Raw genomic sequence first — 134,249 nt, forward strand, 5'->3', positions numbered from 1 at the left:
TAGTGCTCAGAGCCATTTTTTTGTTACTACAGAGACAGAGCCAAAAATTACATGACAATCTATAGAGAGAATTAGTTACTTTACACCTGCTAACGTTTACTTAGTTGCAGGTCTATCTTTATTAAACCCAAACAAACATTTGTCTAAACATCAGAAAATCACAATCAAATTACAAAACGTGTTTTATCCTCCTTGATGGAAAGGAAAGAGATATTAAACTTTCGCTATGGGGACATCGCCCAAAGCAATCCAGCCATGGCAGGGTTACATAAACACAGCTGGACCTAGGCTGCGGGTTACACCTCACTCTCTGGCCAAGGCGTTGGCACTTACAGCAGCTTTTGACAAACACAGGACGATTGAAACGCTCTGAAATGCACACAAAAATACAGTGCAGAATCCTTGCACCAGACATATGTGCATAAGTCTACAAAACGTTCCGTCCACAGCAATCACTGAACTTTAAATTGAAACCATTTAAGGACGTTTCACCGATAATAGCAATGTCACTTAGGTGCAGTTTTCAATCACTTAATGCCCTTAATAATCAATTAGAGAACAATCAGTAGAGTTATAACTAAGACTTTACTGCGAAGTGATGTTTGCACACAGCATAACTCAGCGGCTCAATCAGCTTAACCACTTCAGGGACCTTTCCTTTGATAGAAATCATGAAACTTGGATCTCCGAGCTGCCCCAAAACACAGACTTACCGACCAGTACAACTCCGAAGCATATCACGCTGATAGGGCTCACCTGGTCGCAGTCGACACTCGTTTCTCCATAGAAATTTCAAGTCAATGTTTTTCTTTCGAAAGGTGACGACTGACTCTTGAAGCCTGCCAGTCCGGAAGAAAGCCACACGATATCCAAAGATCACATATAACCTCCAAAATCGATCGCAACGATATAACGAGCGTACCCCGTGCTGGCGCCGGCCCACCACGGCTCAGTTCCATTTAAAAAATAGTATCTTTTCGCTGTAACTCTTTGGATAATAACGCTGATAGGGCACACCCAGTCACTGTCGACACACCTTTCTCCACAGAAAACTCAAGTCTCTCAATGTTTTTCTTTCGAAAGGTGACGGCTGACTCTTGAAGCCCGCCAGTCTGGAAGAAAGCCACATGATATCCAAAGATCACATATAACCTCCAAAATCGATCACAACGATATAACGAGTGTACCCAGTGTTGGCGCCGGTCCGCCATGGTTCAGTTCCATTTAAAAAATAGTATCTTTTCGCTGTAACTCTTTGGATAGTAATACTGATAGGGCACACCCGGTCGCAGTCGACACACCTTCCTCCATAGAAATCTCAAGTCTCTCAATGTTTTTCTTTCGAAAGGTGACGGCTGACTCTTGAAGCCCGCCAGTCCGGAAGAAAGCCACACGATATCCAAAGATCACATATAACCTCCAAAATCGATTGCAACGATATAACGAGCGTACCCGGTGCTGGCGCTGGTCCGCCTCGGCTCAGTTCCATTTAAAAAATAGTATCTTTTCGCTGTAACTCTTTGGATAATAACGCAATAAACTATGTTCATAGCTCTGCAGACAGTATAACGTTCCTTATGGTGACCTACCACAATGAATATTTCCGTCGCCTATTACTTCGTAACTTACAGAGACAAACACATTTAGTGAAACACTCTGTGTATATAAATGGGATAAAGTGGGCTTCAGTGATGAGAAAAATGGGCAGGATAAATTTCAGTGTTATTGGCCTGATCTAAGAATAGAGTAGGAAGTAAGAATGAGGAGAAATTTTGGTGGTGGAGCTGTTATTATTTGAGCAGCATTCTGCGTTAGAGAAACATCAGGCAATGCTTGGTTGAACGCTAGAATGAACTTCGTGTACACTGAGATGCTAGAGACAGAATTGATTATATTGTATGAGGACCTAGAAGACGAAAATCTAATGTTTCATCGAGATAGTGCGTCTGTATATGGTTCTTCTACTACCAGAAAGTCGTTTGAAGATAAAGATATCGATGTATTGCCCTAGCCTGCAGGTAGCCCGGATTTGAACTATGTGGAAAATCTTTATGGAATACTTGCAAGGTGTGTTTGTCGCAATGAAAGGCAATCTGAGGACGTATGTGAGTTGAAGAAAGCGATACAAGAAGAGAGGATGACAATTTCACTCAAGAACTACAAACCCGAACGAAATCAGTGCCGAAGATAATTTTTAAGGGAACTAGGAAGAACGGAGGTGGAACAAAGTACTAACAGTGCAAGTCAGTGTTTTTATACCAATTTCCGTTCAAGAAATGCAAACGCCTTATTTTGTTACTTGTATCATGAAAGAAACTTTTCCATCGTGATTGTTTATGTCTTATACGTATCTACTATTTTCATAGCAAATTCGATAAATGAATGCTACAGACATTGTACTATTACTTTCATGAAACCATGCCTTTATACTGATTTCTACGACTGTATGTTTTCTCTCGGTGGAGGTGGAGTAAACAAAACTGCAACCATTTCGTTTGTATCAGACCAAATTTAGTATGTTTTTCATCTGAAGTGTGGACAGTAGTATGAAACTTAGATATCACTCCTCCTCTAATTGAAAACATTTGCATTTTGTGCTGTCCGTAAATTAATTTTCGTCTTGCGCCCTCCACAGTCTCACAAAAAGTAGTTTAGTGAAAGGTTACCTGATAACGACAGTAGGTCATTTCCCCTTGTCAGTGGTATTTTACAGTCGCAAGATTGTGCATCTTCCGTACTAACAATAAGTCACGACTATCCTCATATTCCTGCGTGTTTCACTAAGAGAGTCTACGAGTATGAAGCAACCGCAGCGCCACAGTTCTGACACATCATACTCGCGGGGCTATATTTGGAACTATGGAAGCCCAGTACTAATGATGTAACTGTGGCGGCATGATTTGTGGAGAATGCGGCCCCAGCGCTAGACTCGTACTCGCTACGTTCCTGATCTCTGCTTCACAGTGTCTTGCTGAGTGTGGATGTAGATGTAGACCCGCAGCCTCCGAAAGAAGATTTAATAGTAATGTTTTCATACTATGCTTTCACTCCTGGACTGTAAGACCTCAGTAATTGTGTACATCGACATCTATGTTCAGTGACGCTATGAAGTTTGTTCTATCGTACCAAGCAGTTTAGTTGCTCTCCATTCCATTCACAGATGGAGCGTAGGTAGGGTGCTTTTAAGGCCATGTGCCACCTGTTTCAGCCTAACTTTTCTTTGAACCCGTCTTTGCAGTTGGGTGGGGTTTGTTCAAATTCAGAAGGTCCTCGCTTTTGCCTGGTCTGTTGATTGTAACATGCAGCGTGCTCCAAGCATGATGGTCATGTTGAAATGTGAAATTCACTTGCCGTTACCAGACGACAGTGTTCATTGCAGGAGGAACCATGCTGCGAGCGTTTGCATTTTCGCTGCTGGCGGTGGTGCGCGCATCCTCAGCAGCGAAGATCTTGGTGATCGCACCAACCCCGTCCATCAGCCACCAGCTGCCGTTCCACATCTTGTCCAAGGCTCTGCTGTGGAGGGGGTACCGAGTCACCATCCTGATGACAGACTCCATGAAGGTCAGCCAAATGCAGAAGCAACTAAATGACTATGGTTTCAGAGAAAGTGGATGATTCATTCAAAAGAAAAAGCTTTATAAAATGAGCAATTCAGTAATGCGTTGGTCCACTTCTGCGCAGTTATTCAGCTTAGCACTGATTGATAACATTGCTGGATTTCCTGCTGAGGGGTACTGTGCCAAATTCTGTCCAATTGGCGGTTTAGACCGTCAAAATCCGTAGACTGATTGAGGGTCCTGTCCATAACCCTCCGAACGTTCACAACTGGAGAGAGATCTGGCGACTTTGTTGGCCAAGGCAGGGTTTGGTATGCAGGAAGACAAGCAGCAGAAGGTCTTGCCGACTGCAGACGGGCATTATCTTGCTGAAAGGCCAGTATGGGTTACCATGAAGGGCAACACACTGGGGCAGAGAATATCGTCGACGTTCTGCTATGCTGTATGGGTGCCGTCGATGACAACCAAAGGGGTCCTTCCGCGAAAAGTAATAGCACCACATACCATCACTCCTGTTGATGGGAAATTCGGCGGGCCACATCGATGTCTGAGGCGTCTCCAGACACGTCTCTGACCTGGAATCTCATTGACTCTAGTAGAGTTGTCTTCAGAGATGAGTTATGCTTCAAGCTGAGCCCTGATGACTAGCTAAGACGTGTCTGGAGACTCCCTGGACATCTGTGGGATACCAACATGGTTGTCTGCCACCAACCAGGAGTGATGGTCTGGGGTGCAATTTCTTTTCATAGCTTCTCTGCCAGTTCTTTCGCGAAGGTATGCCAGTGGTAAAAGTTGTAGGCATCGGACATATATCTTTTCACAGACGCATGAATCTCTAATAACCTTTGCTCGTCGTCATTTGAGCATCTTCCTTTGTACCGTGAGTGCAACAGCCTCTGCTGCCTCAGCATTTTCCGAATGTCGTTATTAAACCATGGCGTCCTTCATCCACTAAATGGGCACATAATTCTCCATACCACGATTTACAATCTTCTTAAACTTTGCCCATAATTCCTCTACGCCCATCTTACTGCAGATAAGCGATGTCAATTCACTAAGTGAGATGATAACAAGTGCTTATCTGCTCTGTCCAGGAGAAATACTCTCCTAGACTTTTTGACTGATTTATTAACTTTCATAACTACAGTTGCTGTAATAACATGATCACTGGTCCCCATTTCTATACTGGCGTTGTCGATAAAGTCCGGAGTATTTTTTTAGCTAGAAGGTCTAAGATATTTCCATTGCATGTGGGCTGCCGTAATGGCTGCTCAAGAAAGTTTTCAGAAAACGTGTTCACAAGTACTTCGCACGACTGTCTGTCTGTAGTGCCTGCAATGAATCCACAGACATCCCAGTCTATACTCGGTAGGAGCAAAGATTCTGTTTGTCCGCTATCTTCTTCAGTATATCTGTGTGGTGTAGGAACCACATCAGATAGGACTGAAGGGCAACATCGAAAAGTTCAAAGATGGGCAGCTCGTTTAGTGTTATCGCGAGATGTGGAAGAGAGGTTTAAGGATTTGATACACGAATTGAAGTGGCAATAATTTAAAAAAAAGGCGTTTTTCATTGCGACAAAAAAATGGTTCAAATGGCTCTGAGCACTATGAGACTCAACTTCTGTGGTCATCAGTCCCCTAGAACTTAGAACTACTTAAACCTAACTAACCTAAGGACATCACACACATCCATGCCCGAGGCAGGATTCGAACCCGCGACCGTAACGGTCGCGCCATTCCAGACTGCAGCGCCTAGAACCGCTTGGCCACTCTGGCCGGCTCATTGCGACAGAATCTTTTCATGAAATTTCCGTTACTTCCGCCTCAGATATTGAAAATATTTTGTTGGCGCTCACTTACAAAGACAGAAATGATCATCGTAACAAAATAAGAGGAATAAGAGCTTGCACGACAAGATTTAAGGGTTCGTGTAACCCGCGCACTGTTCACGATTGGAACGGCGGAGAAATAGCTTGAAGGCGGTTCGATGAACCCTCTGCCAGGCACTTCATTGTAAATTACAGAATAATCATGTAGATACAGATGACCTTAGCTATAAATGAAACTTCAGTGTTTCCTGAATGTAATGGCACACGCTAAAATATATAAGCTGCTGCACATCATCCTACAAGGAAGGGCTGAAGACAATTGGTTTCCTAATAGGCGTTACATCTCGTGTTGTAAATTTTTGTTGCGGTACTTATCCAGGAAAATACCTCAGATGTAGCGGTTGCAGTCCACATACGCGCTAATCGAGAGCACACGTATTCAAGAACGCCCCCAGAACGTAATACTTTGTTCTATATGCCGCTCAACAGTGCAAGCTGCCAGACTGCTTTCACAGTGGCGGCGTCTAACAAGAATATAGCGATCGCTAATGCACAGTTCGGCGCTGGGCTCTATCGGAAACCCTACATTTTCGTCATTTAGTACACTAGGAAAGCCGTTGGCCAGCAATAGCAGATCGACGGGAACGTGATTTCTAGACATGAAAGCTGAGGGAATGGTTAGTACTCCAGCACTTCTGGAAGAATCGTAGGGCAGATGCTGTAGCGTCAAGCCAAACCTATGTACAAAGTAGTGATATCGTCACTGCTACGTGTATATGAAAACAATCGTCGGATGCTGCGGTTTTGTTGGGTGGCTCAAAACTGACTTACTTCTGGTTGCTGCCCTATTTGCCAGTTAGACCCATATATATTTCACTGTTGTTTAGAATCATGAACTGTACGTCCCGAATGGCACTTCTAGTATGATAAAAGAAAAAAAAAAAAAACAAGTTAAATATGTTTGAATTTTTTTTCAATTTTAATTTGATAGTTATATATATATATATATATATATATATATATATATATATATATATATATATATATATACTAGAATGTCGTGTTCCCAGTCTGGCACAGCTTTGCCACAGGAAGCAAGAAAGCGGTCGAAGACGTCCGTCTTCTGGTCGGCTCCTGATCGTTGTCAGAATGAGGCTAGCTTTTGATTACGCAAAGACTTCTATTATTTGGAAAAGAACAACCCGGATTTCTTTACGTAATAAGTATGAAATTTATAACCACCTAAGGGACCTTTAACAATGAACAATAAAAATATTGCATTTGCAAATGAAATCATTGATAAATGGGGCAGTTATGAGTTGGACAGAGGACAAGGAGCGGCCTTCTGTCTACGACCAGGATGCTCCAGTATTCTCTGCTGTAGTAAAGGCTGTTTGATATTTACAAAAATAATATGACATGGAGGTAAAAAAATATAAAGGAAAAGAATAGACTAAGAAATCTGGTAAACACTAAATATATTCAAACAATTCTCACAAGCAATTAAGCCTTATTTATAAACAGTATAACTTTCATAAGAACTTTTCTAACTGTATGGTGCGATCAGATTTCAGCCTGCCCTGTGCTGTCTCCTTGGTTCACGTTTTTGTCACAAATTACAGTCATTACTTTTCTTCTTCCTTCAAGACAATTCTTGCACCGTTCAACACGTTCATAACAATAACTTGCCGGTTTACAGTATCGAACATAAATTACTCGAATTTTATTAATTAATAATGTTGTCTGCACGCTGCCAAGACCGCGCACTTTTATGGCTTAAAGACGACCGTCTTTACGCTTTCACATTACAAGCAGAAGTATGATAAAATCTGAAGATCTACAAAAGTTTTTACTGTCATCTTTTATTTAGATGGAAGCGGAACGTTCAGTTAATCTTCTATTAAAACGTTTCTTTGACTGCGCAATCGATGTATTAGCGTCCGCGCTAGATGCGCATCTTTACAGTTACGTAAATTATATAAAACGAATGTCTTTCAAAGAATAGGTCTCATCTCATAGGTTGATCATTTAATATACAGATAGGTGAATGCCTTTCCAACGGTACTCACTGCTTTCATACTGCGGAAATACCAATAATATTACACACTGTACGACAGATTCACTTTTCAAAAACCAATCATTCTACACTGTTCCAACTCACTAGATGTTTTTTTATGCTAAGGGGGCATTCCGTTTTCACCTATTCACGTCTGTCGACCGCCGGATCTGATGGGATACCTGTTCGACTTTACACAGAGTACGCGAAGGAACTTCCCCTCCCCCCCCCCCCCCTTTCCTGCAGTGGTGTAGTCTCTAGAAGAGCGTAGCGTTCAATAGATTGGAAAAGGGCACAGGTCATCCCCGTTTTCAAGAAGGGACGTCGAACAGATGTGCAGAACTATAGCCCTATATCTCTAACGTCGATCAGTTGTAGAATTTTGGAACACGTATTATGTTCGAGTATAATGTCTTTTCTGGAGACTAGAAATCTACTCTGTAGGAATCAACATGGGTTTCGAAAAAGACTAACGTGTAAAACCCAGCTCGCGCTATTCGTCCACGAGACTCAGAGGGCCATAGACACGGGTTCCCAAGTAGATGCCGTGTTTCTTGACTTCTGCAAGGCGTTTGATAGTTCCCCACTGTCGTTTAAAGAGCAAAGTAAGAGCATGTGGACCAATTGTGTGATTGGATTCAAGGGTTTCTAGATAACAGAACGCAGTATGTTATTATCAATGGAGATAAGTCTTCTGAAGTAAGCGTGATTTCAGGTGTGCCGCAGGGGAGTGTCGTAGGACCGTTGATATTCACAATATATATAAATGACCTTGTGGATAACATCGGAAGTCCACTGAGGCTTTTTGCGGATGATGCTGTAGTATATCGAAAGGTTTTAACAATGGAAAATTGTACTGAAATGCAGGAGGATCTGCAATGAATTGACGCATGGTGCAGGGAATGGCAATCGAATCTCAATGTAGACAAGTGTAATGTGTTGCGAATACTTAGAAAGAAAGATCCTTTATCATTTACCTGCAATATGGTAGGTCAGCAACTGGAAGCAGTCAATTCCATAAATTATCTGGAAGTAGGCATTAGGAGTGATTTAAAATGGAATGACCATATAATTTTAATCGTCGGTAAAGCAGATGCTAGACTGAGATTCATTGGAAGAATCCTAAGGAAATGCAGGAAACAAAGGAAGTAGGTTACAGTATACTTGTTCGCCCACTGCTTGAATACTGCTCACCAGTGTGGGATCTGTACCATATAGGGTTGGTAGAGAAGATCCAATGGAGAGCAGCGCGCTTCGTTACAGGATCATTTAGTAATCGCGCAAGCGCTATGGAGATGATAGATAAACTCCAGTGGAAGACTCTGCAAGAGAGACGCTCAGTAGCTCGGTATGGGCTTTTGTTGAAGTTTCGAGAACATACGAGGGTGAGTCAAATGAAAACCTTAAATATTTAATTTAAATATCATTTATTGTGCAGAAGTGGCACAGAGCTGTCATCACTTTTCAACATAATCTCCCCACGCTCAATGCAAGTCCTCCAGTGCTTACAAAGTGCATAAATTCCTTTAGAAAAAAATTCTTTTGGTAATCCACACAACCATTCATGCACCGCGTGGCTTACTTCTTCATCAGAACGGAACTTCTTTCCTCCTACTGCTTCTTTGAGTGGTCCAAACATATGAAAATCACTTGGGGCAAGGTCTGGTGAATATGGTGGATGAGGAAGACACTCAAAATGCAGGTCTGTGATTGTTGCAACTGTTGTACGGGCATTGTGGGGCCTTGCATTGTCATGTTGGAAAAGGACACCTGCTGACAGCAATCCACGTCGCTTTCATTTGATTACAGGCTGCAGATGATTTTTTAGCAGATCAGTGTATGATGCATTGGTGACAGTGGTCCCTCTAGGCAATGATCCAAAATGACGCCTTTTTCGTCCCAAAGGACAGTCAGCATAATCTTCCCTGCTGATGGTTCTGTTCGAAACTTCTTTGGTTTTGGTGATGAGGAATGACACCATTCCTTGCTTGCTCTCTTCGTTTTCGGTTGGTGGAAGTGAAACCATCACCTTCTCGTTCAAAGCGCCGAAGAAGTTCTTCACAGGCATCAGCACGTCATTCTCTCATTTCAGGAGTCAGCTACCGTGGCACCCATCTTGCAGACTCTTTGTGAAACTGGAGCACATCATGCACAATGTGGTGTGCTGACCCACATATTGCAATGTCATTCAGTGTCACTCGACTGTTTTTCGTCACTATGGCTTCAACTGCTGCAACGTTTTGTGGAGTCACAACTCGTTGTGCCTGACCTGGGCGAGGAGCATCTTCCATTGAAGTCATACGATTTGCGCACTTCCTTCTCCGTTAGTAGACTTGCTGCTGTGACAAACATGCATCACCGTACTGAACCTTCATTCGTCGACGAATTTCAATAGGTTTCACACCTTCACTACGCAAAAACCGAATAACAGAACGCTGTTCTTCCCTGGTGCAAGTCGCAAGTGGGGCGGCCATCTTGATACTAATACTGCGACGGTATGCGTGCATCTGCACTATGCTGCCACCTACAGGCCATTATGCACGCTGCTTGTAGCACGTTTACCAACTTACAGGATACCGGAGCGAAATCTCGATTTGTTATTACAAATTTAAGGTTTTCATTTGACTCACCCTCGTACCTTCACCGAGGAGTCAAGCAGTATATTGCTCCCTCCTACGTGTATCTCGCGAAGAGACCATGAGGATAAAATCAGAGAGATTAAAGCCCACACAGAGGCATACCGACAATCTTTCTTTCCACGAACCATATGAGGCTGGAATCAGGTGGCTTGCAGAGTATGGATGTAGATGTAGATGCAGATGTAGGATGAGCTTGGCATTGCATTAAACTTTAAGGTTAGGCTGGGGCTACGTATACGCCGTCTCACTAAAGTGTTAATCAGTTACTACTGGTACAAAGTTGTATCCATACTTTAAGGCTGTATTTCCTCTGTCCTTTCGGAGTGCCGCAACTAAAAAAAATGTATATTACCTCTAGTTCACCATGTATCCATGTTACCAAAAGGAAATTAGTTGCAACACAACCCCAGTAATTCTACTGTAGTAAAATAATGCTAAAGTTTGGTCGAATAACAGGAAATATAGCAGTTACTTCCTCATAATTTCGTATGGTTCAATGTCATGGTACATGTCTTTCAAGCTGACGCCATTTCGGCATATTATGTGTCTCTGACCTATTCCACTTACCCAACCTGGGAAATGTGACCTCCAGTTGAACGTGGAATCCGAACCACGTTTCTTTTCTGGCGACGGCTCACACTATAGAGAGGTAAAGGCTAGGTTGAAAAGGCAGAGTGAAAACTCCGTGGTCCGACTATGATTCAATCCCGCGACCTGTCGGATTGCTTTTAGACCACCACGCCCGACTGCTTTCTCTGTTGCTGTGTTGTTAGGATCATCTGCGGTGTGATCTATTTTCTTTGCTGTGTAGTAGGTATGTTACCTTCACATTGCAGAAGCCGTCTGTGAGGATCAGACAGTTGCAGTGCGAAGTCCAATTTATAGGTGTAAGTACGCGCTGTTCTTCATTTGGTTAGCACCGCTGCATTCGTATTTCGTTACTGAATTTTTTGGAGTTTGGTCGCTGAGAACAGAACCTCGCAAATTGCTAGCACCTCGTTTTGGCTATTTTCAAGACTGATCGGTATGAATTGTCAGGTAAAGGAAAATGAACACTTCCAACACATTTTACTTTTGAGTTTAATTGAGACTCCTGCACGGTAGAACCCATGATAAGAATTTGACAAGTTCGTGGTATGTACGGGAGGGAAGTATTTGCTGAGAAGAGCGCACAGAGATGAATTTCTCGTCTCTGACAAGGAAAATTCCGCTTATGTAATGAACCACATGAACCGAACCTCTTTTTGATGAAAACTACCAGAATCAGTTTGTTCACAATAATCTTCGTCAGACAACATGGGAGTTGATACAAATTATTAGATGTGAACACACACCCACTGCACCCCATTTGAATTCGTCGGGTAAGGTGTACAAATTGGGTACATACGTAGAGCCCTGCATCCACATAGCGAAACCGCCCGAGCCGCGCACGGCACCCTCACTCGCTACGCACGCGCATGAGGAAGCACGCGGCGTTCATTCACCGTGGCCCTGCCGGCCGAAGTGGCCGTGCGGTTAAAGGCGCTGCAGTCTGGAACCGCAAGACCGCTACGGTCGCAGGTTCGAATCCTGCCTCGGGCATGGATGTTTGTGATGTTCTTAGGTTAGTTAGGTTTAACTAGTTCTAAGTTCTAGGGGACTAATGACCTCAGCAGTTGAGTCCCATAGTGCTCAGAGCCATTTGAACCCACCGTGGCCCTGCCACGTGGCTAACGCAAATGGCGTCATAAGCGCATTCTACGCCTTTGTCGCAGGGACACTGCAAATTTCCTTGCCATTTTCTTACGTAAAAACGTCTGCTCTCACAAACTCAATGACGCCAGAGCCTCATAGACAATTTACTGATGAAATGTGCTTATTTAATTGTAGGTCAGCTGTGGGAAGGAGGTACACAGAATGTTCTTTCGATACGTTAGTGCTGAAGTTCTGGATATTGGTTCGTAGGAAACCATGTCGTGTATTTCTATTTAGTTCTCTACGTTCTTTCTATTTTACAAATTTCTTAAAAATCAATATCGTTAGTAATACTGCTCCAGTGTTTAAGATTGTGAATGCTTCTAAGAGCTCTTGTCCTAACAGTTCACGAAGCCTAGTCCTAATATACTTTAAATCGGAAAATTATCTTTTTGTGTAAATGCAACTGTGTGACAACTGCAATAACAGAGATTATAGTATGCGCTAATGTGTATGTTATACTGAGACTGAAACATCCCCATAGAAAAATTTATGAATGACTGTGCTGGTAAACCTCTTACGTTATTTGATTTTCAAACAGCTGAGCGAAACTCAACGTACTCAGACAGTTTTCTCTTTACTTATTCTGATGATCACTAAACTGACACACAATATTTTTGGCGCAACGCAATCTGACTTTCAATAATCCCTACAAAAGAATGGCCCTGACTAACCATAACCTATACCTTTCATGAATCACGTACCTTATAAAAATCTTCGTTACTCGAACTACTGCAATACAGCGAGCGCCAGTACTGCTAGCTTAATAAAAGATTCTAACTACTGAAGGCACTAACTACTGATAGGCATAGTTAGCAAATGAAAGATTTTGGTAAAGAACAAACATTGTATTTACCTTAATAGTGTTCAAAAGTCATTATATATATATATATATATATATATATATATATATATATATATATATATATATATCAGTTCATGACCCGGTCTTACAAATTTCCTTTTTCTGACGGACACACGTCCAGATCGTCCGCTCTCAAAATTCTGCCATCTCTCTCCCGACATCCACCACTGCTGGCGGCTCACCTCCAACTGCGCAACGCTACGCGCTGTTCACATCCAACCGCCCAACACTACAATAGTGAATATTCCAACAATGCTAACCAGCCACAGACTGCACACAGCACAGTCAGTGATTTCCATACAGAGCGCTACGTGGCGTTACCAATACAAAAACCTAAACAGCCTACTTAGAAGACAACTGATTGCAAGCATAAGGTGCACAATTTCTACAAGTATATTCTCCTTCCTGGTTATTATTTGAGTGTATGTCTAATTTTAAGAAAACCACAGCTAATTTGTTTGAGAAAAGGTAACGTAGTTCTTTGCTCGCGCTCCGAGAGAGAGACCAACTCATAAAAATGTTCTGGTATGATGAACTGCTTCTATCTTTTTAGATATGTTCACAGAGAATTACAAAACCCAGCTTGTGTATACGTGAAATTCAGGAAACAACAGTAGAACTAAAAACATCAATAGAACCATTCAACGCAACTGGCGCTTGACAAATGATTTGAAGAGACAAAAACAAAAAGAGGGACTGAGAGAGGTATGGTATGAAGTCGCAACACGATCGTAAGCCAGCGCACGTGTCCTGCTCCAGCGTTCAACCCGGATGCATCAAGGTCATTATTTCACTTTCTTATTCAGTAGCTGTTGGTTAAGTTTTGAGGTAGGTAGAGGCAACGTGTATTCTTTCATCAAAGTAAGTAAAAACGTCTTAAGTAACTCTGTACTTTTGAGAACAGTTTAGTGTTTTAATTTTTCCTCTTTTTCATTTTTTCTCTTCATTTGCTCAGTTTATTCGTTGTTTTATTGAAATTAATTTTTCCCGCCTTTTTCCGCACCTAAAATTTTGCCGTCCTACGCGACAGCCTAGTCTTGCCAAATGGTAGAAACGGCCCTGGTTGTAAATACCTACTCCACAAGACCAACAGAATGAATATCGAACTCAGAATTATTTATTACTGTCCCGGTTGCAGAGACTATCGCAAAAGGGAAAACTCTTGTAAATTGTCATTTTATAGCACAGACGTGCAGCATGCCAAAGGGCAGCGCCCCACAGTCATCTTTCAGCGATGTGGCTTCATGTGTTTCCGGGATGAATTTTCTAAATTTCGCCATAGCAGACAAAAAGTACCCAAAATAATACAATTTTGGCAAATTTCCCCAGATATGTTAAATAATAGCTAAAAGGAATGGATAGGTTTATCACCAGAAGATAATGTCAAAAAAATATACTACACAAACTAAAATTTTTCATTTGTAAATAAAAACAGATAGCCTGACCAAAAATGTAAAGCATGGTCTATGGGCGCCAAATTTGCTTTCTTCATGTTTCTTTTTTCATTGTCCTACTGGTTTGCCATTAGAAATCACAGAAACATTAAAAATAGATAAAAGAAATATTGTGTGGGGCTTAGTGCGTGACGAAAGTGGTTACAGGGGCGTAATTAAAATTTTTTAGATCTCTTAAGCATCTACCGATACAAAATATAAATTCTTCAAAGTTGGGTCTTTATATCCCCCGCATGAGGCCGGACTTGGCTAGTAGCCGAGTTAGGTGTGAAACAGGCAATTTTTTACAAGCTGTAGATTTTTTGGAATTTTCATCTGAATTTCTTGGCATAATTGACAAAGAAATAATACGCACTGCTCGTTCGTAGCTCTTAAGTAAGTTTTTTGGTCAATACCAACTGTCGCTTCATTGCAACTCAATCCTAAACTGATGCATTCAATATTCATCACATAATTCTTTTTATTGAAGCCTGTCAAATCTTATCTCTTGATATTAGTGAATCGTTCTGGGGCAACTAAAATTGACAGATAGTTCAGCAGTAAAGTATGATGTTCTGATAACAGCTTAAGAGGTTCAACATCATCAGCCTGAAACATCTGGTTGCAATCGATGATTGCTTTGAGTGTTTCAAAAATATAGGATTCAATTTATTGGGTTTTGATAATAGCATAAGACGTTATTGACCTGCAGTATAGCGTCTTTCTGTATCTTTGGCCAATTTAAAGTGAAGATTTTGTTAATGGCTCCTACGCGAGTCATCAAGCGCGCCCCTATAACTTGTCTATTTTCATCGGTTTCTTTCCGGCCAGAGTTTCATGTAGGAGAGACAGTTCAATTTGCCGCTTGGTACTGCACGAAAACGAGTTGTGAACCCTTCTCAAACGATGCATTCTAAATGCAAACGTAATGTTTTACGAGCGTTTTCTGCGGCAGGATGCAATGTGTGTGACACATATTTGACGGTAGTAAAATGGGACAGAGACTCTTTTAGAACAGAAGAGAATGAACGATGCTCTCCTGCCATTACGTTAGCTCCGTCACACCTATACCTATTAACTTTTTTAAATCAAGGTCATGTGCAGCTAGTTGTTTTTTAAACGCGTCAGAAAAAGAGTCAGCGTTACCACCTTCTGTTTCGAACAGACTATAAAACGTTGTTATTTTCTTTTTCGTGTTTTGACTAAAATAACGGACAATAATGCACAAAATTTTCTTGGCGTCAGTGGACGTGCTCTCATCTATTATCATCGAATAAGGACTATTGCCAATGTCTTTAAGGAGATCCTCAAACAAATATGGTGAAATCACATTAGTAATTAGCCCTGCACCCACGTGTGATGCAACTTCATTTCACTGAGAACAGTAGACGACTTGTCCAAAGCTGGCAACAGAAGTCTTGGCGGGTCTACTGCTGATACGGAACAATGCTCCGCAATGAATCCCGCCACTTTCAGCTCAACAATTTCTCTGTCTCTATATTTCACCATGAAATGTTAATTTTGAAGTGCTGAAACCGACTTGTGACAATTCTGAGGGCCTGTAAATGCTTGTTACAATTTCTATGGTTAGACAAAACTTTTTTATGTGCTTGTAGTGTACATTTGCACTATTTGCAAAACGCTTTGGTTCAGTCACCCTTTGAACGTGCGAGCCACGCTGAAACAAATATCGGAACTGGCGTTAAAATAATTACCCAGAAACGGACAATTTTTATTTAATAGCCACTACAGCGTCCTAGAGAAATCGAAGTCTTTTTTGTTGAACGCATATCCTCTTAATTTATTTATATAGTGTGAAAATCAAACGTAAATAAAACTTCGTAACGTAGGATCTAGGTAACCTGTGCCAACTTGTACTGAAACATGTGACTACTTGCTAAGTAAGGCGACCACGCAGTATTGCATTGACATGATTGTAAACATTTTTAACATTGTCAGTGAACAGATTGTTGTCAGTCAGTGAACATGTCTTAACTGTAAGTTCCCCTGCAGCGTTGGCACCATCACTACGTTACATGCTTCCACGGAACAGAAGTCATGCACGGAAGGAAAAAAATCGCTGAAATGCTGTTCGTAAATGGAACTGAAATCGTCGTACGTTTGGCATGTTTAATACCGATTCTGACTGCAGCAATTACGTGCACTTATTGCAAGGAAACGAAACAATACTAAATACATTGAACGGCAACACAGTGGCACAGCAGACGACAATGGCTACCTCGCACGGTACTATCGGATAGCTAATGTTATCTGTAGCCAAAAACGAATGATAAGCCGCCAAAGCCGTCCGACTTTTGCTGACTTCTGCCGATTCAGGACCAGGGAGTGGTCCGCCATCTGAAAGCTAACACGCTGTATGTAGCAGTTCCAAAAAGTGTCTGTTTTAAGTAGGCGGCTAAAGCATCAAATCTATATATATATATATATATATATATATATATATATATATATATATATATATATATATATACTCCTGGAAATTGAAATAAGAACACCGTGAATTTATTGTCCCAGGAAGGGGAAACTTTATTGACACATTCCTGGGGTCAGATACATCACATGATCACACTGACAGAACCACAGGCACATAGACACAGGCAACAGAGCATGCACAATGTCGGCACTAGTACAGTGTATATCCACCTTTCGCAGCAATGCAGGCTGCTATTCTCCCATGGAGACGATCGTAGAGATGCTGGATGTAGTCCTGTGGAACGGCTTGCCATGCCATTTCCACCTGGCGCCTCAGTTGGACCAGCGTTCGTGCTGGACGTGCAGACCGCGTGAGACGACGCTTCATCCAGTTCCAAACATGCTCAAAGGGGGACAGATCCGGAGATCTTGCTGGCCAGGGTAGTTGACTTACACCTTCTAGAGCACGTTGGGTGGCACGGGATACATGCGGACGTGCATTGTCCTGTTGGAACAGCAAGTTCCCTTGCCGGTCTAGGAATGGTAGAACGATGGGTTCGATGACGGTTTGGATGTACCGTGCACTATTCAGTGTCCCCTCGACGATCACCAGTGGTGTACGGCCAGTGTAGGAGATCGCTCCCCACACCATGATGCCGGGTGTTGGCCCTGTGTGCCTCGGTCGTATGCAGTCCTGATTGTGGCGCTCACCTGCACGGCGCCAAACACGCATACGACCATCATTGGCACCAAGGCAGAAGCGACTCTCATCGCTGAAGACGACACGTCTCCATTCGTCCCTCCATTCACGCCTCTCGCGACACCACTGGAGGAGGGCTGCACGATGTTGGGGCGTGAGCGGAAGACGGCCTAACGGTGTGCGGGACCGTAGCCCAGCTTCATGGAGACGGTTGCGAATGGTCCTCGCCGATACCCCAGGAGCAACAGTGTCCCTAATTTGCTGGGAAGTGGCGGTGCGGTCCCCTAAGGCACTGCGTAGGATCCTACGGTCTTGGCGTGCATCCGTGCGTCGCTGCGGTCCGGTCCCAGGTCGACGGGGACGTGCACCTTCCGACGACCACTGGCGACAACATCGATGTACTGTGGAGACCTCACGCCCCACGTGTTGAGCAATTCGGCGGTACGTCCACCCGGCCTCCCGCTTGCCCACTATACGCCCTCGCTCAAAGTCCGTCAACTGCACATACGGTTCACGTCCACGCTGTCGCGGCATGCTACCAGTGTTAAAGACTGCGATGGAGCTCCGTATGCCACGGCAAACTGGCTGACACTGACAGCGGCGGTGCACAAATGCTGCGCAGCTAGCGCCATTCGACGGCCAACACCGCGGTTCCTGGTGTGTCCGCTGTGCCGTGCGTGTGATCATTGCTTGTACAGCCCTCTCGCAGTGTCCGGAGCAAGTATGGTGGGTCTGACACACCGGTGTCAATGTGTTCTTTTTTCCATTTCCAGGAGTGTATATATGAGCGAGGTTTCTACGGCTGCCGCCGCCTCTCGCATCCCAGTCTCCATCGTTCACGGTCATTCCAGTCTCCTTCATTAAGACCTCTCGCCACCATTGCTTCGTTGACGTCGCCTCGCAGGTCTACCGCGCTTTCTTCTTTGATGTGGAGTCCATTGCCATACCTGTTTTGGCCATCTTGTGTCTGGCATACGCTATAAGTGACCATACCAGAGTAGGCACTTCCTTTCTATGTAGTTTAGGATTGTGCTTTTGACATCCATAACCTCTCTGATCCTATCATTTCTAATATGGTCAAGTCTGGAGTATCCACAACTCTGTCTCCAGAAACCCATCTCGACAGCCAGCAGGCGATCTTTCTGCCTCTGAGTTGTTCCCACAACTCTGCACCATATGTTGCGATACTTTCAATAATTTTGTGATAGATGGTATGTTTTTGTTCCAGAGAATACCATTTAGTTGTTTTATGGCTCGCTTGCCCTGGCCTATTTTATTGTTTACATCATCCATACTTCTACCATTGGATGACAGTGTCACTCCCACGTACTTAAAATTATGACACCCTTTAATAGTAGCAGAACCGAGCTGTAAGTCGTTAACACTACTTTCTCCCACTTTCAGATATTCTGTTTTAGATACGTTTATGACAAGACCGCATTTTTCATATTCTTCTTTTAATTTGCGGATAATGTAATTTGCATCTTCCTCATCTCCAGCTACTAATACTTGGTCGTCAGCAAAAAATAGAGTGAACAAGATCTCGTCGTCTATAGGGACACCCATTCCTCCGCATTTCCTTTTCCATGATTTTAGTGCCTCCTCTAGGTAGATCTTAAAGAGTGTAGGGACAAGTGTGCATCCCTGGCGTAGTCCTTTTGTCACCTCAAACTCTTGAGGTAGTTGATTTCTCACTTTAACCATTGCTGTACAACCTTGCTAGAGGAGCCTGACAGCTTTCACGTAGCTCGGTGACACACCATTATCAATTAGACTTGTCCATAGCTTGTTCTGTGGAACTGTGTCATAAGCTTTCTGGAGGTCTACAAAGACAAGGGTTGTAAGGACCCTTGCTGTCCTTTTCTCCACTAGGTTTTTGAGGGTAAATACTGCATCAGTACAGGAGCGACCAGATCTGAATCCATTCTGTTCTTCAGATTCAGTTATTTCTTCTTCCATCCTCTTTTTTTAGGATACGGCCATAGACTGTCGCCATGGATGGCATCACACTAATACCACGATAGTTTGCACAATTCCTTCTGTTGCCATTCTTAAATATTGATGTAGTTGTTGCCTTTTTCCACTCCTTTGGGGCTTCGTCACCTCTAAGGCATTTGTCAAAAATCACTGCCAATATCTCAAAGAGTTTTGACGGTGCTGCTTTAACCAGTTCTATATAAATTAATCCTGGACCTGGCGACTTTATGTTTTTCATGGCATTAATTGCATTTTCGACTTCCTTTGGGGTTATCGGTGGTATATTATCATTACTGATTTCAATGCCTGGTGGGTTCTCAGTGAATGCAGCTCAGTTCTCAGTTAGTTGTCCTTGGTACTGTTGTACCCATTCCTGCATTCTAATGAGGTTTATATTTGCTTTATCTTTATTCTGTGTTCATTGTTTTTAATACCTTCCAGGCTTTGTTTGCTCGTGTATTCCCCATGCTTTTTTCTATCTCTTCAAAGGTTTTCTGCCAGGATTCGGTTTTTTCCTTAATTATTGTTTTCTGTGCATCTTTTCTCCGCTCTCTGTATTCCAGCCAATCATTGTCTGATCTTGAGTTAAATCATTTATTATAAGCTTTCTTCTTAATTTCTACCTTCTCTTGTAACGAGTGGTTCCACCACTCGTCACATATTCTATTTCTCTTTTGGATTTCTTCTTTTCCCAGTGCTTCATAAGCTGCGTTATGGATGGCTTCTTTAACCATCTCATACATTGTAAGTAGGCTGTTTATGTTTTCTCTATGTAAGCAGGCTGTTTATGTTTTCTCTATGTAAGTAGGCTGTTTAGGTTTTTTTTATTGGTAACGCCACCTCTGTATGAAAATCACTGGCTGTGCTGTGTGCAGTCTGTGGCTGCTTTGCATTGTTGTAATACTCGCCATTGTAGTGCTAGGCAGCTGGCTGTGAACAGCGCGTAGCGTTGCGCAGTTGGAGGTGAGCCGCCAGCAGTGGTGGATGTGGGGAGAGAGATGGCGGAGATTTATTATTTGTCATGAACTGATATATATATTATGACTTGTGATGATATTAAGGTAAATACATTGTTTGTTCTCTATTAATATCTTTCATTTGCTAACTATCCCTATCAGTAGTTAGTGCCTGCCATAGTTTGAATCTTTTATTTAGCTGGCAGTAGTGGCGCTCGCTGTATTGCAGTAGCTTGAGCAGCGAAGATTTTTGTGAGGTAAGTGATTTGTGAAAGGTATAGTTTAATGTTAGTCAGGGCCATTCTTTTCAGGGATCTTTGATAGTCAGATTGCGTTGCGCTAACAAAATATTTTGTGTCAGTTTAAGGACAGTCGTGTATAAATAGTTCAAAGGCGACGTTTCATATGTCGACCCTTAGCCGAGGATACCTCACTGGAATCTTCTGATTTTTCTTGTAGTTTGTGTAATTAGTGTAGATTTTGTTTATTGCTAGCGCGTAACTGTAGAGAGAATCTCCTTTGTAGTTGCAGTCTTTCATTGTTGTACAGTAAAACAGTTGTGGCATGCATGTAGATTTGCACCAAGTATTTCGCAGCTGCGCTGGCAATTAAGTAGACATTATTTCCATTGCTATGTTATTTTATTTTTGCTCTTCAAATTGTGTTTTTCTGTGTTGTCGTGTGAAATACTGTAACAATAATGGCCTGTGAAAAACGTAATACTAGGCTCCAAAGTAAACTGAGAAATGACAGTGAAAATGAAAGCAGTGTGTTAGCGCCACCAAGTAATGAATTAACTGATGTTCAAAGTAGTAATTTGATAATTGTGCGTAGGGAAATGGAGCGGGCGGCAAACAATGGCGTGGACAGTGAAACAATTAGTGAAGAGGGAAGCATTATCGATCGATCGGTCGGCAACAGCTCGCCTCAGGAATCCGAAATGATAGGACACAATTTTGCAAACACTGTAGATTCAGGTTTTGCGTCCTCACCGTTTTCTCAAATGACTCAAGACACGTTTTCCGCTTGTCAAAATGTGAATGTTGCCGGTGCAAATTCACTGCCGAAAAGCACTGAGGAACATGTTTCAGACACCAATGCATTGTTATTACAATTAATACAACAAATGGGACAAACACAGCAAAAGCTTCAAAAGTTAGACACAATGGAACAAAATCAGAGACAAACACAGCAACAGTTAGACGCAATGGAACAAAATCTTCACACCACGCTTGAACAAACACGTGAAGATTTAACTACTGAGTTACATAACATTGAATCGAAATGTCAAAAAGTCTGTAATGACGTAAAAACACAAATTTGTGAGCATTTTCAACCTATTTTTTCGCGACATGAAAATGCATTACAGAATCACGAAGCAGCCATAAAAGAACTGCAAGCCATTGTTCATGAAAATCATGAGACCTTGTGGGCTAAAATTGACTCAGTTGCATCTACCGATTCGGTTACGCAACTTGCAATAACTCAGGAAAACTTAAAGGACACAGTAGATACGATTTCAACACAAATGGACACTCTGAAACTTGGTTCAGAAAAACACACTGAGGAAATGTGTTCACTATCGGAGAAAGTAGCCGAACTTTCGGATCAGGTCACTAACTTATCTACAAAGGTAGATGATGATCTGAATGACACAAGACCTGTAGCCTTCACTGACACTGAAGAGTGCGAACAAATTAGGAAATTCAAACAAAATCAGAATCAGATTAATATGCAACACCAAAGAGAAATCCGGGAAGTACAAGATCAGCTGACACAGTTAATACAAGAATTACGTATTTCAGAGGATACTCGCGCCCCAATACGGGAAGAGGGACTTAGAAATACGGAACAACCACAAAATAATAACACAGGACACTTCGGAAGTTATGAAAGAAATTGGCAAGGTGCACCGAATTTTGAAATGGAACCGCCGAAACGACGTAACAATGACCGATATGCGACTCGCCGACATGACGATTTTGACTATAAGCTGTTCATTACTACACGTAAATTCAAAACATTTAAGAATTTTGGCAACGACATTCATCCACAAGCATGGCTCCATCAATTCTCTCATTGTTTTCCTCCCAACTGGTCATTAGAGCACAGATTAGAATTTATGTGTGGCTACTTAGAGAATGAACCAGCTGTAAGAATGCGGTCGGTCATTCACGATTGCCACAGTGAAGGAGAATTTTACCATGCCTTCCTCTCAGCATATTGGTCTCAAGCCACACAAGACCGGGTAAAACATGGTATCATAATGATGAAACATTTCGAACAATCTGAATTCTCCAGTCTTGTGAAATATTTTGAAGACATGTTGCACAAGAATCAGTACCTGTCAAACCCATACAGCCCCTCAGAACTCATCCGCATTTGCTTAATCAAATTACCTGAACATTTACGACATATTATTTTGGCAGGACGTTGCAAAGACGACATTGAAGCTTTTCAGGGACTGTTACAAGAATTGGAAATTGACACTGACAATCGCGGAATGCGGAAAGAGGAACACAACAATTACAGGTCACATCCGTCGCAATTCCGCGATGAAAGAAATAATAACTGGACACGACAAGGCTATTCTCACAACACATATCGTGACCAAAACAGACACCACCCATATGACAACCATTGGCAGAGTAATAGTTACAGAGAAAGATCGTATTTCCGTAGTAATGACTGTCACAGAGACAATCAGAGAAACAGACAATATGGGAACCAAAACAATTATTATCAAGGGAGGCAGAATAACTTCAGACGCAACAGTTCGGCGCAGAGTTACGGTTCAGGGAGAAATTCTCCATCACATGACCGACAAACAAGAAACTATGTAAACTACCGACAAAACGACAGACCTGAATTGCATCAGAACTGGCGGGATTCAAACAGAGCAGGGCCCTCTCGGCAAGGCGAATTTGTAGAAGTTAGGCCTCCTAATCCCAATAACAACGCGCGCCAACAAAGAGACAGACAATGACTCGCGCCGCAGGCAGCCGCGTGCGGCCACTGGCTCCGAGAAAAATAACATTATATCTAGTACTACTAATGAGATTTTAATGCAACATTTTGGTTTATTTGAAAATACATTCTGAATTTAATGTGCTTTCTGAGAGATACCAGATGACACAGAGGTTAGTTTATGTGACAGCTACACGATTTTTATCACGACGCTACTAATGAGTGACAATTTACAATGTTACTTTTGCGGTGTATCTGTTTTATATCTGCACAGTTTTCTGAATTCTTCTGGAAAGAAAAACATGTTTTAGTAGTAACTTTTGTGGTATAGCAACAGCCTTTTTTCGTGGCACAACAATACGTTACTGTACAGTACTTTCTTCATCACGCCAATAAGCATAATAACTACGATATCTATACGCAAAGCATTTCACTTTTGTTTATCATGAGGTAAGTACATTGGCTTCTGCAGAACTTAGCTTTCGGAGGAAAATAACTTCGACACTTCCACAGAGATTATCTTACAACAAGATGCACATTTAGCGCTACAGGACACGGATTCCAGTGATCAATTTTATACTTAAAACATTTATTTTTAAAGATTTTTGAATTACAAAGAAAGTTTTCCGTGATATATTTCATTTCATTGCTGTAATCTGTAACACCTGAGGGTATAATTACATAAATCCTCAGGGGGGTATACGCCTACTTTGTGTACCATGTGTTTGGCAAACACAAGGAGCCCTAGCTAATATGGTATTTGCTTATACAACTTCACACATCGGTACCATATTTCTCTAACACACAAATTACACAGCTATCTGATCATTTAACTGAGAGAGACAAACATTTATTTTACTATATCAGTGACAGATGTTTACGTAATTACACAGTTGGATAACTTCACACTTATGAAACTGTATTTTGTCTGTACTTTGTAAACTGTTCATATTTTTTCGGAATCATTGTGATACTATGAGAGCTTTGAATGATATATTTGGTATGGATTCATGATTTTTAAAGTACGTTTGAGGTAGATGACACTATTGAAATGAGCAGAGAATTTTTTTTAGGTTTTGAAATTATTACAGAAAGCTACGACGTTTTTGAGATTTGACTGAAGTGTTATGATGTTATTATTACGACGACGATGTGTACCATGCTGTTGAGATATTTTTATGATCAATAAGATGATGCTACCATATATGAGGAATAAGAAGTATGTTGGAAACCAAGAATCGTACTTTAAGAGTTATGAAATGTGCGTAAATGCGTGACTGTATCACAATGCTGACGAATATTTTATTTTGACACTTATATTTATAGGATTTTCTTTCTACAGATTTGCAATGCTAATTCTTGACCTGTGAAATATTTTTATATGAGACTGCCACTGTAGCGGAAACTGTTGTCGTAAATATTTCCGTAAGAAAATTAAGTGACCACCTGCACGTAATGCGTCGTGGGCACCCAGCTGTGTCAGACACCTGGAGAAAAAGCCATCAGCGCGTGCCTTTCAGAGCACAGAAAAAAAAAGGGAGGCCATTATCCTGGCCATTGGCATTCCTTTAGAGAAAGCATCGCAAATCCGACATGCTGATTACTTGGAAACATATCGTACTTTCTGATATTTACTGAAATGCCTAATGAAATGACAAGAAATAGTTTGTCTACACACCTGACTATGACTACTGTCTTTCTAGATGAGAGATTTTTTTACTACTTATGAAATGCCACATGACTATTGAACGATGTTCTTATGCTTTGCTTTGTACATAGTTGCTTATTTCATTTGATATCTAGTTTCTAGCTGCACTGCAGCATTGGTTAAAATAAAATTTTGTAGATGTACTAATATAAATATTTTCTGTCTACAGATCGAAAAAATAATAATTTTTTTTAAAAAAAATGAGGGAGCACAAAATGACATTTACCTTCACAGGAACTTCATTCATAATTTTCTTTTCAAGTAATTGGTAACTTTTTGGTAGAATAACTTCTTGTGGTGCACCACTTTAATTACTTAGACATTAAGATGTGATTATACATTTCCCTTATCTGCATTGTTGTTTTTACTGTAATATTTTTTCTGCTTGAGCTATGTCATGTTTAGATATAAGTTATTGCATTTGCTGTTGCTGTTTGCCAGGCATAGTGCTACTAAATTTCACATTACATTACTCTGCTAAGCCAATTTTACTACTCATTGATTTTTCATGTTGCTGCACATTGGCTCATATTAGTTGTAATTTTGCATTTTATCTGTAAATTAGATTTACTGCTGCTTGCTTTGCACTCTGCATTTTTTTGGTCATTGCTGTTTGTGTTACATGTTTTGTGCTGCTGCATTGCCTCGTCCCTTAGTTTAGCATCTGAGCTCAGTAGATTTAAGTTAGCTTAAGAGGGGGTAGCCTCTAAGAGAATGAGTTGCGATGAATTGGAAGAAATGCATTGAGAAAACAGGTTTAGGTAGGATTTTCTTGGAAATAAATGATGAGGTAAGATAATGGAAAATAAAAATGAGGTAAGAGATGTGTGAATACATAAACACAGAAAGCATGCTTAGATAGAATTTTTTTGGTGGAAACAAAGGATGAAATAAGAGGAAAGATATATGAAGTTTTGGGTTGGACTGCAGTACCAAACGTTACACTGAAAACGAACCCTGTCCTTTCCTATTGGTGTTATCCCACTATGTGTTTGTGTACCCTTGTGTATTTGTTTTCTTTTCTGTGTAGTTTCATAGAATTTTTTCTTCTTTTAATATTAAGCTACATTCACTATGATGAGGAATACTGTTATCCTCGAATATAATTGGCATTAATAATATGTTATTTACCTTGTAAATATGCTTAGACATTATTAATTCTGTTCTGTTTTAACGCTCATATGTGAAGGTGATGTTTCAAAAAGTTATTCTGATCTTTTATGTATGTACTCATGTCATAATTCCACTGATGTATGTGTTTATTTCTATTCTGTTGTAAAGCCTGTACTACAAATGTTATCTGTATTATTATGTTTTTAATGATGTGTTTTGTACCTTTGTTATTGTATTCTCATGTTATAAAATTGTAATTGACACCAGTTTATCAAACTAAGTAACTTGTAAGCATTCATTTCACTGCACAAATTTCCGTTGGTCATAGTATATGGACAATATGTGAGAAGTAGGGACTGATAGTGTTTGCACATGTGTTAATAATTCAGCAAGGGACTGGATAACAGCATTGCTGGTTCTAAGGACAATTCCAAAAACTTTGTGAGTGCACAAGTGGTGGTTTATGGACTTGCTATATTCTCTGCAAGACTCTTCGATGGTGATTGTGCACCTGCACAGTCGCAACAGATGGCTGCTGACCATTTCTACAAGGACTACAGTGGGTCTACACCTTTGCTGACTCACCAGTACCATTATTTCTACAAGGCCTGCAGTGGGTCTGCACCTCTGGTGGCCCACCAATACCACAATCTCTACCAGGACTCCAGTGGGTCTGCTCTGTGATGACCTACCTACCAATATTCTTCCAAACTTCGAATGACTCTGCTGTGGGTTTGCTCTGTTGTGGCCCATTACCTGTCAGCATGTCGAGAGTCAGCACTGTCTTTCCATTGGAAGGACAACACTACTTCTTCAAGACTGCATGGAAATCCACTACTTCCGTGTGCATTTTCTTTTACTGCTCAGACTTTGAGACAAACACTGCTATTCTCCTGTTATGTACGATTAGGACTGTCTTTAGGGACTGTGAGAAAATTTGAGCTTTTGACCAACGTTGTATCAATAAGTGTGTGCATTTTATATCTTTGTTACTGTAATTGTGAAAAATTTTTTGTCAAATCTGTATTGGCCAGTGCCCAACACCATTTGTAAAAAATTTTTGTGGGTAGCATGGGGGCTATGTAAGTAGGCTGTTTATGTTTTCTCTATGTAAGCAGGCTGTTTATGTTTTCTCTATGTAAGTAGGCTGTTTAGGTTTTTTTTATTGGTAACGCCACCTCTGTATGAAAATCACTGGCTGTGCTGTGTGCAGTCTGTGGCTGCTTTGCATTGTTGTAATACTCGCCATTGTAGTGCTAGGCAGCTGGCTGTGAACAGCGCGTAGCGTTGCGCAGTTGGAGGTGAGCCGCCAGCAGTGGTGGATGTGGGGAGAGAGATGGCGGAGATTTATTATTTGTCATGAACTGATATATATATTATGACTTGTGATGATATTAAGGTAAATACATTGTTTGTTCTCTATTAATATCTTTCATTTGCTAACTATCCCTATCAGTAGTTAGTGCCTGCCATAGTTTGAATCTTTTATTTAGCTGGCAGTAGTGGCGCTCGCTGTATTGCAGTAGCTTGAGCAGCGAAGATTTTTGTGAGGTAAGTGATTTGTGAAAGGTATAGTTTAATGTTAGTCAGGGCCATTCTTTTCAGGGATCTTTGATAGTCAGATTGCGTTGCGCTAACAAAATATTTTGTGTCAGTTTAAGGACAGTCGTGTATAAATAGTTCAAAGGCGAAGCTTTCTTCTTAATTTCTACCTTCTCTTGTAACGAGTGGTTCCACCACTCGTCACATATTCTATTTCTCTTTTGGATTTCTTCTTTTCCCAGTGCTTCATAAGCTGCGTTATGGATGGCTTCTTTAACCATCTCATACATCTTACCTGCAGAGGTTTCTTCAATGGCAGCAAGTTTTTCTGCTAGCCTTTGCTGGTATAAAAAACGGGTAGAACTATGGTCAAGGCTTTGTAAATTATATTGATTATTACTGGCTTTCTCTGGTTCAGCTTCCACTTGAATTTCTGTGTCTTTGATAAACTTGAATAATATCTTAGACATTAGCACAAAATGGTCTGATCCGCACTCTGCACCTCTCATAGCCCTCACGTCTTCTACTACTAGCTTTGTTGTTTGCTTCATTATGACATAGTTTACAATGGACTTGAGGTTAACGCTTGGTTTCGTCCATGTGTATTTGTGGATGTCCTTATCCTTGAACCATCCATTCATAATTCTTAAGTCATTTTGCATGCAGAATTCTATCAATCTTTCACCATTATCATTTATGGTTTCTTCACCATATTGTCCCACTATGTTGTCATTAGCTTTCCATCCTGTTCTGGCGTTTAGGTCTCCTAGTAAAATGACTTCTTTGCGATTCACTATATTTTCAAGAGATCTCGTCAGTTGAGTGTAGAATAAGTCTTTCTTCGCTACATCAGCGTCGTTGTTTGGTGAATAGACCACAATAATCACCACAGGATGGCCCTTTATTTTCATCTGTAAAAAAATGGTTCAAATGGCTCTGAGAACTATGGAACTTTACTTCTGAGGTCATCAGTCCCCTAGAACTTAGAACTACTTAAATCTAACTAACCTAAGGACATCACACACATCCATGCCCGAGGCAGGATTCGAACCTGCGACTGTAGCGGTCGCGCGGTTCCATACTGTAGCGCCTAGAACCGCTCGGCCACCCCGGCCGGCTTTTCATCTGTACTTTCAGAATTCTATCACTGACATATTCCCAGGTGGTTAGTTTTTCTTGAGTTGTTTCTTTATGGCAATGGCAACTCCACTTTGGGCTCGTTGTTCCTTTGGTATGCCACTATAAATGTATATGTAATCATTTGTCTGTACCATGCTCTTTCACTTTGTTTTCTGTTAGGCCCACTATGTCGACATCAAGGCGCTTTATTTCTTTAAAGACTTCACGTTTCTTTGTAGAAATTCCCTGTATATTCCATGTTGCAAATCTCATTGTCCTTTTTCGTGCCTGTTGTCGTCTTAGTTTTGATCCATTCCGTTCCGAGGCTAAATTGGGAGGTTTGCATTTGATTTCTTTTGCTAGGGTGGAGTGCAGGTTCATCGCCTAAGCCCCCAACTTGGTGGACCAGGTGATTTTTATTCACGGTTTTCTTCCACTAGACGACTGCCTTTCTGGGCTCAGGGACTCTGTTTATCCCTCCCTTGGGTTCCTCTGGGAATGAGGTGCCACTTTCGCCAAGTCCGCCGTACCGAAATCCATCTTCTTCGCCTTCCTTGCCGATGTGGTCTTCACCCGTAACCCTGGGCATGGGTAACGCGTTATACCCCGCGATACTGGGTCCCCTTCAGAACTTTGACACCAGCTCGAAAGCCGCACCCACCCCCGCGACATGGAGGCTCCTGCTGAGAATTACTCAATTGCGCTTAGAGAAGCGGGCTCTAAGCACCCTGGGCCGGGTTAATGTGCATGTATGATTCCACTCACAAAGACAAGCATCAAATAAAGGGCTCAAAACTGCCCTCTAATGACACGTTTTGGTAGTTTAATTTAAGGGTGTCAATGAAGCAACTTTAACTATCAATGAAACTGCAGATCTCATTGTATGCCTATCAGATCCTTGCTCAATGTTGTTATGTTTGGAAGAGTTGAAATAAATAAATAAATGCCCGGCGTGCAACGAGTGTGGAGCGTAAATGAAACAAAACACCCGGCGAGCAGCAAGATGCGATATCCCAGCATACACGTACTCAAAGTGATAAAGCTCAGCACACTGCGCATGTGAACACTACACATTCGCAGACGACATGCGAGCGAGTGCAAGCGCGTTGCATCTGCAAGCACATGACTTATGCCTGTCTATTAAGAAGCGCTCACGCGCCTTTGTTATCAGGCGAGATGGCATCGGTCATCTTCGGCAAATTCCGTAAGCTTTTGAGAAGGGTTTTCGCCCTCTCCCTCTCGCACACTGCATGCACGTGCAGGGCTCTAGTACTGTAGTGTCGCGGAATAGTAAAGAGTTGGAAACGCGGAATATTGTCAAAGTTTCGTTGCCTATGCCGAGAGCCAGAGGCAGTAGATTAGCCAAGAGCTAAGAGAATTGCACATGTATCGGAATTTGTTGTCACGCAGGGGCAATGGCCTGGTTACACACAACAGGCGAGAGGGATTTGCTTAGCACGTGGGTTTGTGTTAGACGGAGACTTTCGTAGAGTGCAAGACAGAGGTATAGCGTCAGCTGTACTGCATTTCACAACTTCGCGTACGTCTGCCGCAACAACACGTAACTCTGTCGCAAGAACACCTAAGGGGCGAGTACGACAGATGAATCAGCAGTATAAGTGAAACGAATGAGGTCATTACAAACGAGCATGACGTCAGGACGTCGCTCATGCTTCCTTTAAATACGCCAGCTTTGATAGCAACAAAGCACACGCACTCGCAGTTAGGCTTGTGGTTAGATGTGTACTGGGTCGCTGTGTAGCGCTCAGCTCGGTGATCGACATGTTAATATTTATTAAGGAGATGTTGCAGTAAGGGCGGCCCATCCAGCAGCAGACGTCAGGGGACAGTACCAGCTCTGATCCTCTCTGCTGCCGCTGTCAATCATCAACCCAGGTTTAGCAGACATCGCGGCAGACTCGCTCGCCGCCAAAGCCGACCACATCAGTGAGCCGTCGTCGAGATCGTGCGGGGCCTAGGTCCTATGCATCCGCCGTCACAACCGGGTGAGCCGACGACGCTGGGGGACTGCAGCCCGTTCCACCCGTCCACCGTGGACGAGCCACCAGGAGGAGCAGGGAAGAAGATGGGGTGGGATAGAGTACACCCCGCACTACGAGAACGTCTCTCGTGCCGACAGCGTCGGGACTCGAACCCAGAGCCTCCACGCGCAGCAGCTTGCTGTCCGCAGCCGAACCGGCCAGCCAAGCGCGGCCGAAGTAAGGGCATTCCTTCGCTACGTCACAGCACGCGGCGCTGCGTTAGCAAGACTGGTGCGGCCCGGACCTGGTGTCATCGCTAGGAGTCAGCGAGGACTCGGGGAAGGTCGTTGATATCACCAAGCCACAATGTACTCGGCAGGAATAAAGGTGTTATGAATTAATAATGTTTCTTTGGCGTTTCTGACATTTCCTAGCATCCTGACAACTGGAGAGGTCACCGCTCGGCCATCCAGTCCACCGTAGGCGACCGGGACCACCGGGGCGCCTACAGTACTTAGGCATCACTTGTGTTAAGTGACACAAACAAAAATGAGAGAATATTGTGGTTTTTTGGCAACCCGTTACCATTTCGCTCGTCACAGGGACAAGAACATTGTTACAGGTGACTAGAAATGGTGTCTCTACGACGACTCAAGTCTGATGATTTTTGATACTTGGAACAGTTGAAAATGACCTAAGGCCGAAATCTAGATTGTGGAATAAAACCTGTTGCACAGTGAAATGGCGTGTATATCTCTCAAAAAATTTTTGATGATTGTGGCTCCACTCCGAAGTAAAATCTATGTCTGTGGTTAAAGAAGGGGAAAGGATTTCTCAGGCAACTGATAAAAGCAAAACACCATGTAAAGGATGGTGCACACTACAAAAAATATTGTCTTGTACTTATTGTGGAACCAAAGTGGCGTTCTTCATCACGAACTTTAACCAAAAAATAAGACGATAACAGCTGCCTCATATACTGAATAGCCGGTCGGAGTGGCCGTGCGGTTCTAGGCGCTGCAGTCTGGAACCGAGCGACCGGTATGGTCGCAGGTCCGAATCCTGCCTCGGGCATGGATGTGTGTGATGTCCTTAGGTTAGTTAGGTTTAATTAGTTCTAAGTTCTAGGCGACTGATGACCTCAGAAGTTGAGTCGGATAGTGCTCAGGGCCATATACTGAATATCTAAGACGACTTCTGTTGTTACTGAAAACAAAATACTTTGTAAATCTGTCTTGTTACTCCACGATAATGCACACCTGCATACGACCTGAATCACTATACATTCGATTGCTGAAATGGGTAGGGAAACACGTGCTCACGCTTCTGATTCACCAGACTTCGATCCTTCCAGAATCGACTTCTCCAGTCTCTCTCTCTCTCTCTCTCTCTCTCTCTCTCTCTCTCTCTCTCTGACATTATTCAGGGACAAATGTGTCATGATGAGGCTTCTCATAGAAACTGGCTAACAGATTTCATCAGCTAGACAGATACACAAGAGAGGCACTGAACTCCTGTCTGAATGGTAGCAGATGGTCGTTGACAGAGATAGTGTATGTCTTGTGACTGTAACTGCCATGCAATGAAGTGTATATTATGTAACTGGGTAACCTCTTTTGAGGCTAGCCAATTGTCAGGATGAGCATTACTGCAAATGGCATTTGATTCTAAAGCATTATGTCAGGGTGAAAAACACTAAATAAATTACTTTTTCTCTCTTAACAACATGTGGGCAAGGTGGGTTCTTCCTTGGCTCGGGTATGAGGTATAACAAAACAGCATTTTTACATAAGATAACTTTTACTAAAAGATTCGTACAAAGGTTTCCTTACTGGATTGTTCTGGCTGGGAGAGCGACAGCTGTGTCGTTTGCGAAGCCTCTGCTGCGTGAGTGGCGGCGTCTGATTACGCCTGGCGGTGTATATCTCGTGTCACTGTTTCGCCCAGTTGACTGGAGGCGCGCATCGTGAGATGGCCTGTTTAATTATTGAGAACGGAGTCGTGAATCGGATGGTGATACCTTGGGTGTGGCGTCGCAGTGTTTCTCTTCTGTTTGCAAACTGGTTCAAATGGCTCTGAGCACTATGGGACTCAACTGCTGAGGTCATTAGTCCCCTAGAACTTAGAACTAGTTAAACCTAACTAACCTAAGGACATCACAAACATCCATGCCCGAGGCAGGATTCGAACCTGCGACCTTAGCGGTCTTGCGGTTCCAGACTGCAGCGCCTTTAACCGCACTGCCACTTCGGCCGGCCTTCTGTATGCGGCCGCGTCTGTCGGTGTTGTGCGTCGGCCAGCGGAGCGGTGCAGCGGGGGAAGGCCAGTGTCCTGGACTCGAACAACGAACTCCAGCTTGCCAGTCTTTGGCTGTCAGATCTTCATCACCAGCTCACAGGTGACTGCTGATGTGAGGCCGTATCCTTCCCGTCCTCACGAGTCACCTGGGTACGTAAAAATCAGTCTTCAAATACCTTTTAACTTCTGTCTTCTGGCGGAGAGGCTGCTGCTTGCTATTCCATTACAGCGGCGGACTTGGTGCTTCTGTGTACGATGTGGTCTCTTCCTGCATGACAGTCTTCAGCACCGACTGAACTGTACTGGAACTGAACTGAGAAACTACTGTCAGGCCCACTGCGCCTCGTGTATTTATTTACTCAGTTCACTGGAGGTGAACGACTTCACGGTCATTGCCTCTTCTGTCACGTTGAAAAGCTTCTCGAAGAATCTTCTTAACGTCGGTCATTGGCTCTTGGAATGTAGGCGAGGGCCTTTGATCACAATTGAGAAACACGTGAGCTGGTCGGGCGATGCCCTGACAGCTGAATCGACAGTTTCTGCTTATGTGGGGAGGGCGATGGCTCCTCCTGAACGTGCTGACTTCACGGTCATGGCCTCTTCTACTCTGCCCGCTGTTTGCCAGTGTGTAACTCTTCTAAACTAACTAAGTTTTTCATTTATTTTCTAATTTCTGCTTCACTTCACATTGATTTTACTAATTTATTTACCTATCTTAAGTACCACTCAACAATTATACTAATAAAATAGAAATCGGCACAAACATATGCACGAGCTCAATATTATGATATCCCTCGAGAAATATAGGATTCCTCCTCCTATTGTACAAAGATTAATCAATGCTGTTTCTTAATTCTCTAAAATAAGTGTTGTGTCGGCTACTGTGGAAGTTACCATGGACACAGACAAGGAAGGAGATGTTGTGATGGCTGGTGGCAGGCACTAAATCATATTTACAAAAGATTATTTGATCGCTTTATTTCTAAACAGAAAAGAAACCTAACTTCTTCCTGTGCCGCCTACGCCTTCTACATACAAGTACTTTACTCTCTATTACCACTCGCAGAGTGCAGGCTAAATATCGTCTTCTTATTGGCCAGTTCCGATGCTCTCGAAGTCTGCGACCAACCTGGGAGCTGACCAGCGATGGGTGGCTGGTTAAATCAACGTTGACAGGGGGTGCTGAGATGTAGCGTGCCCGCTATTTCCAATGGCGCGTGGCTCGGCGCCTTCTTGATGCAGTTTCGTGCCGTTGTGCTGGTCCGTGTGCAGTAGATAGTTTATGACTGTACATTCCTCTCCCCCAAAATGCTGAACCGTTGTCGTGCAGGGAACCATCTTACGACAGCGGGGATGAAGGGAGGAAGTTGGGTGGCGAGAGGAGTCTGGAGCCACAATTGAGGCCTACCCCGAGCGCCCGGCAGCGCCCCGATATCCGGCCTGCGCTCCAAGGGGAACGTCTGTCGGGAAACCCCAGGAAAAGACACCCACTCTCTTCCTGTTCCATGGACTGTGCTGAGTTCGCACCTGGGAGTGGCCATGCTGGCCGCGCAATCTGGGGACAGAAAATCTGCGAAAAAATCTCGCAATCTACACTACTGGCCATTAAAATTGCTACACCAAGAAGAAATGCAGACGATAAACGGGTATTCATTGGACAAATATATTATACTAGAACTGACATGTAATTACATTTTCACGCAATTTGGGTGCATAGATCCTGAGAAATTAGTACCCAGAACAAACACCTCTGGCCGTAATAACGCCCTTGATACGCCTGTGAATTGAGTGAGAGCTTGGATGCCGTGTACAGGTACTCCTGACCATGCAGCTTTAACACGATACCACAACAGTTCATCGAGAGTAGTGACTGGCGTATTGTGACGAGCCAGTTCCACGGCCACCATTGACCAAACGTCTTCAATTGGTGAGAGATCTGGAGAAAGTGCTGGCCAGGTCAGCAGTCGAACATTTTCTGCATCCAGAAAGGCCCATACAGGACCTGCAACATGAGGTGGTGCATTATCCTGCTGAAATGTAGGGTTTCCCAGGGATCGAATGAAGGGTAGAGCCACGAGTCGTAACACATCTGAAATGTAACGTCAACTGTTGAAAGTGCCATCAATGCGAACAAGAAGTGACCGAGACGTGTAACCAATGGCACCCCATACCATGACGCCGGGTGATACGCCAGTATGGCGATGACCAATACACACTTCCAATGTGCGTTCACCGCGATGTCGCCAAACACGGATGCGACCGTCATGATGCTGTAAACAGAACCTTGATTCATCCGAAAAAATGACGTTTTGCCATTCGTGCACCCAGGTTCGTAGTTGAGTACACCTGTCTCAGGCGCTCCTGTCTACGATGCAGCGTCAAGGGTAACATTAGCCATGGTCTCCGAGCTGATAATCCATGCTGATGCGAACGTCGTCGAACTGTTGGTGCAGATGATTGTTGTCTTGCAAACGTCCCCATCTGTTGATTCAGGGATCAAGACGTGGCTGCACGATACGTTACAGCCATGCGGATGAGATGCCTGTCATCTCGACTGCTAGTGATACGAGGCCGTTGGGATCCAGCACGGTGTTCCGTATTACCATCCTGAACCCATTGATTCCATATTCTGCTAACAGTCATTGGATCTCGACCAACGCGAGCAGCAATGCCGCGATACGATAAACCGCAATCGCGATAGGCTACAGTCCGACCTTTATCAAAGTCGGAAACGTGATGGTACGTATATCTCCTCCTCACACGAGGCATCACAATAACGTTTCACCAGGCAACGGCGGTCAACTGCTGTTTGTGTATGAGAAATCGGTTGGAAACTTTCCTCGTGTCAGCACGTTGTAGGTGTCGCCACCGGTGCCAGCCTTGTGTGAATGCTCTGGAAAGCTAATCATTTGCATATGACAGCATCTTCTTCCTGTCGGTTACATTTCGCATCTGTAGCACGTCATATTCCTGGTGTAGCAATTTTAATGGCCAGTAGTGTAGAAGCACGAATCTCGTTCTGATGGCGGCGCAGCAACCCAGCAGGACATTGAATTAAATACACGCTAGCGTCCAAATTTCGAAGAGTCGCTCCTCTCCCCCAGGGCCTGGTGCAAGCAAAAATTCTTAGAAGAAAGGAGTCATAAGGTGCAAAGCGATACTTGTGGAGCGTGGGAGGCGCTGTGCGCTGCGTTAAGTGCAGCAACTGGAGCAGTGTGCAGTGGCGCCGGCCATGTAGAAGCTCCACCGCCGACGGAACGTCGTGGGGCTGGGAGCGGTACGTTGCGAGCAAGAGCAGCGGCGCTTGCTCCCGTGTGAGGGAGGCACATGGTTTATTCATTTACTGCTTGAGTGTGCGCACAAATCGTTCAGCTTCTCCGTTCGACTGAGGATGAAACGGAGTTCTGGTAAGGTGAGTGATACCACTTGCTGTACAAAACTGTTCAAAGTCCTGAGCCGTTGTCTGCAGGCAACACTTCAGGCAAACCTTCGAAGCAAGCATCATTCAGGGTGAGGAACAATAGGAAGGCGAGAAAGGGCATTAGGATTTGGATGCTTTGATGTGGGCCGGTACAATATTTCGTACTGATACTGTGACAACAACAACGCCCAACATTACAGCTTATGAGCGTGCGTGGCGGAACAGGTTTGGAAGGATGAAACAAAGACTGAACTGGCTTCTGGTCCGTCAATAGATAAAACATCTGACCAAACAGATAATGGTGAAACTTCGTCATGCCATGGATAATAGCGGGGGCTTCCTTCTCGATTCAGGAATAGTTACAGTGAGTCTTCGTCAATAACTTGGAAGCGAAAACAATCGTCATGTCCTGTGAGCCAAATCTGTGCGAGAGCACAGCTCTGACTCTGTACGAAGAAGCGTCTACCGCCAAAAACACAGGCTTAGAGGGATCGAAAAGAACAAGGCATCTGCCACTCAACAAGGCATATTGAAGTTTCTGGAATGCATCCTGATACTCTTTGGTCCAAAAAAAAAAAACGCACATTCTTTCAGCTTAAACGATTTAAAGGAGCCGCGGTCTGAGCTGCGTTGGGAATAAAATGGAAACTCCCCGAGAACTGACTGCAATTCCGGTACGTTCCGCAGTCAGGGAGGACTCGAATGGTCAGCAAAATTCAGGGAACGGGATGAGCACCTTGACTATTAAGAACATGCTGAAAGTACTGAATTCCAGTCAGAAAAAAAGGCAAAAAAAATGGTTCAAATGACTCTGAGCACTATGGGACTTAACATCTGAGGTTATCAGTCCGACAGAACATAGAACTACTTAAACCTAACTAACCTAAGGACATCACACACATCCATGCCCGAGGCAGGATTCGAGCCTGCAACCGTAGCGGTCGCGCGGTTCCGGACTGAAGTGCCTAGAACCGCTCGGCCACCGCGGCCGGCCAAAAAAAGGCACATTTGTCCAGTTGACACTTCAAACCTGCAGCTGAAAGCACCTGAAAAAGCGTAGGAAGGTTATTGGTATGTTCCTCCGGTGTAGGTCCTGACACCACAATGTGATCCAAGTAATTTGAACAGAATGGAACTTTTGCAGTAAGCTGTTTTGAGTAGCATTGGAATATGGCAAGCGTGAAAGCGCTGCCAAAGGGTAAGTGCAAAAATTTGGACGACAATCTAAATGTGTATTGACAACAAACATTTTCTGAGACTCCTCATCTAGTGGAATTTGAAAATACGCATAGCGTAAGTCAATTTTTGAAAAACATTGGTCTGCACTCAGCCCGTGCATTAATTTCTCACGGAGAGGCAGTGGATAAGTATCAATTATTGTGTGTGGATTCACAGTGGATTTAAAGTCAACTCAAAGAGGAAGTCTTCCAGAAGTACTTCGTAAGATTACTAAGTGAGAAGCTCTTTGACTAGCTTGGACAGGAACCATAACACCGTTGTCTTGCCGTTCTTCAAATTCACTTGCTACTTTGTCTTTAAGACCATGACGGACAGGACGTATCCGAGAAAACTGAAGTTGCACATTGTCCTTTATTGTAACGAGCACCACGAAATTATTTGCTCTGCCAAATCGTTCAGAAAATGAATCAGGAAACTCCTCAATCAATTGAGTAATATTGTCCGATCGGTTGGACGCAGAAACAGAAACTACATTGTCCTGAATATCAAGACAAAAATGATCAAAATAATCTAACCCAAAAACGCTTTCACAGTGTCGCAAATGCAAAATGGTTTCACTGTTCTGGTGTGAGACTGGTTTCTGGTAGGAAATTACATGTACCATGCACTGGAATGTCCTGACCAGTAAGTTGTGTGCAAGATTTTCTGAACTGTAGCGAGCATAACTGTTCATCAGTGGCACGATTAAGCAATGTAACGGAAGCGCTAGTGTCTAACTTAATTTCAAAAATGGGACTTAAGAGCGGAAGTCATCAGTCCCCTAGAACTTAGAACTACTCAAACCTAACTAACCTAAGGACATCAGACACGTCCATGCCCGAGGCAGGATTCGAACCTGCGACCGAAGCGACTGAAGCGCCTGAAGCGCCTGAAGCGCCTAGAACCGCTCGGCCACCATGGCCGGCCTAACTTAAGTTGCGCACAGTGTCCGGCAGTGATTAAGTTCACAGACAGATTGTTTGACTTTCGTTGCACAGCGTTTGGTCGCGGTGAAGGTACTTCCTGAATTACTGGTACGTGTAGCCATTCTAGAAAAAAACTACATTCATTGACTGACAAGGTGCTCCGTGTTTATGAGAAAGAACGTGGGTAGAATTCTTTTTCTGTTGCAAGCACACAGACTGTACATGACCTGGCTTTCCACAAGCAAAGAAAGTCGCATTCCAGAAAGGGCAGGTTTGTCTTTTATGCGTGACAAAGCAGCGGGGTATGATTTCACAGCAACCACACATATTGGCACTTGTTTACTCTGGCCACAGCCGACCGCGGTGGCCGTGCGGTTCTGGCGCTGCAGTCCGGAACTGCGGGACTACTACGGTCGCAGGTTGGAATCCTGCTTCGGGCATGGGTGTGTGTGATGTCCTTAGGTTAGTTAGGTTTAAGTAGTTCTAAGTTCTAGGGGAGTTATGACCTAAGATGTTGAGTCCCATAGTGCTCAGAGCCATTTGAACCATTTTTTTTTTACTCTGGCCACAACGCAGTGGCCTATTTGCGTGATGTGATCGGTCGCATGGCCATATCTGTTTGTCCCTTTACGTCATGCTGCAGATGTGAACTACCTAAACGTTTTCCACAGCACTATGGCACTATCACACAAGTCCTGATAGTCAATAAATTGTAACACGTATTTCAAAGTAGCATCAGAATGTTTAAGAATCTGTTCATCAATCGACTGTCTGGCACACTGTACGTAATTGTATCATGATTCACTATACTATTGTCCACAGCTACTTTGAAAACGAAGCTTTCATGCCAAACACTGAAGTTTAGTGACCCACTGTCTGTTCTGGCTTTTTCCGCAATCGAAAAAACTTGTAACGAGCTGCAGAAACCTGTACCTGATCCTCATAGTACTTTGTGGGGGCGGAAACTAAATCTTTAAAAACTATCGACTTCGGCCTATTAGTCCGGAATAACTTCTGAGCGAGGTGGTAAACTCCTGTACTGGCCATGACAAGAAATAAGAAGTTTTCACAGTACCTGCCACTTGATGTGTAGCACAATGAGCGTTGAACTGAGCATAGTACTCGTTCCATTCCTCTTGTTGTTCATAGAAAGCTCGGGACGGAGGAATACACAGAGGCAATGCCGTGGATGTAGCTGGCTATTGTGACGGAATTGCTGCAGGAGAGGTTGGTGCATTAGTGAGCTTCTGGACTGTCGTCATCAACTGGGACATTTACTGGTTCAGACACTGAATAAACTGCGTTAGTTCAAAGCCAGCAGCAGCCAGAGGTTTTAATATTTTAAGAGGTATCTAAAATTTAAAACATCTTTCACACCAGCCTGATTTAGCTTCACTGATCAGGATAGTAAAAAACATGCGTATATAAAGGGAATTTTCATTCACAAAGCAGGCTTATCACATGCACACAGTTCAATACTGTTCTATCCTGATTAAATTGAGCTTAACTTAAATTCCATAAGGCAGTGAAGCAATTTCGAAGTCTCGGTGCGACGAAAATTGTCAGTCGATCTCCTGAAAACATTTGTAATAATTATTAACTTTCGGTGATCACATGGGGAAGACCGGAGATCTGCTGGTAATACCGTGTTAGCCTATTTATTGGAAGTAATAAACTGGATATCTTGAGCATACAAAACGTCAGGTTCATCCAGTGTAAATCAGACGTTCCCCACTGATCCCGTACAACACAGCGTAGTAAGCAGACATTGCCAATAATAATCAGTTAAATAATACGCGAACACACTTACTTTAGTTTAGTTCATGTATTAAATACATTCTCATACAGAATCTCATCAAGATGGCGACTAGCTCAACAATACATACATATACATCTTCGTTCTTTCACGGCTAATCGGCAAGATCTCCTTCCTTCTTTTCATAAGAGAAAACATAGATAGCAGAGAAGCTATTCCATGGAGTAAATGGACGCTTCAAGGAATAATAGGGCTTGAAACTACTTTGCATTGATAATCGGTAAGATAAGAAGAGATATTTCGAGATATGTACTGAGCTATATAATTTATAAAATTTCTGAAAATATCGCGGAGAGACCGCTGCAAGAGACATTACATCGCCCCTCGCAGCGAGCAAAGTTGATATGTATCCACTTTGCGAGCTAACTATTGGCTTAGCTAACTTGTTAGAATTTGTGGAACATACGTCCCTATAAATTTTAAGAAGTTATTAAGATTTTTTGATTACAAGAATTGAAAGAGATTTGGTATAGGTAACACCGATCTTCGTTACCTAGATACCTAGTTGTTACTTTCACGTGTACTGGGGCATACCCGCATCCCACGTACACAACCAGTGAAGATGGACTTATATAGTTGTTAAAAAGGTCTACCTGTTCAGGAACTGGCCTTCACAGGGAAACCCCGGAAAACCTGGAGGCGTAGACCCCAACTAGGTATCACAGATGATAGGAAAGACAGAATAATTTAGAAATTTGAGAGATATTCTAGAATTCATAGGAAAGATAAAATCTGCCTCATAGCCAAACAAAATCTTTACACACGCAAATTTTTACAATCTACTGAAAAATTTTCTTCATCGATGTCTTGCTGAACTGCAGTGAAACTGATAGAACAGGAACATGGGACACGGCACGGAGGACAGGCGTCGCATTGGCGTACCGGACAGGAGACGTAACGGATTTGAGAGACCAGAAGGAACCTCAGGAACAGGTACTCAGGATTGTGGCATGAAACAATCGAAATTTGTATAAGGAATGGTCAACTATTAAAGATTCCTGGTAGAGAAGGGTTAGTCGAATTTCTCCAGATTCATTTTGAACTCAAATATGGACCTGATCCATTCAATCTTCCATCTGAGGAATGGGAAAATCCATTCATCTTATACTTTCCACAGCTAGGTGTCTTAATCGATACTGTAGTTGCACAATATCACAACTCCAGATCGGAAAACAATTTTTGAAAACACGGATGATTTCATCCATCTTCTTGAGTAAGCCGAAAGGTTCTGATCCTGGTTTTAATAATTTTTTTTCTTTTTTTTGTGTTTCGTTGGCTTTTCCAGGTGGAAGTAGATCTGAATCTTTCCTAATTTGGTTTCAAGTACGAATGTGGATAGCATGTCAGAATAGTAAAAACTTTATTATTTGAGACAGTTTAAGAAAAAAAAATCTTATTCATACATGATTACAATGAAATTTTGCTGAAAGAGAACGTTTAATTAAGTGTTGCTGCATGACCTCTCCAGCTGAAATAAATCTTTGTTAGTAGTGATTGTCGATCAAATTTTTCTCTTTTATACTCCGATTGCCGCATTTCCTCATGAACATATATGAATTCAATATAACAATAAACAAATCCAACTGGAAAATGACACATTATTATAAATTCAATGGAGAACTTTCTTATTAACTCTAATTTTATAAACACACAAAAAGAACCAGCGAGTCTTTATGTCTGTGGACAGTTGCAATCGATTCTAATTTCCTAAAGCGGTTCACTTGTTCTCCTGTGAACTGTCAGTTTACAAACACTAACTTCACACGCAAGCGCCGTATTCGATCACATAGTTTCAGTAAACTTATTATCACTGGAGATTAACACTCCCCGAATGTATATTATTTCACACGCACAAATTTCTTTGGCGATCATCGCGTAGACAGATAATCCGTAAGTCTTCACAGCAGCAATAGCTACAGTTTCACTTACTTTTCTAAATATTCCTATACTATCACAGAAGCAATCGCTTACTGTTCATTTAACTATCACAGATGCTTGGCATGCTGTCATTTAATCTATCACAGTAGCTGAGGCATACTGTCCTTCGCACTTCATTTTTTTTTCAACACCCAAATACTTCATACAGACTTTTCATTTTATTTGACACACTTGCCTTAAAAGTACCTCTTTAGGTCTACATGGGGAATTAATCCTATTATTTTTCCAGAATCCGGATATGCTAATAAATGCGCACCAGGATTCGGTATATCAACTATTATCTATGGACCTGAATAAACCAGATTCCATTTTCTGATGGTCTTCTTCAACCCTGATGACTTGATGTGTCTTCTTAAAAGAATTTTCTGTCCGATATTGAAAGTCCGAATCCGTTTGATGTTTCTATAATGGATTTCCTTTCGCTGTCTTGCTTTCTCCGTAATATTAATAAGAGCATTAGGAATTTTTTCTTCCCATGACATTTTGGTGTCGTCGAGTTTAGGCAAGTTATCTACCCAAAAGTTTTTTCGTTACCTCTGAACATCAGTTCATTCGGGGTAAAGTTTGTAGAACTAAATGGTAAATTATAATAAATCTCCTCAAACTCGGTCAAATAGTTTATACAGGTAGTTAGTTTATTATGACAGTACATTCTCATCATGACAGTTAGTTCTCGGAAAAACCGTTCAAATAAATTCCCTTGTGGATGGTAGCAAGATGTAAATATCTGTTTTATTCCTAGTTGTGATACTAATTTTCTCCATAAATATCCAGTAAATACACTCCTGGAAATGGAAAAAAGAACACATTGACACCGGTGTGTCAGACCCACCATACTTGCTCCGGACACTGCGAGAGGGCTGTACAAGCAATGATAACACGCACGGCACAGCGGACACACCAGGAACCGCGGTGTTGGCAGTCGAATGGCGCTAGCTGCGCAGCATTTGTGCACCGCCGCCGTCAGTGTCAGCCAGTTTGCCGTGGCATACGGAGCTCCATCGCAGTCTTTAACACTGGTAGCATGCCGCGACAGCGTGGACGTGAACCGTATGTGCAGTTGACGGACTTTGAGCGAGGGCGTATAGTGGGCATGCGGGAGGCCGGGTGGACGTACCGCCGAATTGCTCAACACGTGGGGCGTGAGGTCTCCACAGTACATCGATGTTGTCGCCAGTGGTCGGCGGAAGGTGCACGTGCCCGTCGACCTGGGACCGGACCGCAGCGACGCACGGATGCACGCCAAGACTGTAGGATACTACGCAGTGCCGTAGGGGACCGCACCGCCACTTCCCAGCAAATTAGGGACACTGTTGCTCCTGGGGTATCGGCGAGGACCATTCGCAACCGTCTCCATGAAGCTGGGCTACGGTCCCGCACACCGTTAGGCCGTCTTCCGCTCACGCCCCAACATCGTGCAGCCCGCCTCCAGTGGTGTCGCGACAGGCGTGAATGGAGGGACGAATGGAGACGTGTCGTCTTCAGCGATGAGAGTCGCTTCTGCCTTGGTGCCAATGATGGTCGTATGCGTGTTTGGCGCCGTGCAGGTGAGCGCCACAATCAGGACTGCATACGACCGAGGCACACAGGGCCAACACCCGGCATCATGGTGCGGGGAGCGATCTCCTACACTGGCCGTACACCACTGGTGATCGTCGAGGGGCACTGAATAGTGCACGGTACATCCAAACCGTCATCGAACCCATCGTTCTACCATTCCTAGACCGGCAAGGGAACTTGCTGTTCCAACAGGACAATGCACGTCCGCATGTATCCCGTGCCACCCAACGTGCTCTAGAAGGTGTACGTCAACTACCCTGGCCAGCAAGATCTCCGGATCTGTCCCCCATTGAGCATGTTTGGGACTGGATGAAGCGTCGTCTCACGCGGTCTGCACGTCCAGCACGAACGCTGGTCCAACTGAGGCGCCAGGTGGAAATGGCATGGCAAGCCGTTCCACAGGACTACATCCAGCATCTCTACGATCGTCTCCATGGGAGAATAGCAGCCTGCATTGCTGCGAAAGGTGGATATACACTGTACTAGTGCCGACATTGTGCATGCTCTGTTGCCTGTGTCTATGTGCCTGTGGTTCTGTCAGTGTGATCATGTGATGTATCTGACCCCAGGAATGTGTCAATAAAGTTTCCCCTTCCTGGGACAATGAATTCACGGTGTTCTTATTTCAATTTCCAGGAGTGTATCTTCGGATTGTCAGAGATTATAGATTTTGGAATCCCTGCATGTGGAATGTATTCATTTACAAACTTTACTGCGGCAGCTCTTGCAGTTGCTGATTTTATAGGATATAGTTTAACATATTTTGTAAACACATCACAGAATCCAATAATGTACTTAACACCACCTCTGGCTCTAGGAAGTGGTCCACAAATATCACATGATACAAGTGATCTTGGTGCTTCAGGTATTTTTGAGCGAAGCGCAATTTTATTTCCCTTGTTGTCCGGTTTAGCCTTTTCACAGACAACACATTTCTGTATGACTTTGTGCACTTTTCGCCTTATATTTGGGAAGTAACTATAATATCTGATCTTATTAGCACACTTTACAACACCAACATGACCCCAGGTCAAATGTGTAAACCAAATTAATCGTTCTTCATATTCTTCGGGTATGCAGACACACCACTTTGGATTCTCAGTCTTCCCAGATTTAAAAAATAAAATATTATTCACAAGCCGGTAGTATTCCAAATTGACCGTAGGATTTTGTTGATTGAATTGTCGTATTATAGCATTCCATCGCCAATCCTTCTTCTGAAGCTGAGCCATTGTTCAAAATGGTTCAAATGGCTCTGAGCACTATGGGACTTAACATCTATGGTCATCAGTCCCCTAGAACTTAGAACTACTTAAACCTAACTAACCTAAGGACAGCACACAACACCCAGCCATCACGAGGCAGAGAAAATCCCTGACCCCGCCGGGAATCGAACCCGGGAACCCGGGCGTGGGAAGCGAGAACGCTACCGCACGACCACGAGATGCGGTGAGCCATTGTCTTACATAAATGAATGTAATATAACTTGTAATTATTTTCTTGAAGAAGAAGCACTGGAAATTCTGCCTTATTATTTACATCCATTTCAGGTGTTATTCCTTCTGGAGATCTTAAACAACGCGTCAGCTATAATATTTCCTTTTCCGGCTACATGAATAATTTGAAACTGATATTCTTGCAGCGCCAGCATCCACGTTGACAAGCGAGGATGCAGAAACTTACAAGTTTGTAAAAAGGCTAGTGATTGGTGGTCACAATAAACGGTTATCCTTGAGCCATATACATAATAATTAAACCTTTTCAAAGACCAAATAACTGCTAAAGCTTCCAATTCCGTAGTGGTATATGCTCTTTCACAGGTGGATAAAACTCTGCTAGCAAATGCAAATGGATAAAAGGTTTTTACACCATCGATATACCTCATTTGAAATAAACAAGATCCTAATCCCATATCTGATGAATCAGTGGCTAAACAGAATCCGACATTCATATCAGGGTGGTATAATAACGGAGCATTTATCAGTTGATCCTTAATTTCACAAAAAGCCTTTTCACGGGCATTAGACCATTTCCATGGTACATCTTTCCTCAGGAGCCGGTTTAGTGCTTCAGAGTTCATTGCTTGAGTTTTAATAAATCGACGGAAAAATGAAGCCAAGCCTATAAAGCCTTTCAGTTGTCTTCTGTTTCTTGGAGTTGTAAAATTTTTTATCGCTCTAATCTTCGCTTATGTTGGAAGAATGCCTTTTGCATTAAACATATGTCCTAAGAATTTAATTCTCTGTAGAGAAAATTGGGATTTTTTTAGATTTGCGGTTATACAAGTTTGTTTGAACACAGCAAAAATCCTCATAATAAGTTGTACATGTTCCTCCCAAGTTTTAGAGGCAATTAATAAATCGTCCACAAAAATTCTTATTCGACTACGTAGTTCTGGTCCAAGGGCATAGTCCAATGCAGAAATAAAAACTCGAGAGCTGATATTGAGACCAAACGGAACGACCCTGAACTGATAGCTTCTCCCTCCATATATAAAAGCAATATATTTTCTTGAGTCCTTGTCTGACTGGACTTGCCAGAACGAGCTTCTCAAATCAATACTGGTTAAATAGGATACATCTTGAAATTTCTGTATTAACTCATCGATGTTCTCCGGATGTGTGTGCACAGGTACTGTAATTTTGTTAATTTTCCTTGCATCTAATACCAATCGAACTTTTCCTACTGGCTTTGGTACAACAAGCAACGGAGAATAATATGAGCTGTTCGACGGTTCAATAAGATTCCAGTTTAGCATTTTTTGTATCCCTTCCTGAACTGGTTGTTTTAATCGCCAGGGAATGGGATAGTGTGTGTGGCAAAATGTCTGATAGGGCTTAATCTGTAATGTACAAACATATCCTCTAATAATTCCGGGCTTTTCATCGAAAACTGACTCATATTCTGTTAATATATTGAATAATTGTTCCCTCTGACTATCCGTTAGGCAATCTGACTCAGCAATCTTCTGTTCGACTGTTTGTCTGAAACCCTCTACATGAACTGACTTGATCGGTAGTCGGTATATATTATTATTTTCACCACAAATCGACTGCACAGCAGCACCACGGAAATATCGCTCATACACTGCCTCCTTTCTCAGTAAGATCAGTGTAACAAATTGACCTTAGATTTTAAAATGCACTTTTCCTTCTACCAAGTCCAACTTGCAATTGCAGGCTTGCAAAGTTCCAATACCAAGAGTACAATCTACTAACAACGTTTCCACTACAAGGAATGTGCGTTGTTTAGCTACATTTCCCAAATTTATCTCTGTAAGCGTTTGTATTTTGACGTTCCGGGATTTTGCTCCCACTGCACCTATAACTCGTCAATTTTGTACTGGTAGGACAGGGATTTTCTTAATTTTACTAATTCTGCAAAACAAAGTTCCGGGTACTACGTCTGTAGATGAAGCTGTGTCCAATAGAACATTGGTTAAAATTCCTCCCACTTCTGTGATGATCTCAGACACAGGAACCGTTTTATCTTCGACTACACACGCCTCTAAGTCTCTCGTCAATTCATCTCTCATTAATTCGCCTTCATTATATAGCAACATTGCTGCGGAATTAATTTCGTTTAAAACAGGTTTGCCCCTTTACGGAACATAAAGCGGCCCTCTTCAGTTTAAATGTCGATTATTATTTCGTCTTGAATCATATACTACTTCTGTTATGATTGGTTGTTGTTGATGACTGGTTGTGTTATATGCTTCAAATCGAGGGTCAGAATTTCTGTACGCATTATTATTGTTTGAAAGCTGCTGGTTCTGATAATCTCTTGCATTTCCATTCATTGGATTGTATCTGCGGCCTGTTCGATTGTCTCTGAACCTGCCCCTCGCAGCACTGTTATTGAAATTTCCATTTCCGTTGCAGTTGTTTCCGTTGAATCTCTGACTATTCCTACTATAATAATTATTGAATTCGTTTCCGTTCCGGTTTGCGTTTGGCGCCTCAATCGCTCTCCTCTGCATAACCGGTTGTCTTGGCCGATGTTCATCTTCCTCGATCATATCTATAGAGTCAAGCGCAGTCATGAAAGAGTCAAGGTCATGCTCATTAATAAACAACATTCTATTTCTGATGCTGGCCGGAAGTCGAAATTTTAATATGCCAATCACATCTTGTAGAGGCATAGGCTTGTCCCAATACCACGGTTTGTTTATATATTTCTCAAAGTATTTCTTTAAAGACACACGTGAAAAGGAAAAAGGTTCCGGGTATAAAACCACCTGCCTTAAACGTTCTTGTACTCCTCGGACCAGTATTTGGATAAAAATGCTCGTTCAAAATCTTCATATGTGACCCAAGTTGATATCATATCAGATGCCCATATAGCTCCTGACTCCTGAATATAACCGGTCACGATACTAACCTTTTGCCACTCACTCCAATTTTTTGGCAATACTCGCCTAAAACTTCTTATAAACACTACGGGATGAACATTTTTCTTGTCTGGGTTGTAGATCTGAAATTGACGTTGTTTCAGCATTTTCTCCTCAGTATTGCTTTTAGAATTACAGTCATTATGACTACCCACATAGTGTTGTAATTGATGTTGATTGCAAAAACGAACGTGTGCATTAATGTCCCTTTCTGTATTTGATCGGTTAAATAATGTAGCTTCATCGATAGATCTTGTTATGGGTTCATTTCCTTCTCGAGATAAACTTAAATATTCTCTGGCTTCTCGAAACCCTTTAGTAATTGTGTGGAACGCAAATATTCTCGAGATAAAGTTAAAGATTCTCTGGCTTGTCGAAACCCTTTATTAACTTAACTTTCTTCGGTTCTCGAATCTCGAAACCCTCTATTACATTAATTTTCTTCGGAACTCTGTTCTCTGGCTTCTCGAAACCCTTTAGTAATTGCGTGGAACGCAAATCTTCCCGAGATGAAGTTAAACAGTCTCTGGCTTCTTGAAACCCTTTATTAAATTAACTTTCTTCGGTTCTCGAATCTCGAAACCCTCTATTACAATAATTATCTTCAATAATTTTCTTCGGAACTCTCGGTCACACACCGTACAGCTGCTCAAACAGTTAGTTGAATAGTGTCTGAAGAAATGCTTTGCGTTTCCAAACTTAACTGCGAGAATTTTCCCGCGAGAATGTTTACCTTATGATCAACCTCGTCTTATCTCTCCTTTATGTTATTTATGGATTTATCCAAATTTTGGATGTCCTTCGGAATCTTGTCTTGTGATTGTCTCAAATCCTGCATATCTGCTGACATCTCATTTACTTGTTGCTTTAATTCATCTTGAACTTCAACTAATACCGGAATTACCGCCATAGAACATTGCATCTGTTCTAGTGCTTGAACTATCTGTGGGATTGACTCGACCTGCTCTTTAATAGTATCAAGCTCAGTAGCAACATACTCGGTTAGCTCTAGGCGTAACTTCTTCGCATTTTCATTACACTGTTGAGTGACTTGCTCATTTGAGCAGCTAATTTTAATTCTGTCTTTTCATTCTCAATTTTCAATTCTTCCGCAGTTTTATTTAATTTATCATCAAGTTTCTGAAAACTCTCTACTAATTTATTATTTAATTCCGCTTGATTAGCTTCTAATTGCTCATTCAACTTTGTTTGATTAGCTAGTAATTGCTCCTGGACTTTCACTTGATTGGCTGCTAATTGTTCATTCATTTCCCTTTTAGTCTCTATTTGCACTTTAGTTAATTCCCTTTTAGTCTCTATTTGCGCATTCGTTAAATCTGTTACATTTTTGGCTAACAGTGTTAACTGCTGCATGATTACAGTCAATGGGTTTATTTCGTCCTGCTCAGATGGCATCGAAACACTTAAGCTTTGTTGTGGGGCCTGATTAATGCTGCCGCTAGGCACTGCTTCAGTTAAGATAGCGTCTAATGTTTCACTAACCTCAGAAACAGCTGAGGGCTGTTGTGATTCGCTCTCCTGTTGCATTGCCATTTTATAAGCCGCCCTAGTAAGAACCATTAATACACAGAACAATAAATATATAAAGTCACTCGCATCCGAGTTAATAATGTCACTGACCTAAACTTTGCATAATATTCACTTATAATAAACACTTCCTATCTAAAATTCAACCCAACAGTCACTCAATCAATCTGATTCAAAAAATATTCAAAGTCCAACGATAGATATTTAAATAGCTATTCTAAATTTCTATCTACAAAAATTTAATTGTATATTGTCTGGCCTGAACGACGTTCTCGTAGGTTGTGGCGAAATTGTGACTTCTGGAAAAGGCCTCGTCTTCTTTTCTCTCGTGCACATGCAACATAAAATTCACGCATTGTTTAAGTAATGCCCAAAAATGTGTCCTGTCACAGTGAAGCCAAATTTAATATTTTTTGTGGGATCTAAAATTTAAAACCTCTCTTACACCGGCCTGATTTAGCTTCACTGATCAGGATAGTAAAAAACATGCGTATATAAAGGGAATTTTCATTCACAAAGCAGGCTTATCACATGCACACAGTTCAATACTGTTCTATCCTGATTAAATTGAGCTTAACTTAAATTCCATAAGGCAGTGAAGCAATTTCGAAATCTCGGTGCGACGAAAATTGTCAGTCGATCTCCTGAAAACATTTGTAATAATTATTAACTTTCGGTGATCACATGGGGAAGACCGGAGATCTGCTGGTAAGACCGTGTTAGCCAATTTATTGGAAGTAATAAACTGGATATCTTGAGCATACAATACGGCAGGTTCGTCCAGTGTAAATCAGATGTTCCCCACTGATCCCGTGCAACACAGCGTAGTAAGCATACACTGTCAATAATAATCAGTTAAATAATACGCGAACACACTTAATTTAGTTTAGCTCATGTATTAAATTCCTTCTCATACAGAAGCTCATCAAGATGGCGACTAGCTCAACAATACATACATATACATCTTCGTTCTTTCACGGCTAATCGGCAAGATCTCTTTCCTTCTTTTCATAAGCGAAAACATAGGTAGCAGAGAAGCTATTCCATGGAGTAAATGGACGCTTCAAGGAATAATAGGGCTTGAAACTACTTTGCATTGATAATCGGTAAGATAAGAAGAGATATTTAGAAATATGTACTGAGTTATGTAATTTATAAAATTTCTGAAAATATCGCGGAGAGACCGCTGCAAGAGACATTACAAGGTGTAGGCACAAGTGATGTAGGAGGCGGGTCAGAGGCCGTTTTAACGAGAGGAGTGCCGCAACAAACTGTAAGTAGAAGCATGGCAAAAGAAAAAAACACAGTAACAACGCGCCTCTGAAGGAATAGAGAGAAATATTAGGACGCACTGTGACGGAGCAGCTGGAGCGAAGGCAGAGTTGGTTCTGGAATCCTCATATCCAGGTGTGTGTTAGCTACTGTGGGAGTCAGCAAGGACACTAACACGGAAGGAGAGAAGTAGCGATGGCCGACGGCAGGATCCAAAATCATCTGTAGACAACACTTCGAGATTAGTTGATCACATTATTTCTAAAAAGAAAAGAAACGTATCTTCCCTCGGTGCCTCCTAAAGAGAAGTACTTTACTCCCTATTACTGCTCTCAGGGCACCGGCTCAGTAACGTCTTCCTGTTACTCAGTACTGATGCTCTCGAAGTCTGCGATCGAACTTGGGGCTGATCAGCGGTGGGCGGCTGATTAAATCAGCTTTTATAGGGGGCGCTGAAGTCTCTTGCTGGTGGTATCGCGCTACCCGTTCTTTACAACGGCCTGCGGTCAGCGCCCTTTATTGCCATTTCGCGGTGCTGCGCTGGTAGTTGTGCAGTCGATGCCTTAGGAATCAACAATAAGAGCAGTCTTATTTCGGCTAGCAAACGTAATTTTATTTACTCCATCCCTCCATTATCCCACGATTCACAGAAAGAACAACAGATTGTGTGCCACAGGGTAACATTAACATTTTTACACTGAATTTCTATATCACCAGCATGTTTCCGATGCAGATGCACTTCTGCGTTTTGTACACTCTATTCAGATATTAATCTACTCGTTAGGCGTAATCGAGTTCGCAGTTTCAAGCAATTCCTAGAGACTTGGCAGCTCTAACACTGCTTCTGTATGGTCCATTGTCGGCAGTCAGGAATACTCTTTTTCATATTCTTTCAGCAGCTGTTTATTATTCGTACATGGAGTGGCAGGCATGTCAGGGACAACCAGTAACACTCAGTATGAAAGAATAAATAATAATGAAAAGGATATCAGATAGGAATGTTACCTGTAAGCGTACTTAACCTTTACATTACGTTTTGCTATACTTTTCCTAAAAAATTGTCAACAGTTGCATCGTACAAATGGCTCAAATGGCTCTGACCACTATGGGACTTAACTTCTGAGGTCATCAGTTCCCCAGCACTTAGAACTGCTTAAACCTAACTAACCTAAGGACATCACACACACCAATGCCCGAGGCAGGTTTCGAACCTGCGACCGCAGCGGTCGCACGGTTCCAGACTGAAGTGCCTAGAACCGCTCGGCCACACCGGCCGGCCTGCATCGTACACATGGGGCCTTCTTGATTGTCGGTGGGAAAAACGGAATTACATAATTAATTTTTATTGAGATTGAGTGATACTGAAACACTAGAAGTTACTAATTATTTGCAGGAAGACTTTACCGATATCCACACTCCATTCGAATGGACTGTGCATACACGAAACTAGAATCGCCCAAACATTATAGATTGGTAAAGAATTTAATGATAATGTAGTATGAATACACCTTTGTCGATTACTGAATTTTTTATCGGGAATTCAGGATGTTATCTCCCAGGTTTTCTTTGTGTGACTGATCAAGTTTATGCTTCTTTTAGTTCAACAACACAAATATAATACAGTACTATCAAATATCAACTTATATACAAGTATGTACTTGTGAAATGTTGGAGCTATTGCCTAAAATCATTGTGACATGAAATAAAACTCCACAGAAATTATACAGAGTGGTAACTATGAAGATATCTTTGATTCCATGTGGTCTGTCAAAACGCTGATCATATAACTGTTTTGTGTACTTACGTAACAAGTAGACCCCAGTCAGGAGAGATGTTAGTCCACCAAAATTATTCATTGTATCTTGGAATCAATTACACCAAATGCCAGAAGAGATGCTTGTCCAGATCATATTATTGGGAGAAGAAATAATTTTTTTAAGACACCGACGTTTTTTATTCTTGCAGATCAATATCATAACGATACATCTGAATATCATTTAGGTGGAATGACTGAGTCTGTTGCATTCGCGTTTCAGATATCTCACGAGAACTATACCGAGATTGACTTGTCAGTAGCTTACAGACCCATAAGAGGTGACTATGATTTTGTGAAGATATACGAAGAACCACCAATAAAGTCGATGAACATCATGCAGGGCGTTGTCGGGTATTCGGCTGAGGTGCAGCTAAATGAGACTTCGGTGCAGAGTTTCATAAGGTAGACGAATTATTTTATACGTAATTACTGTATTGTTTAATTTTCTGTACTTCAGTGCTACGCTGAAAACTTTGTTTGCAAGCCACCGCCAGATAAATGTTGACACATGTATCTTGAACAGAAACTAATACAATAGTATTGAAATTATCTACTTGCCGGCTGGCGTGGCCGAGCGGTTGTAGGCGCTACATTCTGGAACGCCGCTACCGCTACGGTTGCAGGTTCGAATCCTGCCTCGGGCATGAATGTGTGTGATGTCCTTAGGTTAGTTAGGTTTAATTAGTCCTAAGTTCTAGGGGACTGATGACCTTAGACGTTAAGTCCCATAGTGCTCAGAGACATTTGAACCATTTTTGAAATCATACTTGCTTTGATAACTGCTCTTTCAATTAAGTACTGTTAAACATTCAGGTAACTCTGTTATCTTTACATAATCATTATCATAATTATAATTATTGGAAACCATTTTGAGTTTAACATTTGTGTATAAAAGTCTTTTTCAGACTGGTTGTTTATTTCGCAGAAAATAATGACGAAACCTAGCATCTTGCAACTGATTTTTATTTTATATTTACCTTGCAGATAAGAACAATATCGTCAAGTGAATGTTTATTTTGTTTTGAACCAAATATGTTTCACCTATTAATACCTAGCATCATCACTGATTTTCATTTCTTTATTATTTTGATGCGTCAGTAGGTTCTTCTGTAGGCAATGACTGCACATAGTACTGGTTTCCGAATGATTGTATGTTTCATTTACACGTTGCGCTACATATAACCTACAGACACTTCATGACCTGATGCTATCGATAAATTACAAAACATGGTTGTTGTTGTTGTGGTCTTCAGTCCAGAGACTAGTTTGATGCGGCTATCCCTGCTACTACATCCTGTGCAAGCTTCTTCATCTCTGAGCAACTACTGCAACCTACATCCTAGTGATTCTGCTTAATGTACTCATCTCTTGGTCTACCTCTGCTATTTGTACCATCCACAAACCTTCCAATACTTAATTGGTGATCCCTTGATGCCTCAAAACGTGCTCTGCCAACTGGTCCCTTCTTTTAGTCAGGTTGTGCCACAATTTCCTCTTCTCCCCAATTCTATTCAATACTTCGTCATTAGTTATGTGATTTACCCATCTAATCTTCTGCATTCTTTTGTAGCACAACATTTCGAAAACGTCTATTCTATTCTTGTTCAAACTATTTATCGTTCAAGTTTCAGTTCCATACGTGGCTACACTCCATACAAATACTTTCAGAAACGACCTCCTGACATTTAAATCTATAGTCGATGTTAACAAAATTCTCTTCTTCAGAAATTCTTTTCTTGCTATTGCTAGTTTACATTTTATATCCTCACTGCTTCGACAATCATCAGATATGTTGCTCCCCAAGTAGCAGAACTCATCTACTACTTTAACTGTCTCATTTCCTAATCAAATTCCCTTAGTATCACCTGATTTAATTACACTACATTCCATTATCCTCGTTTGGCTTATGTTGATGTACATCTTATACCCTCCTTTCAAGACACTGTCCATTCCGTTCAGCTGCTCTTCCAGGTCCTTTGCTGTCTCTGACAGAATTACAATGTAATCGGCGAACCTCTAAATTTTTATTTCCTCTCCGTGGATTTTAATTCCTACTCCAAATTTTTCTTTTGTTTTCTTTCCTGCTTGCTCAATATACAGATTGAATAACATCTGGGATAGGCTACAACCCTGTCTCACTCCCTTCCCAACCACTGCTTCCTTTTCATGTCCCTCGACTCTTACAACTGCCATTTGGTTTCTGTACAAATTGTAAATAGCCTTTCGCTCCCTGTATTTCACCCCTGCCACCTTCAGAATTTTAAAGAGAGTGTTCCAGTCAACATTGTCAAAAGCTTTCTCCAAGTCTACATATGCTAGAAACGTAGGTTTTCCTTTCCTTAATCTATGTTCTAAGAAAAATCGTAGGATCAGTATTGCCTCGCGTGTTCCAACATTTCTACGGAATCCAAACTGATCTTCCCCGAGTTCGGCTTCTACCAGTTTTTCCATTCGTCTGTAAAGAATTCGTGTTAGTATTTTGCACCCATGGCTTTTTAAACTGTGAGTTCAGTAATTTTCACACCTATCGACACCTGCTGTTTTTGGAATTGGAATTATTACATTCTTCTTGAAGTCTGAGGGTATTTTGCCTTATACATCTTGCTCACCAGATGGTAGAGGATTGTCATGACTGGCTCTCCCGAGGATATCAGTACCTCTAATGGAATGTTGTCTATTCCCGCGGCCTTTTTTTGACCTAGTCTTTCAATTCTTCACGCAGTGTCGTGTCTCCCATCTCATCCTCATATACGTCCTCTTTCATTTCGATAGTATTGCCCTCAAGTACGTCGCCCTTGTATAGACCCTCTATATAATGCTTTCCCGCCTTTGCTTAGGGCTGGTTTTCCATCTGAGCTGTTAATATTGATATAGGTGTTTCTCTTTTCTCCAAAGGTCTCTTTAGTTTTCCTGTAGGCCGTATCTATCATATCCCTAGTGATATATGCGTCTACCTTCTTACATTTGTCCTCTAGCCATCCTTGCTTAGCCATTTTTAAGACGTTTGTATTCCTTTTCGCTTGCTTCATTTACTGCATTTTTATATTTTGTCCTTTCATCTATTGAATTCAATATCTCTTCTGTTACCCAAGGATTTCTACTAGCCCTCGTCATTTTACCTACTTGATCCTGCGGCCTCCACTATTTCATCTCTCAAAGTTATTTCTACTATATTTCTTTCCCCTGTATTTGTCAGATGTTCCCTAAATCTGTCTCTGAAACTCTCTACAACCTCTGGTTCTTTCAGTTTATCCAGGTCTCATCTGTTTAAATTCCTACCTTTTTGCAGTTTCTTCAGTTTTAATCTACAGTTCACAACCAATAAATTCTGGTCGGAGTCCAAATCTTTCCCTTGAAATTTCTTTCAATTTAAAACCTGGTTCTTAAATCTCTGTCTTACCATTATATAATCTAACTGAAATCTTCCAGTGGCTCCAGGCCTCTTCCACACACACACACACACACACACACACACACACACACATATATATATATAACCTTCTTTCATGATTCTTAAACCAGGCGCTAGCTATGACCAAGTTATGATCTGCGCAAAATTCTACCAGACGGCTTCCTCTTTCATTCCTTACCCCTAGTCCATACTCACCTACTACTTCTATCCCTTTTCCTGCTGTTGAATTCCAGTCCCCCATGAGTATTAAATTTTCATCTCCCTTAACTATCTGATTAATTTTTTTAATCACACTGTACATTTCTGCAATCTCTTCATATCTGCGGAGCTAGTTGGCATATGAACTTGTATTACGTTGGTAGGTGTGTGCTTCGTGTCTATCTTGGCTACAATAATGCGTTCACTATGCTGTTCGTAGTAGCTTATCCGAGCTCCTAGTATTTTTTATTCGTTGTTAAACCTACTCCTGTATTACCCCTATTTGATTTTGTATTTATAACCCTGTATTCACCTGACCAGAAGTCTTGTTACTCCTGCCACCGAACTCCATTACTTCCAACTACATCCAACTTTAACCTATCCATTTCCCTTTTTAAATTTTCTAACCTACCTACCCAATAAAGGGATCTGACATTCCACGATCCGATCCGTACAAGACCAGAATTCATTTTTCTAAAACGATGTCCTCCTGAGTGGTCCCTGCCCAGAGATCCGAACGGGGGACTATTTTGCCTCCGGAATATTTTACCCAAGAGGACGCCATCATCATTTAACCACACAGTAAAGCTGCATGCCATCGGGAAAAATTACGGCTGTAATTTCCCCTTGCTTTCAGCTGTTCCCAGTACCAGCGCAGGAAGGCTATTTTGGTTAATGTTGCAAGACCAGATCAGTCAATCACCCAAACTGTTGCCCCTGCAACTACTGAAAAGGCTGCTGCTCCTCTTCAGGAACCACACGTTTGTCTGGCCTCTCAACAGATACCCCTCAATTGTGGTTGCACCTACGGTAGGGCTATCTGTGTCGCTGAGGCATGTAAGCCTACCCACCAACGGCAAGGTCCATGGTTCATGGGGGAGGAGAACATGGTTACAGGACTGATTATGGAAGTGTATTGGCTGCACCACACTGAATACAACTAACGTTGGCTGCTCAATTTGTCTCCCTTCACAGTTACTACAAAACTACCTGTCATCTTCCTGCTCTTTTGTAGTTTCCCCTGTCAGGGAAGGACGCAATATTTAGTTCAGCCGCAGTTTGTGTAGACTTTTAGTCAGCCTCCCATATCATAGCGCTGCAGGAGTGCTCGTCACACGCATTATGGAACTGCATGTGTTATCTACTGTAGTTTAGCACCACCAAATCTCGGACTTCAGCATGTTGTGGAGCGAGTATGGAAATACACTGACGGAAAAAAGTCGCACTACCAAAAGAAGTTGTGTGACATAAACGAAAGTTGATAGGCTGTTTTCTACTTTGGAAAGATGATGTGTATTGAAAATTCGCACCAGTCGTGTAAGAGTGGCGTTGGTAGCACCACTATTGGGATGTAAGTCAGGTTGCTTTAAACACACGCTGTAGCAGTCATGACCGTTAGTTACCTTTGAGACTGGTGAGTTTATGTTAGTCAAGAATGCCTTTAAGGCGGCAAAGACACTATTCTCAACACCTCACTGAGTTTGAACGAGGACGTGTAAGAGGGCTAAGAAAAGCTGGATTGCAGAAGGACTTGGCAGTAATGTAGCTACTGTGCGTGGCTGCTGGCTGCGATTGTCAATGTATGGTCGCGAGAAGACCAGCCTGAACATGCCCAAGTGGCTCTACAGAGAGGGTGTGTTCGGTGTATGTCTATGGTGCATCGTACTGCGTCTGCAGCAGAGATCTGGGCGCTAGTTGGTATCAGAGTGACACAACGAACTGTTACAAATCAGTTACTTCAAGGACAGCTCCGTGCTAGATGCCCAGTAGCGTGCATTCCACTGACCTCAAACTACCGCCATTTGCGACTTCTGTGGTGTCAAGCGAGAACTCATTGGAGGGCAGGCTGTAGGTCTGCTGTGTTTTCTGATAAACTCAGTCTGCCTTGGTTCCAGTGACGGCCACGTGTTGGTCTGGGCCTGGGCCTGTAACCACTGTGTTTGTGTGCTAAACAAGCTGGAGCTACACCTGGAGGTGTGGTCTGGGATATGATTTAGTATGATAGCACGAGCACTCTCGTGTTTATCCCGAGCACCCTGACTGCAATACTGTAAGTCAATTTGACGATTACATCTATTGTGCTGCCATTCATGAACAGCTTTTCAGGGATGTTTTCAACAGGATGACGCTCGCCCACATACCACTGTTGTAGAATGTCGACATGTTGCCTTGAACTGCTCGATTACCGGACTAGTCTCCAATCGAACACAATGGGACGTTTTTGGGCGACATCTCCAGTGTGTTTCACAAACAGCATTAACCATCCCTGTATTGACCGTCCAAGGGTAACAGGCATGGCACTTCATCCCACAAACTGACATCCGTCACCTGCACAACAAAATGGATGCACGTCTGCACTTTTGCATTCGACATTCTGGCGGTTATACCGGTTGTTAATGTACCAGCATTTCACATGTGCGTTGGCTGATATCGCGCTTACATTAAACTGTGATCTTACAATGTTACTCAGTTAAGTATGTGCTCCCGACATTTCGATACTCTAGGTTAATTATTTTTTGTTGCTGCGATTTTTTTCTGTTAGTGTATAATGGGTCATACCCAATAAATTCCCACCTTCCACACAGCAGGCTGAAATGTAGAAAACCTGTTTTTGAACTCAGCGTTCTCCACCAGTCTGCTTCTTGGCATACAGAAGAATGCTAGAGACCTTTTTGACACCGTCTGGTCGACAGCGCCTGAGGACTCATAAGGACAGAATCATACAGCATATAGGTATGCAGCTGCCAAGGAAAACATGGAACCGCCTTAACCACTTCAATACCAAGCACAAAGGCTGAAAAACATGCCTTTATAAATCGGTGACCATACACAGTCCTGAATGAGACTGTGGTGCAATGGAAGAAACACTAGATCACATTATCCAAGAGTGCCGAATATGAAGACGTGAAGGATACTGGTACATGGAGGTCTCTCCTACGACTCTTGCAAAGTTGAATTTGTGGTTATAGATCTACGATGAAACTATGAAATTCTCTTACCATAATTTTATACTAGTCTATTGATATTTTCGTATTTTTGATCTATTTCATTTTTCTGTTTTACATATGTCACCTTTTCCTGTAGTTCTGCCAAATACTAAAGAAATAAAATAAATATTCTTCTTACTTCTAGGTCTGGCGAACCGTATGACCTTGAGATCCTGGAGGGCTTCATCTACGTGTGTTATTATGGACTCGTACACAAAATGGGCTCGCCTCCTGTTGTGAAGCTTCTGACTCTGACGGCACCCTCGTCCGTCTACTACAACTTCGGAAGCGCAATGAACCCTGCCTTCATGCCGGATATGTGGCTCGGGTACTCAGACCGTATGAATTTCTGGCAGCGACTGTACAACACCTACTTCTATTTAAGGCTGATGCACATGTGGTTCTGTAAGGAGATGCCATTTCAAGAAGCACTTATGAGGAAACACTTTGCTCCAGATCCTCCGTCTGTGTACGAAGCAGACAGGAATATCAGTCTCCTCATAACTGCCAACCACTTCGTCTTGTAATATCCTCACCCGCACCTGCCCAACATCATACACTCCTGGAAATTGAAATAAGAACACCGTGAATTCATTGTCCCAGGAAGGGGAAACTTTATTGACACATTCCTGGGGTCAGATACATCACATGATCACACTGACAGAACCACAGGCACATAGACACAGGCAACAGAGCATGCACAATGTCGGCACTAGTACAGTGTATATCCACCTTTCGCAGCAATGCAGGCTGCTATTCTCCCATGGAGACGATCGTAGAGATGCTGGATGTAGTCCTGTGGAACGGCTTGCCATGCCATTTCCACCTGGCGCCTCAGTTGGACCAGCGTTCGTGCTGGACGTGCAGACCGCGTGAGACGACGCTTCATCCAGTCCCAAACATGCTCAATGGGGGACAGATCCGGAGATCTTGCTGGCCAGGGTAGTTGACTTACACCTTCTAGAGCACGTTGGGTGGCACGGGATACATGCGGACGTGCATTGTCCTGTTGGAACAGCAAGTTCCCTTGCCGGTCTGGGAATGGTAGAACGATGGGTTCGATGACGGTTTGGATGTACCGTGCACTATTCAGTGTCCCCTCGACGATCACCAGTGGTGTACGGCCAGTGTAGGAGATCGCTCCCCACACCATGATGCCGGGTGTTGGCGCTGTGTGCCTCGGTCGTATGCAGTCCTGATTGTGGCGCTCACCTGCACGGCGCCAAACACGCATACGACCATCATTGGCACCAAGGCAGAAGCGACTCTCATCGCTGAAGACGACACGTCTCCATTCGTCCCTCCATTCACGCCTGTCGCGACACCACTGGAGGCGGGCTGCACGATGTTGGGGCGTGAGTGGAAGACGGCCTAACGGTGTGCGGGACCGTAGCCCAGCTTCATGGAGACGGTTGCGAATGGTCCTCGTCGATACACCAGGAGCAACAGTGTCCCTAATTTGCTGGGAAGTGGCGGTGCGGTCCCCTACGGCACTGCGTAGGATCCTACGGTCTTGGCGTGCATCCGTGCGTCGCTGCGGTCCGGTCCCAGGTCGACGGGCACGTGCACCTTCCGCCGACCACTGGCGACAACATCGATGTACTGTGGAGGCCTCACGCCCCACGTGTTGAGCAATTCGGCGGTACGTCCACCCGGCCTCCCGCATGCCCACTATACGCCCTCGCTCAAAGTCCGTCAACTGCACATACGGTTCACGTCCACGCTGTCGCGACATGCTACCAGTGTTAAAGACTGCGATGGAGCTCCGTATGCCACGGCAAACTGTCTGACACTGACGGCGGCGGTGCACAAATGCTGCGCAGCTAGCGCCATTCGACGGCCAACACCGCGGTTCCTGGTGTGTCCGCTGTGCCGTGCGTGTGATCATTGCTTGTACAGCCCTCTTGCAGTGTCCGGAGCAAGTATGGTGGGTCTGACACACCGGTGTCAGTGTGTTCTTTTTTCCATTTCCAGAAGTGTAGATATCACCGGAATCCGAGTTGCCACAGAACAGAAGCCTCTGTCAAAGGTACTACTATTCATATTCTTTCGTAATGGTTTGGGCCGCTGATGCAAACATTACTAAGTATTACTTGAACAGTAGGTATGGGAATCACTGATAAATCGTAAGCAAGAAGATAAGCATGTGGTCTTTGCAGTTAATTGTTAGTTAATTTGTACTTGCTTACATTTTCTATCGGTTTCTTTACGTATCTTTCTCTTAGACATGCTGCGGCTGACATAATTTGCGATCAGCGGCTTTATAAATTATGTTTCGTTTTTCATTTCACGATAATTTCATAAACAATTTTGACTGTATTTAACACACTGAGCCGTGCATGGCTCGTGTTCCCACCATCATGTATTTTGCACCCTGTTTTTAACGTGCATCCACCTCACTACGTTAATTTAAATTACTACTGTCACTAAGTTTCTGCTTTGCCTGACCGTGAGCGAAGTTAGCACGCGTATCGATATATCCCATCTTGTAGCATCTTTGCTCGATTGCTATTTCTTCCCAGTCTTTGTCTGTCGTGAGCATGGAGGTAAGAATAAGGGGAGATGGCGCTACGTATCCCAGCCGTACTACGTTTTGAAGCCATGGGGGCGTGGCTCGCTGCCATGACACTCTGATCAAAACATTGCCAGTGTGCTATAGCGCTGCGTGTATTACAGTCGCTAATTGCACCATATACGCATGTAACGTCATCAGATTGGTTGTTTCAAAATTTTTATTTAAAATAAAATCTCGTAAAGGCGAAATTCCGCGTTTCTTCTGATTAAAAATAGTTTTTAATGTAATATTACGAATAGCTAGCCTTCAATGTAAACGATACAATTTTGTTAATTCAGTAATAAACGTTATCACAAACTAAATAATAGAAACTGAAAACTAGGTTAGCTATACCCTCCCTCCGAAGCCCCATAAATACATCTTGTTTGTAATACGTACTGGGACATTTCAGTTACGTTACACTACTGGGAAACACTGTTCATTACCACCAATATTTACTGAAATACGGTACATAGAATGGCAAATCTTCACAGTGTCCTGTTTAGGCCTATACTTTACGCCAGTTAATGTAGTGTTAGCTTTTAATTTGGTACATGGTGAAGACAAAGTGAGTTACTCAACACTTCGATTATCGACGATACGTACGTATTATACTGAAACGTGAACTTGAAAGTTAAGAATTAAATTCTTTGAATTAACATACCTTTTGCAAATGTTTTGGGTGTGTAGGGAAAACTGATGGTACAGCATTTTCTCGGAGCCTTACTGTTGAAAGGGAAGTTCGGTCTATACCCTCTTCTCGGAAATGCTGAGAACATATAGTGCTCCATTTAGACGCACGCCAATTCTTCCTCCTCACGGCATTCTCCCACAGAGCTTTCCGACTTTCATTTTTAGAAAATCTAAAATCATACAGGAGAAAAACACGCTATAGTACAAGTACCGATGTAGCACACGTTCATTCAAAAAATGGTTCAAATGTCTCTGAGCACTATGGGACTCAACTACTGAGGTCATTAGTCCCCTAGAACTTAGAACTAGTTAAACCTAACTAACCTAAGGACAGCACAAACATCCATGCCCGAGGCAGGATTCGAACCTGCGACCGTAGCGGTCTTGCGGTTCCAGACTGCAGCGCCTTTAACCGCACGGCCACTTCGGCCGGCCACGTTCATTCACAATGAAGTTGTAAAATCACACTTAACGAGACAACTTACACATGAAATGTTATTCCCCTCGATTTCGCATCACAATCAGAACGATTCGTACATCCGAACACCACACAAGTCACCATAATAGCGCAAAATCCTTCCAAAAGCGAGCGACAAGCCTATGCACACAAGCTTACAGCAGCAATGTTTTGGTCGGATTGAGATGGCTACCCTCGGCTTCACATAGCTTCGCAGCTGTGACGTCACGGCGTCTCCCTCTCTTCTTACCTCCATGGTCGTGAGCCAGTTCAGGTTTTGGAGTTCGGGTCAGGAGTTCGGGCTGCCAGTCAGTTGGAACGCGTCTGGAGCGCTGTCCGAACCTGCCAGTCGGGGAGTTGCAATGCGGCACTAGTGCAGACGGGTTGGAGCAGCCGTGAGGTCTGCGTCGACGAGACTCGCCCGACTGTTTCCGCCAAGCATCACTTGAGGCGGGCCACGGTCTTGGTGGATCGTCGGTCGGTCGTCCTACCGGACGACGCGTTTTGGCTCACCGATTGTTCATGAGTCGGCTCTCTCTCTCTCTCTCTCTCTCTCTCTCTCTCTCTCTCTCTCTCTGTGTGTGTGTGTGGGGGGGGGGGGAGGGGGGGGGGGGAGCGCGCGTGCGTGCGCGCGCGCTCGCGCTTCGACTCCCGATTGTCTTCGTGCGTGTTTAGCTATCGTTCAGGTCTTCGGGCAAGTGTTTGTCTGGTTGTGTGTGTAGTTGGTGTTATTTCCACTGATGACTGTTCGAACTGTTGTCGGCATTCTGAGAAGAGTTGGTCAGTTGTTATCTCGGTGCGGTGCAGTCGGCTGGGTCTGTTGGCAGCCCCTGCGCAGTGTCGGAGCCTTTGTTGAGCCGTCCGATGGCTACGAGCTTCGTGGGCTCACCGACCAAGGACGTCGAAGTTGAGTGGTGTTTTAAGTACCAAGCCACGTCCATTTATGTTGCGTGGTTCGTTTCGGTGGTTTGCTGTTCGGTAGATTTTCCCGTGAGCAACACGGAGTGTTTGTATTACTGAAATTTAGCCGCCGTGCGGTGGAATTCACTGTATTGGTTGACCGTATTTCAGATTCAAGTGTACCAGCGGAATTTTCTACCTAGTGGCCGTTTGTGTCCTGGTTACCTGCCCTGGCCATTAACGTAATTTCAGGCAGCGTCCTTTCCTCACCTGTTGTCGCTGTCCAACATAGTAATTTTGACAAGTAATACATACTCCATTGTGGATTATCACTTTTGTAACCTTTCCTATTTAAGTTCTCATGTACTGATTGATAGGAAGCAAGTCTTTGTGTTGGTCGTACCGTGGCTGTCCCCTGGTTGGGTTCCGACGGATCAAGTGTAGTTGAGCTCACCACCTATCTCGCCTAAGTCAACGCGGGCAGACCGACCTCTCTGGAGGCGTCTGAGTGCCGTTGTCTTTATTGTCTTTATCACCGGTGTTTAATTATGTTGTCAGCTACTTAAAATTTAAGGCTTATGGTTATTTTTTCTTTTTTTCTTACAAATTTTGCAGAAGTAATTGTGGGCTTTCAGTCTTGCAACCTTATCCTTAAAATTATCTTTCAAGCTTAAACATTGCGGCCTTCGGCCTTTAATAGATTATGGTAATATATTTTAAAATTTAGAAACTTAATTGTGGGCTTCAGCCATTGGTACTGCACCTTGCGTATGTTTGTTCAATCTATTTTGCTGTGATGTTTCTTTAATTACCTTATTGCTGTCTTAATTGGATTTTTATCTTGTTGATTCGTTAAGATTTCTTGTTTGGAGGCCTTTAGCCGTGAAGGAGTTGCATTCGCTAAAGGTCCGGTTATTTGCCGCTTTGGTTGTAAAAGTGTTATTAAATTACAATTGGAAGGTGAAACTGACCACAACCTTATTTGGCCATCTCCACAATCCTAATTACCTGTTCTGCCCAGCGGGTTTAGTAGGCGTATCACACACTAACAAAAATCGTGAAACCAAAGAAACATATAAATTTCAAAATTGCATATACAGGATGAATCCGAGCTGCACTGACAAAATTTCAGAGGTTGTTCAGGGATCCTGTCCGAATATTTTGGTGATATGCAAATTGTATTCTCTCTTGCTGATTATAGGGTGGTTAGATTTCTTTTATTTTCTTAACATTATTTATCACTGTAATTGTATTAAAGTGAAAACATCTGTACAAAAGTGCTGACGACGACGGAATGCGCTACGTGTCATAAGTAGAATATGTGAGGTGGTCTTGGGCCACAGTTGAAGTGGCTCCCGCTAATCACCGCTGCAGCTGATGGAAAGTCGAAGAAGACAGTGGCAGTGGTAGAAACTTAAAAAATGTAAGATGGCACTGGTTGGAAATGCAAAAATGCAGAATGATGATGGCAGAAAATGCAAGACGATACTGGCAGGAAATTAAAAAAAATGCAGGATTGTGGAGGCGAGAAATTATAGTGGAACTAGTCACCTTGAGTTAGAATTAAAAAAATCAGAGATCGCAGAAATGGCTCACTTGTTCTAATGGCCATTATAGTATCACATTCAAAAGTCTCTGATCGACTTCTATTTTATACCATGTTGAAAAGTATTGGAATGGTTTGAATTATTTGTCAAAAATATGTAGTGGGTGAAACTTCTGGTATTTCCAGATACGTACTATTTGTCAAAAATGTGTAACCTTCACCTGAGTTAGTAAAATAGCGTCAAGTTCAAAACTGTCTAACTGAACAGAATTTTGCGCCATGTTCAGAAGTAGTTTTAACTATCTGTATTATACATCAAAAATATGTAAACACACACACACACACATTGTGGAATGTTGCACTTCTATATTACGCATTAAAAATGTTTATGTGAAATAGTGCACAGCCTTTTCAGTAAATTTCAAAATGCTGTATGTGCACACAATAAAAAATTATGTAATGAGTTTAACAACTTTCACACGTGTGTTATTTATCAAAAATATGTAAGCACAAATAATTCAGTAAAAACTCAATTAAAAATCAGTGAATGTCTGTTCGTTTCATACTTAACAAAAAATGTTTGTGTCAAATACCGTTCACCCTCCTCAGTAGATTTCATTTCTGTTTTATACTTCACTAAATAAAGTGTTTATGTGGCTTACTATAAATAAAAATTGTCTCTTTGGTAAATTTCATGTCTGTTTTAGACTTCATTAAAAAAGAGTGTATGTGAAATACAATACTGCATCGTCAGCTAATTTCAGCATTTTCCTATAATGCTTACTTTCCATAACAATAAAACATACATGTCACTAAAAGTAACACTCAAAGCAGGTGGGTGACATCATTTTAGGGTTAAATGAAGCTATGTACAAAAACGAACTGACCAAGCCCATAACGGTAGGAAACACACGTTGGCCAAAATATTATGTTAAGCAGGCTACGGTGACAGTAACCATAAACAAATAGGCAGTCTGAATTGCTGATCTATAACTGTTATCGACTGGGAGAGCGCAATTAATTTGTATCTTACACATGACACCTAAAACATGAATGTGGATTCGCAAATTAAGTGCCAGAACTATATTTCCATGTCTAAATTGTCTGTACTATTTAGCTAAATACATATTTATATTGGCATTCGAATCTTAGGCTTACCTGAGGTAATGTAATCAGTGATACAGCACAGTATTCGACATGAGCAGTTCTTAGTGAAGTATAAAACAGAGAGTAAGATGAAATTTACTGTCAATGCAATACAATGTATGATATAAATGTTTTTGATAAACAATACAGAGGTGGGATGTTATGCAATATGTGAGTGTATGATCAGCTATTTTTGATGAGTAATACAGATTATTTCGATACTCTTGAACGTGGTGTAAAATTCAGATCGTTCTCTGATACTTTTGTACATGACATCATAATGGTCACTAACAAAAGTAGATTAGTTTCGGAGCCTTGGAGCTTTTTGTATTTTCCACTAACACAACACGACTAGTTCAGCCATGAAGTATTTTTTGCATTTCCCACTACCACCATGTTGGTTTTCGAAACTGTTGCCAGTGGCATTTTTCGTTTTTCAAATTCCCTCAGCACCATCGTCCATTTTTGAATTTCGTGTTGCAGCCATCTTGCATCTTTTGGCGACTGCAACGACGATTAGCGGCAACCGCTTTAAAAGTGGTACAAAGGCCTGGTCGTCATTCTACTGTAATGTTTAGAAATACACCTCTGCTGCTCACTCACAATACTTACAGTTGACAAATATTGTGGACACTTTAATATTTTCCGTCGCGCTTGCGTTCACTACTGCTCGATTCTGTTGAAATGTTCCTTAGTGTGAATTACTAAGGGACTAAACTGCTGAGGTCATCGGTCCCTAGACTTACACACTACTTAAACTAACTTATGCTAAGAACAACACACATCCCCATGCCCGAGGGAGGACTCGAACCTCCGGCGGGAGGGGCCGCTCGATTCTGTCTTGAATTTGATTTACCAGCAGTATGGTTGTAACAGTGAGCCACTGCAGCATAAACAATAGGATTACTGTCATTGTGGTGTACTGAGATACCTTACAAGAAGAGTTTTGCTTCAGCTGGTACCAGAAATGCCGTGTTCGTTCGTCCACAGCAGGAACATTTCTGCGCTCAAACCAATCACGCTGCCCACGAGAATCACGCCCCCCCCCCCCCCCCCCGATCGGTAGCTCCATTAGGAAGAGAGAAGTGCGCTTAAGCAGCGGTGCACGAACAGAAGCTCTCAGCCCCTAGTTAACAGTCCGAGTCTTCCTACGGAGTTCCTGCAGAACGTGCGTCATGTCTTCGTTTTCAAGTTGTCATGTGAGACAGAAACAGTGGCCGGTAGAGAGGCAGTGGTTAGTCTTCAGTAGAAACAGAACAGTGGATAGATGTATTGTGGATAGAGATTTAAATGAATACTATATTATTTATTTATGTATAATATCCAGCTACACTCCTATGTAAGCTGTTTATATTTTACCTCATTCACTATGAGCCCATTTCAGCAAATGGCCATCGTCAGGTGCTCTGTAAATACATAGATAAGCGATGGTCTTAATACAATGGTTTTGTAACTATGATCTGAAAATTTATAATATATCATTAGGTGTTTTACCTTACACGTAACATCGTTGCTGTCAAGTCCTGTCTGTTTTGGAATTATTACTTTCTCCCAGGTGTAGAGTGGAGATGTATATCAGATATTTTTTGTTTTCCAGTTGGATGACAGTGGGTCAGCGATGTTACATGTTTACATGGTTACCATTATAAATATTGTTTTTTTTCCATTTAGGTTTGTTTCTAATTATGTTTTTGCTTGAAGTTATAGTTTTATTTTACTTTTTAATTTTTCGTAATAATTGTTGTTGTCTATGATTTATGTTGTTGTCCTGTCTCTGTTTAACACTACTCATGTTATCGCTGTTACTATGGATATGTGTTGTTTAAGAGTCACTGATATTATTGTTCTACCCGTTTTCCCGATTTGTAATGTGAATAAAGTTTTCTATATGCTTTTTGTGCCTTAGGCTGGTTTGTTCGTTCATTAAATTTGTTGGGTTTCTGTTGTTGTTTTGTTGTTGCGGTCTTCAGTCCTGAGACTGGTTTGATGCAGCTCTCCATGCTACTCTATACTGTGCAAGCTTCTTCATCTCTCAGTACCTACCACAACCTACATCCTTCTGAATCTGCTTATTGTATTCATCTCTTGGTCTCCCTCTACGATTTTTACCCTCCATGCTGCCCTCCAGTACTAAATTGGTGATCCTTTGATGCCTCAGAACATGTCCTACCAACTGATCCCTTCTTCTAGTCAATTTGTGCCACAAACTTCTCTTCTCCCCAATCCTATTCAATAATTCCTCGTTAGTTATGTGATCTACCCATCTAATCTTCAGCATTCTTCTGTAGCACCACATTTCGAAGGCTTCTATTCTCTTCATGTCCAAACTATTTATCGTCCACGTTTCACTTCCATACATGGCTACACTCCATACAAATACTTTCAGAAACGACTTCCTGACACTTAAATCTATATTTGATGTTAACAAATTTCTCTTCTTCAGAAACGCTTTGCTTCCCATTGTCAGTCTACATTTTTTACCCTCTCTACTTCGACCATCATCAGTTACTTTGCTCCCCAAATAGCAAAACTCCTTTACTACTTTAAGTGTCTCATTTCCTAATCTAATTCCCTCAGCATCTCCCGACTTAATTCGACTACATTCCATTATCCTCGTTTTGCTTTGTTGATGCTCATCTTATATCCTCCTCTCAAGACACTATCCATTCCGTTCAACTGCTCTTCTAAGTCCTTTGCTGTCTCTGACAGAATTACAATGTCATCGGCGAACCTTGAAGTTTTTATTTCTTCTCCATGCATTTTAATACCTACTCCGAATTTTTCTTTTGTTTCCTTCACTGCTCTGCTCAATATACAGATTGAATAACATCAGGGAGAGGCTACAACCCTGTCTCACTCCCTTCCCAAGCACTGCTTCCCTTTCATGTCCCTCGACTCTTATAACTGCCATCTAGTTTCTGTACAAATTGTAAATAACCTTTCGCTCCCTGTATCTTACTCCTGCCACCTTCAGAATTTGAAAGAGAATATTCCAGTCAACATTGTGAAAAGCTTTCTCTAAGTCTACAAATGCTAGAAACGTAGGTTTGCCTTTCCTTAATCTAGCTTCTAAGATAAGTCGTAGGGTCAGTATTGCCTCACGTGTTCCGATATTTTTATGCATGTGAATATATATTTCCTCAAGGATGTTCAACAGTGTTCCCTTTTGCGTAATATGGAGGATTTCTAGTGCTTCGTTTATGGGTTTTACATAGTGTTTTTTTCTGCTTATAAATGTTGAAAAATGTAGATGAGTTGTTTTCACTTTCTCTGGTGTGCTCTTTAAATCTAATTTTGAAGTTTGTACCAGTTTGCCCTATGTAGAATTTTTGACATGTATTACACGAAATTTTGTAAATGCCGGGATTGTTGTGTATGGGAGTTTTCGAGATGCCTTTGTGAATTTTGTGTTTGAGGCTGTGTATGTTTTGAAGTGCAAATGCGTTGTCGGATTTGTTGAATAATTTGTTAGTTTTGTTCGAGATGTTTCCTAGATAGGTCGTGGTTGTGTATTTTGTTTTCTTCTTTTTCGTTGTTTGTATGCTTAGTGTTATTTCTTTATGTATATTGTGCCTTTGATGTTGTGTTTTATTGTGGTATAATTGTGTTACAATTTTGGGGTCATAATCGTATTGCTGGGCTATGTATTCTAACATTTTTATTTCCCTCTGGATTGCTTCGTCCTCTAGTGGTAAGGTTATTAATCTTTTCAGCATTGTGTGGAAGAATGCGAGTTCGTGGGCTTTTGGATGACATGAGCGTGCATTGATAATACATTCTGTTATGGTAGGTTTCCTGTAAATTTGGAAGCAATGTTTGCTGTTCGTGTTCTTAATAGTTAGGTCGAGGAAGTTCATTGTTTTGTTAGTTTCGTGTTCTATGGTGAATTTCATTTTGGGGTGTAATTGATTCAGTGCTTTATGTATTTCGTCTATGTCAGATAAGTTACCTTGTATAAGCATTAAAGTGTCGACTACATATCTGTAACGGTATATGATTGTTTGATTAGTTGTGTTTTTTGTTTAAAAAAATTTTTCTTCCAAGTTGTTAAGAAATATGTCATCTATGGTTCCAGCAATAATACATCCCATTGAGACTCCATCTTTCTGTGTATATATTTTATTATCAGACTCGAAGTAATTTTGGTGTAAGACAAGTTTCGTTAGTTGCAAAATTCCTGTAGTGCCTCGTACTGTGATTTTTGTGTACTTGAGTAGGTTTTGTTCTATGAAATCGATTGTTTCCTGGATTGGGATGTTGGTGTATAGGTTAGTAATGTCAAAAGATAAAAATCTTACATTTGGGGGTATTTTTATGTCCTTGATTTTTTTAGCTACTGTTTTAGAATTCCTTGTTGTATATTTTTTGTTGCATGTCTAAAATTTATTGAGGAGGTTGTTTAGTTTCTTGCCTATGTAATATGTGGGACTGTTAACATGGTCTATTACAGGGCATATAGGAACGAATTGTTTATGTATCTTAGGGTGTCCACGGATCTTTGTTGTGCAGGGGTTCAAGGGTATACATGTTCCATTTTCATATTCTGCAAGTATTGTATGACATGCTTTTATGGTTTTCTTGGTTTGGGCTACAAATTTGTTTGTGGGTTTTCTATTGATTTGTGTGATACCATTGCTTCCGAAGAAATCGTTAACTTCTTGTATGTAATCATTTTTGTTGATGATAACTAGACTATTGCCTTTATCTGACTTAATTGCTAGGGAATTGTTATTCGTAAATTTTTTATTAATTTGGCATAGTGTTTTGTTATAGGTTTTCCTGATTTTGAGCTCTCTTGCTGTTGGTTTAGCTATTTTGATAGTAATTTCATTCTGTTGTTTTATGGGTAAGTTTGTAAAGTCTAGCGCTACTTTTGCAGATGCTATTAGTTTCTTTTGTACACTATTGTGGAATCTAGATTCGATAGTATACTTTAATTCTTTATCCAATAATTTTTGTCTTTGGTCATTGAAAGTAATTTCAGTCATGTTGATGGTTTTTTTATGAAAATTAAAATATCAGATCATAGTTGCAAAACCATTATATTAAGACCATAGCTTATCTATATATGTACAGAGCACCTGACGATGGCAATTTGCTGAAATGGGCTGATTGTGAATGAGATAAAATATAAACAACTTACACAGCAGTGTAGCTGGATATTATTCATAAATAATCATGTCATTAAAAGACATATTTTGCACTGCGGGCCCCAAAGAGCAAAAGTTATGAGTACTATTAGTTTGGGACTGTTCTTCGTATAGTTTTCTTCCTACTTTACTCCAGAGAACTTTATTTAGTTTTTCTTCATGGAACTATAGTCAACGCAGGACAAATACATTACACCTACATTCTACAGTTACTGTAACTAGCGTTACCAATGTTGAGTAATATGTTTTACTATTCAGTATTCCACGTTACTTTCACTATGTGTGTGCTGCCCTAGAACTCATGCTTCCATTCTACCAGATTCACCTTTATTAGTCTTAGCGGCAGCGAGATTTTCATCAAAATGGACGCTCTCAGTCCACAACAACTACTACGCAGTATACTATGTGTATCTCGTGTATGGGTTCACTGAATGTAATGGAAGAGGGGAACTATGTCTCTACTGCTGTGCTGTTCCCATAGCAACACAAACCACAGTACGGTACCAGCTCATCTGAGGGTTGTTGCATTACTCTGTGCATTACTTTGTGTTATGCGTTTTGGTGATTGCATATTACTAGTATTTTCTCTGTTGTGAAGGTATTTTCACTAAAACGAAGTCAACTGTGGTAACAAATAGAATAAATCGTAATTAAATTATTATTCCGTTACAAGCCACGGGAAATAAAGCGCCCCTACACAAAAAACCTCAGAAAATAGTCATGAACAAGCTTCAGAATTTTGTCTGTGGAGTTTGGATTTACTCTACATCTATGTTAGATTAACGCACATCATGATGTGCATATCATTTGGAACTACCATCCACAACACCGAGTTCCCAGGAAAATCATGAAAGGAGACAAATTGTTGAGCATTACACTACCTATCAACCGAACCTCTCTCTGATGATAGTAAGTAAACAAATCCATTTGTGATTACTCTTAGAAAGGAAGCAAGGAGAATAATCAAATACATGTGAACACCTCATTAAGTAACAGCAATTCTACATTACATTTAGATCATGAAGGTAATCTTAACATCAGAGATACTTACAATGTCTGCCAAGAAAAGTTAGGCATGAAAAAGATGTGGTCAGATGTAACTCTGTACTCGTACGCCATCATCGAACATGTACATGATTACAGTTGCAGTTCCCTGTAGCAGGTCTGATGACAGTACGATATGTTGAGTGATCACTGTGAACGACACTGAGATGCTGCATACTCGTCTGAGGCAGTATTATCAGCACCTGAAAGAGTTTGAACAGTGTTTCATTGTGGCTCTTCATTTCGACAACTGGCCGAATCACGCAGTATCCAGATTTGTGGGGCATTCAGTTACAACGGTGTCCTGACGATGTGCTGCATGGGAATGTGAGGGCAGGCATTCTGGTTGTTAATGTTCTGGCCGACTTCATCTGACTACCACAAGGGGGATCGTAGCATTGTGCACCAAACACATTTTAACCCCTTAATTTTCTCTCCTGGCATTTGAGAACAAGTAGAGGATGCCTTGCGTCGTTCTGTGTCATCCCACACGATTGCCTAGAGACTAGCACGATGCGGACTCGGGAATTACCACTCATGAGTAGCCGAACATTAATACTACAACATGAAAGACGTGAATGGGAAGCATGGACTGCTGATAACGGCGTCACATTGTGTTCAGCGATGAACTGTGTATCTGCACCACCTCTGATGAGCATCGTTGTCGAATATGACAGGAAACTCGGGAAACATCCAATTTTTCCTATGTTTTTCACGTCATGCCTTCAGGTAGTTCTGATTGAGGATACTTTGGCAGCACAGTGGTCATCACAGTCATCCTGCACCCCCATGTATTACCTCTTACGCAACAGGATCATGGTGACATTTTCTAATGGGACAGTGCTCGTCCATTCAAGGCATCTGTCCTTCAAGAGATGTGTCGCTGTGAACTGTCTGCATGACGTTTAGGCACTCTTCAGGCCAGCAGTTCCCAAGATCTGACCCTGACAGAAATTGTGTCGGACCAACTCAGATGCCAACACCATTTCAATGCTAGTATCCAGGATATCAATGCCCAGTTACAGCAGTTGTGGCCCAGCTTGCTCAGATGATTATACAAAGGCTTGATGACTCCAGTTTGTTCAGTGCCTCCGACGATTACTTATACCAATTTCGTTTTCTGATGCATATTGAGTACCACGATCACTTGCTTATGTATTACAGATCTTCAGATTCAGTTTTAAACTCGTCTGGTTGAACTGTATCTAGGTGGGGCGTAGGTAAATTTCCATTATTGGAACAGTCAATACCAATGTTTATAAAGCTTCTGGGTACTACTTTATATTTGAATTATACGATACATGTGATCTCATATAAGCAATTGAGGCTTATTAGGCAGATGTTCTGACGACTGAGCCATCTGGACACTGTGATCATTGCAGTTGCACGGATTACACTAGCACATCTGCCGTCAGACCCAAAGTCTCAACTTATTTGGACACTTCTAATGAGTGTCATTTGCCCATGATCTCCATTACTCGCGGCAGTTCGCCGATTCCTATGCGTATTCTAGTCTGCACTGAAGAGATCATTGGGTGTCTGACCTTAATTTTATGTATATATGGCAACTGTCGATTTGGACATGTCTGAAGGAAAAGAGATGACTTGCTCTCAATGTTTGTAATTTATTTGAGCATTAAAACAAATATTAGTGGAGAAGAAACAATATAATGCATTTCACATAGCGAAAATATTTAATATTTATTTTATGATTAGTTTTCTAATATTTTAGTATACACACATACATACCGATGACACGTGGTCCTTATTATTATTCGATATACTTGCCCACACATGCACTATTTACAAATAAATACCCATCCACTGTCAATCACCCATGTAAATAGTATTAGAACAAAAATGTTCTGACCCCATCCATGCAGATGAACTGTTTGTCATGGTGGCACCACCGACCAACTTTCAGTTGCTATATAGTGTGCACAACATGCTCTCGTGATTAAATAAGTACGTGGTTCAGAATATCATGAGGTCATGAGGGAACACGGCACTGCAATAGCATTGAGCAGGCGCTCTTTCTAGCAGTCGATCGCTAGAGCCATTGGCGGCTCACAGTGTACAACCTTAGCCCAAATGTGGGTGGCAGCTGTGTCTACACTTGTATGTTAAGCATATATCTTCGATCTGAGACCCACAAACTCCTCAGTCTGTGAACAGTTCGCATCAGCCTTCATCAGACTGATAATCTCCTTGTTTCGAGGTGTTATTCCAAAAGGATCGGATACTTAGCCAGGCGCATTGAGTGTGTAAATGTGGCATCTGATTACTTCATACTTTGTCAGTAGATGCAGCTGTATGTATCCATGTAAAGTAACTCTGACTAAGCGAAATTAGGTTTCGTAAACTCATAGTGAAATCAGTACATGCGGAGTTATTATAGGTACAACACAGACACACTGACATAAGTAAACTTTGTAAAGTCTGACAAAAGATTGTAGATCTCCAGAGCTACTAATCCTTGATTGAAAACAGTGGACGGCTTGGCAATATAACTCCTTGCGCCATGATGCCCATCCCAATGCCCTAAACAATGAATTTCTCGGAGTTTCCTTAAATTTTACATTTATTTCCAAAATATTGAATTTTTAATTTGTAATATTCACTATGCGAACTACGTTGCTATTAATGTTGGAAAGCAATGCCTTTATATGCCGCCAAAACACCTATGGCAGGTGGGTCTCAGCTTCATTCCTCATTAATGTACGAGTTTTTATCATTTAATGTTGGATACTTGAAGGTATTTGGTTGCTTACACCTAACTCGTTAATATCAGTGATAATACATGTTTGGTTACTATTCTGGATTACATTTCATAATTACTGTGTCGCTTTGAAATATCAATGTACATTAGCATTAAATTTTATCTGGGATATATCTACTTCTTTAACTGCAGTTATTATTATTACCTTCTGTGCACATTGCGTTATACTGATGCTGTTATTCTACTGCTCCAGTTAAAATATTGGAACTGCAGTGCCAAATGGTAGTATGTAGTTTTCCTGTAAGTCTCAGCACATAGTACTAGTCAGTGTTCTGATTGCTCTGACAGGGGCTTATGACTCTGTTGTTCGCTGCTGCTACGTGGTAGAGGTAAATTTGTCTGCTAGTTTGTGATAAGCCACTTCTAATGTAAATACTTATTCACACAATGTTGTACAACGTTTTCAATGATATCATATATTTGTGTAAGAATGGATTGTTTTGAACCTCTGTAATAGTGACACATCACATCATATTTTGCATTCAGATTGTATAGAAACGTTGGGCTACAAATACTGTTATGCCCAAGTATGGATTTTATTGATGACATTGTGTCTCTACTGACCTGGTAATCAGGTACAACAGTGATTGTCTTATTTGGTGTATACTGATTTTGGCGTACCCTTTGTCATAATTACAGATTGTGTCACGCTAGACTCCTCCATGTGCAATTTTCTATAAAACTTCAGATCTAAAGGTGGCTAAATTTTTCGGTAAAAACTTGTTATAAAAGATTATAAAAATTGTAATTTTCGCGAACTCGAATAATAAGAGTTTTTTTAAATTTTTTTATAAGAATCCAAGAAGTTTGAATATTGAACCGTTTGCTTTATATAAGAATCACACACAGTGAGAGCCCTCTTTTCGGTGCATCTGAATACTCCTTCGACCAGCGTGACTGATGCAAGGAGATGACGCTGGTGATTCTAATATGTTTCAGCCCCAAACTCAGACGTTGATAGACGTTTCTGTACTGAATAACATATCTTGTTTATTACCTGCCTTCGTCAGCTTGAGGATGGAACCACTCCTTGGAACTAGTAGCTCTGGACAAAGCAGCAAGTCACTGTGTGCATCATACAGACTACTGGGAAATCACATCACATTTTTGAACTTAACCAGTTCGACCTTCCTTATCGAACAGCCACTGAAATCTTCCAACTGGCAGAGACTGTTGCATGGCATGCCTGTCTAAGTAAGTTACATCTAAGTATAGTGTAGCTCTTGGTATTTCATCTAACAAGCATTGTGTTCTGTGGTGCAGAACTTCTCTGTTAGATGACAGTGATCTCTGTGTGGAGTCTCTGCCTGTCTATCAAACAAGAATCCACAAATATGAGAATCAAGTGCCATCTTGTATAACACACCGTTCTTATGCGAACTGTTCGCCGATGACATTGTGATCCTGTCAGAGACAGCAAAGGACCTGGAAGAGCAGCTGAACGGAATGGACAGTGTCTTGAGAGGAGGATATAAGATGAGCATCAACAAAGCAAAACGAGGATAATGGAATGTAGTCGAATTAAGTCGGGAGATGCTGAGGGAATTAGATTAGGAAATGAGACACTTAAAGTAGTAAAGGAGTTTTGCTATTTGGGGAGCAAAGTAACTGATGATGGTCGAAGTAGAGAGGGTAAAAAATGTAGACTGGCAATGGGAAGCAAAGCGTTTATGAAGATGAAAAATTTGTTAACATCGAGTATAGATTTAAGTGTCAGGAAGTCGTTTCTGAAAGTATTTGTATGGACTGTAGTCATGTATGGAAGTGAAACGTGGACGATAAATACGTTAGACAAGAAGAGAATAGAAGCTTTCGAAATGTGGTGCTACAGAAAGATGCTGAAGGTTAGATGGGTAGATCAATAACTAATGAGGTGGTACTGAATAGAAATGGGGAGAAGAGAAATTTGTGGTACAACGTGATTAGAAGAAGGGATTGATTGGTAGGAAATATTCTGAGGCATCAAGGGATCACCAATTTAGTATTGGTGGGCAGCGCGGAGCGAAAAAATCGTAAAGGGAGACCAAGAGATGAATACACTAAACAGATTCAGAAGGATGTAGGTTGCAATAGGTACTGGGAGATGGAGAAGCCTGCACAGCATAGAGTAGCATGGAGAGCTGCATCAAACCAGTCTCTGGACTGAAGACCACAACAACAACAACAACAACAACGAACAAACCAGTTGTAAGAATAAAATATTCTCGGTTTTCAAGCCGCGTCAATAAGAATAAAATTCTCGAGTTTTAGATGGCCGTCTTTGCCATCGTCGTCAGGAGTAAAACCACTGACTGTCGGAGCTGGCACTGTTTTCCGCTTACATAGCCTCGACTGCGGACTCTGGAACTTATCAGAGAGGGCCGAAACGACGCGTACGCGGAACGTCATTGGGCAGATCAATGCATGATGTTAGGAAGAACTCCGCTTAACGCTGGTAAAAGTGTTGAGTGTAGTTTATTAAAACACGACCGGTTTCGTGGCTTCAGGCCGCACCATCAGGTGAACCTACAGGGTAAAATGCAAAGTACAGCGTCACCACATTTTGTGGATATTAAAGTTAATAAAGAAATGTTTAAAATATACTCACAACGTTAAAATATCATAGGCATACCCATCGCTCCTAATCAGAATTTACAATTTAGAGAATGTCATCAATACTATGGCGACCGAAAGGTAAGGAAGACGTGTTCCATCTCTTAAAATTTGCCTGCTTCTAAAAAGAAAAAGGAAAATATTTATAGCGAGCGGACGATGTGAAAGGTATCGCGTGGCAGAGTGTCACCAGTGTGACATCGGGGCAGTTCAGCGTAGGGCAAGGCAAAAGCGGCCCGCACGGGCGAGGAAGAGAGACTAGCTGTCTGGCGGAACGAAAACTATCCATGTGGACTGTGTGACTTCATATACTCATGACTGGAAGTGCTGGGTCGTTACCTTTACAAGCGCGAATAATATAATATTTAATACATACTAACACCTAATCATTTAAACAATCAAAATTAGCCAGAATGCTATGCTGCTTTTATTCCAATTGGTTTTTAACGTGAACTGTGCGTTTTATTTTTTATGTCTAAAATTTTTCACAACCTCTAATATATTCAAAATATGGCGTCTTTGTTTTTTGGGGAGTATTTCTAAATTTTCTGAAGGGCTTGTGATGCTGTGGCCGTTATCGAGTAAGTGCTCTGTTAATGCAGATCGCGAGTTATTTAAGGTGTTCCTGAAATCTTATTCGAAATGACGTACGGTTTGTCCTATATATTTCTTAGGGCACTAATTACTTGTAATGCGGTATACACCCGCTTCGTTATATTTGATTACCACAGCTTTTTGCTTGTGCCTGAGATTTACGCCTCGATCTGAAAATGTAAACTACGCTGGAATAATATTTTGGATGTCCTACATGTGCCAATTTTTCGGATATTGCACCCAGATATGGTATTCTACAAAAAGAAAGCGTTCATTTGTCTGCATGGGTGGTCTAAGTGTTATGAAAACTGCCTTTAATCCGCTATGGAAAGGAAGAATTTTCTTTTTCAATATACTTTCTGTTAACTGCCTTAACAAATTCTGGATCGTAACCGTTTTGCTACGCTATGTACTGTATAACTTCATAGTCAGGAACTTGGGCTTCTCTGATGAGGGATACTTCATACATACGATTTGACATGGCTCGGAATGCTACGCATTTATATCTCACTGGGTGAGGTGACTACCTGTGTATAACAAGATCAGTCGTGGTTGGCTTTCGGTGTATACCGAAGCCTACATTTGCACTTGGAGATCCAAAAACCGTAAAATGTCATTCTCAGCGCACTGTCCAGTGAACTGTACCTCTTGGTTCAAACTATTTAGATCCCGAAGAAATTGCTCACTTTCAACATTATTACCATCACATAAAAACATCGTCAACATATCCATTCCATAACATTAACCTTCTAGTATGTTGAGGGAATTTTTTCTTAAATTCTTGCTCAAAGTTGGTCATAAAAATATTTGCTACACAATAGGCAAGTAGAGAGCCCGTGGCTAAGCCTCCTTGTAGTGAATAAAATTAGTCCCAGAATTTAAAATAATTGAAAGCTAAAACAATTTTTAGTATAGCCAGAGTTTCTTCCACCTCCTTAGATGGTCTCTCCGAAAAGGTACTCAGATTCTCCGTGGTAATACTTTGCACCTGAACAATAGATATATTAGCATACATGTTACTGACGTCACATGTCGTCATACGTGTGGTTGTCGGTATGATTACATCCTGCAAATTGCTTATATGATTTCTCCCATTTTTATACGGAAATTAGCAAGAATGTCGGAAACGTTTATTCTGCTCAAAAAAATTGAAATTTATTTCTCTAGTCCGCGAGGTGGTGCAGTTATTAGCACACTGGACTCGCATTCGGGAGGACGACGGGTTCAAACTCGCGTCCGGACATCCTGATTTAGGTTTTCCGTGATTACCATAAATCACTTCAGCCAAATACCATGATGGATCATCCTTGGAAAGGACACAGCCGGCTTCCTTCCCCATCCTTCCCTCAATGATAGGATCGATGATCTTGTTGTTTGGTCCCCTACTCCAAATCAACCAACCAACCACCCAAAGTTATGGTTCAAATGACTGAGCGCTATGGGACTCATCATCTGAGGTCATCAGTCCCCTAGAACTTAGAACTACTTAAACCTAATTAACCTTAGGACATCACACACATCCATACCCTGGGCAGGATTCGAACCTGCGACCGTAGCGGTCGATCGGTTCCAGAATGAAGCGCCTAGAACCGCTCGGCCACACCGACCGGCACCAACGACCCAGTCCGTCTCTAAGATTACTACCGCTGTACTATGAGTGCTTTCTATTTTGATAACTTACTATTAATTGACTTTGTAACGACACTGTTTTAATTCTCTGCTTTTGATTTTCTCTCCTTTTCCTCCGTAGATATAAGCTGGTTAACCTTGACCGCAAGTTCATGACGATAGTCGAGCATCACCCAAAGCGGCCATACTATGAGCTATTATGCTATCCGTTTACCCCACAGAGCTGTTATGCTACCTATTTTCCCCCGAGCGCATGCTATTAGTAAACTGTAGGATAAACTTTTTCTTTATAAGATCCCCTCTTTCTCATAGAATATAATTTTAATTACGTTACATAATCTAGGTGTAAAATGAAAATGAGTTTTTGGGGACTTTCTCCGTCTTAACCCGCTCATATTCTCGGCATAACGTTTCCAATTTCCTTTGATGTGTGGAAGATAACTTCAGCCTCACCTGAGATGTGTGATAAGCCACATTCTCGTAGGCCTTATCAAATTGAAAGCCGGTTGTGCCACATATAGTTTCAATCAAATCTTTCTTGGTATACAATGCCCTGTCCTCATTAGTGATGGAAAAACGTATAATCCGCTTACGGCTACTATCAGTGAGTCCATATTCAGTATTGAACTTACGTTTAACATAATTCGGGACACAGCGTCATTTTAGACATATCTTGTTAAAGTATGTATTAGTTTTTGGGGTCGCTAGTGTCTTGCTTAAATTAATAAATTTCTAAGACGTCGTCTTTGCCGCGCATGGCATTTTATCACAAGCAATTTTAATATGTAATATATTATAAATTTTAATAAACAACAATATTACCTGCTGCAAGCGGAGTTCATTCTAACATCATCATGCCTCTTAACAGCTGTGGTTGCCCGGAATATAAGACAGCTCTTAGCAGTTCCGGCACTTTCCGTCTGGAGTTCGGCGAAGTACGAGCAAGTCGCGCGAGCGTGTTTACGTCGCACTTGTTTTCCGCTATGACGTTATTTCCCTATCGCGTCTTTCCCTCTTCTGCGCAGCGGACTTGTTTTCTCAACTTGTCTATCATTCACCTGCTTGTTTCCGTCTCAACACCGTCATAGGTACAGGCGAGACAGCCTCTGCTAGAATGCTAGGGAATGGCTAGCTTAAGGCTTGAGGGTGGTCAGCCCGCCTTCCACAAGGCAGGTCAAGACCACTGGGGCAAAGCCAGGCACTGCGTCCAAAAAGAGAGCTGTTAAAGCGCTTAAGGCTGCACGCTACTCACCGTTCCAGGAGGCAAAGTCTGTGGCCCCACGACGGAAACAGAAATTACGGATCACTGCTTCGCAGTCTGGTGCACAGGTCAGCCCACAAGAACTTGACCGAGTCGCTACTGACAGCCACTCGGCTCTCTACTTTCGACCTGAGGCAACGGAGCAACCTATCGAAACCGTTGTCCAGCAACTACCAACCAGTCAATATACGACACCACGTGAAACATACCATCACCAGTGAAAGGAACGCCCGTTCGACGTCGATGCCGTCCAGGACGACGACGATGAAAATGGGCTGATTGAGAATATGGACCGGGAAGACGTTGATTTCACGAATAATGCGCCGTCGCAGGAAACCGTCGACGACAAATATAATAATAAATGGGCAATATAAGCGCCAACATTAATCTGGCGCACTGCCACAGGATTCAAACCTTCGTAAACGGCGAGTGGAGATACTAGACACATCCAGTCGCTTTCAGCCACTTATGCAACCGAGGGCCCAAAATGACGAACCACAGGAAGATCTATCGGACATCCACCCATCGCAACAGGAATCCGCGGCAGCCGATGCCCCAAGACCATTGAAGAAAGTCGCACCTGTTACAATTTATTACACAGAAAATACCTCTAACTAAACGCCGCGCCAAAAAAATAAATAGAGGGTGCACTGAAGACTATTTATCAAGGAAAAAAGGTCAAGTATCACTTTGAAACTTACTCTGACCAACAGAAAGTCATCGCTTTCTTCCAACAACATCAACTTGACTGTTTGACACATCAACTCCTTGAAGAAAAGTGGCTGACAGTTGTTTTGAAAGGTCTTCCAGGGCAAGTCCCGGTGGGCTAATTGACGAAGGAAATGAGTGGGAAAGGTTTTCCTGCAGCCTCTGTCTATAAGTATAAAGGAGCAAGAGGATCTGTCCAAGGACCTGCGACCTCTTGCTACTTACTTCATCATGCTGCCGAAAGAGAAGGACAATAACCGTATCAATAATGTTCAGTATGTCTTTGGCACCAGGATGTGGGTCGCAGCTAATAGACCGAAGGAGGGACCATCCCAGTGTAAGCCATCCGAGCTCTTTCTGCACATAGCGAATCATTGCCATCTCCCACCGAAATGCGTGAGATGTGCTGGCTACCATCACTCCAAAGTACGGAAAAATCTTAGTGCCGTAATTGTGAGCAAGAGCAGTCTGCCTCATATTTGAGCTGCCAGTAGTACCAAGAATTGATCCAAGACTACCAACGACGAGCTCCTGCCCAACGACCATCTCCTCGGCGCGCAACAAGCATCAGGCCGACCTCTCAGGACGTTTGCCACTTATCTGTTGACTACCCAAGCCACTTCAGCCACTGCACCGGCCTCAGCGACCTCAACCTTAGCAACATCGAAAACTGCCACGAATTACCTCTCAGACTCGATGACAGACTTATACACAACCTGCCAGCCCTAAATGTCAACAGCAACACCTGACGACGATTTTAAGTACTTCATGGGACCTATCACGGAAGCACTCACAGATACTAGGAAGTTGATGATCATGTCACAACAAAAACTGATGAGTACACTGTCCCTAGTGGCGGGTCTTGTTAAAGCGTTCATCTCGCCTTAACCCTGTGGCACATAGCGTCCACTACAGTGGGCAACTTCGATCACTAGTCATGGGCACGTCAAAAAACGACAGCTTCTTTCTGTCATTGTCTCAAGTTTGCACGTCGACCATCTTGCTGCGCTCATTCCATACAGCAGCCAGCTGTCGGATACAAGTACACGTATCTTCACTGGAGGGTGGTAATAGCTATTTATCAAAGAAGTATCAACAGAACTATTCTTATCACCTATTCCTTGTCTGTGTGTGTTACAGCTCATCCAAATGTGCGACTCTTCATTATTCAAGGCTGAATAAAGCCACGTACCACGCCATTCCGCTGCTCGCCATCCCGTTCTTCGGCGACCAGGCACACAACGCCGCCAAGGTACGACAAAGTGGGACCGGCGTCTGGCTAGAGTACAGTGATGTCACCAATGACACCCTGCTGAGGGACATACGGACCGTCGTTCACGACTCCAAGTAAGGCAACATTGAGGTGTTTTTTCGTAAGATAGGACCAGTTCATTTAAACTGACCATCCTGAGCGGCGTGGCCGAGAGAGGTGTCATCAAGACTCAATTTTTTTCAGTACCTCCGACAACGTACACCAGCATAGTTGTTTGATGCTTGTTGGGTAGCACGATCACTTGTTTCTGTAATACATACATTCATATTCAGTTTTAAATTCGTCAGATTGAACTGTATCTGGGCGGGGGTAGGTAAATTTCCATTACTGGAGCAGTCGACACCAACGTTCATAAAGCTTCTCGGTACTAACTCATATTTGAATTATGCGATACATATGATGATATATAAGGAATCGTTTCACTCAGCATGTGTTGTATCTAATAAAAGCAGTTCTTTTGAACTGCAGTCAAATATCGAAGGTATGTTTAACGTATAGTAACGAAAATTCGTCATCACATCCTTCACTTTAAAGCGAAAGAGGTAATGTAAACGTAACTAATGATCCAAATAACACATTATATTTCAGTTCTGTTTTATCTCCATATTAAATATGTAGTGTGTAATCAATATGTTCCAGAAATTGTTGAAACTTTATTATGAATTTTTTACATTAAGCTTTATTATTCAGTGTTTAGTTACCAGTCTCCAGCTGTAATAATATAGACAGTGGTTTTTACAAACATTTTCTTTAAACAAATACATTAAATTTACAATACTTAAAACGTATGTAATACCTAAAATTTCTACAGGTGAAAGTTTTTTGCGTTAGCTTTGGAATAACAAAATTGAAATCTCGCTTTTCTCCACATTTAGAAGAACAATTTTTTTCCCAATAATAATTTATTTCAGTAGTTATCGGTGGTAATAACGTACGCATTCTAGGATATTCTTTTATAAAATTGAGTGACATGTGAATAACGAATATCATACTGTATTTTTGTAACGCTAATTTTCATGTTTCTATAAACATATACACTTTTATCAAAATTTGTGGAATGATTATTAAATTACTGAGGTTAAAAAATTTATGTTTGAGAAAACTCTCATGCGAAATGCGAGGTTGTAAATATGGGCCTTGCGTGCTAATTCTACGAGGCTATTTAGCTTTTGACCAGTGAAGATACTGTGGCACTCAGTCTGTCATTAACTTACAACTTCAAATTTATTACGCCACTCGTCTGAAGATGTTTTTCATTTGCTTCACTTATCTCGATCAGATGATCTGATGTAAGTAAATGACGAAAAATAGGGGATGGAGGGGGCACGTATTTCAGTCATGACATAACGAACCCAACCTTGGACAACGACGAGGAAGCAAGAGAGAAAGATAAGTAAAACTGAACGACGCGCGGCTCGCGTTGGTGCGGTGCCATCGCTAGGTTGACATCATTTAGTTGGTATAGCTACGGTTGTCATCTTCTTCTTGTGTTCATTGGCGCCACTCCGATTGCAAACGTTGTCTGTCCACTAGTGGCAGCAGCGGCGGTTATCGATATGTAGTAATGGTGGTACTATCTTTGGGGCGGCGTTGTGGTTTTTCGTGGCGTGTGAGTCGGCAGTTCGGTTGGGGACGGATGAGCAGCGTGCACAGGCCGGGATCACTGGTGGCATACATGCACTGCCGGATGGAAGGGCTGTGGTCACGAGGGGTACAACCTCGTTGTCAACCGGACCCAGGAAGTTTAAGCTGAGTGGGTCTTAATTCAAGCAGTGAAACCTCCAGCATTGTGAGACCTCGCCATTTGCTTGTGTGTTGCTGCTCGCAATGTCGCCGAGATGAAGAGCAGCTAGTGGAGCGTTTGGGGAAGGCGAACCTAATTAGCCTTCCTCCCCTTCTTATTAATTATTGCATTCTATATGTTATTATTTGCGACGTTCAACCAGTGGTATTTTTCCTGCCTAGTTGCCGTTAAAGCCCCAATAACCTGAGCTGGAGCTTAGTGTATGTTATGGCAGTGTACTTTTCCTCGCCCAGCCACTGCTGTCTGGTAAGGCGTGTACTTCGACAGCTTCCTTGATTTGTGGGTCAGGTGATCTTTTTTCTTTTTTTTCCCTACTCTGGAAATCGTGGTTCCTTGCTGCTTCCGGATGCCCTAAAAACTGGAGTCTGAAGACTTAGTACTGACCGCCGGTTCCGGCTTGGTTGAGTTATTCCATCATTGCATTGGTCATCAAACGTTAGATTCGGCAAATGACTACTGGTCATGCGTTTATGCTGCTACTAGTCTGAGGTACCATTTCGTGAAGTGAATGCAACTCTTGGCTGCCTGTCTCATCACTTGCGAAGTTTTGAGGGACTTTCCCAGGTCGATCCTTGGAGCAACGTCTTCGGCCCCTTACCCCTTGGTTTATTTTAAAAAAATATCGTAATGACTGTAATTTCAAGTCTGAAGATTTTTAACTGGTTTTTAAAAGGATTGCTAGTCAGGCCTTCAGCCGTGAAACAGTTTCAAATTATTACTATTGGAGCATTCAGCCGAGAAGTAGTTTGAATTTGTTGTCTTTAAGGCCTTCAGCCGTGAGTGTTACTTGTCTTTAAATTTTAATTAAACAACTGTGTTCTAGCAGTGAGATTTTGATGATTTTTCTTTTAAAATATTTTAATAACTGTAATTGCTGGTAAAGTAGTTCAACTGGTTCTTAAGATTGCTATTCAGGCCTTCAACCGTGAAATAGTTTTAAATTATCACTATTAGGGTCTTCAGCCGAGAAATAATTTGAATTTGTTGTCATTAAGGGCTTCAGCAGTGGAACACTTATTAATTTATTGTCACCTTTTATTTGTTGTTGATTCCTAATAAAGTGTATGTGATTGAAAAATAAACCAACCAACAGTAACTGATTATGACCGTGTCCACAGTCGCAACCCAATCCTGCCTTCCTTGGTACCAGGTCTGGAAAACATATTTTGCTTGCAATAATTTCCTCATAATGCTAGCCAAGTAGTGCTTGGGTGATTAACTTCGTTGCACACCAACTGGGTGGGACATTACGAGGAGGTGCGTCTCATTGTTGCACTCATGCTGCCTCTAAATGAAACCAAACTGTCTAATCATTGCTCTGCTTAATTTGAAAAATTTTGTAAGCTAACTGTTCTCTGCTATTTGATCTTAAGGTAACAATGCTCATCATTTGTGTGAAGCTGTTTTCACGGCAGGCCCATTTAATTACCCATATGACAATACAACGTAGCAACAACATTTAGCATTCGCAATGTAAGTCGCAGTGGAACATAATCTACTGTATCACTTTAAATGATTAATAACAAGAATGATGTTTTAGCGCAGAAAATGAACATATATTACTCTTCAAAGGTTTTGCACATTCCCGTAGAATTTTGGAACAAAACTTTTAAAAACCAATTCGTCTTTGAAATTTCAAATATTTGTTAAGCAGGGACAGTTTACGAATGAGAAGGAACATTATTATCAATGAAAATATTGTTTGTAATATTTGGGAATGTGACAGAAGTACGTGCATATCTGTATAACGACATGCCATGTCACTGATGGTATCGAATTTAAATATTAAATATTTTGATGAAATATCCATTTAATTTGGTCATAGTGTAAAATATTGTGTACCACAAGTGCATATTCAGTAGTCGTATTTTAAACGATCTTAGTATTTTATTGGATCTCCTTACCACTTACAACAGCCTTCACTCTGTCAGGAATAGAGTAGATGAATTTTCTGATGATACTGATGTCAATTTGATGGTGCCACACTTTCAGTGTCTCCTCGAACAGCTCCTGTTTTCACAGAGGCTTCTTCTCCTGAACCTCTCTCCCAACCAGTCACCACAAATTCTTAATTGGATTGAGGTATGGTGAATTTCTCGGCCACAGAATTTCTATGATACTCAATTCAGTCATAGCATAAGGCATGTGAAATGATAGATTTGCACGATATATAACAGCAGTAAAATTGGAAATTTTTATTACAAAGATAACCAAAATTGACTTATTTTGATGGGTGGCATGGAGCCAGATACTGTTGGAAAATCCATGCTGTGAACGTTGGAGTTCGCCGAATCACAACACGGTACTGATGATCACTGTCCATTGTCCCCTGAACACAATACAGTCTCCCAACACCTTGATATGTCATTGCACCCCATACCATAAGCGATGGAACATATTTCATGGTTCTCACAAGGCAGTCAGGATCCATCTTTTCAATGGGTTCACACCTGACGAGTTGTGATGTCACTCATCATGGAAAATCGGCTTTCATTTAAAAATACCATAATTCTCCATAGACCCTTAGTCCATTTCATTTGGAATGTGGCCCACGCCAGACTCTCTTTCCTCACTGCAGCAGTTACAAATTGCTTCTTCTTGGCAGCTCTAGCCTTTATCTCTGCTGCAAATGATGAGCTGGAATCAACTTGCGTTGCTACTTCACACTTCACATTCTTTTGCCAGTTCGACTGAACTATCACTCCTGCTTTTTCCGGCTTAGTCGGCGAAGTATTCTGTCCTTTCAGCGCGAAGAAATGCGTCGGCGCTCGCTTCGTAACAAATTTTCCAATTTCCCTTGGCCGTCAGCTTTGCAGATTCCGCCACACCGCTGACATTTAACACTTTTGTTTCTTCACAATTTAAGTGTTGTTTAGGCGCTTGCTGAATAAAACCTAGATGCAATTTTTCTTTCTTGAGGTTAATTCACGAGTTTTATCCATGTCGATGAATGCATATACGCACGGTAGAAAGAAAATAAAAAAAATCCAGCAATACTTTTATACCAGAGCTGGCGAACGCCAAACCTCAGTTAACACAGAGCATTTTCTGAGGCAATAATCGGCAGTATGAGATCACATTGTTGCTAGGCATTGTCGCAAAGCACCCTCCCCACCCAAAATAAATAAATAAATAAATATACATTTCTGCGAGAAGATGTACTTTCGAACAGTAGTATAAATAGGGTGCTGTTTGAACAAATTACAACATACGTGTGCACTGCTTAAGCACGCAGGTAGTACAAATAGATTGTAATTATTCAATATTTGATAAGAGACGATGCAATGAATGCCGTCTATGTTGCCGCCGGTTTTCCTGTTCGGCGACTGACCCTTAACTGGTGAAAATCAGAAGAAAAATAAAAAAAGGAAATATCGGAAGAAAGCGCTTATATGGACACAATATTCATTCCAAATTCACTCCGTTCTTGAAAATATCTTTCACAGGACAAACAAGAGCACCCCGAAGGTTATTACTCAATATTATGTCAACCAATTAGGTGGAATACGAGGGTTGACTGAAAAGTGATGCCTCTACCTTCGTAACTCTTCAAGAGTTGGTAGCATTGGTATGCGGCAGGTACTGGCGTGTTCCGTAGCCTCTTCTCTACAGCTCCAGTTGGCGGGAAGCCTTCGCATTGAACGGTTGCGTTGCAACAGTGTAAAGTATGGAACCCTGCGCAGACGGTCGGTCAATGCGATTTAAGCAATGTGCAGTCATTGAATTCTTGACAGCAGAAGGTGTCACCCCAAAGGAGGTTCATCAGAGAATGAAAACAGTTTATGGTGACTGTGCTTATTTGAGTTCAAATGGTTCAAATGGCTCTGAGCACTATGGGACTTAACATCTGTGGTCATCAGTCCCCTAGAACTTAGAACTACTTAAACGTAACTAACCTAAGGACATCACACACATCCATGCCCGAGGCAGGATTCAAACCTGCGACCGTAGCGGTCACGTGGTTCCAGACTGAAGCGCCTAGAACCTCACGGCCACACTGGCCGGCTCTTATGTGAGTACTGGGCACCGTTGAGCGAGTAAGTCTAAAGATGTTGAGGCGGGAATATCTGACCTGCGTGACAAACAAAGAGTTGGACGTCCTGTGACAGCAACCACCGAGTTTCACAAGCAAATGTTGACAGATTTTTTATTTTATTTTATTTTTTATTTACTTATTTATTGTTCCGTGGGACCAAATTAAGGAGAAGTCTCCATGGTCATGGAACGAGTAAATACATGAAATTATAACATGATAGTAGAAACAGATAAAATGAAATATAAGTAACATAATCAGGCGACAATTCGTAAGTTTAAATAAAGAAAATCAACAATGTAACACTGGAATTTGCTTCATTGTTCAGCTCTTCCAGGAGCTCCTCGACAGAATAGAAGGAGTGAGCCATGAGGAAACTCTTCAGTTTAGACTTAAAAGTGTTTGGGCTACTGCTAAGATTTTTGAGTTCTTGTGGTAGCTTATTGAAAATGGATGCAGCAGAATACTGCACTCCTTTCTGCACAAGAGTCGAGGAAGTGCACTCCACATGCAGATTTCATTTCTGCCTAGTATTAACTGAGTGAAAGCTGCTAACTCTTGGGAATAAGCTAATATTGCTAACAATAAACGACATTAAAGAAAATATGTACTGTGAGGGCAATGTCAGAATTCCCAGACTATTGAACAGGGGTCGACAAGACGTTCTCTAACTTACACCACACATAGCTCGAACAGCCCGTTTTTGAGCCAAAAATACCCTTTTTGAATCAGAAGAATTACCCCACAAAATAATACCATGTGACATAAGCGTATGAAAATATGCGAAGTAGACTACTTTCCGTGTTGAACTGTCACTTATTTCAGATACTGTTCTAATGGTAAATAAAGCAGCATTTAGTTTCTGAACAAGATCCTGAACATGTGCTTTCCACAACAGCTTACTATCTATCCGAACGCCTAGGAACTTGCACTGTTCCGTCTCGCTCATAATTTGCCCATTCTCTCCGATCAAAATATTGGTTCTTGTTGAATTGTGAGTTGGAAACCGTAAAAACTGAGCCTTACTGTGATTTAGCATCAAATTATTTTCCACAAGCCACGTACTTATTTCATGAATTACATTATTTGATACTGTTTCAATATCACACACAAGATCCTTCACTACCAAGATGGTGTCATCAGCAAACAGAAATATTTTTGAATCACCTGTAATACTAGAAGGCATATCATTTATATAAATAAGAAACAGCAGGTCCCAGCACCGACCCTTGGGGAACACCCTACTTAACAGTGCCCCATTGGGATTGAACATCACTACCAATCTCAATATTGCGGAGAATTACCTTCTGCTTTCTGTTTTTAAAGTATGAGGCGAACCAATTGTAAGCTACTCCCCTTACTCCATAATGTTCCAACTTCTGCAGTAATATTTTGTGGTGAACACAGCCAAAAGCCTTCGTTAAATCAAAGAAAACACCTAGCGTTCGCAACCTTTTATTTAATCCGTCCAAAACCTCACAGAGAAAAGAGAATATAGAATTTCCAGTTGTTAAACCATTTCTAAAACCAAACTGTACTTCTGACAGCAAATTATGTGAATTTAAATGCTCCGGTAACCTTGTATATACAACCTTCTCGATAACTTTAGCAAACACCGATGGCATAGAAATAGGTCTATAATTGTCAACATTATCCCTGTCTCCCTTTTCATGAAGTGGCTTCACTACCGAGTACTTTAATCGGTCAGGAAACCTACCACTCCTAAAGGAAAAGTCACAGATATGGCTAAGTACTGGGCTAACATATATAGAACAATACTTCAGTATTCTGCTAGATACCCCGTCATATCCATGAGAGTTCTTGGCCTTTTGTGATTTAATTATTACCTAAATCTCCCTCTTGTCAGTATCATGTAAGAGCATTTCAGGTAACAGTCTCGGAACACTTTTTTCTACGAGCGCTATATGGTTCCCTTTTGGGACTAGGTTTCTATTTAGTTCACATGCTATATTCAGAAAGTGATTATTAAATACTGCACATATATGCGACTTATCACTAATACGGACATTCCCACTACACACTGATTCTATATCCTCGACCTGTCTCTGCAGACCAGCCACTTCCTTTACGAGTCATGAAGATTAACGTATCACTCGGGGAGAAACTGCAAGCACAATTGCCATTTCATAAGAATGCGTGGGTCACGTTACTACTTTGCTTGGCTATCGGAAGATCTGTGCACGATGGGTGCCTCGGATGCTGACTCCTGAAATGAAAGCGCACAGACTTGAAATTTGCCCTGAAAGACGATCTCCGGGGACATCGTTATGCTTCTGATGAAGATGATGAGAGATCTGTGAGACTGGGGTTGCGGAAACAGAGTGTCAGCTTCTTCTGTGACGGCTTCCGAGAACTTGTTCATCGTTGGCAGAAATGTATTCGATTGGCTGGTGATTAAGCGCAAAAGTGAATATTGGTAATTAAAGATCACATTCTAAAGATTATTTCTGCGTTTGATTTATTAAAATATTCAAGGCTCGTATATCAAGAAAAGCCTCGTATATCAAGAAAAGAGTTCAAGTAACAGTTTCTGCAAGTCCAACTGTTTGCTAATTGAGAAAGGATACGAACTTAAAGTACTGGCGTAAATTTTGATGGAATGAGTGGATATCCTGGCCACAGGAACTAAACTCTTTCACAAAATCTACGTTCTGGATTCAATCTAAAAGCCAAATAAAAATGAAAGAATTTACCGTGCATAACCACAACATCGGAAATGAAAATTCTCGTCTCATGTGAGTTTTTTTTTTCCTTATTGTGATTTTAATACCCGTATAAAGGTAGGTTGGCAGCAGCACAATACGCCGCTCTTCAGCCAAAGATAGTACAATGATAAAACAAACAAGACACATGAGTTGGAACAAAACGTCAGGGAAAAAACAGTAGACACATGAACATAAAAAACATGAAGCCGTTCACACTCGATGACAATCCACACTACAAACTGTTGACATGAAGCAGAAACACTGAAGATGTCGATGGCACTGGTGAACGATGGAGGGTGACGGTGGACACTGAACACTAAACATGAAGACACACACGAGACACTAATGGCGATGATCTCCAGCGCACGAATGTCCACGTAGCGTGTGCGAGTCCGGGGACCTGCCAAGTGGCGAAGAAGGGTGAGGGGGGGGGAGAGGGGAGAACAAAGATGCCAATGGCTGAGGAGATGGGAGGAGGAGTAGAGGGACAGGGGAGGGGAAGCCTGGGGGAGGAGTGGGGAGAAATGAAGGAGGGAGGGAAGGGGGGAGAGAAGGGAAGGGGGTGCCCAAAGGAGCAAACACAGGAAGAGGGAGGGAGGATCAAAGTTGGTAGGAGGGGTGGCGGAAGCTACCTTGGGAGAGGGTAAGGAGGGTGGAGAGATGGAGACCGGGTGGGATGTGGGAATACATGTGCGGCAGTGGGAGGGGGTGGGAGAGGATGGGAGAGACAAGTGGGTGAGGAGGATCGAGTTTTCGGGAGGTGTTGGGAACGCTGCAGGGTGCGGGCGAGGGCAAGGAAGGCGGTATCATCGGCAAACTGGAGAAGGTGGACGGGGGGTGACGGCGGCGGCATGTCCGCCGTATACAAAAGGTACAGAAGGGGGGAGGATGTAGCCTTCGGGCACACTGGCAGAGGGAAAAAAGGTGTAGGAATCCGTGTTATGGATGGTGACATAGGAAGGACGGTGGGAGAGAAAGGAGCCAATCAGACAGACGTAGTTAATGGTAAGGGCGAAGGGCGATGGTTTGGAGCTTGAAGAGGAGACCGGAATGCCACACGCAGTCATAGGCACGTTCGAGGTTCAGGGAGAGGAAGATTGCGGAGTGATGGGAGTTTAGCTGTTCAGAAAGGAGATGAGTGAGGTGGAGGAGAAGGTCATCGGAAGAGCAGGACGGTCGAAAGCCACACTGGGTAATGGGAAGGAGGCGGTGCTGGTGGAGATGCTGGTGGATGCGTCAGTTGAGGATGGATTCCAGGACCTTGCTGAAGACTGAGGTAAGGCTGATGGGACGATAGGAGGAGATGGCAGATGGAGGTTTACCGGGTTTAAGGAACATCAGGATACGGGAGGTTTTCCACAGGTCGGGGTAGTAGGCGGTGGACAGGACTACATTGTAGAGCCTGGCCAGGGTGGAGAGGAAAGAGACAGGAGCTTCACGAAGGTGGCGGTAGGTGACACGATCGTGACCAGGAGTGGTGTTGCGTTTCGTGCGGAGTGTAGCAATGAGATCCTGTGTAGTGATACGGGCTCTGAGTTCCGTGTGTGCAATGTTGTCCAAGTACTGGAAACCAGAAGCGAGGGGAGGGACAGAGGTATCAGTTCAATCGCGGACATCCGGGAAGAGGGAGTAATCGAACTGGGGATCGTCGGGGATGGAGAAGACATCGGAAAGGTAGGAGGCAAAGTGATTGGCCTTACTAAGGGTGTCAGGAAAGGGATGATCATCATGGAGAAGAGGATAGTAGGGGGAGAGTTTAGTTCCGGTAAGGCGACGGAAGGCTGACCAGTACTTGGACGAGTTTATAGGTAGGGTAGCATTTAAACGGATGCATGTCTGTCGCCAGTCCCGGCGTTTCTTGGCCGCGAGCAAGTTTCGGATATGTCGCTGGAGTTGCCGGTGGCATCGTAGTGTGTCCGGGTCACGCGTGTGGAGGAAGGCACGGTAGAGACGGCGGGATTCACGGAGGAGGAGGAGGACGGCCTGTGGGGGTAAGGTAGGACGGTGGAGGTGGATGGCGACAGTAGAGACGTGGTCCTCCACGGCCTCAAACAAGGTCTGCTGGAGAAAGGAGGCGGCATGGGGAACATCGTCAGGGTGGTGGTAGGTGAAGGGGTGGCCTTCGACCCAGGTGGAGAGGGTATCCCGGTAGGCATTCCAGTCGGCACGGGAATAGTCATGGACGTACTTCAGAGGAGGGTCATTATAGTTGTCACTGATGCAGTCCGTTCGTCACCACACATATGCATGCTAAGTTCTCCATGACAATGCAAGGTCTCACACAAGTCTATGCACCAGAGAGGAGCTCACAAATATTCATTGAACTGTTTTTCTCATCCACCCTAAAGCCTGAATCTCGCACCTTCCGACTTCCGTCTGTTTGACCCAATGAAGCATACATTCCACGGGAAGCAGTACGTGGATGATTGGGAGGTTGTTGACGCAGCAAGACGTTGACTCTGACGTCGGTCAGTAGAGTGGTATCGCGCCGGCTTACTGATCCTCGCACTGAAAGGAGATTATGTTAAAAAATAAGATTTTGTAGACAAAATAGTGGGGTATAATGTGGCGCAATGGAACTTTGAATAAATGTCAGAAAAAATGTGTTGCATTGTTTATCGTATGCCACACACAAACACACACACACACACACACACATACACACACATGCACACAGGGTGGTCCATTGATAGTGACCGGGCCAAATTTCTCGCGAAATAAGCATCAAACGATAAAACTATAAAGAACGAATCTCGTCTAGCTGGAAGGGGGAAACCAGATGGCGCTATGGTTGGTCCGCTAGATGGCGCTGCCAGGTCAAACGGATATCAACTGGTTTTTTTTTTTAAGTAGGAGCCCGCATATTTTATTACATATTCATGTAGTAAGTAAAGAAATATGAATGTTTTAGTTGGTCCACTTTTCTCGCCTTCTGAAAGATGGCGCTGTATTAGTCACAAACGTATAAGCACGTGGTATCACGTAACATTCGGTCAGTGTGGACGGTATTTGCTTCGTGATACATTACCCGTGTTAAAATGGATTGTTTACCAATTGCGGAAAAGGTCGATATCGTGTTGATGTATGGCTATTGTGATCAAAATGCCCAACGGGCGTGTGCTATATATGCTGCTCGGTATCTTGCACGACATCATCAAAGTGTCCGGACCGTTCTCCGGATAGTTAAGTTATTTAAGGAAACAGGATGTGTTCAAGCACATATGAAACGTCAACCACGACCTGCAACAAATGATGATGCCCAAGTAGGTGTTTTAGTTGCTGTCGCGGCTAATCCGCACATCAGTAGCAGACAAATTACGCGAGAATCGGGAATCTCAAAAATGTCGGTGTTGAGAATGCTACATCAACATCGATTGCACCCGTACCATATTTCTATGCACCAGGAATTGTATGGCGTCGACTTTGAACGTCGTGTGTTGTTCTGCCACTGGGCACAAGAGAGATTACGGGACAATGACAGACTTTTTGCACGCGTTCTGTTTAGTGACGAAGCGTCAATCACCAACAGCGGTAACGTAAGCCGGCATAATATGCACTACTGGGCAACCGAAAATCCACGATGGCTGCGACAAGTGGAACATCAGCGACCTTGGCGGGTTAATGTATGGTGCGGCATTGTGGGAGGAAGGATAATTGGCCCTCATTTTATCGATGGCAATCTAAATGGTGAAATGTATGCTGATTTCCTACGTAATGTTCTACCGATGTTACTACAAGATGTTTCACCGCATGACAATGGCGACGAACTTTCCAACATGATGGATGTCCGGTACGTAGCTCGCGTGCGGATGAAGTGTTATTGAATAGCATATTTCATGACAGTTGGATTGGTCGTCGAAGCACCATACCATACCATGGCCCGCACGTTCACCGGATCTGACGTCCCTGGATTTCTTTCTGTGGGGAAAGTTGAAGGATATTTGCTATCGTGATCCACCCACAACGCCTGACAACATGTGTCAGCGCATTGTTAATGCATGTGCGAGCATTATGGAAGGCGAACTACTCGCAGTTGAGAGGAGTGTCGTTAACGTATTGCCAAATGCATTGAGGTTGATGGACACCATTTTGAGCATTTACTGCATTAATGTGGTATTTACAGGTAATCACGCTGTAGCAGCATGCGTTCTCAGAAGTGATAAGTTCACATAGGTACGTGTATTACATTGGAACATCTGAAATAAAATGTTCAAACGTACCTACGTTCTGTATTTTAATTTAAAAAACCTACCTTTTACCAACTGTTCGTCTAAAATTGCGAACCATATTGTTGCGACTATTACAGCGTCATCTATCACTAAGCGAAAAAAGTGGTCCAACTAAAACATTCATATTCCTTTATGTACTACACGAATATGTAATAAAAATGGGGATTCCTATTTTAAAAAACGCGGTTGATATCCGTTTGACCTATGGCAGCGCCCTCTAGCGGGCCAACCATAGCGCCATCTGGTTTCCCCCTTCAAGCTAGACAAGTTTCGTTCTTTGTAGTTTTTCGGTTGACGCTTATTTCGTGAGATATTTGGCCCGGTCACGATCAATGAACCACTCTATATACATAGGGTGTACCATTTATCTTCTTAACCACCCTAAACAACTGTTTGTCCAGATGCAAATTACAAAATGTTTCAAGTAAACTTTTTTTTTACGGAGATATGAACAGTGGTATGATATTTTTAAATGGCACCCCGTATGTTTTATTCGGTACTTCATTTCCTCTCCTAAAGGTCTATTCAAAAATATATCACAGTGTGCCATTCACTGAAACACAAAGTTATTAATTACATAACACAATATTGACGCTGACGCTCCCAGCGCTTAGTGTACTCGGGGTAATAGAACACATCCACGTGCTGACGTTGACAGAGGACAAATGTAAACATTAGTAGAATGCACACCCGTCATTCCGTCAACAGTCGTCAGTTGAAGAGTTGTGTGAGTAGAATGTACACCAACGAATAGAACGTAGAAATGCCACTCATCTAGGGGAATGTAAGTTAGCAGAACTGTAATTGCAGTACTGTCTTCTTATGTACGGGTACATTTAGTACAGTAGGTTAGTCCTTTTAAATACTATTGTGTTGAGTAGGCATACACTAAAGGCTGTGCCGGCCGAAGTGGCCGTGCGGTTAAAGGCGCTGCAGTCTGGACCCGCAAGACCGCTATGGTCGCATGTTCGAATCCTGCGTCGGGCATGGATGTTTGTGATGTCCTTAGGTTAGTTAGGTTTAACTAGTTCTAAGTTCTAGGGGACTAATGATCTCAGCAGTTGAGTCCCATAGTGCTCAGAGCCATTTGAACCATTGAACCACTGAAGGTTGTCCTTCCTACAAACTGCATCGACATGGCGTTTCCTTTATTGTTGTTGTTGAAGGTAGGCGAAACACTATGCAGGCAGCGGAATTGTACGGAGAGCGATATCCGGACAAGAACCCACCTTCCCGACGGATGTTTTCTCGTCTTGTTGCGACGCTTCAGGAAGCGACAAGTTTCAACTTACGACAACGCAATCGTCGTAGCACTCGCACAGACGAAGCTGCCGTTGTTATGAATGCACATGTGAGCACACGACAGCTTGAACACGAGATTGGCATTTCTAAAACCAGTGTACGTCGTATTCTTACGCCTCACCGGTTCCATCCTTACGATGTACACCTACAGCAAGAACTGAATGGGAATGATTTCCTGAATCGTCTACAGTTCTGTCAATTGTCACAGTAGGAAACCCTCGCCAACTCTAACTTCTTCTGCAGTGTTCTATTTACCGATAAATGTTCCTTCTCAAAGAAGGGCAGCTAAATACAAGGAACATGCATTATTGGTCCAGCGACAACCCACGATGGCTTTGACAGGTGGAACATCAGCGTCTATGGAGAGTTAACGTCTGGTGTGGGATGCTTGGTACTACAATTATTGGCCCTCATTTCATCAATGGTAGTCTAAGCGGCACAGCCTATTCCGACTTCCTCAGACGAATTTTTCCTCCTCTTCTGGACGAAGTGTCGCTAAGAACCAGAATGCTTATGTGGTATCACCACGATGCATGTCCAGCACATAATGCCTTGCGTGCACGTCGTATTCTGAACCGAAGGTATCCTGCCACATGGATTTGTCGAGGAGCAACAGTTACTTGACCTGCTAGGTCTCCTGATTTAAATCCTCTGGACCTTTTTCTTTGGGGATGGATTAAAGACGTTGTCTATCGCGATATTCCAAAAACTCCAGAGGACATGCAGGAACATATCGTGCTTGCTAATAATTCTCTTCAGCAGGCAACACTGGAAGCAGTAAATAATTCTTTCACTCAAAGAATGCACCAGTGTATCGGTGTCTAGGGTCACCACTTTGAGCACCTTTGAGTGTTCTGCTCATGGCCAATGGCACAGGAGAGTCGAAGTCAATTTTGTGTTATGTTTATACTTGGTTTGCGTTTGTTTTCTGACAACTACAGCAAGTGGACGAGTTTGTGATCCCAGGCTCAAAGTCAATGTTGTGTTATGTAATTAATAACTTTGTGTTTCAGTGAATGGTACACTGTGATATATTTCTGAATCGGTCTTTAGAAGAGGAAATGAATTACCGAATAAAAAAATTTAAGTTGTCATTTAAAAAAGTCATACCGCTGCTCATATCCTTGTAAAAAAACGAAGCTACAACCAAGGCAATCATGCTGATTGATGTCCCCTATTATTTAGGGTGGTCAAGATAAATGGGGCACCCTATATATAATCAGATAGAGGGAGCAAACCGACAACTGTTATAATTCGCCCTTGATGTCTTAAATATTGGCTGTGGGATGGATCTGGTCCCACACATGTTCTACAGGGTAGGGATTTGGGAATCTGGCTGGCCACAGGAGTACCTGAACTTCACATAGGCAGTTCATAAGTAAATGTGCCAAGTGTGAAAGAGCATTGTCTTGTTGAAAAATGGCACAACGATTTTTGTCTTGTTGAAAAATGGCACAACGATACTGTAGCATGAGAGGTAGCACCTGAGGACGTAGTACGTCTGTGGTGTGGTGTTGTGCTATCAGAATTCAATCACTCAGTACCAGCCATGAACTGAAGTTATAGCCTATGGCTCCGTACGCCATGACACCAGGAATAATAGTGCTGTGACTTTCAAAAAACATTGCAAGTGTGTAACCACTGCCCAAGTCAGCGCCAACTCTCCTACAATGGTCATCAGGCGTAGTGCAGGCACTGGACACAGTGCTACACCATTCATCCATACTTCCCAGTCACAGCTCTACCCCAAATGTAGTCTTTTATGTTGCGGTGTTCACGGCAGCCTATACATGGGAAGGTGATTGACAAGTCTGGCTACTGCTAGGCTCCGACCAATGGTGTGGGATGACTAAATATTACAGACTGTCAATTACTTGTTGTTGGGTAAGAGGTGCACATGTGAGGAAGCTAAAACGTGCTTGATGGGTGATTCGGCTATCCTCCGTTGTTGTATTCAGGTGCGGTAGAGTGGAATCTTGTTGATTACTATGTCTGCCCTCAGGTTCCCATGCAGTTCAACAATGGGTCACTGAAATATCCAAATGCCCCAAAAATCTAGACATGGCGCGATTCGACCACCTGCCCAAATGAAGGTCCACAAAGAGGCCCTTTTTAAACTCTGTCAATTGCTGATAACACTCTCTCACTAAAATAATCAGCATCTCCTTGTTCTTCACAGTGATTTGACAACGCGAGTTCCAGTACCAGAAACTCTTAACTTCTACTTTAACTTTGTGTTTTACCTTCAATCTTCTTCCATAGTTTCATGCCTGTTCCTTACGAATGACTGCCAGTACTTAGCTAATTTAGTACAACCTAGCGCTGCTACTTAAGTAGAAGTTATTTTACAACTTTTTGTCTTCTGATTTTTTTTAATATCACGCCACATTAGTCCCGAAAGTGGTAAACCAATCGCCGAGTGAGCCAGTATTTTCCTTTGTTGCCCAGGTGTCTGATATGTATATTTTCAGAGCTGTCAGTTGGTAGAGTTTCTTAGTGTCGTTTTTTCAGTCTCGCTACATCAGTGAATGGGTGCAGTTCTCACAATGGATAGTCCGTAAGAATGTAAACAGTCAGTTGCAGAACCCTGTTCTGAATTCGTTGCAGTCGTCGTATGTGGGTATCAGCAGCACTGCTCCAGGCAACTGCTGCATTGTCGAAAAGATGTATGAAGCACGTGGATACTGCCACTAAAAGGCGAAGAATCAGCAGTGCTCAACAGCATGAGGATGCAGGAGCCAACGGAAACTTCTGTTTTGAATACACATAGCGAATATCCACAGGATATGTGGCCTGGAATTGAAAAGCGTCATGAATATCTGCCCATCAGCAAAACATTTCGGACCTTCGGGTAAGGAGTACCAAGGGGGAGATAACCACAAGAGAAAGACTGAATAACCAACGAAAGGGTAAAGTTTTACGAGTCGGGGCACGGAACGTCAGAAGTTTCGACGTGGTATGGAAGCTAGAAAATCTAAAAACGGAAGCGCTAGAACTCAGTCTAGATGTAGGGGGGGGGGGGGGGGGACAAAGACGTGAAATGGAAAAAAAGACACGTTTCTGGTTAGACGAGTATAGGGTAATATCAATAGTAACAGAAAGTGATATAACGGAAGTATGATTCTTTATGAATAGAGTGACTTACTGTGAACATTCAGTGACAGCATTGTTCGCATCAGAACCGACACCAAACCAATACCGACAACAATAGTTCGGTATACATACCAACGTTGCAATCAGAAGACAAAGAGAGAGAACAACTATATGAGGATATTGAAAAAGTAATTTAGTACGCAAAATGAGATGAAAATCTAATAATTATGGGCGATTAGAATGAGGTTGCAGGGGAAGCACTAGGACAAGTGGTTACGGGAGAAAAGGTGCTTCTTGATAGGAATGAGAGGAGAAAGACTGACTGAGCTCTGCAGTAAATTTCAGCAGTGAATACTGTGTTCAAGAGTCACAAGAAGAGGAGGTATACGTGGAAAAGGCCGGAAGATACAGGAAGATTCCGGTTAGATTACGTTATGGTCAGGCATAAATTCCGAAATCAAATATTGAATTATAAGGACTACCTGGTGCAGATATTGACTTAGCTCACAATTTAGTGATGAGGAAAATCAGGCTGAAGTTAAGAGATTATCAGGAAGAATCAGCGCTCAAAAAAGTGGGATACCGAAGTACTAAGGAGTGAAGAAGTTGAAGTTCTCTGAGGCTGTAGATACTGCGATAATGAAACTCTCAGTAGGCCTTTCATTGAAGAGGAATGTACATCTTGTGGTGTCACCACCAGACACCACACTTGCTAGGTGGTAGCTTAAATCGGCCGCGGTCCAATTAGTACATGTCGGACCCGCGTGTCGCCACTGTGTGATCGCAGACCGAGCGCCACCGCAAGGCAGGTCTCGAGATACGATATAGCACTCGCCCCAGTTGTACGACGACATTGCTAGCGACTATACTGACGAAGCCTTTCTCTCATTTGCCGAGAGACAGTTAGAATAGCCTTCAGCTAAGTCCATGGCTACGACCTAGCAAGGCGCCATTAGCCTTACATAGTTTGATAGTTATCGTATGAAATGTCTCATCAAGAACGTTGTAAACCAACAAAGAATAAAAGTTAAGTATTCGTGGAGCTGCATACTTTTCTTATTAGAATTCACTACTTATCCCGTTCCAGAATTCACGCCCGTCTGCTTAGATAGCGTGCATTTAGGCCGCCTCTATCAACAAGGTGTTGGCACATTTACCAACACATCACATCTCTAGAAAGGTCAGTCACCTAAGTTGGAAGGAGAAACGCGAGTACAAGGAAGGAAACTGCAAAGAAACCATAGGTCAAAGCAAAAATTTTTTAGTTAATCGACGAATGAAGAAAGTACAAAAACCTGAAGGAAAATTCAGGAGTACAGAAACAGAAGTGACTTTGGGATTAAATAAATAGTAACAGCAGGGAAGTTAAGGCGAAATGGCTACAAAAAAAATGTAAAGACGTCGAAAAAGATACAACTGCCGGAAGGACTGAGTCAGCATATAGAAAAGTCAAAACAATCTTCCGTGAAATTAGAAGAAATGACAGTAACCTTAAGAAAGCGGATAGTTGGAAAGAGTAAATTGAAGACATCTGTGAGGGGGATGATTTATCTGAAGAATTGAGTCGGCAGGGAAGAGATAAGAGATCAGTATTAAAGTCACAAAAAAAGGAAAAAAGAAAAATGTGGACGACTGAAGGTCAAAAAAGGCCGAGGAGGTACATAACATGCAGTCGTTAAGAGCCTGGATGTGGTACTCTATGTTATTCTGTATTACATGTTCGAAACACCGTAATTATGTATGGATTCATAGACACGTGTTTATTATGCTTCATGTAAATGTGCTCATTTTAGCTTCTCTGTCGTGAAGTTTCTTCGAAACTCCTCTCGCTGCCACAAAGCTTCATCTTCTGAGAGTCTCAACCAACACAGATAGAACTATTTCACCGAATGGAACCCAGTTTCGAGCCTTAGTATGAGACTGTTGCTAGATACAGGCATAAATGATGAATTTAGTATTGCAGACAATTGAACACTGTTCCTGGCGTATACACTCTGTCCAGTGTCCTATTCCCTTGCATTCGATCATTTCTGCACTCCACAAGAAGTGCATGAGTTGTGGGAGGCAGAATGGCTGGCGGTGACGGCCAATAAACTGCGGTTGGTGAAGTGGACAACTCGGCCGTGGCGTACCTCCTGCCGGATGCTCAGGCAGGAAGAAGTGACCCTCACGTGTCTTCGGATTGGGCACTGTCCTCTCACACATAGCTTTCTACTACGGCGGGAGGATCCCCCGCTTTGTGATGCTTGTCGTGTGCACATCTCTGTCCGGCACATTTTAATAGACTGCATTTCATACCGTGATGCAAGGGCAGAAGCACAAGTTGATGGGGATCTGCCTGTGTTTTAGGTAATGATGAGACGTGTGTGCCTAGGGTTTTAAAGTTTTGTGATGTGTCTATACTCTGGCCTAAACTTTTAGGCTGGAGGTTTTAGTGTATTGCAAAGTGACTGGCTCCTCCCTTTTTCCTTGCGATCAGCCAGCCACTACCATCTGCTATATTGTTTTAGCTCCCTCTACCACTTTCTTGCTGGGTTGTCCATGTTGTACTGCTGGCGGCATGCTTCGCCCCACGCTTCGGTGTGGGTAGGCACATATTTTTCCAAGCTAGTTTCCTGTGTCTTACGTTCTGTTTTATCTTATTGTTCCGAGTCTTTTCTTGACACCCATCTCAATCTGTCACTGAGCGGGCACTAAAGACCTTGCCGCCGTGCCCCCTTAAAACCCTCTCCATCTCCATCCATCTCCATCTGGAAATAAAGAGGAATTTCCGTTGTTTGTATACATATGTAGCCATTTAGCTGTGCCTTCTTGACACTGTAACAACACGTTTTACAGGTAGGGACTCTAACTGACCACGTTGTTACAATCCATGTTGAGCTGTCTGTGGCAGTGCATTCTCCTGTGAAACATGATTAAGTTTCTGGGCAAGATCAAACAAAAATTTTAGAGGTGACACTATAGAAAAATTTGTACAATGCTTTCACCAGTCTCTACCACTTCTGTCAAGTGACGAAAGAGACCAAACGTGACTCAAAATCAACGTGAGTTGCAGCCTTATGCATCGCATGTACCATACCCAAACTGAATAATCCTAATATTTGGTACGAAAGATAGATGTGGCGAGAAGTTACAGCCAGTAATACGTGATTACAATGTCACCACTCAGAACCGTTCAGCTTTAATAAGTCAATAATATGTCTTGGGTAACTTGAAATTTTTCTCATAAGTAGAGCATGACCAAAGATGAAGTCAGGCTGATTTCTGTAACAAAAATGTAAGCCTGAGCAGAGAACACATCATAAACATTATGATTTGTATTACGATTATTCCTTGCACTACTACAAAGGGCACATAGGAAATTTATAAAGCAATGAAGATCGTTATAAGTTCAGTGCGTGCAGATTGAATTCAATATATCGCTGAAACAATGACAATCACGACTACATTTGTTTCTGTTTGAAGGAATATTCGATTAAGCGTTCAATTATTCTAAGGGTGAACATAATTGTTAAATCGATGTAGAATTTTAACAAGATGAAAGATTTGCAGAAGGAGACAAATATACTCATATTCTTCATTCTGAAATGTCATTTTCTGATCTGTATCTTTTTTCAGGTACAGGGACAGCATGAGAACTTTGTCGTCTATATTCCGTGAGCACCGGGTGGACTCTTTGGAGCGCGCAGTGTGGTGGCTGGAGTACGTGATACGTCACAAGGGGGCCCTGCACTTGCGCAGTGCCGCCATCGACCTGCACTGGTGGCAGCGACTACTGCTGGACGTCGTCGCCTTCATGCTTGTGGTTGCCGCCATTGCAGTCTATCTTATGTGCATATCTTTTCGCAGACTTGTCCAGCTCCTCTTAGGATATAAAAGTGAGGATAAAAGCTGAGTAGTTTAAACAGCAGTAGTTTGAATGAAAAATATAGCTGTGGCAGTGCACCAGCATTTGTATCTGAAAATATCTTTGATGTGAAAATCTGAGCCGGCCGGAGTGGCCAAGCGGTTCTAGGCGCTACAGTCTGGAACCGCGCAACCGCCTGGTCGCAGGTTCGAATCCTGCGACGGGCATAGATGCGTGTGATGTCCTTAGGTTAGTTAGGTTGAAGTAGTTCTAAGTTCTAGGGGACTGATGACCACAGAAGTTACGTTCCATAGTGCTCAGAGCCATTCGAACCACTTTTGAAAATCTGACAATTGATTGCGGCAAACAAGTACGGAACATAGTTTCAGACCTATTTTTTTACTTCAGAGTCGACGCAAAGCATATCTGTGACACAGTGAAACACATGTAGAGCTCAAACATAAAAATCATATTCTAATTCGTATCATTTGACAGATATCATAAATGCAGTGGGAAATTTACTGTAACTAATACTGAGGAATGGTACAGTGACGTAAAGAAAATCGCAGAACCAAAAAATAGTTAATGTAAAGTAATGAAATTTCGGGAAAACATTTGTCTAGGTAACATATTTAAGTGATTAACATAACTGGATCACAGGTTGATGTAAGTGTGAGATGAGCCATTGTAAACGTGAAATGCCAGTACATTGATAACATGTTTAACCGCCAGAATATTTAAAGCAAGCATCCAAAAGTGCATGCATTGTGTCGTACAGGTGCCAGATTTCACTTTGTGAAATGGAGTTTCATACCTGTTGAACATGGTCGGTCAGTACAGGGACAGTTACCGCTGTTTCTGGATGGCACTGGAGTTGTTGTCTGATGGTGTCCCATATGTGCTTGACAGGAAACAGATCTGATGCTCAAGCAGGCCAGAGCAACATGTCGATACTCCTTGGAGTGTGTCTGGTTACAACGACGTTATGTGGGCTAGGGTTATACTGCTGGAAAATACCCCATGGAATGCTGTTCAGTTACCAGACTGGCGTGCAATTTTGCAGTCAGTGTGGGTGGCATAACTATGAGAGTGCTTCTGTTGTCTTATGAAATCGAATCCCAAACCCTAATTCCAGGTGTACGTCCAGTATGTGTAGCACACAGGTTGCTAACAGGCTCTAACTCGGCCTCTTTCTAGCAAACCCATCGCCGTTACTGGCACTGAGACCCAGCTTTCATCAGAAAATACAACAGATCACCACCTTGCCCTCTAATGAGCCCCCGCTTGACCCCATTGAACTCAAAGGTGGTGTGGGGTCAGTGGAATGCACGCTACAGGGCGTCTGTCTCTATACGCCAAACATGATGGTCTTCCCTTTCGGTAGCGCCACGTGGCCATCTGCAGTCCGGTCTTTTTTCGATTGTACATTCTCGTGACCACCTCTGCCAGCAATCATATACAGTGGGTGCATTCCTGCGAAGTCCTTCTGCAGTATCGCAAAAGGAACATTCAACTTCTCCTAGCACTATTACACGACCTTATTCAAATTCAGTGAGGTGGCAATAAAGGCGTGTTTGTCTCCTTAAAGGTATTCTTGAGTAACTTCAACTCACCACGTCCAATCTCAAAGGTTACTAATGCTTACGACAGTTACAGCGTGTATTTAAAGCAAACCTGATTCGAGTCGTGGTAGTGGTGCCATTTGTCTGCGACTGGCACGAAATTTGAGTAGACGTCATCTTTGAGATGTAGAAACACGCCTATCAACTTTCGTTTCGTCGCACAACTCTTTGGTGTTTCGATTTTTTCCCCATTAGTGTATTAAGAACTCTGTTACTGTTTGAAACATTTTCCCTATGAAAATAGCAGTGAAAACATTGTAAGAATCCTGCTATGACATCACATTATTTTTTTCAAAATGTTACTTAATATTCCATTACATCAATTAACAGAATTTATTTGAACATTTAAACTGTTGTTGAATATAGACAGGTAAAACCGTAACAAAAATAGATAAAGTAGTAATATACCAAATTTTTGTGAGAACATGAGCCATACAAATGATTAAGACGTGTAAGGAAAAGCGACCGGTCTGGATGCTTCTCTGTGGGGCAGATTGGTGGGCCTAATGCTGAAGGTAGCCCACCAGGCCAGCTGCGCGGTCTAACACGCTGCTTCCCGAGTAGGAAGGCGTGCCGGACCCCGGCACGAATCCGCCCGGCGGATTTATGTCTAGGTCCGGCGTATCGGCCAGCCTGTAGATGGTTTTCAATGCGGTTTTCCATCTGCCTCTCCGAATGCGGGCTGGTTCCCCTTAGTCCGCCTCAGCTACACTACTTCGGCGATTGATGCGCAAACACTGTCTCCATGTACGCGTATACCATAATTACTCTACCAGGCAAATGTTTGGGGTTAGACTTGTATGGTATGAGACGTTCTGGAGGGGGGGGGGAGGGGGGTGTCCACTGTGGCCGAATCGCACAATAACCCTGGCTTCGGTGTGGAGCGGCGGCGGGGTGGGTGGACTGCTGTGGCCTGTTGTGGGGTTGTGAACCACTGAGAGCTAGGTCCCCGGTCTAAAACACATACAATACACACAATGCTGAAGAATCAGTCTGTGTCAAAAGGTGAAAAGTCACCCGTGAGAGAGGAACAAACACAAGGCAGCAGTACAAAACACGAGTATTTAAGACGTATCATCTGTGGTAATGATGATCAGACGGATGCTAGCGTCGTGGATAGTGATGGCTGCCGTTTCCACAGCAGCATCAAGGAAGGACATCATTACCATCTCTAAAACCGTCATAGCTATCAGACATTAATGATTGGAGAGTGCTTTTAACTACTCACATCTGAGTAGGATGGTTCACACTGTCATTGTATTATCTCAAGAATCAAGTAAAATAATATTGTCGTGCCACTATGTAAGTGTGGCTTCAATTATTTTTTGTCCTTATTATTCAACTCAGATGTTAAATGATACGGTTCCACTCAATACTGAACCAGCTGAGGGTAACCAATGAGCAAGTAGGTTATCTGCAGAAGTCGACTCGCCGAACACAGCACTAATGATATTCACTACAATAACAAAACTGTGACCAGCAAAGAGTGTGAAAATTGAACTATTGCCCATTCTCAACTGCATTTTCTGATTAAATAGACTCTTGTAATTCAAATGGCTCTAAGCATTATGGGACTTAACATCTGAGGTCATCAGTCCCCTAGACTTAGACCTGCTTAAACCTAACTAACCTAAGGACATCACACACATCCATGCCCGAGGGAGGATTCGAACCTGCGACCGTAGCAGCCGCATGGTTCCGGACTGAAGCGCCTAGAACCGCTCGGCCACAGCGTCTGGCTGTTCTAATTCGCCTTTCAATCTTGGTAATGAGACACATTCAATCATTTGCAGCACTCTTGAATAGAATATTGAATGTATTGTGCATCTTGTTCTGCTATTAATTGAAGCTGTAAGTCATTTTTGAGAGTTGTTGTCTAGTCAGTTGTACTAAGTTCTCAATTTGATCTCGAGCGACGCAGTAAGCATGAAAAATATTACTGTGGCACTGAGTGCCACTCGTAACTTTGAGGGGCAATAACTTTGAATGGCTACCTTTGCAGACCTTCCCCACTCAGCTGAGAACATAGAAACGGAATTGAACAATGTATGATGGCCAATATCGCCCGTTAGCAGGCAGCTCTTCATGTGCCACGGTGTCCGACTGTGCCACATAAGCCTGAAGAAATTTAACGGCGTATGTAGACTGTGTGAGAATATGTATGTCCTCGTCGTAGGTAACGTTTTAGCTACAAAGGCAAGCGCACTCGTAATTGCAGTTGGTTCCATATAATAAGAAAAAGCGATTTTAGAGGTAGTTTTGTAACATCTTATCACTTAGCAATGCCAGAGAAGTCATAGTGGACATAGTGATGGCAGCACGTGTTTGGTCAATAAAATCACAACAGCGACAGCAGTCAGCTCTAGCGTTATGAGGTGTTCTGCTTTTTATTGAAACCTCCAAAAATGACATTTGTATGAAATTTATAGGTAGTTTGAAATTATTATGTGAATGGATTTCTTATGAGCTGAATGCATCATCTTTTATACTTTTATTCAAGTTCTTTATCGTTTTATTAGCAAATTCCCGTCTATCATGGACATCGTTTTCCACTTACAGAATGAGTAGCTCACAGCTTTCTTGAGTAATATTCCAACACAGTTTCCTTAGCTTGTTTAGATAGTATTTTAGATTCCTCTCCATTCTCAGTTGTCCTGTATTGTAACCGTTTCAAATATGCCTTTTTTATCCTCTTCATCAATCTATCTATATCGCCGTTCCAGTAGTTCAATCTCTGTTTTTGTCCTTTCTTTGACTTATATTTTTAGCGCGTCTCTGCAGTTTCCTGTTCTATTTTTAAATTCCATCTCTAGATGCTGGCCTCATATTTTAGCACACAGTTAATTCAGGCTCTCCCTGTATATTTTCTTGAGGGCATTTTCTTCTAGAAAATATATTTTCCATTTCCTTTTCTCATGGTTTTTAGAAGTCATGTACTTCGTCAATTACGATTGAACCTGTATCACTGCCACTAAAAAAATAATGATTTGTATTCAGTTCCGTCTTGCTCCTGTATATTGTCACATCTGTAAATGTTGCAGCTGTTTTTTTTATTTCAAAAAAATCGACTGCTGTCCTTTCTTTATCCCAGGTATTCTATGCATCTCTTTACGTCACAAAATGTATTCATTATGTGGAAGCCATTAAAACATGAAAAGTCTTATAGCAATTTCCCTTTCCTATTAAACCTGCTATCGCCATCGTTCTCATAATATTATCAGTTGAGGTCTTTTCAGCTCCGGCATTCACGTCTCCCTTTTTTGTCGCAGCAGTTTATCAGCTTTGCTTTTGTTACATAACTGTGACATCCTCAGCATCTAGTACGTTGCAGGAATTGAAAGTAGACATCTCTTTTCCTCTCCCAAAGTAATATAGTTATGTGTGGACCATTCTATTCACTCAAGCTCATCACAGTTTTAATTGTGAGCAGAGAAGTGCCTTAGTCATCCTACGTGTAACACCAGGTTTAGTAATTGTGCGGCAGTCTTGCGACTTACTCTGAAGGTGGCTGCTGGACGGTATACAGCCGAAATATTGGAAGAATGAGATTTCTTGCGGCTGCACACCCGAAACTTAATGGTACAGTCTTTGCGCCGCCAAAACCTGAAGATTCACATAACTGCCGTAGTTTTCAAGACAATGACGTACAGTAGCTGCGCTTGGAGTTTTGGAACCAAAATTGTATTACTTAGGGTAATTTTCTTTTTGATTTAATGAACATAGTACATACAAAACAAAGAAGACTACGTAACAGCGACTGTACTGCTTTGAGCGGAAGACAAATATCTGTCACTGACTGATTACGACTGTGTGATGTGATGTGATAACTGCATCTGCCAATATAACATCGCATCGTTTTAAATACTTTAATGGTTCAAATGGCTCTGAGCACTATGGGTCTTAACTTCTGAGGTCATCAGTCCCTAGAACGTAGAACTGCTTAAACCTAACTAACCTAAGGACATCACACACATCCACTCCCGAGGCAGGATTCGAACCTGCCACCGCAGCGGTCACGCGGTTCCAGACTGTAGCGCCTAGAACCGCTCGGCCACTCCGGCCGGCAAAGACTTTAATGTATGCACTGACAAACAGTATGGTTGATAAGGTCATTATGAAATTTCTAGTGTCGAGGCATTCGTTCATGCCTTGTAGCCGAGATTTCGGCATAATAGAGAAGAAAATAAGGTTTCACAACCGATGACTCCTGAAAAATAGCTGACATGATTAGAGAATTAAAGAATATACAACCATTCAGTGTTGTAAAGACGACAATGGAAGATTTCTATGATTTCACCCCGGTATTTGACACATTGTTGCATACAGCACCGGTGAAGGTTAAGTTCTGCTTCTTGGATTAGAACTGCGAGGGATAAGCTGCCCATCACAGAAACAGAAGATTCGTTCAGTGAAATGGAACCGTTGAAGGGAGTATAAATCTCTCAATAACACTTCTACAGTTCTTTCTCTGTGACCAGTTAGTTGAAGGCCCACCTGACGATGCTGGACTGCATGGACATCAGATGTCGTGCATTTTATCTCAATCTTTGTACACCATAATTATATTTCTTACACTAATGTAACAAATTGCTAAATTTATATTTATAAAGTTAATTTGGAGTTTGTGTAACCACTTGTAAATATAACTTCGTATTTCTCAGTGTCGAAACCGTTTTTTGTGTCTCCTGTCAAATTTGCTTCTCATGAGTTACTCCCTTCCCCACGTCAACGCCTCAATTAGTGTCAAAAGTTGGTCTTCCTTGTCTCTACATATGGTAGTCTAAAGTGGAATTGCTGCTAAAAACTAAAACAAATGTTCTTGAAGATACGTAAGCTATTCCATGAAACTTAAGAGCTCACCCAAGATCGCTCCCAGATTGACCGAGTGATCTGATGTACTCGTAGTATACCCGTATGTTCCTCACTCATTTTCTATGACAAGAAAAACTAAAAAAGTTGGTGATCAAGTAAACTAACCTACACACTCCACAGTCCCATTAAACCTGTTCGCTTTCCATAGACTGCTGCTCCTAACTGCAGTCAGAGTTACCAGGAGCCCAAAGCACATCGAACAGAGAGCGCCGCGCTGCCCGACCCAAGTGTAGACGCCATTGCTCTCTTCGTCAGAGACTCTTGTTGCCCCATGCAGAGCAGTGCAGCAGGGGCCGGTGCGCTGCTAGTCCGGGCTGGACTAAGGATGGGCAAATTTCTATTTACATTCTATCATTACTGATATAAGATACCGATATTATTGTGGCAAAAATATTGATAGTTCACTATATCGATTGACAGTTTTAATATTTGTGGGGCGGAAAGCAAAATGGGACTTCTTGTCGGCAAAAAATTGTCACCATCGTCTAAAAAGTAGTTTGCCCCAAAACTATTGGTTTTCTTTTTTTTTACAATTTAATACTCTTTACTTTGTCGTCTGAAAGCTGCAATCGATAATAAAGCAATTTCTAAAAGGTAAAACACTCAAATCTGTCAAAGTAGTAAATATCGAGCCTAGAAAAAAGGTACCTCTTCTCGCTTGTGGAGAAATGAATAGGTGGACAAGTCGTCCCTTTCCATTAATGCATTTGGCTGATTCGCATCACTTTGAAAATTATTCTGTCCTGCATGCTAGCGGCAACTAAGACAGCTATTACCGATTTCTCTTAACAGAAGAACGTTTCCTGACAGCAATAAGGTTTCCTCAACTGCAGGTCTCTTTTCTTTCGTAGGTTTACAATCAGGTAATATTGCTGATATTCAAACTCTAGCTCTTTGCATTTCTTTTAAAGAGTTATTTATTATGAATGTTTTTTTTTATCTTGAACATTTAGTTTCTGTATTTACTTTTTGTAAACGAGTGTGGGTAGCAATGCAAATAACACACCTGATTGCGTCTGTTTCTGACTTGTTTGTTAAGTATGTATTTAAAATTAAAAGTGATGAAGTTTTACTTGACTGATATGTGTGTATAATAGAAATTAGTGAAGATAAGGTATTAGGTATGTTAAGTAAGACAGATTTAGATAATTTACAATAATAATGTACACTCAGATTATTTTTCTCAAAGATGTTGAAGCAGTTACGAATAAAGTGAAGACGAAGATCTACCTGAAGAAGAATTAGTAAACCTTTCAGAAAATTCCTTGTGATAAAATAACACCAACAACTAATGTTAATTCCGCTATGATGGTTGAGACTGAAAAATGTACAGTTCTTGTAAAAATACAGCACTGGTTAAATTTTTTCACAACGATGATGCAAAGAAAATACCCCTTGTAACTCAGTACACTCACTGTGAGTAAAATTTAGAGAACCGATGTAGAGTGAACTGCAAAATCGACATTGCAGGGAACCTGTTCATGCACCAGACTTTCCCCATTAGAAGATGAACGTCATGCATTTCCCGATGAAATGTCTCCAAAAGGAATGGCAAGGAAATGTCAAGAACATCGCTTCAGAAACATCAGGCCATACTGCAAGGATGAATTCGACGACGTTTTATGTCTTCAAGTTCACTTGAACGTGTTATTGAAACCAGAAGTAATGCAGCTGCCGATCCTGAAGCTGATGAGCCATGAGCAGTTCAGACCCTCAGAAGTGCGTCGGAAACGCCCGGTTTAAGATATCAAACTGTAGATTTGTGATGCACATTTTTATGCTATTTAGAAGAGGACATTTAAAGCTGAGTTTTGGCATTAAATTAGTTTCTTAAGGGAGCTTGTACGTGAATAACTATCAAAAAATCGATTTTTTTTAATTTGCCTAAATAAAATTCTCTATAGTTTCCTGAACGAGAATAAGTTTACCTCCAGGAAAATGGAACACAGAAAGTACCAAAATTACAGGTAAATAAAAGTGTATCTTCTGGTAAACCTTCAGGAATGTAAGGTCGTGGTCCATGAAACTCTTCAGCTCCTAACGTTTCGTACAGAGCTGCGCTGGACATCTTCAGAGGGGTGTTTCTCCTCCGGTGAGTCTTGTCGACCCCTCTGAAGATGTCCAGCGCAGCAGCTCTGGACGAAACGTTAGGAGCTGAAGAGTTTCATGGACCACGACCTTACATCCCGGAAGGTTTACCAGAAGATATGTCATCCGGTCGTGAAAGCCTTCATACTATAAATAAAAGCGGCAGCACGCACCACGAGGTCCCCATGTCACACAGTCAGCTTTGTTAAAAATAAAGTTTTGTTCTCATTTGTTTCGTTTTTATGACCTTTTAGTCCCTTAAGTTGGCTAATATTATCTTCTGTTTATACAGAGAGTTTAGTCATTGTTTATTGTTAGTTTGGGGAAAATATTTTGTTAACAACGAAGTAACTGTGTACCTGAGTTTCTTACTGTGTGCACGAGTTTCTAATTCCGTTTGAAAGCGATGGAAAGAATTAAGAAGCTCAGTGTAAAACAACGTAAATTTTATGAAAAACGGGTTAACCCTGCTAATACTGAAATACAACGTGATACAACACTTCAATCAGCTTCAACTACTCCAAGTGCATTGAAGCTAAAATTGAAATATTTGGACTATGGGCTTGACAGTGTTAATGTTGATAATATAGAGACGCCAACTATTGATTTAGGTTGTGTTATTATCGAACTCTCTGCTCTATCTTAACTAATAAATAAAGCTTTGCAATGTAAGGAATGTGTTAATAGTGGTGTGAAGGTAGTTGAGGAGAAACGTGCTAGAAGAGGTTGTGCATCAAAATTGGGAATTGTTTGTAATTTTTGTGATTTAAGCGATTTTGGTTCTGCCTGTGGCAAACTAAACAGAGTGTATAACACAAATATGTAACTTGCTTATGCTAGGTTTATGGGTGAAGGGTATACAAGTGCACAAATTTTCTGTGATGTTATGGACTTACCTCCCACGACAAGGTTTGACAGGTACAATAAAATTATTCTACAGACTGTACAAGAACTAGCAAATGATAGTATGAAATATACTGTTCAGGATAGGATAGTGTAGACGTGAATGACGACAATACATGTATGTCTGTAGCCCTGGACTCATCCTGGCAACGAAAAGGTCACAGTTCCCTAAATGGTGTAGTGACAACTACCTCTTTGAGCAGTGATAAAGTCACTGATGTGGAATGTATTACCAAGCGTAACCATTGCTGTAATAGTGGAACTGAAAATCATAAATGTTTGATAATCTTAGTCGTTATAGTGGAGGGATGGAACCTGGAGGTGTTGTGAAGATATTTCACACATCTGTGGAGAAATATGGTGCGATGTTTACATCTTACCTAGGAGATGGAGTCTCAAAAGGATACCAAAATGATTGTGAACCAAACCTTATGCTGACACAAAAATTAAAAAAAAAAGGAAATGTGTTGGACATGTCCAGAAAAAGTTAGGTACAAGATTGAGGAACTTAGAAATTTGAAGGAAATTGAATTAGCTGATGGTAAGTGCATTAATGGATGTGATTAGCTTACAGACGAAGAAATAGACAGGTTGCGGTATTATGGACACGCCATATGACAAAGTAAAATGCCTTAGAGGGAGTGATGAAAGGCAGTATGGGCTACTTTCTTCCATAAATCCTCCACAGATGATGACCACCTGGCAGTGATTTATGGTGTGGCTATCAGAGGGCTGCTACTCAAGGTGAGACCTACAACCATAAACATTCTTTGCCACTTGCTATAACGGAAGATATAAAACCTGTATGTAGGGATCTTAGTGACAAGATTATTAGAGAAATGTTTACATGGTAGCACTCAAAATCCAAATGAAACTTTCAGCAATTGTATATGGAAACAGATACCAAAAACTGTTCTAGTTGGACTAGATACTTTGAAAGTATATATACTAGATGCTGCTCTATGTTTCAATGGCGGTGCAGTGTGAATGCTTAATGTTATGATGGGAGTGCTTGGTGGACTAAATATGCATAGAGCTCTAATAGCCATTCACTGAAGGAGACTCTTCGAATCAGAAAAAAACTGTTTTGGAAGCCACCAAAGAAGCAAGAATAAGAAGATGGTGTGAAAAAGAGAAGCGAGGAAGAACGACATAGGAAACAAGATGACTATGGACCTGGGATGCCTTACTGCCATGCAAGTTTAATAGAAAAAGCAAGTTTTAACTTTAACTTGAATTTCCCAAAAGTTAAATTATTTCATGGTCTGGTATACTTTGACTAAAAACTATTAAAGGCAGAGAGCTGATATTTTGTATACTGTCTTAAAACATGCTTAACTAAAAAGTGGACTACTTTTGTGACTTTAATTTGAAAAAAAAATGCTTTTTCGAAGAAAAACCATGAATTTATTTCCAATAATTGATTATCATACTTACAGTCTTTTTGTGCCACAGTTTATGACAGCACCATCCTTTCAATAGCCTGCTTTAAAGATAATCATGTAAAGAACTTACAGGGAAAGAATTTTGAGTAATGTGTACCTATGATGCACACAAATAATTAGCACCATTTATTAATTTGCTACAAAAATCGAATTAAAAAAAGTGTGAGAGATAAAGCTATGATTCATACATAAATGTTCCCAAAAGATGCGTTAAAAGATGGTAAGCATTATATGGGTTAACAAATCTTATTCTTTGAGTTACACTGTTCAGAAAACAGGTTTTTTTTCAAGGTTTCCCCTGGTATTCACGGACAAGTCCCGTTAAATGTAAAATGTAAAAGTTCTGTGTTACTTTGAACTTTTGAGTGCGTTTTTCTCAAAATGACCACCTTAATTAAAGAAAACTTAAATGCCTGTAACATAATAATAATAATAAAGTCATGAATGTTACGCAAAGCTATTAAAAATTTTACTAAAAAATCACAGTGTACTTTAAAACCACTTATTTATAGTAAAAAACTGATTACTGAAACCAGTGATCAACAGCAATAGACATAAATAGAACTACCGAACGAGGTGGCGCAGTGGCTAGTACACTGGACTCGCATTCGGGAGGATGGCGGTTCAATCGCGTGTCCAGTCATCCAATGACCTCACACTGTTTTCTCCTGCCCCAAATACCCCCCCCCCCCCTACAAATAGAACTATCTCTTTAATGAATTATCCTGCCAGTCAGCTTCTGTTATCTGGCTCAACCAAGTTCGTTAACGCAGCCACTGTTTCCGACGAAACAGAAGAGGCTTAGCATGTTAAGTATCTGACAAAAAAATGGTGTGGCACTGTCAAGTCAGATCCTTACAAGATCACAGTTCCGTCCTAATTTCGTTGAAGGAACTCTTAGTATAGCTCGTTGGCCGCGGAAAGAGAGCTTTGAATTTCTTGCATGACTGAGCTTTGGGACAACAGAGGGCTTGTTAGAGTCGTCTTGTGTTACACCTGATGCTCTTCGTTCAGGAGCCACTTGATCAATCTGCCCATGCTCGGAACGATATTCCTTAGTTATTTCCGCTGTTGCAGCTGACACTGCATGGGCAAAATGAAAGTGAATGCTTTTGAACTGGGCATCGAAAATTGTAGCATGAAACGTACGTGTCTCCAAAGGACGCAGTCTGTAGAATATTCCTGTGAACAGAGTATCTCTTACAGATGCATCTACATCTACATGCCTACTCTGCAATTCACATTTAAGTGCTTGGCAGAGGGTTCATCGAACCACAATCATACTCTCTCTCTACCATTCCACTCCCGAACAGCGCGCGGGAAAAACCAACGCCTAAACCTTTCTGTTCGAGCTCTGATTTCTCTTACTTTATTTTGATGATCATTCCTACCTATGTAGGTTGGGCTCAACAAAATATTTTCGCATTCGGAAGAGAAAGTTGGTGACTGAAATTTCGTAAATGGATCTCGCCGTGACGAAAAACCTCTTTGCTTTAATGACTTCCATCCCAATTCGCGTATCATATCTCCCACACTCTCTCCCCTGTTACGTGATAATACAAAACGAGCTGCCCTTTTTTGCACCCTTTCGATGTCCTCTGTCAATCCCACCTGGTAAGGATCCCACACCGCGCAGCAATATTCTGACAAACGAGTGTAGTGTAAGCTGTCTCTTTAGTGGACTTGTTGCATCTTCTAAGTGTCCTGCCAATGAAACGCATCCTTTGGCTCACCTTCCCCACAATATTATCTATGTGGTCTTTTCAACCGAAGTTGTTCGCAATTTTAACACCTAGGTACTTAATTGAATTGACAGCCTTGAGAATTTTACTATTTATCGAGTAATCGAAGTCCAACGGATTTCTTTTGGAACTCATGTGGATCACCTCACACTTTTCGTTATTTAGCGTCAACTGCCACCTGCCACATCATACAGCAATCTTTTCTAAATCGCTTTGCAACTGATCCTGGTCTTCGGATGACCTTACTAGACGGTAAATTACAGCATCATCTGCGAACAACCTAAGAGAACTGCTCAGATTGTCACCCAGGTCATTTATATAGATCACGAACAGCAGAGGTCCTAGGACGCTTCCCTGGGGAACACCTGATATCACTTCAGTTTTACTCGATGATTTGCCGTCTATTACTACGAACTGCGACCATCATGACAGGAAATCCAGTTGCACAACTGAGACGATACCCCCAGGCCCGAAGCTTGATTAGAAGTCGCTTGTGAGGAACGGTGTCAAAAGCTTTCCGGAAATCTAGAAATACGGAATCAACTTGAGATCCCCTGTCGATAGCGGCCATTACTTCGTGCGAATAAAGAGCTAGCTGCGTTGCACAAGAACGATGTTTTCTAAAACCATGCTGATTACGTATCAATAGATCGTTCCCTTCGAGGTGATTCAAAATGTTTGAATACAGTATATGCTCCAAAACCCTACTGCAAACAAACATCAATGATATAGGTCTGTAGTTCGATGGATTACTCCTACTTCCCTTCTTAAACACTGGTGCGACCTGCGCAATTTTCCAATCTGTAGGTACAGATCTATCGATGAGCGAGCGGTTGTATATGATTGCTAAGTAGGGAGCTATTGTATCAGCGTAATCTGAAAGGAAAGTAATCGGCATACAATCTGGACCTGAAGACTTGCCCGTATCAAGTGATTTGAGTTGCTTCGCAACCCCTAAGGAATCTACTTCTAAGAAACTCGTGCTAGCAGCTGTTCGTGTTTAAAATTCTGGAAAGTCAGTTGAAAGGGTTGCGTATTCCATTTCTTGAGGAAGAAGGTTTGCTATAGGAATTTCTAATATCGCAGTTACGTAATTGGCGCCACCGTTCTTGTAAATATTATTGTTCGTGCTAGATGTTCCTAACATATGAAGACCCAGTAAAGGCGAAACGGCTGACATGATCGAAACCTTGGGAGATAAACACTTCTGATATGAGCATAAAATACTGTACTTACCGCAAACATCTCAGGCGTCAGAGAGCATATTCCATTAAATACCAGTGCAGTAATGTGTGTGGTTTTTGTACCGAGTTCACGATACTTTTGCGTTACGACTACCTTTTCTTGATCCATGCACTCAGGGTTAAGGAGAGTGTACATTCTGCCTCGTAGCTGGAAACAGGGGAATATCTGGGAGTATGCGGACGGAAGGATTTGAAGTGGAATGATCAAAAAAAAATTTAATTGTTGATAAGGTGGGTGCCAGGTTGAGATTCATTGGGTTCAAATGGCTCTGAGCACTACGGGACTTAACATCTGAGGTCATCAGTCCCCTAGAACTACTTAAACCTAACTAACCTAAGGACATCGCACACATCCATGCCCGAGGCAGGATTCGAACCTGCGACCGTAGCGTTCACGCGGTTCCAAGCTGAAGCGCTTAGAACCGCACGGCCACACCGGCCGGCACTCTGGCTACATCACATAATAAATTACTTCACAGTGAAACTTTAGGTAATACAGAAAACACGGCGCGAGTAAATGAACTGTACATAACACAATCTCGAGAAGGATGTAGTTGCAGCCCAGTTATATCGAAATGCACACCCCTCGCTACGTGTGCATTTCAAGACTATTACTAACCAACTGCTGCTGATTCACATATCATGCCATGCGCATGTCCAATCGGCAGTGGTAATATGCAAAACATTCTCACCGGCGGAGATTCTTTTTTACTGCTGGGTACAGTTAAATCATTTGATGCTGCAGGACTATTAACACTCAGCATAAAGGAAAGTTAAGGAAAAAGACAACCAAAAATAGTAAATAACCTGACATGTGAGTAAGTAGGATCCATACAAGATGTGTGGCTAAATTCAAAGAAAGACATCCAAAGATTTTTTTAACAGATTAAAATATGAAGAAAGTTCAAAAGGTGATACTGAGTGATTTGGTGATTAAAACTGTGTGAATTAGCTGATGAAGTAGGCGTATAAGAAGAAAGCTTGTTGTCTATTTTACACAAAGAATTGACTGTGAGATAAATCTGAGCAAAGTAGGTTGAATGTGCACCAAAAGCAACTTTCTAAATCAATCTTTAATGTTTGTCTGCACTTCTGGGAGACTTCCACTGATTTAGTGGGCTGACGTGTTACTACAGATGAGTATTGCGTGCATATCTTTCTGTCAGAAACTAAAAGGCAGTTAAAAAAGTGGGCGGATGTAGGTCGTCCTAACCGTAGCTCACCACGAATTCCTCTGCTGCCCAAACCTCTTCATCTCAGAGTAGCACTTGACTACTTCCTGTAGATGCATTCCAGTCTCTTTCTTCCTCTACAGTTTTTAGCCTCTACAGCTCCCCTCTAGTACCATGGAGGTCATTCCCTCATGCCCCTAATTTTTTGTCAGTGTTTTGCACTAGTGTTCTCTCCGTGTTCCTCTCTTCTCCGATTCTGTGGAGAACCTCCTCATTCCTGACTTTAACTAACCATCTAATTTTCCATATTCTTCTGCAGCACCGAATCTCAAACCCTTCGATTCCCTTCTGTACCAATTCTTTTCACTGTCCATGATACACTACCATACGATGCTGTGCTCCAAACGTTTTGCATCACCCTCGTTCCCAGAACTCATCTAAATCTACATCTACATTTATACTCCGCAAGCCACCCAACGGTGTGTGGCGGAGGGCACTTTACGTGCCACTGTCATTACCTCCCTTTCCTGTTCCAGTCGCGTATTTTTCGCGGGAAGAACGACTGTCTGAAAGCCTCCGTGCGCGCTCTAATGTAATTTTACATTCGTGATCTCCTCGGGCGGTATAAGTAGGGGGAAGCAATATATTCGATACCTCATCCAGAAACGCACCCTCTCGAAACCTGGACAGCAACCTACACCGCGATGCAGAGCTCCTCTCTTGCAGAGTCTGCCACTTGAGTTCGTTAAACATCTCCGTAACGCTGTCACGGTTACCAAATAACCCTGTGACGAAACGCGCCGCTCTTCTTTGGATCTTCTCTATCTCCTCCGTCAACCCGATCTGGTACGGATCCCACACTGATGAGCAATACTCAAGTATAGGTCGAACGAGTGTTTTGTAAGCCACCTCCTTTGTTGATGGACTACATTTTCTAAGGACTCTCCCAATGAATCTCAACCTGGTACCCGCCTTACCAACAATTAATTTTATATGATCATTCCACTTCAAATCGTTCCGCACACATACTCCCAGATATTTTACAGAAGTAACTGCTACCAGTGTTTGTTCCGCTATCATATAATCATACAATTAAGGATCCTTCTTTCTATGTATTTGTAATACATTACATTTGTCTATGTTAAGGGTCAGTTGCCACTCCCTGCACCAAGTGCCTATCCGCTGCAGATCTTCCTGCATTTCGCTACAATTTTCTAATGCTGCAACTTCTCTGTATACTACAGCATCATCCACGAAAAGCCGCATGGGACTTCCGACACTATCTACTAGGTCATTTATATATATTGTGAAAAGCAATGGTCCCATAACACTCCCCTGTGGCACGCCAGAGGTTACCTTAACGTCTGTAGACGTCTCTCCATTGATAACAACATGCTGTGTTCTGTTTGCTAAAAACTCTTCAATCCAGCCACACAGCTGGTCTGATATTCCGTAGGCTCTTACTCTGTTTATCAGGCGACAGTGCGGAACTGTATCGAACGCCTTCCGGAAGTCAAGAAAAATAGCATCTACCTGGGAGCCTGTATCTAATATTTTCTGGGTCTCATGAACAAATAAAGCGAGTTGGGTCTCACACGATCGCTGTTTCCGGAATCCATGTTGATTCCTACATAGTAGATTCTGGGTTTCCAAAAACGACATGATACTCGAGCAAAAAACATGTTCTAAAATTCTCAAACAGATCGACGTCAGAGATATAGGTCTATAGTTTTGCGCATCTGCTCGACGACCCTTCTTGAAGACTGGGACTACCTGTGCTCTTTTCCAATCATTTGGAACCTTCCGTTCCTCTAGAGACTTGCGGTACACGGCTGTTAGAACGGGGGCAAGTTCTTTCGCGTACTCTGTGTAGAATCGAATTGGTATCCCGTCAGGTCCAGTGGACTTTCCTCTGTTGAGTGGTTCCAGTTGCTTTTCTATTCCTTGGACACTTATTTCGATGTCAGCCATTTTTTCCGTTTGTGCGAGGATTTAGAGAAGGATCTGCAGTGCGGTCTTCCTCTGTGAAACAGCTTTGGAAAAAGGTGTTTAGTATTTCAGCTTTACGCGTGCCATCCTGTTTCAATGTCATCATCATCCCGGAGTGTCTGGATATGCTGTTTCGAGCCACTTACTGATTTAACGTAAGACCAGAACTTCCTAGGATTTTCTGTCAAGTCGGTACACAGAATTTTACTTTCGAATTCACTGAACGCTTCACGCATAGCCCTTCTTACGCTAACTTTGACATCGTTTAGCTTCTGTTTGTCTGAGAGGTTTTGGCTGCGTTTAAACTTAGAGTGAAGCTCTCTCTGCTTTCGCAGTAGTTTCCTAACTTTGTTGTTTTACCACGGTGGGTTTTTCCCGTCCCTCACAGTTTTACTCGGGACGTACCTGTCTAAAACGCATTTTACGATTGCCTTGAACTTTTTCCATAAACACTCAACATTGTCAGTGTCGGAACAGAAATTTTCGTTTTGATCTGTTAGGTAGTCTGAAATCTGCCTTCTATTACTCTTGCTAAACAGATAAACCTTCCTCCCTTTTTTTATATTCCTACTAACTTCCATATTCAGGGATGCTGCAACGGCCTTATGATCACTGATTCCCTGTTCTGTACATACGGAGTCGAAAAGTTCGGGTCTGTTTGTTATCAGTAGGTCCAAGATGTTATCTCCACGAGTCGGTTCTCTGTTTAATTGCTCGAGGTAATTTTCGGATAGTGCACTCAGTATAATGTCACTCGATGCTCTGTCCCTACCACCTGTCCTAAACATCTGAGTGTCCCAGTCTATATCTGGTAAATTGAAATCTCCACCTAAGACTATAACATGCTGAGAAAATTTATGTGAAATGTATTCCAAATTTTCTCTCAGTTGTTCTGCCACTAATGCTGCTGAGTCGGGAGGTCGGTAAAAGGAGCCAATTATTAACCTAGCTCGGTTGTTGAGTGTAACCTCCACCCATAATAATTCACAGGAACTATCCACTTCTATTTCACTACAGGATAAACTACTACTAAGAGCGACGAACACTCCACCATCGGTTGCATGCAATCTATCCTTTCTAAACACCGTCTGTACCTTTGTAAAAATTTCGGCAGAATTTATCTCCTGAAGATAGACGTTGACTGTGGATATTCTATCACAGACACAGTCCCTTTGACTGTTCAGAGATTTCACTAAACCCAACCAAACACGTAAACAACCATGCATGAGCAGCGCCTGTTAGACGGAGGGGGTCCGAGGGCCGATCAGTTCCAGTCATTCTACCAGGAAGGAGGTACACGGCTTGTGGTGTCTGTAGTTCAACCACGCCTAGACTGTCAATACCGCAGTTCGATCGCGTCCGCATTGCTTCTTTGTGCCAGGAGGGGCTCTCAACAAGCAAAGCATACAGGCGTCTCAGAGTTAACCAAAGCGATGTTGCTTGGTCATGGAGGAGATACAGAGAGACAGGAACTGTTGATGACATGCCTCGCTCAGGCCGGCCAAGGTCTTCCACTGCAGTGGATGACCGCTGCCTACGGATTATGGCTCGGAGGAACCCTGACAGTAACGTAATCATGTTGAATAATGCTTTTCGTGCAGCCTCAGTCTTGTTACGCCTCAAACTGTGCGCAATAGGCTGCATGATGCGCAACTACACTCCCGACGTCCATGGAGAGGTCCATATTTGCAGCCACGACACCATGTAGCGCCGTACACATGGGCCCAACAACATGTTGAATGGACCACTCAGGATTGGCATCACGTTATCTTCGCCGATGAGTGTCGCGTATGCCTTCAACCAGACAATTGTCGGAGACGTGTTTGGAGGCAACCGGGCTAGGCTGAACGCCTTAGACACACTGTCCAGCGAGTGCAGCTAGGTGGAGGTTCCCTGCTGTTTTGGGGTGGCATTTTGTGGGGCCAACGTACGCCGCTGGTCGTTGTGGAAGGTCCCGTAACCGCTATACGATACGTGAATGCCATCCTCTGACTGATAGTGCAATCATATCGGCAGCATATTGGCGAGGCATTCGTCTTCATGGACGACAATTCGCGCCCCCATCGTGCAAATCTTGTGAATGACTTCCTTCAGGATAACGACATCGCTCGACTAGAGTGGCCAGTATGTTCTCCAGAGATGAACCCTATCGAATATGCTTGGGATAGGCTGAAAAGGGCTGTTAATGGACGACGTGACCCACCAACCACTCTGAGGAGTCTACGCCGCCTCGCCGTTGAGGAGTGGGACAATCTGGACCAACAGTGCCTTGATGAACTTGTAGATAGCATTCCACGACGAACACGGGCATTCATCAATGCAAGGGGACGTGCTAGTGGGTAGTAGAGGTACCCGTGTGTACAGCAATCTGGAACACCACCACTGAAGGTATCGGTGTGTGGTGGTACGACATGCAATATGTGATTTTCTTGAGCAATTAAAATGGTTGAAATAATGTTTACGTTTATCTCTACCAATGTTTGATATCAGTAAATTTCTTTTGCGAGGAATGCCCTCTTGCCAGTGATAGTTCGCTTTTTTAAGTCCAATTTTTCTGTCCATCATGGGTTATTTTGCTGTCTAGCTGGCAGAATTATTGGGCTTATTCTACTTCGTGATCTCCAGTTTTGATGCTAAGTTTCTCTTGCCAGTGATAGTTCGCTTTTTTAAGTCCAATTTTTCTGTCCATCATGGGTTATTTTGCTGTTTGGCTGGCAGAATTATTGGGCTTATTCTACTTCGTGATCTCCAGTTTTGATGCTAAGTTTCTCGTTCTTCTCATTTATGCTACTTCTCATTACTTTTGTCTTCTCGGGCTTACTCTAAATAACTAATCTGTACTCATTAGATTGTTCATTTCATTCAGCATATCATGCAGGTGTTCTTCACCTTCTCCGAGTGTAGCATTGTCATTAGGAATCTTACCATTGATATTCTTTCCCTCTGAATTTTAGACGCACTCTACGTCGTCTTCTTCGATGTACTGACTGAACAGCGGGCGCAAAAGACTATATCCGTGTCTTACACCATTTTTAATGCAAGCACTTCGTTTTTGGCCTTGCACTGTTGCTATAACCTCTTGGTTCTTTTACATCACCCGTCTGTCTCTATAGCTTACTCCTTTTTTCTCAGAATTTCAAACATCTTGCACCATTTTACACTATCCAGTGCTTTATCTATGTCGACAAACCCTATGAGCGTGTCTTCATTTTTCTTCAGCTTTGCTACTCTTATCAATTACAACGACGGAACCGCCTCTGGTGCCTTTACGTTTCCCAAAGCCATACTGATCATCATCTAATAGATCCTCACTTTTCTTTTTCATTCTTCTGTATATTATTCTTAACAGCTGCATCAACTGTTAAACTTGGTTGTGCCAGCTATAACGCGCTTATGTGCCCTTGTTGTCTTCGGGACTGTGTGGATATTTTTCCAGCAGTCTGATGGTACGCCCTCAGTCTCACAGATTCTATACTCCAACATAAATAGTCGTGTCGATGCGGCCAATATTTTGTGGACCGGTAACGCGTGAAACAATGTTGGCGAATACTACGTACCTCTTCCGTAGAAATAGGATTAAACCAAAGGACTGTTAGCTAACTAGGTGAAAATTCTGGAGGAGCAGGCTTAGAAAGCACTCCTGAAACAAATGCAGATACTTCCCATAAAGAGGTGGTGCCGAAATTTCTTTCCTCCTCTAGCGTATCGTCATTGGCATTATTCGTGTTCGCTATGCGACAGATACGACGATGATCGAAAAATGTGTTTAAAGTTCACTGTTATCTGTGAAGTGCATCCACCCTTTGTTCTGTGCCTTTCGGAAAGAGAAGAAGAAAAAATGGCTTCCACTGTGAAATGCGATAGAGATGGGATGTATGTAACAAAAATGCTTTAATCTGAACTGTGACGTTAACTGCACGGAAGTTACCTATTGTTTTTATTCAGTAATAGAAACTCAAGTCAGAGGTTCTTGAGAGGGAAAAAAAAAGAAAAAGGAATTTTTCCAGGTTATTTAATGTTCTGTATAGTTATATTCAATTCGCGATTCGGAAGATTTGATGGTTCATGGTGAGGTAACAGAAAACCTGCAGTTCGAAGCCCTGATTGGGGCAAATTTCACTAATCAAAAAGTACATTACCACCGTTGTTAACCATCACCCATCAAATTTATTGTCCATCGCACTACGTGCGGTATTCTTGCCAGCTGTATCGATGTGAGCTCTGTGGATTCAATTTCTAACATTAACATGTAGACAAAGTTTTGAACCCAAAAAATTTCAGAAGACAAGAAAAGGAGTATTTTGTGAAGGATCAATTTATCTCCAAATTAGAACATCAAGCGCGAAAGGTATTTTACTAAATATCACATTCACTCTCAGAGCAATAGGTTTCTGATTATAGACTAGGCTCACTTTTGTCGATCTACACAGTAAATGTTTTCCTTTCTTGTAATGGCTGAGGCACACACTGGCTCTAATGACCTTCTCGTCGACATACATGAAGCCCTAATCTTTCCTTCTGTTTGCCTGTATGAAAAAATCCATGATAATAGGCTTTGATTGCAAGTCATCGTCATTCAGCACAATGCACCTCCCCATAAAAGTGCTTTGAAGATGAGAAAGCTATGGAATTTCAGTTGCTATTTATTGGAAATTTTCCCTATTCACCATTTTACCACCCTCTGATTCCAGCTAGTCCCCCATCTAAATGCATCTATCCCTGAAAACGTTTTGAGTCCAGTGAAGAGGAGGGAATAACACTTGTAGATTCTGTCTTTCAAATTTTCCACATCAGAATCCATGGATGAAGGCTACTTACTAGAAAAAGCTTCGTACCAAAGCTTATTAACCTAAAAATTATCTTTAACCTAAAAGTTATCTTTAGCTTAGAGTGATCCTTTTGCAGCCCCAAAGCGAGGTGGCGCACTGATTAACAAACTGGACTCTCACTGGCGAGGACAACGTTTCAAATCCCAGTCCGACCATCTATATTAAGGTTTTTCCTGATGCCACTGAATTGCTCCAGACTAATGCCGGTATGGTTCCTTTGAGCCGGCATGCCCGATTTCCTACCCCATCCCTGAGTCAAACCCAGCTTGTGCTCCGTCTCTAATGACCTCTATGCCGACGGAGTGTTGTTCCCTAATCTTCCTGCCTCCCTTCTTCCTTTTGCAGTCCTTGATTATTATCTTCGGAATTCGAGCGAATTAGCCTATATTGTGAACTAAGAAGTGTAATTAATATTTATAGAAGAAAATGTGGCAAGTTCATTGAAATTAAATGCGCAAATTAATGTAAGGGTAACTGATTGGAATGAGAGAATAAGTAGAGAATTCCGCGTATCATGTAATGGCTGTAACAAAATTAGTTTGGGTGCACTGACAAGGTGCACATATCCCATCAGTCACTTATTCCATATATCAAGCAATTTTACATATAATTTATTTGCTTTTTCGTGTAAGGATTTCATTTAATGATAACAATACTCAGTGCATAGTAAATGCATAGAATGGGGACGTTTACTAGATGTCTTATTTTTTGTATCTCCATTTTGAAAGAATTTTTCTACTGTGTTGTATAGTTCATTAAAGAAAATTTCTTCTGTTTCTGCACGTAACAATCATTATAATGTGGGGCCTTCAGCATTTTTTTAAAAATAATTGTACCCTGGGTATTTAAAAGAGGCAACGGCCTTGCCGCAGTGGATACACCGGTTCCCGTGAGATCACCGAAGTTAAGCGCTGTCGGGCGTGGTCTACATTTGGATGGGTGACCATCCAGGCCGCCATGCGCTGTTGCCATTTTTCGGGGTGCACTCAGCCTCTTGATGCCAATTGAGGAGCTACTCGACCGAATAGTAGCGGCTTCAGTCAAGAATACCATCATAACGACCGGGAGAGCGGTGTGCTGACCCCACGCCCCTCCTATCCGCATTCTCCTCGAGGAAGACACGGCGGTCGGATGGTCCCGGTAGGTCACTCATGGCCTGAAGACGGAGTGCTTTGGGTATTTAAAAGACGGTAAATAAAATGTAAGATGGAACGGTGACAGACTGTTTTTTATTACTTCATTTATTTTATTGCATTCAATTGGACATTTGTGTAACTGTGCCTTAGACTAATTGACAGTGTATACAGAGTTCGTTCTAAGAGAAAGCAGGGACCTATGAAGTACGAGAATAAAAGCAACAATAATGAGAAAAGGAATAAAATAGTGTCCGAAGTTAACATTCACCTGGAATTATTTGGAAAAACAATGGATAACAGTAATAGAAATAGTATTATTGTCAGTTAATGAACATGCAGCTTTTACTTAAAGTAATGTCAGTACCTTTGCTTACATGTTTTACATCATACCTGTCTTCCATTTTATTGTTACCGCATTTAAAGAACTGTCAGATCCTGCTCATATATTTTTGTTTTTCTACACCGTATATTGGATTTTGCCACTTGCTGAATGTATGCGCAAATAACCAACTTCTGGGAAAGAAGGGTGTCGTTTTATTCTTTAGGTTTGCATGTTTGATTAATGATAATCTGGATCCGCCCTCCTACCTCTATTTAAAAGCCAGCTAATATGAAAATGCAATCCGACGGCTGACGATTGAGAGGTAGATTAATAAAAAAACATGGGAAGATGGTGCCGTGTGTCTCACTACTTACAATTTGACCGAAGTATCCACCTGCTGCGATTTAAAGACGGTTAAAGGGATCTGGATATCCTGAGAGTGCAAAAATGAATTTTTTTAATTTAACAAAGTTCTGTGGTTCTTCCTAATACCAAAAATATATGTTCTATGTACAGTACCTCACCGTTTTCGTGCTTAAATACCTTCCTAAAACAGACACGGCGCTCGAATTTCTAGCTGTCACAATACTGTCAAACACAAAATCTTGCCCACAGGGTCTAGTTATTTAATTTTGGCTCCCTCTTTCCGTAGCAGCTCACTGGCGTAATATCCTTTAAGAACATATCGACTGCACTATGAGCAGGGATTTATTGCAGTCGATCTTTCTACCTATAAAGGTAGATCACTTAACTTTACTTGTGCATTTCGTGTTCTGAACTTGTGGTTGTGACTGCTGTTTACATCTTAAAATGCCAAATACGACGAAGTTTCACTGCAGTCGTACATTTTACGGTATTCGACACAAGCGTGTTGTCAGCAATTTCAAAAATGAAGAAACTGTTACGCCGCAGCGAAGTGATATTAGGCGTAGCAGTTCGCCAGGCAGTGCTTCAAAACGCAAATCAACATCTTACCGAAAATGAACAAGAATGTGGTGTTGTAAATAGTGAAAATGACAGTTACATTTTAATTAGTGAGCACAAGATCTCAGAACTGTTTTTGTCGATTGCTAAATCCAAATACTGTAATAGCGAAAATGTGTTACGCTTATTGAGGACCGAAGTAAGAGAAGAGGGCTATCCACCACCAGAATTGTAGTGAAACATCAAGTGTGTAAAGTAACGAAGTGTACAGTGATATCTCACGTAACATGCAGAAAATACAGTGAAGTGAATATTCGCCCTGATTATGCCATGAGGTACACTGAGAAGGGATGAAAAGCAGCCAGATATTCTGTGCTAATGCACCTGACGATGAATTTCTGCAGCTGATAGGCTTCTCGCGGTCAAAAAACGTATCACTGACCGTATCTCACACGCGGCGGGCGATTCAATAATCGTAAACATTATAAGGTAGCACAGCGGTGCGTACACGTCAGCTACAGAGCTGCAACTTGCATCAGTGTGAACGGGAAGGGTGGCGGCAAGTGGCGCGGTGGCTTGTTGCGGCGTCTGCGCGAACTACGGGACTATACGCGCGAACGGCCCTTACTTAAAAAACAACCCTCGTATGCTGGTGCCGGCCAAGATTTGACAGAGTGCTGATTAAGTAGAAAGTTACGCTCTCTGCTGACTCAGCGACTCCAAAGGTCTTTACATGACCCGAGACAACTTTTGTGGTTTAGTTACCTTGCTTTCGAAAATAGTCTGAATGGTAGCGGAAGATGTGAGCATTTATTCACGTCTGATAGGCTAATGCCGAGACAGGGGTTCTCAGTCTGCGCTATTATGTGGCGTCGAAGTTCCTGAGGCTCATAAGACGACAGGAGGGAACTCGTGCGGAAAATGTTCTTTCTTGTGAAAAGTCAACAAATAAGCACGTGTCCTGGTTGACCGACACGAGTTTTTGGCAGAATTATTTTTGGTGATTTAGTAACCGGAATCCGACGCGAATAAGAGATGCACGCCGACCGGCTTAAACAGCGCATTGTGCAGTTTTTGGTGATTTTGGATCTCCATTAAGTGATTGTGACTGGAACGGTATTGCATTGGTCATGTATATAAGTTTACTATGATTCTGCTACGTTGGTTACTTAAGTCTCCCGGTGGTGATTTTATTTGTGTGAGCTTAAATTTATGTAATCATAAGAGGAATAGACACAGGAGTTAACTTCTGCATAGTGTTTTGATGACTGACAAGGGGAGGCCGCCAATTGTGAAATTCAGATTCGATTCATACTGCGCATAATAAAAGCTCATGGCCAGAGGTGTAATGTGGCAAAGCACCAAGACGCACTTCTCAGCCGTTGTCGAGAAAACCGAGTTAAAAGAAACCGTTGAGGTTAAATACCCTCTACGCTTAATAGTTTTCTACAGCGTCGTGGGGCAGCGGTAAGCGCTCGGGTTTGTAATCCGAAGGTCGCCGGATCGAATCTCGCTCCATGCAACCTTTTTTTTTTAGTATTTTTTTTTTGTAATTCAAATATATATATATATATATATATATATATATATATATATATATATATATATATATATATAATTCCCGGCAATCAGTTGCAACAATTATGCATATAAGTTGTTGAAAGTCGTTTGTCGTGGAAAAACTGGCGACTTCGAACATCATTATGTTTTCCGCAAATAAAGTTGTATTTCACATACGTTATTAATTGTCTTCATAATGTTTACCACGTATAGTTAACGGAAGACGTAGAAACGATATTCCGAAACGAAAACGTATAGCGTAAGTAAAACGTTCGAATTAGACTAGAGACCCCACGAACACAAATTTGCTGTGGCAGGTATGAAATATAAACTCCGTTACTCGCTCGTTACACTTGATGGACAGATGTTGAATGGGCCGAAACGAGCCGCCGCATAACAGCGTAGTTGCGTACTAACTTCGAAAGAAGGTAGATGCGATCCCTAGCGCAACTTATAACATCGTTGAAAATCAGTGCGGACGTGAGAGTTTTGGTACACCCTGTTAAGCAAACGGAAAAATGGAGGCGGTACAATTGGAGAGCGATCCGCCTTCTCCAACATGCATAAGCAATTCATCAATATATATATATATATATATATATATATATATATATATATAGATATATATATATATATATATATATTTGAATTACAAAAAACTAATAATGAAAAAAGTTGCATGGTGCGGGATTCGATTCGGCGACCTTCGGATTACAAACCCAAGCGCTTACCTCTGCGCCACGCCGCTGTAGGAAATTATAAATCGTAGAGAGTATTTCACCGCAACGGTTTCTTTTAACTGTCGATTTTCTCGACAACGGCTGAGAAGTGCATCTTGGTGCTTTGCCACATTACACCTCTGGCCATGAGCTTTTATTATGCGCAGTATGAATCGAATCTGAATTTCACAATTGGCGGCCTCCCCTTGTAAGTTATGTGTACGGTGTGTTGAGAGGACTGACATAAATGGAGTGAAATAAATTTGTTGATTGGTGCACTTGCGATTTTTTTAGATTTTTTCGCTCTGGGTGAGACTTATTCTACATCTGAATCTGACCCAAAATGCTCTGGGTTCGTCGCTTGGTTTTGTTAACTCAGATCCAAATATGTTACACTGCTGAATTGTTAATTTCCTCAGTGGTGTAGTAGTGGATTTTTCAAATATATTGGGAATGAAATTCTCAGGGGGTTATATGTGACTGAAGTCATGCGTATGGCAAAGAGAGGGTGCCTAGCTGAAATATTCCGTATGTAATTTTATTTTTCTGTCCTGTTTCATCTCCTCATTTTGTCCTAAATCTAGGTGTGTGTTAATCTTAAAATAAATGAGTAGCAATCGAATTCCCTTTATATCATTTCACCAGTTAGTTAGTCCCATGTCACTTGAATATACATCAACCAAGGCCAACAACCATACTTATATGTCTAGGAAATTACTTTTTATGCCAATTCCATGGTGCAAATCTTCGTTTAAACAACAGATTGCAACCGATCAGGCTAAAGGCCCTAGAATACATTACTTTATTTTGTTTGTATCACTGATGCTCTGGCATCTGGCGGCCCTTGTATTAAATCATTAGAATCAAAAAGCTGCAGCATACATTCTGCCCACATATAAACCGATATGTTTCAGCAGCAGTTCTATGTTTTAATGTTTTGTAAAACGGTTCCTATGAGTGCCTTTATGTAAGTGCTGTGAACAATTTCACAGTCAATCCAGAGCAAGCATTCACTGAATATGGCTCCTGCAGACCCTGTTTTCAGACAAAAATTAACACACACACATTTAAATTAGGCTCCTTGAAGTCTTTGTAGATGGCTGATCTGTTACGTAAGAATAATGAATCTCTTTATTGGCCAGTTGATCATGTGACATTAAATGTATTTTAATTGAAAATTAACTTCGATGGAATCGAGTTGATCATTTGAAATTATTTAAGGACACATCAGTTGATCTACTCGAATAGAACTAAAAACAATCATCGAGGCATATAAGTTTAGTAATCTTACAAATTTCCCGTCCATTTTCCTAATTTAAACGGAAACAACGGGAACTTGTATTCGATGAAGACTGTACAACAGTTACGCTTCCACCATCGTCTCAATAGGTGAGGCGAAACAAGGGCTGCATCATTGGAAGAGGTTCAAAGGCGAGCGAGTGTGCCGGGGCTTACACCAGTTCACTACCACCAGCGCCCCGGCATAGCGCGCCTGTATTTAACATACACCATAATATATGAGTGGAATTAAAAATTGAAATAACTTTTCCAAGCTTTGTCAGTGTATGCTTCAGTGTATTAAAGTTAACATTGTGAAGTCTCAGAATGATCGAATCAATATGTTTTGCTAAATATATTGTTTTAAGAAAGAAATAAGTGACGCTAAATAATGAAGCTTGAAAGCTAAAAACTATGCAGAATATGCAAAGGTATGTCACAATTAAAAGTTACGGGTCTCAATTTGGTCAGAGGAATATTTTGGTCAAAATCCGTATTTTTTACGAATAATTGAAGACGCAAAATATTAGACTCAGACATGTACAATCATATGCAACCTCAGTGTGATCTAAAAACCTTATATCTATGACTCAAATACGCTACCTCTATTAGTTTTCAAGTTATTTACTAGAAAGCAAATATGGAACGAAAACGTTCTTATTTATAATAGACTGAGTATCATTTATATTTGTTATAAAAAGTTCTAATCACAACACTCCATTACCCTGTATAAGCGCCAGGCCAAAGATAGTCCAAGGTGCGGATTCGATACTCACCGCTGCTGCCACCCGCGGAAAGAGAGGACAACAGCATAATAGCGATAACCGCGTGAGACTAAACACAGAATACCAACCAAGGTTTAACCAACGCATAGCATGAGCCAGCCACGGCTCACTTACCCTTCTTTATAGGATTTTATTTGTCTGCTAATATTCTGGCTGCGATGATCACTAGAACAGCATGCGTAGACCTGTCTAGGTGTGAAGGGACAGACGCATACGTTCATATAGGAAAAGAGGCGTGAGACTACATACATATGCCTCTTGTTGCATGACGCAAACACAGCCGGCCGGGGTGGCTGAACGGTTCTAGGCGCTACAGTCTAGAACCGCGTGACCGCTACGCTCGCAGGTTCGAATCCTGCTTCGGGTACGGATGTGTGTGTTGTCCATAGGTTAGTTAGGTTTAAGTAGTTCTAAGCCCTTAAGGCTCAGAGCCATTTGAACCAATTGAATGCAAACACCAGCGCACGGAGACTAGGTGTGAGACGCACAGGTGTAAACATACCTAAGAGGAGGGATCACGTGTCTAACATCAATGCTGCACAGCGCTTTCTATCGCCTCCGTGAGTGCGGACCGATGCTCGTGTAGGAGAGGCATGTTGGTTCGCTAACAGCGTGGGGCAAGGAGCTATTAGTTATGAGGCTAGTCTTTCGACCATTAGTCACATACGGGAAATGAATTAGTAACTGTGAATAATGACAACCATCAACTGTAGAATAGAATGACGACAAGAGAATTTGTGCCGGACCGATACTCGAACCCGGATTTCCCGCTTAACACGAGCGGTCGCCTTACCATTTTGCTATCTGTGCACGACTCACGGCGAAACCAAAACTTCCAAATCTC

General features: G+C 42.1%; 1 protein-coding gene and 1 pseudogene across 1 annotated transcript; both read left to right on the forward strand.

The window, feature by feature from the left end:
• The first annotated feature begins 3,387 nt into the window (after positions 1-3,387).
• Positions 3,388-104,823, forward strand: LOC126455854 (putative UDP-glucuronosyltransferase ugt-47). The gene is made up of 5 exons (XM_050091616.1): positions 3,388-3,564; positions 53,039-53,220; positions 59,561-59,743; positions 83,609-83,815; positions 104,547-104,823. Exons 1-5 carry the CDS (start codon positions 3,388-3,390, stop codon positions 104,821-104,823), a joined length of 1,026 nt encoding a protein of 341 aa, XP_049947573.1.
• A 22,711-nt stretch (positions 104,824-127,534) lies between these two features.
• On the forward strand, positions 127,535-127,652 carry LOC126459112 (5S ribosomal RNA; annotated as a pseudogene).
• Positions 127,653-134,249: the final 6,597 nt, after the last annotated feature.

The sequence above is a fragment of the Schistocerca serialis genome, chromosome 2 (genome assembly GCF_023864345.2).
Source record: "Schistocerca serialis cubense isolate TAMUIC-IGC-003099 chromosome 2, iqSchSeri2.2, whole genome shotgun sequence".
Classification (NCBI taxonomy): domain Eukaryota; kingdom Metazoa; phylum Arthropoda; class Insecta; order Orthoptera; family Acrididae; genus Schistocerca; species Schistocerca serialis.

Bases quoted from the DNA above. Each gene is read 5' to 3' on its own strand.
- LOC126455854 (XM_050091616.1), top strand. From the start codon at position 3,388: ATGCTGCGAGCGTTTGCATTTTCGCTGCTGGCGGTGGTGCGCGCATCC. The intron at 3,565-53,038 runs GTCAGCCAAATG...TTCGCGTTTCAG, and splicing joins TGATGACAGACTCCATGAAG to ATATCTCACGAGAACTATAC. The intron at 59,744-83,608 runs GTACTCAGACCG...TGTGTGTTACAG, and splicing joins ATGCCGGATATGTGGCTCGG to CTCATCCAAATGTGCGACTC.